Consider the following 144,179-nt stretch of genomic DNA (forward strand, 5'->3'; position numbering starts at 1 on the left):
AAAATCTCTTCAATGATGGGGAAATAAAAGGTGAACCAAAAAGACACGCATCTTTAGAAATATGGAGCATGTTTATCTAACAATAAAATCACTAATAAGTTCACCTTACAGCCAGCCAGCTTCATTCATTTATACGACCTGTTTGTCCCCTATGGAATTTTGAGTTTGCGACCCTCAATCTCTGTATGATAGGTGCATAAGCATGCCTTCTGGGGATTTAGGAGAAAGTTGGCGTGATACTATACCTGGCTGCAATCTAGCTTTTCCAATTACAGGCAAATTTTGTAAGAACATTCATCTAATGATTTTAGCTGGAAACTTTCCCCAGCAAAATAAAATTAAATGTTTCTATCAAATATATACTGCGGTGAAATCACACTACATTTCTTTATTGAAAGCTTTTCATAGACTTTTAAAATGTTTTTATAATTGTATCTTATAAAGTAAAAGTAATGTCTAGGTCAAAAGCTAGACTACGAAATTGGAATTATAGCCAAGGGAAATATTTAATGAGTGAATTTAAGAATTTGATGCAAATTAGAAATGAAGCCAATTTTAGATATCAGGAAATAAAGGCCACAAGTTGTAAGTGATGAAATGGATTAAAATAACTCTATTAAAAATAAATCCATCACAAAGTATCACGCTACTGATTGTTAGACATAGAGTTTTATCATATTTGTTCCTTAACTTTTTAAGCATATGTTCATTCATCCATCTATGTATTTAGGATTTATTGAATATTCTGAAAGACATACAGATTAATAAGAAGTGGAAGTTCTAACAAACATGTAGTAGATCTGTTTTTCTTTTTTGTTCATTATATTCTTTTAGCTTCTTTAACATTTTCCACACCTATATATGTCCCAGTATGACATTCTGGATGATATAGCCACTGAGGACACAATTTTATTTTTTAACTGTAATTAAATCATAGGATTTAAAAAATAACAATGACTCATTTGTTTCTAAAATATATTTGCAATTTTACTTAGCTGTCTTTCAAAGGTACTTGTTCTTATTTCATGTTCTATGATTTATTTTTTGACACATATATTTTATTTTATATGTTTAGTCATCTAAAACATATATGTTACAATGTTTTTCAAATGGTTCCATCACTTCTGATTATTTAAAAGCAAATATCAAGTTTTCTATTTCTATTTACCATCTTCCTTTGATTTTTTTAATTTTAATTTTAATTTTTGGACATCTTTTTTAAAGCAATATTGTTAGTTCTCATTCAATGAGACTTGTTTCCTCTCAGACTGCTATGATCCCTGAGTTGTGAAAAGTTTTAAAGAGATGATTTTGTTTCCTCCTCAAGAGCTCTAAGGATGTAAACCATTCTGTTTTATGTTAATCGATTGGCTTGGGCTCTTACATCATGCTGCAGTATTAATTTGGAGTCTGCAACTATGCATGACGCAGGACTAAGACTTCTATTTTTCACCAGTGATTTATTTCCCCTATGCATGGTTATGACAGATTTCAAATATCCTTGTTCACCTGGCCTATAAGCAGAGAATAACAGATCACTTTTCATTGATGGGGCAGCTCCTCAGGGTGGAGTTGAGTGGCTAAGGCTTGGCAACTATTTGCCAAGTTGTGGAAGAACGCTTCTGTCTTGAGCTTGATCCAACAGGGCCTAGACAAGTATAAGACCCATTCAAGCCTCCTTAACATTAGCACTTTTCTGATAATTACTTCATTATTTGTTGTGAAAGCTGTGTATTTCCATTTATTTCCTCTGAAAAAGGGTGCATTTAAATATTGGTTTCAAATATCGTCATAAACAATTATTTGTTTTTTCTATATGTTTCCAGAGAGGCAAGTTTACAGAAGATACAATTACTCCTGTTACTGAAGTACCTAAACCTGTGGATTTTTATTAATTTAGATACTTTTTTGAGCTACCTCTAGTAGGTTAGATGATTCTGGTTATCAAATTGTAGTGTTATTTATATACTACTATTACAACTATTTTAAGGAAAAGTTAACATAATTCAAAAAATAAAGCAGTTATCTTCTTAAAGTCTGGACATATATTTTTTTAGCTGTATTGTTATGTCCCTGGAGACAAATATATAATTATAGAAATCATTTCTGTAATTAACTCAGTTCTCTAACCTATTGTGAAATTTACTTTGATATTTCCAGACCAGTGAAGTTCCATGCGAGTTAGTTGTGGTAAAACGCTAGTGAAGTGTAGGTCACTCAGTTGACTTTAAACAGCAGACAACTCTGGTTACTGATCACAGACAGAAATGCAAACTGTAACTCTTATTTCTTAAAAAAAAAAAAGACATAAATATGTGCACATATATATCTCCATGTAGGCCTAAGATATACAATGAAATAGCCCTAAATCTGCATTAATTTGGGGGAGTTTTGGAAATATTGAAAATACTGTATTTGATACTATTACAACTTTATTTCCATTGGTCTCATTATAGAACTTTCCTTCAATTTAGTTTCAAATTCTGTCCAATTCTTAATAAAAATGGCACTCATTTAGAAGCAATGATATCTATCATACAAAAAAACTAAGTTCCACATAGTCAAATTATGAGATGATTTAAGTCAAGTGTACTGACAGTTAATTGTAATATATTTTGTTAAGTAAGAGTGTTCTTTTTTCCTCTCTCTAGTTTCCCACAAGTTTAGGCAAGATTAAAGGCTCCAAAAAAAAGACTCCAAAAGCTAATTGGAAGAACTATAAAGTAAACCAAATCCAACATTCTTATTAAGTTAGAAGTGGTCAAATCTCTCCATCTAGAGAAAAGATTAAAGGCTAAGTAGAAGGATTTTGAAGGGCTCTTGACACCAGAATGCCCTCAAGTCCCAAGCACCAAGGCTAGATCCATGTATGGAGCTGTGAATATAAGACTTTAACAAAAAAGATTTCTTGCCACACAAGAAAAATATGCTGCATCACTTGACACTCACACTCTTTATACAACCCTAAATGATTTCGACGCTAAGAAAAGGTTCAAGCTGAATTAAGGGGCCCTGTATTCTTCAAATCTGGAAGATGAATAAGGATTAGACTAAGCAGTTAAAAATGACTGAGATAAGTACATACATATACACGGTTATTTGGATTTCTTTAACTCAGTCTAATCATGCATGATTTTACAAATAGAGTGATTAAAATGTCACTCAGCTATTTTTTACGGTTTTATTTTTATAAAAAACTGTCATTGAAGAAAATGATATGGATTTTAACTTGGTTAAACAAATAGTTTTTTCCATATTACTCTTAATTTTCACTCATCACATCTATTAGTCTTTAGATTTCTGAAATAAAACAACCACTGTACCTCCTATATGCATATGCAAATTAATAAGCTTGAGTAAATCATGGCTTCTTTGAGCCTCATGTTTGGTATCTACAGAATAATAATGGCAGTATCTGAATCAAAGGGTTATTGTGAAAATAAAAATGAGATTGTCTAGGAGGCACTGTAAAAACCTAAAAGTACTAGGCTTTAAAACTGTCTCTAAGAAGACAAACGTCAGTTTTTCCCTCTTTACAGTTCACTTTGTATACTGTTTAGTAAAGTATCAACTACACTGTGATGGTTCTCAAGATATGAGACGCACAGAACAATGAGATCACGTTGAACAGGAATTTTACCCAGAGTGTGGTGGCGCACCGAGGAATACACAAGGTGGGCGGTCTTCGTCCAAAGTATCCAGAAGAAAGATTGTTGAACAGAGACTTAACGGCAAGAACAAGTGTCCTAAATAACCCACAGAAGGAGAAACAGAGTTTTACACAAATGAAACAGTCATAGGAAATGATGAAAAGCCAAATGAGTTTCTGTAAAAGATTCGAAGTGTTAGAGTGCAGGGAGAAGGTTGAAAACCTATGAACAATGAGATTAGAATCGTAGGCAAGTGGCCAATCAGGAAAAAGCTGACAGAGATAATACATGGAAATTTGCATATTACCCTTACGTGATTTTAGACAAGGGATTGCCAAGATTTTTTACCTTATAAAAGAGATAACTGTTGCTGCAAAGTAGAGATATTGGATACTGGATTGAGGGGGAACAAAACTAAAAATGGGAAGTAGCAGGTGTTGAAATAATCTTGACAAGAAATGACAAGAGCATGAACTAAGGTAGGGGCAGTAGAGATAGTACCTGTGTTGGTTTCTTGAGGGATGAGAAAAAAAGAAAAGGCTCTGTTTTGCATACCTGAATGACTAGTGGTGCCATGCAAAGTTAAAAAAAAAAGTAATTAAATATGCTGTATTAATTAGAATTATTTTTTGCTGGATAGTGACAGGAGACCCCAAATAATAGTAACTTAACCAAGACAGAGGCTTGTCTCATATAAAAGTTCAATTACATGTCCATAGCTGGTAGAGTTCATCACAGCGTCAGGAACTAAGGCTCATTTGATCTTGTTGCTCTGTTTTACATGGCCTCGGCTCTCAGATCAATCTCATAATCTAGTATCACTTAGTCAGCTCCAAATTCAACTATAGTAGCTGTATTTCAGCCAGCCAGAAGACAGAATAGAGTAGAAGATGGCTTGCTTGTGCTATTCACATATACATACCGGAAGTTTCACATTCCTGCTTCCACCCCGTTGGCCAATACTTAGCCACGAGGCTACAATGACCTACCAGTGAGAATGAAAAAACGTAGATTTTATTCCCGTTGCTTATGAGCCTGGAAATATTTTGGATATTTTATTACTAAGGAACAAGGGATAACTAGCTATCTCTGCCACAGCCAAGTTCAGTTAAGTTTGATATCTTTGGAAGGCAAGCACAAGATATCTGGAAGGTAGCTGATCATACAGGTTCACAAATCAGAAAAGAGATCTGAAATGAAGATGACAATATGTGGTGGTTAAAGAGATGTAGATTAAAGAGATCACAAAGAAAAATGTATAGAGTGAAAGAGGGCTGTTGAGAAAGCTGAGAAATATCCACTGATGAATTTCTTTGAAATTCTCTGTCAGTTTCTGGGCATCTGTTCTCTGCTAGTTTTTTCTCAGCTTAGGTTTTGTTTTGTTTTGTTTTTCCTTAAATCCTACTTTGCTTGTTGAGAGTGATTGTCCCAGAACTTTTGGTACTTGATTCTCTAATCTCCTTTATTTACATTCATTCTGGTAGTGTGTGTACTCAAGTGGATTTAACCACCACCAATATGCTGATGTCCCTTATTCATATTCTGCTTCCTATGATCCACTCTTCAGAGGATATGCAACATCTGCCTAGAATATCCCTATTCAGATCCCTCATTCACATATAATATCTAATATGCCTTTTAAAAATATCTTCATTCTTGTCTGAGCACATAGCGTCATTCCCCTGAACTGTTTGTAGACCCATGAACAATTATTCACTATCTTTGTGCTTCAGATAATTGTAACATTTTCTTAGATGTTAATTTTTTATAGTATAAAAGTTGAAATTCCCTGGAGAAGTAATTACAACTCCAATTTCTTTCTAGCCTTTAATGTGCTGAGTACATAGTATATTATATAAAATAAATATTTATAAAATAAAAGGATACAAATATGGACCCTAAGAAGTGATATAAAAAAGTAATATCGGCCGGTCATGGTGGCTCACGCCTGTAATCCCAGCAGTGTGGGAGGCCGAGACAGGTGGATTACCTGAGGTCAGGAGTTCAAGACCAGCCCGGCCAACGTAGTGAAACCTTGTCTCTACTAAAAATACAAAAATTAACTGGGCATGGTGGTGGGTGCCTGTAATCCCAGCTGCTCAGGAGGCTGAGGCAGGAAAATCCCTTGAACTCAGAAGGCAGAGGTTGCAGTGAACCAAGATCACGCTATTGCACTCCAGCTTGGATGAAAAGAGCAAAACTCCATCTCAAAAAATATATATATTTGAAATTTTTCATTTGAAAACATTGGACTTTAGTAGCAGAAATAACACTATATGTGTATATATATATGTACATATATAGACTTCTGTTTTCTCTCTATATATGTACACATATACATATATGTCAGCAACTGTTAGACAAACATCATATATATCAGCAGTTGGTATACATATATATCAGCAACTAGTTTTGTTTTTCAATAAATTTATATATGATGAGTATGCATGGTAGTATTCTTCATCTTACAGAAATTATATTCAGACAGGAAAATAGTGCTTGGTGTTGCTAGCCAGATTAAGTGCATCACACTAATACCTTATATAGAATTCATATATATACTAATTCATTTTACATCAATATAAATAAAACACTCTGATGATTCTTTTCTAAACACATCCTGTATATTATTTACTAGATAGGGACCTAAGAAGAAACCCTGAATGTAAGAACACATCTTGTGCTTAAGGAACTTTCAGTTTGAATAAGAAAACAAGGGACACAGACATGGGATATAATCTCAGTTTGTTCTAAGTAAACTACAACTAATAACAGAGGAAATAATTTGATGGAAGGAGTAACCTCTGTAGGTTTGGAAAGACTGCACCAAGCATGTGAGTCAGGACTTAAACTCTAAAAATTCTGTGTAAAAGAAATTGAAGAAAGGGTATTCCAAGAGAGACAAGCAACGAAAGGGTTTTCCAAGAGAGACAAACAATGTATATGGGGGTGTGGTGAACACAGTAAAGAAAGCAGTACTGTGAGGGTGACTAAATTCAAGCAGGGCAGTCATGCTTGCATTTCTGTTTGCCCAATTATTTTTTTTTACTGAGAATAATGTCTCTAAAAATTTTACTATTTATATTATTAAACCGATAACTGTATTTCTTTTCAAAGGACATACCCTTGCCTTTCTGATTCCACAGGGATTTTGCAAAAACAATATATTGTCCACTTACAAGTTTTCTTAAATTTATACTCTATGTTTGTATTAATATGCTGCTACCTCATTTGTAATAAAAATTAGGAGATAAGACCTTAGAAATATTTTTGTTGCCTAATTATATAGCGTCAGGAGAAATATTGATGACACATCTGACATGTAATGAATGCATATCAAAAATAATTAATTATATAAGAAGGCAATCCAAGGTAATAAAGAGTCTTTAAGTGGAAAAAGCAAAGATAGTGTCAGCCAAATTTCATTATTACTTAATTCCATATGACTCTATAGCAAAATCTGCTACTCATGTGGAATATCTATTCACTTTAGCAGGTGTTATGCATAACTTGCTGAGGGCAGTTTCTAGTCCACTGAGTACAAGCATAACTCCTAAATTGATAAGCCTGAGTGGAACTCCTTGCAATATTCAAAGGAATTTATCAACATTAATTAGAAATTTTATAAAAGGACTCCAGAGCCCAAAAGATTGTTTTCTTTTTTCCTCATTCAAACAAACTACATATACATATAGTATTTTTAATAACAATGCATAACTCTTTTATAAACAGCAGTGTATCTCTATTCCTATTTGGCCATAAAATTCTCCAGAGATAATCTAAGTTAAAACTTATTGCCTTTTTAAGACTTTGTTTCACTATTTCAGTGGGAGTTGTTGTATGAATTTCTATCAAATTTCACCACCCAACACTTTAGCTTTACTCCTTACAATTGTAAAAGCAAACTAAATATGGCCTGAGAAGGACTCCGTACTTTCATGTTTGAGTCCTTGTGGGTGAACTGTAACCTAGCTTAATAGACAAGATTGGAAACTGAGTTTAGGATTATGCACCTGTAACAACAGCTAAGTCTTGGCCAATCCCAGCAGACATACTTCAATCATTCATACACCGTTGAGTGTGTAAACTGTGCTCAAATAAGGCATATGCTGAGTTGTAACCAATCCAGCCGTTCTGTACCTCACTTCCAATTTATGTGTATCATTTCCCTTTTTTGGGTCTATAAATCATTTTCCACCACATGGCTGCACTGGAGTCTCTGTGAATCTCCTGTGATTCTGGGGGCTGCCTGATTAGTGAATTGTTCATTGCTCAATTAAACTCGTTAAAATTTAATTCAACTGAAGTTTTTCTTTTAACACAATTATTAAAGTGTTTTGGTCAAACATGAAAGTAGGGTTTGCATGCCTGCTGTTGAGCAGCTTTAGCTATTGTTTATATCCAATGTTTAATCTTGAAAAACACTAGCAAAATTTGCTAACACAGGTAGATGTATCAGAGAACAAAATTATGATTTGAAAAGATAGATTTTTTATGTAACAAGGCATACCTAGTAGACCAGGTATTTGCTTTGTAGTGTAATTAGATCCAGTGGTATATATAATTGGCTACAGTTTTAAAAATATTCTATGCTATTGTTTTTCTATTGCTAGGAGTTAGCATATTTATGGAATACCAAGTAGCTATAAGGCCATTTTGAAAGAAACTTGGGATCAATAAAATAAATATAATACATAAGCCATGGTTTCTGGAAGCTCAGAGATAAATGGGAAAATATGACAGATGTGAATAACTGAATTTTGTTGTTTTTTATTATAAGTATAATGAGAGATACAATTGAAAAAGGTATAAAAGTTATAGGAATATAGATACATAAAATCTTGTTTTTAATCATATACCATTTTATTAATTTAAAGACAATCTTGACTGTTATTTCATAAGTTTTGTTCAATTTTATATTATTTATCTAGATTGTATTAGTGAAATAATTTAGGGGCAGTTATTTAGAGATCTGAATTTTAAAATAACAGGTTAAATAGCCCCTTTAAATATTTCAGGCATTTTTCCTAGTGTTTATAAACTGAGCTTCCTAAAAATAGTTGCAACCTAGTTTTTATTTGACCGTCTTCATTTGCTGTAATAATTTTAGAGTTACTATGCTTCAATGTTAACTTACTTTTCATCTGAAGGGAAGGGTTGAGCTACTCTGTTAATTATAAAACAACTATGATTATTTTGCATTTTTAAAAAGTGCATACAAATCTTTTAATCTCTGCCTACACCCATCAGAACAATTGCCTTCCAATGTAATTATATTCAAAATGCAAGTGAGATAATAAGTATCTTGGAATTTAACTTGATAAATATTCATTTGCCTTATAGAAAAAAGAGATGAACATTCTCATATAATTAGCTGCATATTTTTAAACCATGTTTTCGTTGAGTTTTTTGAGACATATTTTATGTATGCAAATCTGCTAATTTATACAGTAAAGGAGGTAAGGAGGATGGAAAAAGCAAGAAATCAGAAATATTCATTCCCATTCTACCCTTCTTTCTGGGGAATAGGTTTCCTAATTATAAGAGAGAAATCATTTCTTCCTCCAAACTCAGATTCTTTATTTTATTGAACCTAAACTGTGAGAGCCCTTAATTATAAAACCAGACTTATCTATCTTGGTTGCTTTAGAAAATCCTTGTCTTTTTTTTAAAGCTCTACAGCAGAGAATTAAGGCATTAGTAAGAGAATATGTTTCCAATCTTAGGAGATGCACTAGGCTTCTTCACAGCTTTGAGGTCTCACACCACGAACAAGCACACCAAGATCTGCAATTGAGCCAAGTTGCACATTATTTGACTCAGCACACGACTACTAAAGCGCACATTTATTAATTCCAATGGGATGAATACTTGACATATAATAATTCATACTTACATTTTTAACACGTCAACAGTTTACAAATTGTGTAGGTGCGTATCATTGCAGGCAACGTCCTAAGAGCACCTCTGGTGTTCTTATGCCATTTTGAGGACAAGGATGCCAAGATGTCAGATGATTGTCCTAGGAACCCACAACAGGCATAACTGAACTGAGACATGAAATCCAGTGGTTTTCTCTCTATAAGTACTGCTCTGAAGTATTCTGTGAGATAATAGCTTTGACAAAAATTGCATCTACAGTTAATCAATTTCTAATGAAATTTTGAAAAAGTGTTTTCATGGAAAGAAAATGAGTGATTTTCTTTATGGTTTCTATATCTCCACCTCCCATGAACTTTATAATTGCCTCAATTTGCTGTACTAATTTTCTGTTTCATTGGTCCTCAGGTTTTATTTTGTTTTCACTTCAGAGTTAATGCTTTATAACATTTTTACCACTATCAAAATTTGATCAGCATTATCGTAAAGTCAACAGACAGAATGCACACCAGTATTTTAATTATGTTGATGCCTAAAGTATATTTTAAAAGTTGAATACATAAGTTATCAATAAGATAAACAAGTATCATACATGCATACATTATTGATTCATTTTAGTGATAAAATTATAATTTGAAGAATGTGTACCATAAAGATATTTTATGAAGCTGTTTTTATTTGAAGAAATAGAATTTTGTTACCAAGCCACAATATTTCACTGTGAAAAGTTAAATACCCTCCAGCCTGAGTGACCAGAAAATTAGCCCCAGAAAGAAGATTCCACTCCCCTATTATAAAGTGTCTCATTTTAGAGGATTGCGCTTTCGAATTCCAAACTTAAGCTTAGAGATGGTTGCCTTTTCCTTTTAATGAAAAAGTCCTTAGAAGGCTTGTTTGTAGTGGCAGTAAAAAGCAGATTGCACTAAACGTATTTTATTCCTGCAGAGCTGAGATCAGCACATGCATTACTCTATCTATCCAGAAAATGATATGTCATACTCTATGCTGCAACTTAATAACATTCTTCACTTCCCCCACCTCCCCTTTCTGTGAAACCCTCAGCACCTGGGAAGGTTTCATGCTTCTTTTTATCAGACTCTGAAGTACCTGTACTTTGGTTAGACCCCTCGAAGCCTAATGAGCCTGTGGAGGAGCTGAGATACTGGGTCGAGATAAATGGAAATATTTTCAGACTACGAGCTCCAGTCAGAGTAAATGCTGAAAACGAACAAAAGAGTCTTCAAATTGACAATCTTCAGGGTGAGAAAGAATATACTTGAAGGGTGAGATTTCATTTCTACTACTCCTTAGATTTGCTTCATTTTCTCTGACATTTTCTCACAGTCTACAGTGACATCTGGTTGCTGCAGTGGTAACAATGGTTCCTGAACTGATCAGTTAAATTGCGCGAGCCAGGCATTGCTTTCATTCACTTTCAAGTAACCCAGCTGGAGTCCGGCGAACCTCATGAGATTGCTGCTATTACAATTATTATTATTGTTATTTTATGTTAAAAGTCCTATCTTTCAAATGCTATGCATAGAAAACACAAACTGAGTGTCATCTGGACCAGAATAACGTAGAAGGCTTTATTTATTTATTTATTTATTACATCTAAACAGTGCCTAAGCATTTACATTTCTCGCATAAAGGTTTTTGAGTTATTTGTTCTTACATTTTTTTTTTTAGTATTCATTTTAGTATTCATTTTGGAGAAATTTGACAAACAGAAAAGCACAGAGGAAGAAAATCATTCCAAGTCCCACCACCCCAGAGATAGCCAGTCTTAACAGTTTTTATTTTATTTGCATCCTTCTAACCAAACATTATTTTTCAACGTGGGCTTTTTATGTATTTAAATAAATATAATTTGAGGCTTCTGTCTTATACAGATTATTTAATAAATTTTATAAAGAGTAGAAATTTTTAAACCTATTAAATGGGATACTAATTATTATAATATCAAGAGGATTTCTTAATAAGGTATTTTACCTATAAGGCAGTCTGCTAGCAAAGATGACAATTCTCTATTGCTTAGCAGTTTTGTGAGCTATTTTATGGTAAGATAAAATGTTCATCTCTCTTTTCCTTCTTATGATAGTACCACATAAAACTATATTGAATAATCCTTATATCACTACATTAATACCCAGCTGAAACAGCCTTTGAGAAAACTCACTCCCTTGGCACTTACCAGCTATTCTATTTCTTTTTCCTGTTTCCCTCCCTTAAAAAGGCAATATTCTTAAGGAAGATCCTATAAACAACTTGAGAAGGTAGTGAACAAGATGTTTCATCTATTTTTGGTAACAAGACATGTATGTGCATATAGGGAAATTAAAAACAAAGAAAGAAATCTCCAGGCTAGTGGTGGAAAGAGTCCCTATGCGAGTCTCTACGTGGTCTTGGCAGGCATTCTCTAATTGCAGCCTGAAGCCTTCCCTTCCTGGCACCAGCTATGAATTAAGGTAGGCAGATAACAAAGATTGGTGGCTTAGGGACTCCTACAAAGTCTGCAGACTTAAGTATATCCTTCTGGAATGGTCATCATTCTAAACACATCAGACACATGCTTTAACTGAAGGTTTGGCACTTGCAGCTCTCTCTTCCTGGAACACGCTTTTCTGAGATTCACATAGCTACTCGCTCACCTCCTTCAGGTCTCTACTGAAATGTCGCCTTCTCAGCGAGGGCTTCCCAGAAGCTCCATCTAAAATTGCAGCACCTCACTGCTGTGTCATATCCTGCCAACTGTCTGTTACTCTTAATCACTTAAATCCATCTAACCTATACCATGTTTAAGTATTTCTTAAATATTGTTTTCTTCCAGAAAAAAATTGTATAAGGGCATAGATTTTTGCCTATGATTTTAGTGCTACATGCTCAAAGTTTAGAAAAGTGTTGGACAAACACGATAGTCACCTAATAAATAGCTTTATAATGACTGAATAAATAAATTGAACTTTATACCTCATTAAGAGGAGCTCTGAATTCAGATCTTCAGATGACTTGACAATATTGCCACAAAAGTGCTTAATGTAAACTTTCTCTTTTATTTCTTTAGCAGAACTGAGATTAGCCAAATAATTAGCAATGCAATTTGTCACATGCTCTTCTTACAAGTCTTGTAAAAAATTCTAGGCTAGGCATCATGGCTCATACCTGTAAATCTCAGCACTTTGGGAGTCCAAGGTGAGAGGATCACTTGGAAGCAACATGTGAGACCCTGTCTCTTTGAAAAATACAAAAATTAGCTGGATGTGGTGGCACACACCTGTCATCCCAGCTACTTGGGAGGCTGAGGCATCTTTGGGCCCAGGAGTTCAAGGATGCATTGATCTATGATTGCACCACTTCACTCCACACTGAGCCATAAAGTGAGACCCTGTATCTAAAAAAAATTAAAATAATAAATTTCTAAAAGATTCTTCATAGTTAGTTATTGCCTCTTGAAGACCAAGACACATATTTGGCTTCAGTAACCCAGAATAACGAGTACTTTAAAATAATTTTAATGTAAATTTGTCAATATTCATGCTAGATATTCATTGTGTATTCCTTCTCCAAATATTAAAACTACATTTTTCCCCTAAAATTGAAATGTTAGCGGCCAGTAGGGTCATTTAATTTTATTATCATCAAATGAATCATAGAAATGAAAATAACTGATTATAAAATAAAAGTTAACCTGAATAGAATGTTATGGTATGCTATTTACGATGCTAATTCACTCCCTAACCCAAACAACAACACACCATATTGGGTGATACTATTATCTCCATTTCCCAACTGAGGAAAATGGAGTTGAGAAAAATTAAATAGCTTCCTCTAAATTACCAAAATGCACAAGAGGCAGACTGATAATTTGAACCCAAGTGTCCAATTCTGTAAATTCATGCTAACTCATTAGGAGCTATAAGAAGTAATTAACATGCATTAGTTTATTTAATATACCCATCATCCCTAGGATGTAGTTATTTAACACATAAAACCAAGAATTTGGAAACATTCATTAATTTGCACAAAATTACACAGATGAGTCTGCTTCACATTTGTGTTCTTTGCACTGCACCTCACTAACTCTAAAGGTAAGGGAAGGTTTCTGACACAGTCACAACTTCATGAATTGGTTGGCAACCAAAAGAAAAGAGTCCCTTAATTATCTTTTGCAAAATTATCTAATCCTACCCTACTGAGTTTCCCCACCATGTCGTGATGGGACACTGGTGCCATCAAAATGTCAGCATGAAACATCATCATCCCAGCCTTTTGCAATTGCTATGAAGAGTCCATAGGGGTGAGGACAGTCTCAGGAGCAGGTGCCTTGTTTCTATTTCACAAGAGGTGTGTCTAGAAGTCACCATTTCATTCTTAACCTGCAGAGAGAAAAGAAATACATTTTTCTGACCCGGATGCACTCTTACTGTTCATCATAGATTTGTATTGACTTTTTCAACTTAAAATTGCACACTTTGGGGAATATTATTTTAGAATCATATATTATGAATGTTTGACCTCAGGTAGATGTTCAAAGCCTTCGTGAATTAGTAATATTCCGTGAAGTTAATGCATCTCTGGGCAACAGTAAATAATTCATGCTTTGATTTAATAGTTCTCATTTTAGCATGAATATTCGTGTTGTTTATGATAGGGAAAACAATTGCTTAGAATTGCCTAAACCCATAGGAAAAGTAGATATGATGATTGTTAGAAAGCAAAGCATTAATTTCTTGACTACTTAAAATAATTATATAAGTTTATATTTTGATGCAGCCATCATTATTGTAAATCATATCTATCACTGTGAGTGGTTAGTTGTTCATACCTAAATTGTTATCCACCTTAATGTTTTCGCATAATAGAGAATAATATATGTTATTTTAAATGCATTTTATTTCCATAAAATAATTTTCTGAAATAAAGTGTCATAAGAATATCATTTTAGATTGAGCTTTGTAAAATGTAACAAATAAATTTAATTATTTAATTGCATATTTATATATTATTGTATAAACACACACACACAGTAATAGTGTGAAGCCCTTACATTTATAGAGTTAAGAGTTCACTGGTCAATACCACAACTGTAAATTTGTTGGGAAAAAAAATCTATTTGTGATTTGATCAGAATTTAACAATAGGTAAAAGGTTTTTATTCATAATTTGATCAAACAGAAATTCATTGACTATTTACTATCTGTAATGTTCTTTGTTAAACAATGAGGAGAACACACACATGAATAACAAACACCATCTATCCAAAAACAGCTCGTGTCTATGACTGCTCATTAACTCAGTCAGGAAGATCACCCAGTAAAACTTGAAAAAGCCATGGTGTATGTGAATTGCAGATTTATTACAGTCTACAAATTCTGTAGTCCTTTTCTTAAGGATTTAAGAAGATTCCTTTTTAAAATTTTCTTCTTTGGCTTAAAAAACACTTCAAGTTTTTGCCTGTTTGTTTACTCCAGCCTCTTTAAAATCACATGGGAAGCAATCTCAGATGCAAGATTTAAATGACATGGTGTCATATTAGTCTGTTAATTACTTTTATGAAACAAACTCAAGTGCTATCATTTATCATTCAAAAACTCTTGCTAACATTATTCTTCTTTGATTGATCCTTATAAAATTTTTTTCAAAGCTCATGTTGTCACTAGTCTTTCCTTTGTTAGTTTTAAAAGCAAAATGTTTATAAAAATAAAAATGCTTATGCTAATTCCTGTTTCTTATTAGTTATTATTATTGTCATTGTATGAATTATAAAAAATCCACAAGATTTTAAGTAAATGTTAACTAAAATTATAATGAATGGTTACTTTTAAACTATGCAGGCCTTAAATAAAATTGAACAAAACATGGCTGTGGTGAGCCTCTTGAAGATGTAATGAGAAGCATATAATTATCTTTTGTCTAATAGTAGAATTGCCAGGCAGAATTAAGTCGTTTGAGATGGTAAGAGCATTCTGAATTCTCTAAAAGTAACATAAATTACTCTATTAGGGAGTGCTTATGGAATGACCTTTTGTACTGAGCACCTAAATGTAGTATTCACGTTAAAAAGCATTCATCCAAAACTAATCCGAAAATCTATTCAATGGCACACGTCTGTGCTCATTCTTCTTGTTTCACTTTGAAACTCACTTGGGGAAACTTATTTGAACATTAAAATCAGGAGAGACTGAGGAAGATGCTAGATGTACATAAATAGGATCCTTTTTATTTTAAAAGTGTGACCTCATTCTCCATTTTGTATCTGCACTTTGTAAAAACTTCCTTGTGTACCAATTACACAATGTTTTATTTAATTAAATGAATATGTATAAAATATTTGCACACTACCATTTCAATATTGTTTTAACTTAAGTACTATTGTGACATCTAATTGTGACATCTGCTATTGTGACATTTGCCTGCAACATCTGGTCCCCTGGGAGGTCAGTGCAGGGTTCCTCCATCTTGACATGAGTAAATTCTAGATTAGGTATTTGGCAGTTAACTCATCTGGATATATGGGAACAGAAGTGCCAGACACGTAGATAATATTTGGAGAACAGGAGCAGACTTGGAACATGCTGAATAGAGGACAAGGAAGTGAGTAAAGAACTATGAACAAATCCATTAAGTATTCAAGATTTAAACATTTAGGTAGTAAATACAGCAAACAGGGTGAGAGATATCGGCCACTTGGTGTGTCTAGAGCAGTACTAATTGACAGTTTGTTGCAAAAAACTCTCACTTAACTACAAGGGCATATAAAAGTCTCCACTAACTGATTTAAAAAGATATATTTCACTAGTGAAAACAACTGAGAAATAACGGGCACTTCTGGGAATTCTATATACCTTTTTTAAAATTTCCTTTCAATTTCTTAGCATCTAGATATCATGTGTGTAATGATTCAAGAGAAGATATATCTGGGTGTCTGTCTCCCCAAATTCTAGTTCTCCAATTGTATTTTCACCAGCGAGTAATTTCATTGTTTTTTTTCTCCGAAAATAAATTACTTTTTATACATGGCTCAAAGCTTGGTCAAGAATGATGAGAAAGCTCTTATTCTTCCATCAAGAAAGCTTTGTTTCATTTCTCTTTTCACCTGGGTCACTGGCCTGAGGTCTGTAAAAATGATGTTTTTTTTTTTTTTGCTTTTGTATTTGATGTACTTGGAAACAAGAAAACTGACAGAAAGCTTCTAGAATCAGGAAACAGAAGTGATATATATATATGTGTGTACATAAATATATCTAGTAACATTATATGTACATATTTATATAGTTTTACACATATTTTAATTATGTAGTATGGGGAGATTAGAATTTAATGTAATTTAATTATTGAATTAATTGTTCCTAATTAGAATATTTATGATAGAACCAGTAATTTCAGATTCTTTTTCTAAATGGCCTTTAACCCAAATTATGAAAAAAAAAAGTACAATTTCCATTATAATTATCTTTTCTAAGTCAACTTTTCAAAGATGATTTTGAGTTATACAATAATACTATGGCATTATTATTTCTGTTTTTATTGCTTCTAATTTTTTAAGAGTTTTTACTTCTGTAGGTATTTTCTGTAAAACAATACATTTCAGGGTGCTTTTTATTGATAATTACGAAGAAATCATCACTCTCTCAGGAAAAAGTCCCATAGAAGCAGATCCTATTTGTTATTACTGAGCTAAGTCTTCTAAATTAAATTTCTTCCATTGATTTATCTTTTAGGCTTAAAGTGAAGCAATGTCAATGACATTCTACTAGTATACAAATTCCATATTGGCAGGGAATTTGTCTCTAAGTTTCTAAATCTCAGCACCTAGAATGGACATTTGCACACAGATAACTTATAACCAATATTTGTTATATGCTTAAATCAACTTTCAGAATAAAATCCTTATAATAAAGGGGATAAAATGAAGCTAGTACCAATTTGTTGCCCAAATTTCCAAAGTTTTTCATTTTCTCTTTGACACATTGATTTTATGTATATGTACTTCTGTGTGTGCCTGTGTGTGTTTGTGTTGAGTGTTTTCAATTTGTCCTTGATAGTGAAAGCAAGCTTACATTTGCTATAGTCTCATACCTCCTTTCATAGTCTTCAATATGTTTACCTCTTGCACTAGACTCTTTACCTCCATGGACTTCATCGCCCTTCTGGGCTATCAAAATAGCTTCCTATCTACTTTTTCTGCCTTTAGACTCTTATTTCTCCTGTTGTCAAAATACATTTATTTAAAAAAGTGACTAATTACATAAATTTCCCCATTAAAAACCCTTTCTTGTTCTCCAGTGACCCAGTATTAAGTCCAAAATGCAGATCATATTGAATCTTTTCTTTCCAGATTGTCCCCAGTCAATCTCAACCCTTAATGACAGCTAACTACTTACAGTTTCTGAATGTGGCTTGAATATGCTACTCTTCCTTTATTTGACAGCTTGGAGGTCTACTAGGTACCCTTTAAAACCTCAGATCTAGTACCACCTCATCTGTGAGATCTCTGACCATCACTTCTGACTGTCCCAAATATTTTTAGAAAACCTCTGCCAGCACATGTAGTATCTATTGCTCTTTTACACATATCGTCATTCCCCGGACTGTGTTATGAGTCTTTTGAGCAACATTATGGTCTATACCTGGTCTCATAGCTGATAGATGTTACATACTTGTGGTATGGATAAAAATATATTTCAAAACATTTATGGGTAAATTTTGTGTTTGCATATTGTGTGTGGTATATCAAATTCATTCAATATAAAATATATATGTTTTATAAAACCATCATGAATGGCTTGTAGTGTTGATACTTTGTTAATTTACTTACATTTGGGCACAAAGAGGAGATGGAGAAAAGTCAACCACTCCTTGCTCGAAGATGCAAATTGCATCAAGACCCTTTGCCTTCAAAAATTCACATGCTGAAGACGGTATTAGCTTCCAAACTAATAGTTCTGACACTTCCTCTGAGATAGTTTTTAAGACCAAAGGTATTACTGACTTGGTAATAATATGGGAGAAAATGTATGATTTTAATTTTCCACTCCAAGTAATAGTCTGGGAAAATGTTCATGAGTCTATTGTGTGTAAGATGGGGAACCAAGGTAAACAAGCAGAGGAGCAGAGGTAATTGTCAGGAGATATTTGTTTTGAGAATTTGTAGTTTTCTAAAATGCCTACAAACACATGCACACAGTGCACACATGCACACAATGATTAAATAGCTTATCTGAATGCAAGTTTCAGTCAAATGGACTTTGAGGGTAGATTAAATATTCAACTCTATTTTCCTTTCATTTAGACATAGTAAATGCACCCTTAGTTACCATTAGCATCTGCACCTCCCTCAACACAGACTCAGCAAAATTATCTTATGCTACAGTGGTTCATGAGTTTCCAGCCTCCACAGACTAAAAGGGAGCATCTGCAGGGCAGGGCCTGAAACAATGTGGAGTAGATTCATTACCTTATCACAGCTATGATTCAGTCTCCCTGCAGGTACGCTGGGAGAGGGGCTAACCATGGACATTCATTCATTCATTATAGTGGCCATTCCTTGAAAAGCTCAAGTTGCTGTAGCCATTTTAATATTTTTCCCTACAGTCAGAAGTGGTCTGTGTGGCTGAGGAAAAGAAGGAAGCTTTAGAGAGAACCAAAAACTGATAAATTAATCTTTGAAAAAATTGTTGACAACTTTTCAAAAATTACCAGTTCATAGACTATGTTCACTTTAAATGAACGGCTTGACATTTCATCAAATGACAGTTTTCCTAAAGACTTATTATTCAGTATGGATAGAAATTTACTTTTCTGTCTGTCACCACAGTGATATTTATTTATGGAAAGTGGATGAAGTTTCTCAATTTCAATGAGTAAATTCTCAGTGGTAAACCGTGTCCTGTGTGTTTAATGTCCTTGAAAGTTTTCTTTGGAGTTAGTTGTTAACATATTTGGTAAATTATATCAGTTTCTTGTGATTATATTTCAGAAATTATTATAAAAATTCATCTTAATTCTCTGAGATAATTAGTTTCAGAGAGCACAGCTCACATAATCATGCATGGATGGCATGTTAAATATGCATTCACGTTGAAATCTACATTTGATGGTACACTTCTCAACTGCTATATATTTATTGCCGTACAAATAATCAGCAGGTCAGGACCTTGAGCACTAAAGCAGGCAGTCTGAGAGAACAGACAGGCAGGGGAGCCAGTTGTTAAAAATCACTAGTGCACTACTGAATGTGTCCTACGGAGATTTCACAAATTGAAAATCACCCTGTGTTATGATTTGTTAGGTTATATCGCATCATAATTTGTTGCACATTATTTTAAATGTACAATTTCAAACCACATACTCCCCCAAAATTCAAAAATGGTCAATGATTATTAAAAAGTCCAGAAATGACAGATGCTGGCGAGCTGCAGAGAAAAAAGAATGCTTTTACGCTGTTGATGGAAGTGTAAACCAGTTCAACCATTGTGGAAGACAATGTGGTGATTCCTTAAATATCTAGAGGCAGAAAGACCATTAGATCCATCAATCTCATTACTGGGTATATACCCAAAGGAATATAAAACATTCTATTATGAAGATACAGGCACATGTATGTTCACTGCAGCATTATTCACAATACCAAAGACATGAAATCAACCCAAATGCCCATCCATGATAGACTGGATAAAGAAAATGTGGTACATATACACCATGGAAGACTATGCAGCCATAAAAAGGCATGAGATCATGTCCTTTGCAGGGACATAGGAGGAGCTGAAAGCCGTCATCCTCAGCAAACTAATGCAGGAACAGGAAACCAAACACGGCATGTTCTCACTTATAAGTGGGAGCTGAACAATGAGAACACATGGACATGTTGCAGGGAACACACACTGTGGCCTGTCAGTGGGGGTGGGGGAAGGGAGACCATCAGGAAGAATAGCTAATGGATGCTGGGCTTAATACCTAGGTGATGGGATGATCTTCGCAGCAAACTGCCATGGCACACGTTTACCTATGTAACAAACCTGCATGTCCTGCACATTTACCCCAAAACTTAAAATAAAAGTTGAAGGAAAAAAAGAGTCCAAGCCAACAGCAATCAACAGGAATTTTCTATGCAACAAACACATTCTAGGCTCCAGGGAAACAAAATTTTGTATTCATGCATAAGAATTTGACATATTAGTGAGCAACTCAAATTTATCTCAAGATTACAGGAAATTCATGAGGTATATATTTAGGGAAAGATGAAATTTCTAAACTCAGATAGTTCTGAATAAAAATCAATGGGCCCAAATCTTAACAATGATGTACAAATCTGATATCTTCTTTTACACAAGTATTATAGGCTGACAACTGAGATTTTGGCTGAAACATTGATGGCTATAAGTCAGTATTTTTCTATTTTAACATTAATAATAGTCTTTTTACTTTATAATTATATACACAATATAAAAATAATGTTATACAATATAAAATAATGTACTTCAAAACTGCCTTTCATAGAAAGATTTTTAGGTAAATTTGGAACATCTCAACCTCACATTTAACAAAATTTCATCACTTGATCTTCAGCAGAAAATAACTGGATTTTTATTAGTAGCTACATTCTTATAACAATTTAAATCATTCAAGAAAAATAAAAATGTTTCATTAATTCCATTCTATATAATTTCAGAATTTTCTAAAAGTTTGTTTTAAGCATTGTGTTTAATATTTGAAAGTTATGCTATTATTTTAGAGCAAATTAGGAGTAAAAATCAGAATGCAAACAGCAATAATCATAGTATCTATATACTTCTAGTAATTTTAAGTCTAATGATTTATTATATTTTATGAACAAATTTTAATTGTATCTTTAGTACAGAGGCAAAGGCTCTGTCCCTTGACATGGTAACACAAATTCCTTTCACAAACACTAAGGAATTATCAGTTTAAATCTATCTTGCTCTGCAATTGTCAAATACCTGAAAGCATTGATGTTGGACATATAAGCCATTTATCTATTTGTTTGTCTATTTATACGTATACCTATCTATTTTTTTAAAAATGTACAGGTTGTTACCTCAATAAAACTTAGGCAAATTGAATTAGTTAATCGGTAGCACCAAATTTGTTTAGCGGTCTCATGCTTTTGCTTCTTTGAACCCGAAACAAAGAGAAGCACATCTGTAAAATTTAATAGGTACAATAATGATATAAAGCATGAGAAAAGTGCTAATATTTTCATCACAGACAGAATAGATTCATACATCTTTCTTGTTTTTATTTATGGGAGAAAAGACTTATAAAAGGCCATGTTTAAGATTTTCCTGCTACTTACATGTCTGAAATGGAAAACAGGGGAAGAGCATTTAGTTCATTCAAGCTACCTTTGTGACGTTAAAAAGAAAATTGATTGTGGTTTATTAGTCCTTTCCAATAAGCACTCAAAGGTTCAGCTAACTGAAAGCAATTGATACTAGTGGAATCAATGGTGCAGTAGAATACCTTAATGGGTATTGTTGGAACTTTTAATTCTCATTATGCAGTTTATTCTTTCAAGGGTTATTTGATGGAGTTTTTGTTGATGAGTATTTTTAAAGCTTTTCTGCTTAAATAATTGGTTTATTGAACAGCTCTGCCCTATTTTAGGTCAATTTACAGATACACGCATTGAGATTCATGCAAACATATAAGCATATTAAAAATGAAAAATTTACATAGCCTACATAGTATTTATATTTCTTCCATTCCTTTCTCATTGATGGAATGCATCCAAGCTCCAATGATGTTCTTTCATTAAAAGTAATTGTAATTAAAAATTTCAGTAGGCTAACTTGTGATTGAATCAGTCAATGAGTTGCTGATATGTCATGTAAGATTAAATCTGAACAGTATTTCATCTTACCTTTCCTATTTGCATTTTCACTGCCAGTTTTTAAATGTAAATTAGAAAATGTTATCTTACATGATTCACAAATGCACACCTAAAACTGGTCTTTTTGTTTTAAAGAGACTATAATTTTAGCAAAGAGATCTGCAGGAGGGGGAAAACTCCTAAACCTTCTGTATCAGAGCAGGCAAGGACTAAATTACAGGAGTAGCCATCTGCTTGCAATACTTACAGGAGGGAAGGGGAAAGACCAGTCTGAACTCATTGCTTTAAACTAAATCTTCCCCCTCTCCTCCTCTCCTCTTTCCTCTTTTTTTAAATGTTTTTTCTTTGATTGTTCGTTTTGCTTTTCTACCTCCTCTAAACTAGCAAAAGAAATATCTTCTTGCCTTCGTCTACTTCCAAGAACTTTCTGTCCCCTAAGAAATTGCTGGTGCGCAGGTGTCGCCTCTCTCCTTGGACTAATAATGCTAAATTTCTTTAAATACCCCCTTGCAATTAGCTTATTTATTTCTCATCCACATGTTTCTAGCAAATATGTGGCTATGTACACAGATGAACACACATACACACACTGACACATATATGCACTCATTGCCTTGTTTAAGATAATCCATTAACCTAAGTAAATATTTCTGAACATATTTTTGTAATGAAAATATGTATTGAAAATTTTAAGTCCCAACTTTCTTTACTTGTAACTATAGTAAAATCAATAAAAGTTGAAAAATCCTTTATGAATACCCAAAGATATGCAAAATTTATTCTTTCTGTCAATATATTTTATGTAAACATAAAGATACATACATACTTAATGTATATACAATGTATTTTTATGTAAAAATAAGGATATATACATACTTATGTATATATTTTTTCAAATAAATATTAGAAACATTTTGATTTTAACAGATCGACTCCAGCAATTTAATCTAATGTATTCTTAGTATCCTTCCATCAATTCAAAGACAATCAGAGAATATCAGTATAAAACTACAGGTATAATTTGAAGAAGACTAATAAAGTTTGCAGTTTTGTTAAGATGTATCTCCCTCAGATTTCTTACCACCCAGAATATGAAGTCTGTTGTGCCTGTCCTTACATGATGCCAAAGAATTTCTTTCACATGGGAAGTAGAAGTAATGTGGCAGGGTAGAAGGAAACTTAGACGAGGAATCAGAAGATAGGGACTTCCATGATAGAGCCGCTGGTTATTACCTGCTCAAATTTGGGCTACTCACCTAACCACTGAGAAACTGAAAGTACTTGAATACTGAGAATGATAGGTGACATGGCTTGGATCTCTGTCCCTGCCCAAATCTCATGTCAAATTGTAACCCCTGATATTGGAGGTGGGGCCTGGTGGGAGGTGATTGGATCATGGAGGCAGATTTCTCATTAATGGTTTAACAGCATCCTTTTGGCACTGTGCTTGTGCTAGTGAGTGAGTTCTCGTGACACCTGGTCTTTTAAAAGTGTTTAACACCTCCCCACTCCTTGCTCCTGCCCCTGCCATGTGAGATGACTCGCTCGCAATGGTTGGAAGCTTCCTGAGGCCTCCCTAGAAGCAGAAACCACTGTGCTTCCTTTGCAGCCTGCAGAACCATGAACCAACTAAACCTTTTTCTTTATAAATTACCCAGTTTCAGGTGTTTCTTTATAGCAGTGTGAGAATGCACTAATACAACAGAGTTCCTATAAAAATCAAATAAAATCATATATGTGAAAGTGCCCTGAAAACTCTTAATTCATATTAAATAGTATAATATTGTTGTTATTAATATTACCAATAATTTATAGGGAAAAGTAAAAACCTTGACATTGCTGAAGTGTGAAGTTTGGCCCAGTGTGAAAGCAAAACACAGCTTCTAATGAGGTTGAGATACTGTCCCTCTTTGGCCAAAGTTTTCTTTGCAGAAAATTTAAGATGTAGTTCAGGTGCCAATATGTTGTAAGCACAATTTATATTGTGTAAATGGAGAAGAACATAAAATGAGTGTCATATTTCTGAAAAATATTTGAATATGTTCAATAATTAAAATAAAGATGACTAATGTGTTAAAGCAAATTCAGTGTTTAGCAAGCAAGACATTTGTTAATTATCACAGCTAGCAATTACTGAATACTCATCAAATGAAGGCACTCATAAAATTAAACATGTTGAAATAGGTCTTAAAAAATTCCTGACTACAAATAATTATATAAAACCGTCATTGTGGTGATTATTTATACATAGTTCTTTCATTTAATCTTTATCATATACTACTGAGGCATACAGTATCATTATATATTTTGTATTAATCCAAAGAACTTGATAGTTATAACCCATTTTAATTATTATAAGACTACTACATAAAGAGGTTAAATTACTTTCCCAAGGTTGTAAGGTGAAAGTGTAATTAGACTGTAGGAATCTGATACAAAAGCTTCTAATCATTTGTAGAACTAACGCCATGAGAACTCATCACACTCAAACAAATAAACAACTAGATTTAAGTTAGGATAAAGGTGAGAAAAAACCTAGGTGGTTTCCAGAAATTTCACCTTATGTTCTGTGATCTCCATGTGGGAGGTGTCAGTTAATTTTACCATCTATGAAAGCATTTTGAGAGGGTGCAGTGAAATAAAAATACAGTAATTTTTAATTTTTCTATTACTCTAGTCTTCAAAAATAGCAGTCAAAGAGAGAAGTAACATTAGACATGTTGAAATCTTTAAAAATTCTTTACTAAAAATAATGATGTAAAGTATATGACATGAAAAAGAAAATCTACTACTTAGCTGGTCAACTCTTTCTCAAAATACTTGAAAGAGTATATAATTGTTTCACAGTGAACTTCTCAACAGTACTTATATTCATAGAAGAAAAATTTGAAATAATATAAAAGTTCCAACATTTTTGCCAAATCTCAAATAACATTTTAATTTTCTGCATTTTATCCAGTTTTAAATCCTCTGAGGTTTGATTCCAGATTCAACTGTAAAACAAGACAGACTTTGCGGCCAAGTCTTTTTTTTTTTTTTTTTAATATAGTCAGCAGCCAGCTTATCTAAGGAGGCTATCTACTCTTGATCCACTGACTGTATTTTTGGTGATATCTGGCATTCTGAAATGGAATTCTGAAAACTGGTCCAGAAATTCTACTCTGGAATAGCATTTGGTAGGAGCAAAATGATGTGGTTTAGATAGCAAATAACCCTAGGGGATTTTCTAGGTCAACTCTGAGAGTCTGGTGAATACGGGAAACTTCCTGAAACTACGCCTACTCTCCAAAGTACTTTATACCTTTTGAGGTGTTCCTGTCTACCTTATCAATGGGATATAGGAAATTCAAGAAGGGGAATATGTGAAAGGCAGTAATGGATTGAATCTCTCATCTCTCCCTCTGGCTTCCTCTGCACTGGTTATTGACAACAACTTCCCGCACTTCTTACTTATCTGGAAATTTATTTTCTGTTTAATTTTGAAATGCAGATTTGATGAAAATGAGATTGATGGACTTTTTTGTTGTTTGTGTCAGGATGATAGTATTAGCTCTCTGCATTCTGATCTGCTCTGTTTTTCGTGAGAAGTTAGTTGTTAGTCTTATTGTGGTTCTCTTGTACACAGTGAGTCATTTTACTCTTGTTCTTTTGAAATTTTCTTTGTCTTTGGCATAAAACAATTATACTGTGATATTCTGAGAATTAATCTTTGAGTTTAATCTACCTTAATTTCATTGAGCTTTTTGAGTATATTTACAGTATAACATTTACATAATGCTTCTCAGCAAATTTGGAAAGTTTTCAAGCATTATTTCTCTGGCCTTCTTTCTTCATGTTTCTTTTCTTTTTTTTCTAGTAATCCTTTCATACGTACATTAATGTACTTAATGCTATTCCATATTTGTTTGAGGCACTGTTTAATTATTTTTTATTCATTTTACACTGTTTTTTAGATTGCATGATTTTTGTTGATCTATAATCAAGTTTGCTGATTTTTTAACTTTTCACTTTGAATCTGTCATTAATTCCTCTAGTGCAGTTATTGTTTCAGTCATTATATATTGGAACTTCAGAATTTCCATTTGGTTTCTTTTTCTATTAATACATTAGCCTCCTTTCTGCCCCTTGAACTCTCCAGGCCTACTCCTGCCCAAGGGCCTTTGTGCTTGCTTTTCTTTCTAATACACGTTTATCCCAGAAATACATGTTGTTTGCTCTCATAATTATTTTAGGTGTTTTCCAAGTATCATCTTGGCCATTTTATTTCAAATATATCCTATATTATTCCTGTACTTCCTGTTATTATTATTCTGTCTTAGTTTTTCCATCTATTACCGTGTTATACACTATGCATCCTCCCAATGCCTTTGTCTGTTATCCTACTTCCTCCACTAGACTCCAAGCTTCCTTGGGGCAGGAATTTGTCTCTGTTTTATTGGCTTCTATATCTTCACCACCACAAATAGTACTTGGAACTTCTTAGGATTTTATACATATTTTTGAAGGAATAATATAACCTTTCTAAATATAAAGAATATTTGAGTAGATCACTATTTTCCTTTTTGAAAGTCTGTTACCATATTTAATTAACTGACTCATTACTACAAACAGAAGTGAAACATCGTATTCTGAGCTATTTCTTCCTTTTTGGTCTTCTTAACTTTCACCTCTAATATAGATTTAAAAAAAATAGAAAATTGGAAATATAACTAAAACGTTAGAAATACTTATAAAAATTATCAAATTATCCAACATTTAAAAATGACTTCCCAATTTTCCTCTGTTATCTACAGTGTCTTAAATGTTACCTATATGTTTATATAAATTAAGCATATATTTATATACATATATATATTCAAGTTAATAAATATTCCCTTTACCAGCACTAAACTTAAGTAAATACACTTGTTTTCTACTTAAGATTCTGTCACAAACTAACTATCCTCAGAAAAGTCACTTACTGTCTCTGGATTTCAAATAACTCATGAAGAAAATATAGAAGAAGCAAAGAAAAAATGTATAATATTTTCCATTCCAAGATGCTTTGAGTCTATCCAGATGATTTGTGAGTGACTGTATCTTATAATTCCTAATTATTTGAGCAAGAAAGAAAATCTAATTGAAAGCACCATAGTTTGATATATTTTAAATAAGTATATACTGACATGGAGAATAAAGGCTTCTGTTTCTGTTCTTGTTTGGTTTAGTTTGATTTATATTTTTCAATAGCGACAGAAACCTAAAACAGTTTATTGATTATATTTTGAAAAGGCTTTCCAGTGTAAAATTATCTAATTGATCATTGTGAAACAGGAATTAGTAACAGGATAGTGACCATTGTATTCAATGTGACACTGTTCTGTCCATTTGCTCTTAATGCATTTACCTTTCTAAACAAGAGGACAAAAAGCCAGAACAAATTTGTGAATAAGAAAACAAACAAATGCAGCAACTGAAACCCATAAATACTGATAACCAGTTATGGAAAAATAAAATTGTTGTTATAATTTATTTATAACAACAATAAAGCAGACTGTGTTTTCTTCTATTTCCTGAGTTCATAATTGTCATTTCTCATTCTTTATCTGAATGTTGTTGCTAATTAATGGCTCTAAAACTGTTCTATAACAAATTTCTCCATCATTTGCATAGATAAGTCGATAAAGTACTGAGTTAAGTTTCTGGCTTCTGAATCTTTATCAGTTGTTGAACTCAGCCTGATGTCTTATAAAGAATAATGGAAGTGGGCAGATAAATTAAGTCAGCTTGCAAATTTACATGAAGTCAACTTGCAAATTTAAAACATACATATAAAAAATATTTCTTATGGAATCCACAGAAAACATCCCAGTTAGCACCAGCAGAAGTGTAAACCATACTCATACCTTGAAGAATAATGAAAAACAAGTTGTTATCTTATCAGTAATATGCTGCAGTTTTATATCTGTGGGCCAATTATGTTGTAAAACCAACTCATTCCGTACAGAGACATCTATTGTATAATGAGTGGTCTGGAACCTCAGTGGGCATCAGAATCACTTGGAGGGCTTATTAAAACACAGGTCACTGGGCACTCCCCCAGAGTTTCTGAACCAGTAGGTCTAGTATAAGGCCCAAGTACTTGCTTTTCTTAGCAAGTTCCCAGGTAATGCTGATGCTGCTGATCCAGGGATCAAAGTTTGGTTATCAACAATCTGAGTTGTGCAGTTATAGTTTGGAAAAAAATGTTAAAGGTATTAAATCAATTTCTCTAAGTCAAATGTTAATCATCTTTAAATTTATTATTAAGTTTGAGCAACTACCATGTGTCAGACATGGAGGTAGATGCCAGCAATATGCTGGTTAGATAATCTCCCTCAAAAGGTTCATGGTAAGGAAAGACATGTGACAAGATAATTACTGTGCAGTATTTTCATAGAAGGATGCACAGGGGCTTTAGACTGATGGTCTATTGAACATTCTCAAATAGCACAGCATGTCCAGGAGTGGGTATTTAAATGTATTACTCTGTCCTGAGTATGTTAGTAAGTGATTACAGTAACTCAAGCCAGAAACAGTGATGATTCTTAATACCTTTCCGTTTTCCCAGATTGCTTTGAGTTTAAAATAAAATGCTTTAAAATGGTGAAAAATGACTCTGAATGATTGGCCAACTACTGAGTTGTACAAGATCAGAGCGCCAGATCCCTCCTTTCCCCCAGTCCCCCAGCTTTTGTTTTCTTACACATTGTTACATTTCTTCCACGCTATATAAACCCCTAGTTTTAGTCAGTCGGGGAGATGGATTTGAGGCTGAGCTCCCATCTCCTCAGCTGCAGCACCTGTCTCAGTCATTGGCTTTCTGTGCAGGGAGCAGCAGTACCTAGACCAAACCCTGGTATTTTGGTAAAACAAGCTTCAATTTAATGATCTTTCCTAGCTACATACATTAAATGAGTGAATAAATGAAAAAAAGGAAAAACAAATACTCACGTCGATCTTGCCATGCAGCATGCCTTGTGGTATCTACTGGTTCCCATTATTGGTTTTCTTCTCTTTGAGAGCATTGACTTAAACTTATACCATTAAATACTACTTACATTTTAAAAACTTATCTTCATTTTACTGAATTTAATTTCATTGTAACATTTTTTGTTATCGTTGTTGAAATATTATCTACTACATTTCACCTGTCCACAAAATGGTATCATCAGCAATTTAATGGGTATGCTATCCCTCAGAATCACTATTGATTGTACTAAACAATGAGAATGAGCTCAAAGATGAAAAACTGACTTACGTTTGGTGTCTATACTCACATTTTGCTTTTTTGAGAAAAAGAGAGGCCACTGCAGTGTGGATCAGTTCAACATGTTTATTGAGAGGGCTACAGTTTAAACTTTTAATATATTTGATCTCAAATTTGGAGTTAAGTGTCATATACATGAGACTTTTGCAATGATAGCAGGGCCGTAGAGTCACTCCACAGAAAACGTTATTAAATAGACCTCCACTTTTGAGAAACAAAATGGCTATTGTGGGTGTTAGCAAATAAGGATGATCTTTCCATTTCTTCTCTTCTTTTATTTGCCAAATAAAATAAGCAAACAAAGACATCTAAATTTAGAAAGCTTTTCAGCATCCCTCTGTTGCAGTAATTTTACATAAACGTCAATCCTATTCATACAAGGAGGGTGTTCAAGAAGAAGCTGGGAGAAAATGTGAAGACAATCATGAAGGCCTTTTTGTACTCTGATCTTTCAGCTAGAGGTCCAGAGATAATATTTAGAAAAATGAGACAGAGTTTTAAAATAATCTTGATAAGTGATCTTTTAAAAAAAATTGGTAGGTGGAGACAGTTGAGAAGAAATTTTTAAAATCCCTTGAAAAACTACTGATTCTAGGTGGATATTTGGACAAATATAACCAGTGACCAGAACACAACAGATGCCAATAACATTAAGACCCTGAAAGCAGAGGATGCAGCCCGTGGAGCCCTGGAAGATGAAAGGTTTGCTCTAATCCCCCTCCATGAAAGCAGACTTTCTACAGAGAGGAGATTTTAGTCCTGGGAGCATGAAACTTATAAAGAAAGGTTGTTATTTTCTTTTATTTTCTTCCACACCATCTTTCCCCACTGTACCCTGAAGACAGATAAGATCTATGAGAGTCTAGTGAGAAAATAAGTAATATCCAGCATGATATATGGAAGGAAAGTGATAAAAAGAATTAATAATTCTGCTTTACGTTAAAAAAAGACACTTTTGCAAAAGTGGGTTCCACTGTGCCCACCATTCAATAAGCAATTGATATTTTTACTAAAATAATACATGAGGCTGGCAAGACAGAGAATTGCTAAAACTAGAATATTCCAGCATCTATTTTTAATAGTCTTTTGCAAACTTAATTTCCCACTGTTCTTAATATGAACTATGTTCACTAGTATGATTGTACCACTTCCTGCCCCACAAACAAAATTTAGCAGAACATCATCTGCATGATCTTAGAATTCTTCTTATATATTTAATAGCACTCCTTTCAAATAATTCCTTAGTCTTCCAAGAAGTCTTCTGGGATGACAAATAACCTGTATTTTTTCTCTAAAATCCATGCTACTCACTGCCAGGACCAGTCACTGGGCAAGCAGAACACAGGACTCATGTCATTTGATATCTTCCAATGTACACAGCCCACATTCCACTGAGAAACTCTCAACCCAAACTTCATTAGTTGGTTAGCAACTTAGAGTTTAAGTAAAGAGTAATAAATTATAGTTGTTTTACTTTTAATTTGATTTTAAGAAATGGTTCCTTTGCTGACTTGCTTTCCTTTTCTGCCCTAGAGGAAGGATTCAAAAGCATACTTTCTCAACTTTTACTTATATACTTTTTTACATGCCACTTATAAAAAGCATGTTTAAGTTCTTATTTTGGTGCCAATCTCCAACAGCCTAAGGAACATTTTTTGGGGGGATACTAGAACATCATCTTAAGAACAACTTATTTAAATCCATCACTTCAATATATTCCTGAACTGATTTTTTTTTCTCAAAAAACATTTGTCTTAATGCACTACCTCGCAGCAATGTCGTATAACATTTGACTCACTTTCTCTTCAATGGAAGTAAATGCTTGCCAGGTTTTGTAGGCAAACAGTACTTATATTTTTTAATTTAATTTTTAAACTATTTTAAGTAAAGTGTAATATAGCATAGCATTGTTCACATTTATGTAACCACTACCCCAGGCCAGTAACGAAATTTACTGTATTTCTAAAAGTCCCTTTGTGATTTCTTTCAATCATTATTTTCTACTTCTTCATAGTGGTTATAAAAAATCTGACATTAAAAGCCATAGATAGGCTTTCTCTGTGTTTATATCATACATAAACTACACAGTATGTATTATTTAATTTTATGTCCTCTTTTTCTCAACAATATATTTGTGAGATTAATCCACATCATTATGGATAGCAATAGAAAATAAAATAGTATTTTTAAACATGTTTTTAAAAAATGTTTCTAGATTTAGCTCCTCAGTATCGTCTTTTGGATTTTTCGCTTCATATTATGAGACAGATTGGTCTATGTTTTTCTTTCTTGTAACGTCCTCATCAGGTTCTGTTATTGGTTATACTTGTCTCATGAATTAAGTTGAGAATTATGCAACATTGTTTATATCCTGAAAAAATCATGTATATACTTTTAAATTTATTTTTATGTGTACATAGAAGTGCATATATCTATTGGTATATGAGATATTTTGTTACAGGCATGCAATGTATAATAACATCAGGATAAATGGGATACCCATCACCTCAAGCCTTTATTATTTGTGCTACAATCATTCCAATTATACTCTTCTAGTTATTTTTAAATGTACAATAAATTATTGTTGACTATAGTCACCCCACTGTATTATTAAATACTAGATATTACTTTTTTGTTTTAACTATATATTTATAGCCATTGGTATTGTTTGAATCTGTGTCCCCACCCAAATCTCATGTTTAAATGTAATCCCCAGTGCTGGAGGTGGAGCCTAGTGGGAGGTAATTGGATTGTGGGGACAGTTTCTAAGGGTTTACCACCATCCCCCTAGCACTATTCTCATGATAGAGCTCTCACAAGATCTGATAGGTTAAAAGTGTGTAGCACCTCCCTGCTCTCGACTCTTCCTCCTTCTCCAGCCACGTAAGACATGCATGCTACTCCTTTGCCTTCCACCGTGATTGAAAATTTCCTGAGGCCTCCCCAGAAGCCATCATGATTTCTGCACTGCCTAAGGAAACATGCAGCATGAAACAATCAAACCTTGCATTTCTTTACAGCAATGCAAGAACGGACTAATACAGAAAATTGGTACTGGGGGCAGGGTATTGTTATAAAGATACTTGAAAATATGGAAGTGACTTTGGAACTGGGTAACAGGCAGAGATTGGAAGAGTGTGGAAGGCTCAGAAGAAGATAGGAAGATGAGGAAAAGTTTGGAACTTCCTAGACACTTGTTAAATAGTTGTGACCAAAATGCTGATAGTGATATGGACAGAGATGGTCAGGCTGATGAAGTCTCAGATGGAAATGAGGAACTTACTGGGAACTTATAGCAATGTGAGAACAGATGAATACATCCATTAACCATTCCTGCTTCTCTCCACTTCATCCCACTAGCCTTTCCTGCTTCTGGTAATCATCATTCTACTCTCTGTCTCCATGAGTTCAATTGTTTTAATTTTTAGTTTCCACATATGAGTGATAACATGCAAAGATTACCTTTGTGTGCCTGGCTTATTTCACTTAACATAGTGTACTCCACTTCCATCCACGTTGTTGCAAATGACAGGATCTCATTGTTTTCTGTGGCTGGATCATATTCTATTATGCATAGGTACCGCCCTTTCTCTTTTATTTTCAACTTTTATTTTAGATACAGGGGGTACAAGTTCAGGTTTGTTACATGGGTATATTGTATGATGTTCAGGTTTGGGGTGCAGATCCCAATACCCATGTAGTGAGCATAGTACCCAATAGGTAGTGTTTCGATCCACAGACCTCTACCTCCCTCTCTCCCCGGGAGTCATCAGTGTCTTATTCCCATGTTTATGTCCATGTGTGCTCAATGTTTAGCTCCCACTTATAAGTGAGAACATGTGGTATTTGGTTTTCTGTTCCTGCATTAGTTTGTTTAAAATGATGGCCTCTAGCTGCATCAGTGTTGCTGAAAAGGACACGATTTAATTACTTTTAATGACTGTGTAGTATTTCATGGTATACATGTATCACATTTTCTTTATCCAATCCAACATTATTGGGCACCTAGATTGATTCCACATCTTTGCTATTGTGAACAACACTGCCATGAAAACACAAGTGCATGAATTTTTGGGGTACAATGATTTATTTTCCTTTGAATACATACCCAGTAATGGGATTGCTGAGTCGAATAGTAGTTCTAAATTATTTGAGACATCTTTGCACTGCTTTTTACAGTGGCCGGACTAATTTACATTCCCAGCAACACTGTGTAAGCATTGGCTTTTCTCTGCAGCATCTCCAGCAACTGTTGTTTTTTTGACTTTTTAAGATTAACCATGCTCACTGGCATGAGATAGTATTTCATTGTGGTTTTGATTTGCATTTCTCTGGTGATTAGTTATGTTGGGCATTTTTTCGTGTTTCTTGGCTTCTTGTAGGTCTTCTTTTGAAAAGTGTCTGTTTATGTCCTTTGCCCATTTTTTGTTTCTTTTTGTTTTGTTTTGTTTGTTTGTTTTTTGAGATGGAGTTTTGCTCTGTCACCCAGCTGGGGTGCAGTGGCACAATCTCGGCTCACTGCAACCTCTGCATCCTGGGTTCAAGCGATTCTTCTGCCTCAGCCTCCCAAGTAGCTGGGACTGCAGGTGCCCACCACCACGCCTGGCTAATTTTTGTATTTTTAGTAGAGAAAGTGTTTTACCATATTGACCAGGCTGGTCTTGAACTCCTGACCTTGTGATCCACTAGCCTCGGCCTCTCAAAGTGCTGGGATTACAGGCGTGAGCCACTGCAACTTGCCCCATTTTTTAATAAGATTTTTTTTTTTTTTTTTGCTTTTGATTTGTTTAAGATCTTTACAGATTCTGGATATTAAACCTTGGTCAAATATAAAGTTTGTAAATATCTTCTTCCATTTTGTAGGTTATTTTGGTATTAATTTTGCTGTGCAGAGGTTCTTTAGTTTAATTAAGTCCCACTTGTAAATTTTTGGTGTTGTTGCAATTGCTTTTGGAGATTTAGCCAAAAATTCTTTCCCAAGGCCAATGTCATGAAGGATACTTCCTAGGTTTTCTTCTAGGGTTTTTATAGTTTATGGTCTTACATCTAAATTTGTCATTCATCTTTAGTTAATTTCTGTATATGGTGAAAGGTAGTTGTCCAGTTTCAATCTTTGGCATATGGCTAGCCAGTTATCTCAGTGCCATTTATAGAATAGGGTGTTCTTTCCTTATTGTTTGTTTCTGTTTAGGCCTTGTTGAAGATCAGATGGGTGTGGGTGTATAGCTTTATTTGTGAGGTTTTTTTTTTTTTCCTGTTTCATTGGCCTATGTGTCTGTTTTTGTACCACTATCATGCTGTTTTGGTTACTGTAGCTTTATAGTATAGTTTGAAGTTGGGTACTGTGACACCTCCAGCTTGGTTCCTTTTGCTTAGGATTGCTTTGGGTATTTGGGCTCTGTTTGGAGTCATATGAATTTTAGAATAGTTTCTTTCTAATTCTGTGAAGAATGACATTGGTAGTTTGAAAGAAATAGCATTGAATCTATAAACTGCTCTGGGTAGTATGGCCATTTTAATGGTATTGATTCATTCAATTCATGAACATGAAATGTTTTTTTCATTTGTTCACTTCATCTCTGATTTCTTTCAACAGTGGTTTGTAGAGATCTTTCACCTACTTTGTTAGTTCTATTCCTATGTATTTAATTTTCTTTGTGGCTATTGTAAATAGGACTGTGTCCTTGATTTGATTCTTAGCCTGGATGTTATGTACATTGATTTTGTATCCTGAAATTTTACTAAAGTTGTATATAAGTTCTAGGAGCCTTTTGGTGAAGTCTCTTGGGTCTTCTAGGTATAAAATTATATCATTCATGAAGAGAGATAGTTTGACTTCTTCTTTCCTAATTGGATGCTTTTTATATCTTTCTTTTGCCTGATTTTTCTTGGTAGTACTTCCAGTACTATGTTGAATCAGAATGGTGAGAGTGGGCATCCTTGTTTTGTTCCAGTTCTCAAGGGGAATGTTTCCAGATTTTGCTCATTTAGTGTAATGGTGGCTATGGGTATGCTATGGATGACTTATTATTTCAAGATATGTTTTGTCAATGCCTAGTTTGTTTAGGGTTTTTTAATAATCATAAATGGATGGTGGACTTTATCAAAAGGTTTTTCTATGTCTATTGAGATGATCATATGATTTTTGCTTTTAATTATGTTCATATGGTGAGTCAGATTTATTGATTTGTGTATGTTGAACTTGCCTTGTATCCCAGGAATAAAGCCTATTTGATTGTGCTTTATTAAGTTTTTGATGTGCTGCTGGATTTGGTTTGCCAGTATTTTGTGGAGGATTTTTGTGTCTATGTTCATCAGGGATATTGGCCTGAAGTTTTCTTTTCTTATTGTGTCTCTGCCAGATTTTGCTATCAGGATGATGCTGGCTTCAAAGAATGAGTTGAGTAGGAGCCTCTCTTTCTCAATTTTTTGGAGTAGTTTCAGTAGAATTTGTACCAGGCCTTCTTTGTATGTCAGGTAGAATTCATCTGTGAATCCAAATGTCCCAGGTCTTTTTTTGGTTAGTGGGTTTTTAAATCACTGATTCAATTTCAGAACTCAATATTGCTGTATTCAGTGTTTCAATGTCTTCCTGATCCAATCTTGGGATATTGTGTGTTTCAAGGAATTCATCCATTCCCTCTAGATTTTTGAATTTCTGGCATAGAGTTGTTCAGAGTAGTCTCTGAGGAACTTTTGTATCAGTTGTAATGTCATCTTTGCCATTTCTGATTGTAGTTAATGGATCTTCTCTCTTATTTTTCTTTGTTAATCTAGCTAGCAGTCTATTAATCTAGTTTATTCTTTTGAAGAAAGTATGTTTCTTGGTTTCATTCATCTTGTGTATGGATTTTTGCATCTCAAATTCATTCAGATCATCTCTAATTTTAGTTATTTCTTCTGCTAGCTTTGGGTTTTTTTTTCTAGTTCCTTTAGGTGCAATATTGGATTGTTAATTTGAGATCTTTCTAACTTTTTGATGAAGGTGTTCAGTGCTATGAACTTTCCTTTTAACACTGCTTTAGCTGCATCCCCAAAATTTTGTTAAGTTGCATTCCTATTTTTATTCATTTCAAATAATTTTCTGATTTCTGCTCAATTTCAGTGTTCACCCAAAAGTTATTCAGGAGCAAGTTATTTAATTTCCATGTTTTTAAGTAGTTTGATAAATGTTCTTGATATTGATTTCTGTTTCCATTGAACTGTAGTCCAAGAGTGTGCTTGGTATAATTTCAGTGTATTTGAATTTATTGAGACTTGCTTTATGACTGAGAATGTGGTTGATATTAGAATATGTTCCGTTTGCAGATGAGAAGAATGTATATTCTGTGACTGTTGGATGAAGTGATCTGTAGATGTCTATCAGGTCCAACTGGGTAAGTGTCAAGTTTAAGAGTTTTGTTGTTAGTTATCTGCCTCGCTGATTTGTCTAACACTGTAGGTGGTGTGCTGAAGTCTTCCACTATATTGTGTGACTGTCTAAGTCTTTTCTGGTCAAGAAGAATTTGTTTTATGAATCTGGGTGCTCCATTATTGGGTGCATATATATTTAGGATAGTTAAGTCTTGATGTTGGATTGTATCCTTTATCATTATGTAATATCCTGCTTTGTTCATCTTAATTGTTACTGGTTTAAAGTTTGTTTTATCTGATACAAGAAAAATGACTGCTGCCACTTTTTCCTTTCTGTTGGCATGGTAAATCTTTCTCCGTCACTTTACTTTGAGCCTGTGGATGTTGTTACATGTGAGATGGGTCTCTTGAAGACACCAAATGGTTGTTGGGTCTTCTCTTTTTGTCCGGCATGTCAATCTGTCTTGTTAGTGGAGCATTTAGGCCATTTACATTCAGAGTTAGTATTGACATGTGAGATTTTGATCCTGTCATTGTGTTTTTAGCTCATTGTTATGGAGGCTTGTGTAGTTGCTTTATAGTGTCTGTGGGGTATGTGTGTAAGTGTGTTTTTGTGGTTGTAGATGTTATTCTTTTGATTCCATGTTTAGCATTCCGTTAAGGACTTCTTAAAGGAGAGATCCTAGATAGAGGTCTTAGGTAAAACTGGTCTAGTTGAAATGAATTTCCTCTGTGTTTGCTTGTCTAAGAAGTATTTTATTTATCCTTCAGATATGAAGCCTGGTTTTGCAGAAAATGAAATTCTTGGTTCGAATTTCTTTTCTTAACAACACTGAAAATAGGCCTCTAATGTCTTACTAGACATTAGAGGTAAAGTTTATGTCGAGATGTCTGCTTCTATCCTGATAGACATCACTCTATATATGACCTGACTCTTCTCTTCTCTTTAGCTGCCTTTAAGATTGTTTATTTTGCATTGACCCTGGCTAATCTGATGTCTTGTTGTCTTGTATAGTATCTAGTTGGGGTCCTCTGTATTTCTTGAATTTGCATGTCACCCTCTCTAGTGAAATTAAGGACATTTTCCTGGACAATATTCTCAAATATGTTTTTCAAGCTGCTTATTCTCTCTCCTCTCTGAGGGATGTCAATGAGTCCTACATGTGGTTCCTGTACATGATCCCATATTTTTCAGATGTTCTGTTTCATTTTAAAATTCTTTTTGCTTTATTATTGTCTAATATTATCTGAAGGTTTCATCTTTAAGCTCTGAGATTCTTTCTTCAGTTTGGTGTATTCTGCTGTTAATACTTCCAATTGTATAATGAAATGCTTATAGTAGATATTTTAGCTGTAGAAGTTCAGTTTTGTTCTTGTTTGTTTGTTTGTTTGAGACAGGGTCTCTCTCTGTTGCCCAGGCTGGTGTGCTGTGGCATGACAATAGCTCACTACAGCCTCAACTTCCTGGGCTCAAGTGATTCACCCACCTTAGTCTCCTGGGTAGGTGGGACCACAGGCACATGCCACCACACCCATCTAGTTTTTACAAAATTTTCTGTAGAGAGGGAGTCTCACAATATTTCCCAGGATGGTCTCAAACTCTTGGGCCTTTTGCCTCAGCCTCTTAAAGTAGTGGGATTACAAGCATGAGCCATTGCACTCTTAGTTTGGTTCTTCTTAAAATGGCAGTTTCAACATTCAGCTCTTGGATTATTTTACTGGATTTCTTGGATTGGGTTTCAACTTTCTCCTGAATATTGATATACTTCTTTTCCATCCAGATTCCAGACAGAATTCAATGCCTGTCGTTTTCATTATTTCAGACTGGTTAAGAATCATTGCTGGGGACATAGTGAACTTGTTTCAAAGTAAGAGGACACTCTGGGTTTTTTAATTTCCAGAGTTCTTGAGGTGATTCTGTCTCACCTGGGAAGGGTGTTATTTCTTTAACTGGGCTGTAAGTTGGGTAAAGTCAGTTAAAGTCCTTCCAGATGTTTTCAACTGGCCAAGGCTCTGTACAAGGTTTTTATTTGTGATTGAATTATTGCCCTTGTTTTTGCAGGGGGCTATATAAGCAAAATATTTTTAGTGTTGGACCTTAGGCTGCAATCCAGTAGATGGCACTTAGGAGTAATGGGTGGTTGATATGCTCTTACCCGCCTACATGACTTCTTTGTATTTCCTCATGTTTGCAGTTGTGCTGTGAAGTTCACAAGAGAGAGAGGTGACCCCCTCACAGGTCTACTCCTGGGCCTTGGATGAGGTCCCTCCCATCACTAGCAATGTTCCTGCAATTCTTTTGGTAGGTGTTCAAGGCCACAGGGTTCCCTCAGGCAGAGGCTGCAGCAGGGAGATAGGGCATATCCTTTCTAGACCATCCCTGTGGAGGAGGGCATGCCCCATTCCTATGCCAGCCAACAAACCTATGCATCTCACTCCTCTCAGAGCTCTGAGAATGTGGGCTGATCCTCTGCTTGGGTGCTGGCTTAGCACTCCTGACCTGTTCACTGCAGCCCTGGAGCACCAAGACTGGCTTGCAGTTCCACCATCTAGACTCTCACGGTTAGGTTCCAGGTAAGCTGTGGGATCTGAAATTTTCCCAGGCCACCAAAAATGTGTTCAGGTAAAAGAGTTCACCCAAGCTGGGCAGCAGAGGCTGCCCTGTCTACATACTCCTGAGGGGAGACATACAGGGACCCTGGGAGGGACTGCTGAGCAGGAGGGTCTGCAGAACAAATGTGCTTCAGTCTCATGGAGGAATTAGGCCCACTTCCTCCTGGCTTAGTGATTAGTTGGGGCTAGAGCTTCTTAGAGGGAAATGAGGAAATGAGTGCTTTTGGATACAAAGGCCCCTGGCTCCACACCAGTTGAAGCCCTGTCTCTGTCTGCTCTCCTAGAAGATCCTCCTGCCAGATCAAATGTCCACTGGGGTTGTGCACTCACCTCTAGCTAGATTCCCAGAGATCCTTGGCAACAGTGGAAAGCCCCACGATTCATTCATTCACCCCTTCCTTATGAACCATTTGGATCTTGGAACTAGCCCTAGTGTTTGGGTACCCCATGGAGGGTTGCTAGCTTCCTCCCTCTTCAGCCTCAGTGTCTGCGCTGTGTCTCCATCCCCCTCTTGCCAATTTCTCTCTGAAGATCTATTCAAATTATGTTGGTTTATTCAAATTTTTGCTCTCTCTTTGTTGGAGCAGTACTTCCTGTCTGTGTCTAGTCATAGCCATCTTGTCCCTCCTTCTATGTCTTATGTTATAATTAGTCAAATTTATCAGTGAAGCCAGTTGATCATAACATTTTACCTGTGAAAACGCTTTTAGTTAGACATTTCAATTTTTTCATAGATCCAAGACTATTCAGATTTTTAAATTATCTTCTGTATCATTTGAGTAAGTTAAGGTTTTCTAAGAATGCTTTTTCACTAATGTGTAGCATCAAGTTGCTCATTATGTCTCTTTATTATATTATTAACATTTAGACTATATATAGTAATGTTCCTGTTTTTAATTCCTAATATTGATTTTGTATTTTTTAAATTCTTAATCAGTCTTAACAAAATTTTATAAATCCATTGTGTATCAGAGAAGCAACTTTTACTGATTTTAATTCTTTCTGCTATGCTCTGATTGTTGTTATTTTTTTATCAGTCACTATTGTAAACTTTATTTTCATTTCTATCTTTCCACTTGGTTTACTTTTCTCTTTTTAAATTACTGTCTTTCTATATTTTAATTCTATATTTTTCTGTATTTTCATTCTGTGTGTGTATTATTTTATCTTGAAATAATTATTGATTTACACAAAACTTTGGGAAATAATAGAGGGAGGTTTACTGTACCCGTTACTCAGTTTATCCCAGTGCTAACATCTAACATAACAATAGTAAAATATTACTATTAGAAAATTGACATTGGTATAGTACACCAACTTTATTAGTATTTTCTCAAATTTACTTGCATGCATATACACATTTAGTTCTACACAAATTTGTTACATGTATAATCTATGTAACCGCCTGGGTTAAGATAGAGAACTGTACAATCTTCACAAGGATTCTTTTTGATAGCCATATCAATCTTTGCCTCTATCCCTTGGTCCTTAGTTCCTGGCAACCAGTAATTTTCTTAGCATCTCTATAATTTTGTCAGTTCAAGAATGTTATATAAATGGAATTACACCATACGTAACTTTTTAAAATGGACTTTTGTCACTTGGTGCAATGCCTTTGAGATTTATCAGGTCATTTTATATATTAATAGTCCTCTCCTTTCTATTACTAGTATTCTGTAGTATGGATGTAGCAGAGTTGATTAATCATTCACCCACTGAAGGACATTTGAATTGTTTCCAGTGTGGTGCTTTTATAATAAAACTACAATGAACATTTAAACTACTTTAAAACATGGGTTTTAAAGTAAACATAAGTTTTCATTTTCCTGGAAAAAATAATTATTATGAACTGAATGTTTGTGTCCTCTCAAAGTTCTTATTAGGACGTGGAGCATTTGAGAGGTAATCATGTTTAGATCACGTCATGAGAGTGGATACCTCATGATAGAATCAGTTCCCTTATACGAACAGACAACAAGGCACTTGCTTTCTCTGTTTCTGACATGTGAAGATACAGCAAGAAGCTGGTCATCAGTAAGCCAGGAAGAGAGCCCCACCAGGGATCTGAAGCAGCTGGCATCTTGACTGTGGACTTCACAGACCTCAGAATAATAAGATATAAATCCTTTTGTTTAAGCCACCAAGTCTCTGATATTTTGTTATGGCAGCCTAAGCTGACTGAAATAATGCCAAAAGTTGCAAAAATGCAACTGCTATGTCATATGGTAAGCTGTAAAAGAACCCTAACCTCAACCTCACACTCCATACAAAAATTAACTGAAAATTCATCATAGACTTAAATTTAAAAATGTTAAAGTACATATCTTTTTTAGGAAAACTATAGAGAAAATCTTTGGGAACTAAGATTTGGTGAAGAAATCTTGAACTTAACACCAAAAGAATGATTCTTAAAAGAAAATTAGGCTGGACGTGGTGGCTCACGCTTGTAATCCCAGCACTTTGGGAGGCCAAGGCAGGTGGATCACGAGGTCAGGAGATCGAGACCATGCTGGCTAACACAGTGAAAACTCGTCTATACTAAAAATACAAAAACACTAGCCAGGCGTGGTGGCGGGCGCCTGTAGTCCCAGCTACTCAGGAGGCTGAGGCAGGAGAATGGCGTGAACCTAGGAGGCAGAGCTTGCAGTGAGCCGAGATCGCACCACTGCACTCTGGCCTGGGTGACAGAGCAAGACTCCGTCTCAAAAAAAAAAAAAAAAAAGAAAAGAAAAGAAAAAGAAAAAGAAAAGGAAAATTTGGACCCTATCTAAATTAAAAACTTTTCTTCTGCAAAAGCCTTGCCAAGAACAACGAGGTACAGACTAGGCAAAAATATGTAAAAAACACATAATTGGCAAAGGACTTGTATTTGTAATTTATTAAAGCATTATCAAAATTCAACAATAATCAAGCCAATTAGAAAACAAATTACAGAAACAGACATTTTAGTGGAAAAGTTATAAAAGTGGCAAGAAAAACACACGTGAAAAGATATTTAATAGCATTTACCATTAGGTAAATAAAATGTAAACCACAATGAGATACTACTGGATACCTATCAGAATGACAAAAGTAGAAAACAGGGATGACATCAAATGTTGACAAGGATGCAGAGAAACAGTATCGCTTATACACTAATGGAGGAAACAAAGTGGTACTCTTTAAAGTGCCACTCTTGAAAATAGTTTGGAGGCTTCTTATTCTATAGATTTTAAACAACACGAGATATTAATATTATCCTTTAGGGCTTCACATTCAGTTAATATCAATTTGTATTTACTCTTCTATTTACATTTTCAGTTGATTTTCATTTGTTTCTACAAATTTTGTTTTTTGTACGAAATAATTTTCCTTCTGCCTAGAGACTTCATTTAGTATTCCTTAGTGCCTGTCAGTTGGTGAAAATTTCTCTCATATTTTGAATTTATTTTCTTTAAATATATTTACTATCTTAATTTATTAAAGTTATTTTAAGCCGGGCGCAGTGGCTTATGCTGATAATCCCAGCACTTTGGGAGGCCAAGGCAGGTGGATCACGAGGTCAGGAGTTCAAGATCAACCTGTCCAAGATGGTGAAACCCTGTCTCTACTAAAAACACACACACACACAAAAATTAGCTGGGCATGGTGGCAGGTGCCTGTAATCCCAGCTACTTGGGAAGCTGAGGCAGGGGACTTGCTTGAACCTGGGCAGCAGAGGTTGCAGTGAGCCAAGAGAGCCACTGCACTCCAGCCTGGGTGATGGAGTGAGACTCTGTCAAAAAAAAAAAAAAAGCTATGTTAAAGGACGTAGAGTCCTGTATTGTTAGTTGCTTTCTTTTCTACTACTTTAAGTATCAAATCAGCTTTTAAAAACTATTTATTAGACAATTTCAGAAAATTCTCTGTCTCTCTAGCTCCCAGACAACATTTTTAGACACACTCTGGGCCAGAAGGAAACCCTTTGCCTTGAAGGAATGGACCCAGTCCTGCTAGCATTTATCACCTGCTAACCTGAATAGCCCTTGGGCCCTGAATAATATCAGCGATACCCAGGTACTACATTAAGGGCTTTGGTGAGCTTCTGAGACTTTCTGGCTTCAGATAAGAGTCAGAACATTACCAGTCATGGTGGCTATGGGGCAAAATTCCTTCTGCTTGAGAAGAGCAGAGGGAAAAGTAAAAGGGACTTTGTGTTGCACTTTGGGTGCCAACAACACTGCCACAGGAGGGTATCACACCAAGCAGGCTCTTGGGGTTCTCAGTTTCAAGACTTGATACTTGGATGGCATTTCTGGACCTGCTATGGACCAGAGGGAAGCCCAGTACCCTGAAGGGTGAGTCCCAGACCAGTCAACGTTCCCTACAAGCCGACATAAGAGAGGCCTTGGGCCTTAAGGGAACATGGATGTAGTTTGGCAATACACCTCATGGCCAGGGATGGCAGTGGATATGGGGTAAGGCTTCTTTGCCTTTGGAAAAGGGAGGGAAGAGTAGGAAGAACTGCATCTTCTGGTTTGAGTGTCAGCTCAGCTGCAATACAATAGAACACCAGGTAGGTTTTTGACTATAGTCCCTGACTCCTGAAAACACTTCCGGACCAACCTGAGGCCTGGGGGACCTCGCTGCCTTGAAGGGAAGAACATCGACTCGGTTGGCTTTGCCACCTGGGGCTGACTGTAGAGCCCCAGGGCCTTGAGCAAACATGGGCAGTAGCCAGGGAGTGGTTACAGTAGGCCTTGGGTGAGACCCAGGGCTGTACTGGCTTTGGATCTGACCCAGTGCAGTAATAGTGATGATGACCACAGGGGTTCTCGTGTCCCTCCATCCCCAGCTTTAGGTGACTTAGAACAGAGACAGAGACTGTATGTTTGGGAGCAAGTAAGGAAAGAGAACAAGAGTATCTTCCTGGTAATCCAAAGAATTCTCCTGGGTCTTGTCCATGACCTTCAAGGAGGTGCCTCTATGAGTCTGCAAGAACCACGGCATTACTGGGCTTTGGCTGCCCTCTAAAGCAGAAATAGCTTAGATCACAACACCCAAGTCATTTCAAATATCTGGAAAGCGTTCAAAAGAAGGATGGCTACAAATAACGCCATACAGAGACGACTACAATAAACACCTAACTCTTCAATGGTCAGACATTGAAGAACATGTACTAATATCAACACCATTGATGAAAAAATAACCTCAAAAAATGAACTAAATAAGACATCAGGGACCAATCTGGAGAAACAGAGATATGTGACCTTTTTGGCAGATAATTCAAAATAGCTGCATTGAGGAAACTCAAGGAAATTCAAGATAACACAAAAGAGGAATTCAGAATTCTATAAGATAAATGTAACAAATAGATGGAAATAAAATTTAAAAAGTAAACAGAAATTCTGGAGCTGAAATGCAATTGGCATACTGTAGAATGCATCAGAGTCCTTTAATTGCAGAATGGATCAAGCAAAAGAAAGAATGAGTGAGCTTGAGCTTGAAGACAGGCTATTAGAAAACACACAGTCAGAGGAGACAAAAGAAAAAGAATAAAAAGCAATTAAGTATGCCTACGGGATTTAGAAAATAGCTCCAAATGGGCAAATCTAAGAGTTATTGGCCTTAAAGAGTAGGTAGAGAAAGAGATAGATTTAGAAAGTTTATTCAAAAAGATAAAAAAGAACTTCCCAAACCTAGAGAAGGATATCAATATCCAAGTACAAGAAGGTTATAGAACAACAAGCAGATTTAACACAAAGAAGACTACCTCAAAATCCCAAAGATCAAGGATAAAGAAAGGACCCTAAAAGCAGCAAGAGAAAAGAAACAAATTACAAAATGGAGCTGCAATATGTCTGGCAGCAGACTTTTCAGTGGAAACCTTACAGGCCAGGATAGAGTGGCATGACACATTTAAAGTGCTGAAGAAATAAAGTTTTACCCTGGAATAGTATATCCAGTGAACATATCTTTCAAACATGAAGGAGAAATAAAGACTCTCCCAGACAAACAAAAGCTGAGGGATTTCATCAATACCAGACCAGTCCTACAAGAAATGCTAAAGGGAGTACTTCGATCAGAAAGAAAAAGAAGGAAGAGAAGACCACAAAACAACCAGAAAACAAATAATAAAACAGCAAAAGTAAGTTCTTTTACTTATCATTAATAACTGATTGTAAGTGGACTAGAGTCTCTAACCAAGAGACATAGACTGGCTGAATGGATAAAATAACAAGACTCATTGATCTTTTGCCCACAAGAAATACACTTCAACTATAAAGACACATATAGACTGAAAATGCAGAGATTGAAAAAGGTATTCCATGCCAATGAAAACCAAAAAAGAGCAGGAGTCACTATACTTAGACAAAATAGAGTACAAGACAAAAACAATAAGAAGAGATGAAGAAGGTCACTACATAGTGGTAAAGGGTCAATTCAGCAAAAAGATATAACAATTTTAAATATATATGCACCCAAGACAGGAGCACCCAGATATATAAAGGAAACATTATTGGAGCTAAAGAGAGAGATAGGTCCCAATACAATAATAGCTGGAGACTTCAACACCCCACTTTCACCATTGGACAGAACTTCCAGAAAGAATCAACAAAGAAATGTTGGACTTCATCTGCAGTATAGACCAAACAGATCTAATAGATATTTACAGAACATTTATCCAAGAGCTGCAAAATACACATTATTTTTCTCAGCATGTGGATTATTCTCAAGGAGACACTATATGTTAGGTCACAAAGTAAGTCTTAAGACTTTCAAATAAATTGAAATAATATCAAGCATCTTCTCTGACCAAAATGGAACAAAACTAGAAATTATTAAAAGAGGAATTTAGGATAATATACAAATACATGAAAATTAAAGAATATGCTCCTGAATGTCCAGTGGGTCAATGAAAATATTAAGAAGTAAATTGAAAAATTTCTTGAAGCAAATAATAATGGAAACATAACATACCAAGATGTATGGGATACAGCAAAAGCAGTAATAAGAGGAAAATTTATAAGTGCTTACCTCAAAAAAGAGGAAAATTTTCAAATAAACAATGTAAGAATGCATCTAAAAGATATAGAAAAGCAAGAACAAACCAAGCTCAAAATTAGTAGAAGAAAAGAAATAATGAAGATGAGAGGTGAAAGAAATGAAATTGACATGAAAAGAAAATACAAAAGATTAGTGAAACAAAAAGTTGGTTTTTGAAAAGTTAAACAAAAGTGGCAAACTTTTAGCCAGACTAAGAAAAAAAGTGAGAAGATCCAAATAAACAAAATCAGGAAAAAGGAGACATTGCAAATGTTACTGCAGAAATTCAAGGATTATTAGGGGCTACTCTGAGCAACTATATGCCAAAAAATTGGAAAATCTAGAAGAAATGGACAAATTCCTAGATATATACAACCTACCAAGATTGAATCAGGAAAAAAATAATCCAACACCTGAACAGACCAGTAACAAGTAACGTGATCAAAGCTATGATAAAAAGTCTTCCACTAAAGAAAAGCCCAGGACCTGATGGCTTCATTGCTATATTCTACCAAACATTTAAAAAATATCTAATACTAATACAATTCAAACTATTCCAAAAAATAGAGGAGGAGGGAATACTTCCAAACTCATTTTATGAGGCCCATATTACCCTGATACTAAAACCAGACAAAGACACATGAATGAAAGAAATCTACAAGGCAGTAACACTGATGAATATTGATGCAGAAATCCTCAACAAAGTACTAGCAAACAAAATTAAACAATGTATTAGAAAGATGATCCATCATGAGCAAGTGGGATTTATCTCTGGGATGCAAGGGTGATTAAACATGCACAAATCAATCAACATGATACATCATATCAACAGAATGAAGGATAAAAACCATATGATGCATCTAAAATATCTAGAAAAGCAAAAGCAAAGCTCAAAATTAATTATACACCATATCAACAGAATAAAGGATAAAAACCATGTGACCATTTTAATTGATGATGAAAAAGTATTTGATAAAATTCAACATAACTTCATGAAAAAACCCTCAAGAAACTGGGGATAGAAGGAACATACCTCAACATAATGAAAGCCATATACAACAGACCCACCAGTAGTACCATAATGAATGATTACAAACTTAAAAAGCCTTTTCTCTAAGATCTGGAACATGACAAGGATGCCCACTGCCATCAATGTTACTCAACATACTACTGGAAGTTCTAGCTGGAACAATCAGAAAAGAGAATGAAATAAAGGGCATCCAAATTGGAAAGAAAAAAGTCAAATTATCCTTGCTTGCAGATGATATGATCTTATATTTAGAAAAACCTAAGACTCCACAAGAAAAACTATAAGAATTGATAGACAAATTCAGTAAAGTTTGTGGATGCAAAATCAACATACAAAAATCAGTACCATTTCTATATGTTGACAATAAACAACGTGAAAAAGAAATAAAAAAGTAATCCCATTTACAATGGCCATACATAAAACTAAATAGCTAGGAACTGACCAAAGAAGTGAAAGATCTCTATAATGGAAAGTACAGAAAACTAATAAGGGAAATTGAAGAGGGAACCAAAAATGGAAAAGTATTTTATATTCATGGATTAGAAGAATTAACATTGTTAAAATGTTCATAATACCCAAAGCAATCTTTGGGATTCGATGCAATGTCTATCAAAATATCAATGGCATTCTTTAGAAAAATAGAAAAATAATCCTAAAATGTATATGGAACCTCAAAAGACCCGGAATAATCAAAGATATCCTAAGCAAAAAGAACAAAACTTGAAGAATTGTAATGGTAAAGGTTCTTGCATTAGCCACGCCAAAGAATTGGTGTGGCGGCTGCTTGGGGTGAGTGATGGAGACACAGACTAACAGAAAAAAAGCTGTAGGCTTTATTGAGCAGAGTGACAGTACAAAAATTCTACAGCGTGGAAGGGATCCTGAGCAGGTGGACACTGTTGGTTTTGGGTGATTGCCTTTTAAACTCTTTAAGGTGGAACTACGTGCAGCGGGAAGATGTTACTAGAGCGAGAAACAAAGGCAGTAAATTATTTTGTGATATGTCTTAGATTTTGAGGAAAACTGGAATGGCAAGTTAGGTTTTATTTACTTTATGACTTTGCAGCAGCATGGCAAAGGAGACAGGATCTTACAGAACTTTACAAAGTATGTTTACAAGGAATTGGAATCAGGAGCATAGATAAGTTCTGCTGGTCACAGAGAAATGGGCATTTAACATTCTTTTTAGTTTCAGGGGAGAGGGAAGGGAGAAAGGGAGAGAGGACACAGGGATGCTTAGAGCAAAATATTCGCTGTTTATAGCTTTCTTGGGGAAGAAAACACACACACAAATCCTGGTGTTAGGAAAATTTTAAGCATATATCTTTAATATTATTTATCCAGGACCGAAGGAAATCCTGATGCAGGAAATGAGTGAGTTTCACAGCTTTCTGAGCCCCAGGAAGCCCGGCTAGCACCTCCTCTCAGTCCCCCCTCTAAACAGAACACGTTAACCGCTGTTGGGAACTGGGTGGTGGTCGTTCTGGCTACTTCCTGCTGGTTAGGGGCGAAGAAGGGGCCTTGCAGTTGTGATGTCTTTCAGAGGGCAACTTTCTAGGCTAGTGAAGGACCATCGGGTCAATCCAGGGGTCCTCAGTAGAAGCCGTGAGTTGAGCTCATTTGAGGTTCCGTTTGTAAGACTATTTGTAGCTTGATGGCCTCGATCTTGGAGGAAACAAATTTGACAAGGAGGTTAAAAATGCAAGGCCTAAAGGCAAGTAATAGTAGGATGGCTGTTACAGGGCCTAGAAAGGGAGGAGCTAAGGTATCTATTGGTTCAACATATTCTAGGGTCTTGAGTGTTTAAGCTCCTTTTTTTTTTTACTTTCTATCTGTTTTCTTATTTCTTTGACCTTTTTAGTAATGATTTCTGATTGGTTAACGAAATAGCAACATGAACTGGGAGTTAGAGTGCAGGGGAATGCAGAAGAAGGCATCTTTGAGGTCTAGAACAGTGAACTATTTTGCTTTTTTTGATATCTGAGAGAGTAGTGTATAGAGGTTGGGTACAGCAGGATTTAAAGGAATTACTGCCTTATTGATGATTCTGAGGTCTTGCACTAGTCTCTACTATTTGGTTTTTGGATTCTTAGGATTGGGGTGTTGCAAGAACTGCTAGATTTTTTTACTAAGCCTTGAGCTTTTAAATGTCTAACAATATCTTGTAATCCTCCGTGAGCTTCAGGCCTTAAGGGATATTGCCTTTGATAAGGAAAAGTGCTGAGGTCTTTTAGCCTGATTTGAACTGGATGGGCATTCTTTGCCTTTCTAAATTGTCCTTTTAAGGCCTAGACTTCAGGGTTGATTGTTTTTTTAAGTAGGGGACAATAGATGGGCAATTTATTCTTTATATTTATGTAGCTAATAGCCTCAACTTTGGCTAATATGTTCTTTCTTAATAAGGATGTGGGACTTTCGGGAATAAAAAGAAAGGCACATGAAAAGAGCAAAGTCTCTTAATTGCAGCTGAGGAGGCAAGAGAAACACCTAGTTACAGGCTGTCTTAAGAGTCTTCGGATAGTAACGGACTTTGAGGACAGTCGTTTGGGGCAGGAGATTAAAACTGAGAAGGCCGTGCTAGTGTTCAGGAGGAAGTCTGCTTCCTGGCCTTTAATGGTCAAACTTACCTGGGTCTCTGTGGGGGTGATGGCATGAACTGGAGCTTGCCCTGGGCACCTTTAATCCTGTTGCTGAATCATCTGATTGGGTGCTTCTGGCCTAGAGGGCCTTTGTCTTTTGGGGCGGTGCACCTTCCCGTGATTACCTTGGCACACTGGACGTGGGCGAGCGGGCAGTTTGTTTCTGGTTGGACAATCTTTCTTAAAGTCTCCTTGCAAACTGCACTGATAATAAGCCTTACTAGGCAATTGGCCTGCCCCTCTCTTGGTTCCCTCTGAGCCACCAAGGTCTGCCTGTCTGAGGGCCATGACTAAGGCTGCAGCCTTTCTCTTATCTCGCTTTTCCTTTTTGGCCTATTCTTCTTGGTCCTTGTTATAGAACACCGAGGTTGCCAGCTTTAATAATGTCTCCAAATTTTGTTCTGGGCTTAAAGCAGACTTTTCTCCTAATGTCAGCTGCTGATTGGGTGATAAATTTATTCTTTAAAATAAGTTGGCCTTTTACAGAATCTGGAGTTAGGGAGGTGTACTTTCTTAGGGCCTCCTTTAGCCATCCTAGAAAAGTGGAGGGGTTTTCTTTTTTCCTTGCATAATTGTGGATAGCTTTGAGTAGTTCATAGGGTTTTTCTTAGTCTTTCTCAACCTTTCTAAAATGCAAGTTAGCAAATGCCTGAGGCTCTAATCTCTATGATCTGAGTCAGTATCCTAATGAGGGTCTATAGTGGGGACTGCCTGTTGCCCTGTGGGGAGTTTTTCCGTTTCTTCTAGGGCCGTTAGATTGTTTACCTGGCTAAGGTGCTACAGATCTTTAAACTGCTGGGCTGCTGCTGCTAAAGCTGCTTTTTTTTTTTCAGTAGGACTTAAGGTCTGATCACGAAGTAACATGATATCGCTCTATGTTAGATTAAAGGACTGCCTTAATCCTTGCAGGACAGCTATATAGTTATCAGGATCATCTGAGAATTTCTTTAAATCTGCCTTTATTTGTTTTAAATCTGAGAGTGAGAAGGGGGCATGCACTTGAATGGGCTTAAATTCTCCTCCTACTGTTCATAAGGAACATACTTTGGGTGCCTGGCTTGTGGAGTTTGTGTTTTCTTTCCGGTGTGCCTTTAACACTTTGGTGGGGCCGCATGGAGGAGAGTCAGTGGGGGAGGAGAGTGGGGCTGAGGGAAGAGGCCGTGAGTATGGAGGCAATTGTGGGCCTCTGTCATTTAGGCAAAACTTGCAGGCTTAGCACAGGGCAGTATTGTTACGAAGGGTAAAGAAAGCTTATACATAAGGGACTTTACTCTATTCACCTTTCTGTTTACAGAAAAGATCTAGTTGTAGACGGGTGTTATAATTAATACTTCCTTTAGAGGGCAAGTTTCTCTATTTTGTAAGGAATACTGTGGCCAGGCAGTGATACGGAAGAAAATCAGCCACTTTTTTTTTTGAAGGTTTCAGGGTCAAATTTGTCCCAGTTATTCAGGATACATCTTAAAGGAGTGTCCGGTTTTGAAGGTGTGGTGCCTATCTGGAATTTTAAACACAGGGATGCCCACACCCCTGGTTGGTCCTGGGACTTGTTTTCCTCTAGGGCGTAGGGTCAGGTCTCATTGTGCTCAAAGCTCATGGCCGCTTTTCCTGAGCTCTCCATCTACCGGATTTAACCATGCTTACCAGCGGGATGAAAACTTCCCTTGCCCCTGCCATGTGCCTATTGACCACTAAACGGGGCACAAGGACTGTTGGATTTATTGTAGTCCTATTACTAATGCATCCTACCTGTTCCAGGGTGGCAGGGCCTGGGTTGGGGGTACCACTGATGCTTGCATACCAAGGCCTAATTTACGTGGGCCTGGCCATAAAACTGTCCTTCAAGGAGAAATCTCTGAATTAGCGACAGGAGGCATAGTAAACTTAAAGGGGGTGGTGGGTGTCCTCTAGGCCAGGGCTGAGAGAACAGCTGCTGTACTCTAGCCTTTTGTCCTCACTTGCCATTAAAGGAGTAAGCCCCTCTCTCAAGGCAGTACTAGTATCCCGTGTCCTAACTGACTATATTTTCTTCCTTCCAATACTAATTACTGAATGATTGAAACAACAATTTAACGGCTCTAAGAGCTGTACTTATGCACCACAGATTGTACTTGAGAGGCCCCAAGGAAGGGGAAAGTCTATCTGGGGAGCAACGGAGGAAATGCTGTAAGGCTTCTACTATCCACTAGAAAATTACAGACCTATCTTTAGATTGTCCTGATGTAGGGGACCATAAACTATGGTGGGTAACTGGCCCTTCAAAATAGCCATCAAATGGCGACACTTGCCTAAACCTTGGAGGGCATTGTAAACAGGGATCTTCTGGGTGTCACCTCAAGAATTTAAGACTTCTAAACAGGGAATCTTGATCCCGCCTAAAGGGAAGAATCTTGCTTATCAGATGAGGAAAGAAGTCTAGCTGGTGGACATTAGGACCTAGGACCTAGGAGGCAGGGGTCAGAAGATGACCCCCTGCAGGGGGAGCCTCTGGTGGGGCCATGGTCTCAACCAGGATCTCTGGGAGACTAAGACATCCGGTGAGCACTGCGGGGTGTACTTCAGGACCACCATGGAAAGCGAAAGAGTTAGAACTGAGTCCAGGCTAACTAATGCTCCTAACCCTGAAGGGTAGGGGGTTGTTAGAGAGCCCTTTTCCAGACAGCCTGACACCTGTGTCTTTAGTCCGGCGGCCTCGTTAATCGCCTTTAAGTGGCCTTAATACAGGTGCCTGGTATTTAGCCTCTGAATTCTAAGGAAGGACAGGACAGAACAGCAAGCCAAAGAGGTCCGATCATACTCACCGTGTGACAACCTAGATACCTTTCCTGGATCTCCTGGCTGGCTTGCCAAAATGTTCTTGCCTTAGCCATGCCAAAGAATTGGTGTGGCGGCTGCTTGGGGCGAGTGATGGAGACACAGACTAAGAGAAAAAAAAGCTGCAGGCTTTATTGAACAGAGTGACAGCACAAAACTTCTACAGCGTGGACGGGGTCTTTAGTGGGTAGCCATTGTTGGTTTTGGGTGATTGCCTTTTAAACTCTTTAAGGCGGAAAATACATGCGGCAGGAAGATGTTACTAGAGCGAGAAACAAAGGCTGTAAATTATTTTGTGACATGTCTTAGATTTTGAGGAAAACTGGAATTGCAACTTAGGTTTTATCTACTTTATGACCTTGCAGCGGCATGGCAAAGGAGACAGGATCTCACGGGACTTTACAAGGTATGTTTAAAACGAATTGGAATCGGGAGCATAGATAAGGTCCGCTGGAAAAACGGGCATTTAACATTCTTTTTAGTTTCAGGGGATGGGGAAGGGAGAGAGGGAGAGAGGACACAGGGAAACTTACAGCAAAATTTTCGCTCTTTATAGCTTTCCTGAGAAAGAAAACACATGCACAAATCCTAGTGTTAAGAATATTTTAAGCATATATCTTTAATAATATTTATCCAGGACCGAAAGAAGTCCTGATGCAAGAAAAAAGTAAGTTTCACAGCTTTATAAGCCCCTACTCGACCCAGGAAGCCAGGCTAGCACCTCCTTTCAGAATCACATTCTGGAACAGTACAGAGAACATAGAAACAAATGCACACACTTACAGTGAACTCATTTTTGCCAAAGGTGCCAAGAACATAAGCTAGTGAAAGGACAGGCTCTTCAATAAATGGTGCTGAAAAAACTGATAGCCATATACAAAAGAATGACACTAGACCCCAGTCTCTCACTATCTACAAAAAATCAAATCAAAATGGATTAGAGACTTAAATCTAAGACCTCAAACTATGAAACTTCTACAAGAAAGCATTGAAGAAACTCTCTAGCACATTGGTCTGGACAAGGACTTCTTGAGCAATTGCCCACAGGCACAGGCAACCAAAACAAGAATAGGCAAATGGGATCACATAAAAAAATGACTGTATAGCAAAGGATACAATCAACAAAGTAAAGAGACAATGCACAGAATGGGAGAAGATATTTGCAAACTACCCATCTGACAAGGGATTAATAACCGAATATATAAGGAGCTTAAACAACTCTATAGGAAAAAATCTAATTATCCAATTAAAAAATGGGCAAAAGATTTGAATCGACATTTCTCAAAATAAGACATAAAAATGTCAAAGAGGCATATGAAAAGGTGCTCCACATTACTGGATCATCTGAGAAATGCAAATCAAACACAATGAGATATTACCTCACCCTTGTTAAAATGGCTTATATCCAAAAGACAGGCAATAACAAATGCAGGCGAGGATGCGGAGAAAATGGAATCCTGTACATTGTTGGTGGAAATATAACTAGTACAACCACTAGGGAGAACAGTTTGAAGGTTCCTCAAAACACTAAAAATTAAGCTCCCATATGATTCAGCAATCCCACTCCTGGGTATATACCCCAAAGAAAGGAAATCAGTATATCAAAGAGATAACTGCACTGCTGTTTGCTGCAGCACTGTTTACAATGGCCAGGATTTGAAAGCAGCGCACGTGTCCATCAACAGTTGAATGAATCAAGAAAATGTAGTACATGTACACACAACGGAGTACTGTTTAGTCATAAAAAAGAATGAGATCCAGCCATTTGCAACAACAGGGATGGAACTGGATATGTTAAGTGAAGTAAACCAGGCACAGAAAGACAAACCCATGCTCTCACTCACTTGTGGGATATAAAAATCAAAACAATTGAACTCATGTACATATTAATAGAGTGTAAAAGAACAGTTACCAGAGGCTGGGGAAAGTAGTAGGGGGTTGGAGGGGAAGTGGGGATGGTTAAAGGGTACCAAAAAAAATAAGTTAGAAAGAATGAATGAGACCTGCTATTCGATAGCACAATAGGGTGAATATAATCAATAATAGCTTAATTGTACATTCTAAAATAAAGAGTGTAATTGGATTGTTTGTAACTCAAAGGGCATATGCTTGGGGGGGATAGATACCGCACTCTCCATATATGTTTATTTCACATTGCTTGTCTGTACCAAAACATCTCATATACACCATAAATATATACATCTATGTACCCACATACATTTTAAAAAACAATTTAATTAAAAAAATAATAATTCTCAGTCTTTTCTTTAAATATTGCCTGCTTCTCTCCCAGTCCTCCCTTCTAGGACTCCATTTGCATATGTGTTAAATATTTTCACCCATATGCTGCATATACTCTTTTTTTTGTTTGTTTTTTCTTTTTTTGAGATGGAGTCTTGCTCTGTCGTCCAGGTTGGAGTGCAGTGGCGTGATCTCAGCTCACTGCAACCTCCGCCTCTCGGGTTCATGCCGTTCTCCTGCCTCAGCCTCCTGAGTAGCTGGGACTACAGGCGCCTGTCACCACACCTGGCTAATTTTTTGTATTTTTAGTAGAGACGGGGTTTCACCGTGTTAGCCAGGATGGTCTCGATCTCCTAACCTCGTGATCCACCCGCCTTGGCCTCCCAAAGTTCTGGGATTACAGGCGTGAGCCACTGTGCCCGCCTGCATAGACTCTTTTATTGGTTCTATATTTCTTTGTTTCATTATGCTCGTGCTATTTTGTTTTTACATATTTTATACTATATCTAATCTGCTGTTGAAGCCATTTATCCTGTTTTAATTTCAGCTACTGTATTTTTTATTTCTAGATTTTGTTTGATATTTCTAGTGTTTCCATTTCTCCCCCAATTCTCTATCTTGCTATTTAATTATTTGAACATTTAATTTTAAATACTCTCTCGGATAACTTAAATATCTTGCCCTACTCCGGGTCCTCTCCTATTATAAAAGTTTTCTCTTAATTTGTATTGAAAGTTTATCTAGTTTTTAACTTATCTTTCTATGTACTTCGATGAACAGAAGATATTGTAGACTGAAAGTTTTAGAGGTAATTTAAGGCTCTGTAGAATTTAATCTTCTCTTCCTTTCAGGAAGATATGAAATTTTGATTTTCCTTTTCTTTCTTTCTTTCTCTCTTTCTTTCTTATTGGCCAGGCTGGTCTCAAACTCCTGACCTCTGATGATCCACACACCTTGGCCTCCAAAAGTACTGGGATTAGAGGCCTGAGCCACCGCGCCTGGCTGATTTTTCTTTTGACATATGTCAAACTTCTGCTTAGGTTCTAATCCTGTAAACTGACCTTCAAACAATAACTTTTGTTGAATCTTCTCCATATTTTCTAGTTGTTCTCAGTAAGAAGTTTGGTTCAAAGCGACAATCGCTAGAAGAAGATACCAAGAACAGCTCGTTCTGAGTATTCTTGCTATGTTTGATCAGTGACAGCCTTTACGAATCTCATCTCACCTCCCCAATCTATTTTATACATAACCTATAAGCATGTGATGATGACTTTGCCAGTCAGACTTGTCCACATGAGACCTTAATTTGGAAATCCACATTATGAAATAAAACACCGTAATGTACTCATTTTGCTGGAGAAAGGCAACATAGCAAGCTGTTTTCTCCAGTGCTCACAGAGTAACACTAATAGTAATGGTTTCTTCAGACACCATTGTTTTGGATATTGCTCCTGGAAGCTTTGGCTTGAGTCTACTTCCAGGTTTCCAAATGATCCTGTGAGCTGCACGAAAGCCGTTTAATTAACTCTTGACTAATTAATCAGTGATAATTTTGTTTTGCAATTTCAAATAAAAATTGATAGAATTGCAGCTAGTGTTAGAGTTTTATTAAGCTTTTTCTTCTTGAAATGTCTGTTTTCTGTCCTTGCTTCTCTAAACTGACCACTCCGCGTCTTAGACAAGGCTCACCAGGATTTCAGACCTGGGCCTGTGTGATGCTCGTTTAATGGTCTCCCAATCTATTGGTTTATTTTCTCCAATATGTACCATGATCAGTTTTATGGCATTTAATAGTACTTTGATCAAGTTATTCCACCTCTTAAAAACTGTTAGTGGCTCCTTGGTAAAAAAAAATAATGACCACATTTACTACTTATGAGATGATTTTTTTTCTCCTGATGCTAAAATTTTCACGGTTTCAAATACTTTCATGTTATTTGTTTGCCTATTTTGTTTTTTTGTTTTTTACTCCCCATACATGCTTCTGGATTTAATTAAGTTGTTTGCTACACCTTTCTTCAGGCACACTCTATTTTCTTCTCTCCTTGGTCTCATGTTTGCCCTGAATTCTATAAGCTCACTCATTTCCTCTCTTTTCTCTATAAGCTCACTGATTTCTTCCCTTCTCTCCAATCACTATTCCAATATTCAGACTTTTAAAAATGGGAACCTAATTATCAACACATCTAAAATTTATACTATTGTTTTATGTAATCTAAGACAAGGAATATTAACATCACATCAAATGTTTAGAAATGTTAGAAAATGACAATGAACTTTGCTTAATCCTTTCTTATTATTTTTACTATAAAATATTCTTAAATACAAGTTTATGATTCATCTATTATTTACTTATGTGCTAAAAGACATAAAATTAATACTATGGAAGTAGGATTTATGGGAAAAAGCATTGATTTATAAGAAAATATAGATGATTATGAAAAACAAATTATACATGTTTTATTTTTTATTTTTTTGTTTTTTGTTTTGTTTTTTATTTTTTATTTTTATTTTTATTTTTTTATTTTTTATTATACTTTAAGTTTTAGGGTACATGTGCACATTGTGCAGGTTAGTTACATATGTATACATGTGCCATGCTGGTGCGCTGCACCCACTAACTCGTCATCTAGCATTAGGTATATCTCCCAATGCTATCCCTCCCCCCTCCCCCCACCCCACAACAGTCCCCAGAGTGTGATATTCCCTTTCCTGTGTCCATGTGATCTCATTGTTCATTTCCCACCTATGAGTGAGAATATGCGGTGTTTGGTTTTTTGTTCTTGCGATACTTTACTGAGAATGATGATTTCCAATTTCATCCATGTCCCTACAAAGGACATGAACTCATCATTTTTTATGGCTGCATAGTATTCCATGGTGTATATGTGCCACATTTTCTTAATCCAGTCTATCATTGTTGGACATTTGGGTTGGTTTCAAGTCTTTGCTATTGTGAATAATGCCGCAATAAACATACGTGTGTGCGTGTCTTTATAGCAGCATGATTTATAGTCCTTTGGGTATATACCCAGTAATGGGATGGCTGGGTCAAATGGTATTTCCAGTTCTAGATCCCTGAGGAATTGCCACACTGACTTCCACAATGGTTGAACTAGTTTACAGTCCCACCAACAGACCAACAGTGTAAAAGTGTTCCTATTTCTCCACATCCTCTCCAGCACCTGTTGTTTCCTGACTTTTTAATGATCGCCATTCTAACTGGTGTGAGATGGTATCTCATTGTGGTTTTGATTTGCATTTCTCTGATGGCCAGTGATGATGAGCATTTTTTCATGTGTTTTTTAGCTGCATAAATGTCTTCTTTTAAGAAGTGTCTGTTCATGTCCTTCGCCCACTTTTTGATGGGGTTGTTTGTTTTTTTCTTGTAAATTTGTTTGAGTTCATTGTAGATTCTGGATATTAGCCCTTTGTCAGATGAGTAGGTTCCGAAAATTTTCTCCCATTTTGCAGGTTGCCTGTTCACTCTGATGGTAGTTTCTTTTGCTGTGCAGAAGCTCTTTAGTTTAATTAGATCCCATTTGTCAATTTTGTCTTTTGTTGCCATTGCTTTTGGTGTTTTAGACATGAAGTCCTTGCCCATGCCTATGTCCTGAATGGTAATGCCTACGTTTTCTTCTATGGTTTTAGGTCTACCGTTTAAGTCTTTAATCCATCTTGAATTGATTTTTGTATAAGGTGTAAGGAAGGGATCCAGTTTCAGCTTTCTACATATGGCTAGCCAGTTTTCCCAGCACCATTTATTAAATAGGGAATCCTTTCCCCTACATGTTTTATTTCTGTTTATTTTCAAATGATTTAAAGACTTTGTCCATTTAGATTGCTAGCTGCTTTAGTAAAATGCTGTAAATTGGATAGCTGTGTACAACAGAAATTTATTTCTCATGGTTCTACTATGAGATAGCAAGTAAGTTCTACTCTTTCCATGAGTTCCTTAATACCACTCTTTCCTTCTTGTTCTCTACCTTCTCTAAATTTTTAACATAACACTTGTGTTAATACTACAAAATTTAGCACTTGATTATTTATTATCTTCTTTGTTGTTGCTTCACATGTGATATCATTAGATTAATCATTTCAGGGCATAGACAACAAGCTGTATTTCCTCAGTAACCCTAAAATAACTTGAGTTTGCTAATTTCAAAAATGGTGATAAAGCTAGTTAAGGAAATTCCTTTAAGTGAATATCGATATTCTTAAAGTGAAGTATCAAATTTTTTTTAATTACTCAGTTATCACCTTAGGAACCACAGGAAAGCGGATATGACAAATGAGTAAACAGTGTTTGAATAGAGAAAAAGGATATATTAAGGAAAATAATTAAAGATCACCACTTGTTCTCTCCTGTGAGAGTGTTTGGATTAGTGGCAAATATTTAAACAGACAGAGACAGCATTAAGGTGGTAAGAACAATGCAAGGAAATTTAGAACACATCCGAAGGTACATGAACTAAATGACACAGAAAGGAAAATTCCGATAAGATGAACAGGGTTGTAGAAGGAATACAAAAAACAGAATTGAGAGGAAATTTTACAAAGAGATACTGAAACAAAATAAAGGTCAAGCACCAAATGTCTTACCAATAGATACACTATGAATGGAGATGAAAAAACACTAACAACAATACAAGATCAATGTGGCCTCAAAGGCAAAGAGCTAAACAGAAATAAAGCACTGGAAATCACACATAATATTCTTATTTTATATGTTACTGAAAAAGGATAGTCAAGGAACAATGAGAAAATATGCCAGTGTTCCACTATTAACAAAAGACTATGACTTTGCACTTCAAATAATCACAAATGAAAATATACAGTGAGAATAAGTGTTTCTGAGAAAATAAATTAGCTTCTTAATTTAGCAATAAAACAAAAGTTTAAAGATTCCAAGATTGAGGTTTTAGAGTAAAAATATAGAGTATATATTTTTATTTACTTGAAATAGAGATCTCAACTATTAATGGCTTTCAAAAGTATTAAAAACTTTTTTCCAATAATAATATATTACAACATAAGCAATTATATTTATAGGAAATTTTTTTAAATTAAGATATTCTTTTTTCCATTTATAGATTTTCTAGGTCATCTGTAATTTCCCTTTGAGAATAATTTTACTGCTTACAAAAGGTTTTTGAGTAGATTATTATTTTACTTGCACAAATGCGAAGTGTTAACGCGTTACAGCTACTCTATCTGTAGTAGCTTCAACTTAGAAAAATGTGTACCCTCTGAATCTAAAATAAAAGTTGAAATTATTTTTTTTAAAAAAGAAACCTTTAAAAATGTCATTTTGCAGCAGTCCACTAGATGTCACTCAAGATAAGGTTCCCCCTCTAACAGCCCCAACTCCCCTTTATCTTTTAAAAAAATAAAGAAGTAAACTCTTAATTAACTATTAGCTCATTATTCTTATTTGACAGATATAATATATGGGTGTGTATTAATTCAAATTTTGTTATTTCCCACTGAAGCTCAGGTGCATGTCTGTTGCATATAAAGAAAACTTTAGGATTAATAATAAATTTGGTTTATTATACTAGAGAAAAAGTAAGATGGATGTCTTTATTAAAGTGAAGGTTCTGTGAACAAAACAATTATCTGGAGCTTAGCCTTTAATTTCCAGTTAGGTCTGTGCAATTAATAGAAATCAGTTTAAAAAATCAGTCTTACCAATTGTTTTGTATTGATGGGCAAGTTTTATTGATGAGTGACTCATAATGTCATATTTGAGTTTGAGCTTGTTTATGTTTTTAAATAGAGATTATGCTAGCAAGATATTTTCTATCATGAAGAAATTACAGAATTGGCGTAGATTGATACCCTTTTCATCAGAAATTTATAAAATCATCTGCTTGACATTGTACAAGGTCTCCACTTTCTGGTTTCATAGCAGAACTCGTTACTTGTTCCTCAAGAAGTTTGGGGAGCCATGCTTACAATCTGACATATTGGTATGCAACAGAGAGGATTTAAGTAATAATCAACTGTGCTTACTTTGTCTCTTTAAAATAAATTGCATATCACTTTTTAAAATTGTAGCTTGCAAAAACTTTTTTTTTTCTATTATACTTTAAGTTCTAGGGTACATGTGCACAACGTGCAGGTTTGTTACATAGGTATACATGTGCCATGTTGGTTTGCTGCACCCATCAACTTGTCCTTTACATAAGGTATTTCTCCTATCCCTCCCCCAGCCCCCATCCCCTGACAGGCCCCGATGTGTGATGTTTCCTGCCCTGTGTCCCTGTGTTCTCATTGTTCAACTCCCACCTATGAGTGAGAACATAAGGTGTCTGGTTGTCTGTCCTTGTGTTAGTTTGCTGAGAATGATGATTTCCAGCTTCATCCATGTCCCTGCAAAAGACATGAACTAATCCTTTTTTGTGGCTGCATAGTATTCCATGGTGTATATGTGCCACATTTTCTCAATCCAGTCTATCACTGATGGACATTTGGGTTGGTTCCAAGTCTTTGCTATTGTGAATAGTGCTGCAATAAACATGTGTGTGCATGTGTCTTTATAGTAGCATGATTTATAATCCTTTGGATATATACCCAGTAATGCGATCACTGGGTCAAATGGTATTTCTAGTTCTAGATCCTTGAGGAATCACCACACTGTCTTCCACTATGGTTGAACTAATTTACACTCCCACTAACAGTGTAAAAGTGTTCATATTTTTCCAAATCCTCTCCAGCATCTGTTGTTTCCTAACCTTTTAATGATCATCATTCTAACTGGCGTGAGATGGTATATCATTGTGGTTTTGATTTGCATTTCTCTAATGACCAGTGATGATGAGCACTTTTTCATATATCTGTTGGCTGCATGTCTTCTTTTGAGAAGTGTCTTTTCATATCCTTTGCCCACTTTTTGATAGGGTTGTTTGTTTTTTTTCTTGTAAATTTCTTTAAGTTCTTTGTAGATTCTGGATATTAGTCCTTTGTCAGATGGGTAGATTGCAAAATTTTTCTCCCATTCTGTAGGTTGCCTGTTCACTCTGATGATAGTTTATTTTTCTGTGCAGAAGCTCTTTAGTTTAATTGGATCCCATTTGTCTATTTTGGCATTTGTTGCCATTGCTTTTGGTGTTTTAGTCAGGAAGTTCTTGCCCATGCCTATGTCCTAAATGGTATTGCCTAGGTTTTCTTCTAGGGTTTTTATGGTTTGAGGTCTTACATTTAAGTCTAATCCATCTTGAGTTAATTTTTGTATAAGGTGTAAGGAAGGGATACAGTTTCAGCTTTCTACATATGGCTAGCCAGTTTTCCCAGCATCATTATTAAATAAAGAATCCTTTACCCATTTCTTGTATTTGTCAGGTTTGTCAAAGATCAGATGGTTGTAGATCTGTAGTGTTATTTCTGAGGCCTCTGTTCTGTTTCATTGGTCTATATATCTGTTTTGGTGCCAGTACCATGCTGTTTTGGTTATTGTAGCCTTGTAGTATAGTTTGAAGTCAGATAGCGTGATGCCTCCAGCTTTGTTCTTTTTGCTTAGGATTGTGTTGGCTATGCGGGCTCTTTTTGAGTTCCATATGAACTTTAAAGTAGTTTTTTCCAATTCTGTGAAGAAAGTCATTGGTAGCTTGATGGGGATGGCATTGAATCTATAAATTACCTTGCGCAGTATGACTATTTTCACCATATTGATTCTTACTATCCATGAGCATGGAATGTCCTTCCCTTTGTTTGTGTCCTCTTTTATTTCATTGAGCAGTGGTTTGTAGTTCTCCTTGAAGAGGTCCTTCACGTCCCTTGTAAGTTGGATTCCTAGGTACGTTGTTCTCTTTTTAGCAATTGAATGTGAGTTCACTCATGATTTGGCTCTCCGTTTGTCTGTTACTGGTGTATAAAAATGCTTGTGATTTTTGCATATTGATTTTGTATCCTGAGACTTTGCTGAAGTTGCTTATCAAGTTATGGAGATTTTGGGCTGAGATGATGGGGTTTTCTAAATATACAATCATGTCATCTGCAAACAGGGACAATTTGGCTTCCTCTTTTCCTAATTGAATACACTTTATTTCTTTCTCTTTCCTGATTACCCTAGCCAGAACTTACAACACTATGTTGAATAGGAGTGGTGAGAGAGGGCAGCCTTGTCTTGTGCCAGTTTTCAAAGGGGATGCTTCCAGTTTTTGCCCATTCAGTATGATATTGGCTGTGGGTTTGTCCTAAATAGCTCTTATCATTTTGAGATACATTCCATCAATACCTAGTTTATTGAGAATTTTTAGCATGAAGGGTTGTTGAATTTTGTTGAAGGTGTTTTCTGCATCTATCGAGATAATCATGTGGTTTTTATCTTTTGATCTGTTTATGTGATGGATTATGTGTATTGATTTGCATATGTTGAACCAGCCTTGCATCCCAGGGATGAAGCCATCTTGATTGTGGTGGATAAGCTTTTTCATATGCTGCTGGATTCAGTTTGCCAGTATTTTATTGAGGATTTTCACATCAATGTTCATTAAGGATATTGGTCTAAAATTCTCTTTTTTTGTTGTGTCTCTGCCAGGCTTTGGTATCAGGATGATACTGGCCTCAGAAAATGAGTTAGGGAGGATTTTCTCTTTTTCTATTGATTGGAATAATTTCAGAAGGAATGGTACCAGCTCCTCTTTTTACCTCTGGAAGAATTCGGCTGTGAATCCGTGTGGTCCTGGACTTTTTTTGGTTGGTAAGCTATTAAATATTGCCTCAATGTCAGAACCTGTTATTGGTCTATTCAGAGATTCAACTTCCTCCTGGTTAAGTCTCGGCGGGTGTATGTGTCCATGAATTTATCCATTTCTTCTAGATTTTCTAGTTTATTTGTGTAAAGGTGTTTATAGTATCCTCTGATGGTAGTTTGTATTTCTGTGGGATCAGTAGAGATGTCCCCTTTATCATTTTTTATTGTGTCTACTTGATTCTTCTCTCTTTTCTTCTTTATTAGTCTTGCTAGTGGTCTATTTTGTTGATCTTTTCAAAAAACCAGCTCCTGGATTCATTGATTTTTTGAAGGTGTTTTTTTTCTGTCTTGATCTCCTTCAGTTCTGCTCTGATCTTAGTTATTTCTTGACTTCTGCTAGCTTTTGAATTTGTTTGCTCTTGCTTCTCTAGTTCTTTTAATTGTGATGTTAGGGTGTCAATTTTAGATCTTTCCTGCTTTCTCTTGTGGGCATTTAGTGCTATAAATTTCCCTGTACACACTGCTTTGAATGTGTCCCAGAGATTCTGGTATGTTGTGTCTTTGTTCTCATTGGTTTCAAATAACATCTTTATTTCTGCCTTCATTTTGTTATTTACCCAGTCGTCATTCAGGAGCAGGTTGTTCAGTTTCCATGAAGTTGTGTGGTTTTGAGTGAGTTTCTTAACCCTGAGTTCTAATTTGATTGCACTGTGATCTGAGAGACTGTTTGTTGTGATTTCTGTTCTTTTACACTTTCTGAGGAGTGTTTTACTTCCAATTATGTGGGCAATTTTAGAATAAGTGCAATGTGGTGCTGAGAAGAATGTATATTCTGTTGATTTGGGATGGGGAGTTCTGTAGATGTCTATTAGGTTTGCTTGTTGCAGAGCTGAATTCAAGTCCTATATATCCTTGTTAACCTTCTTTTGTTGACCTTCTGTTTGTTGATCTAAGATTGACAGTGGGGTGTTGAAATCTCCCATTATTATTGTGTGGGAGTCTAAGTCTCTTTGTAGGTCTCTAAGGACTTCCTTTATGAATCTGGGTGCTCCTGTATTGGGTGCATATATATTTAGGATAGTTAGCTCTTCTCGTTGAATTGATCCCTTTACCATTATATAATGGCCTTGTTTGTCTCTTTTCATCTTTGTTGGTTTAAAGTCTGTTTATCGGAGACAAGGACTGCAACCCCTGCTTTTTTTTGCTTTCCATTTCCTTGGTAGATTATCCTCCATCCCCTTTATTTTGAGCCTATGTGTGTCTCTGCATGTGAGATGGGTTTCCTGAATACAGCACACTGATGGGTCTTGACTCTTTATCCAATTTGCCAGTCTGTGTCTTTTAATTGGAACATTTAGTCCATTTACATTTAAGGTTAATATTGTTATGTGTGAATTTGATCCTGTCATTTTGATGTTAGCTGGTTATTTTGCCTACTAATTGATGCAGTTTCTTCATAGCATCTATGGTCTTTACAATTTGGCATGTTTTTGCAGTGGCTGGTACCAGGTGTTCCTTTCCATTTTTAGTGCTTCCTTCAGGAGCTCTTGTAAGGCAGGCCTGGTGGTGACAAAAATCTCTCAGCATTTGCTTGTCTGTAAAGATTTTATTTCTCTTTCACTTATGAAGCTTAGTTTGGCTGGATATGAGATTCTGTGTTGAAAATTCTTTTCTTTAAGAATGTTGAATATTGGCCCCTACTCTCTTCTGGCTTGTAGGGTTTCTGCTGAGAGATCTGATGTTTGTCTGATGGGCTTCCCTTTGTTGGTAACCCGACCTTTCTCTCTGGCTGCCCTTAACATTTTTTACTTCATTTCAACCTTGGTGAATCTGACAATTATGTGCCTTGGGGTTGCTCTTCTCAAGGAGTATCTTAATGATGTTCTTTGTATTTCCTGAATTTGAATGTTGGCCTGCCTTACTAGGTTTGGGAAGTTCTCCTGGATAATATCCTGAAGAGTGTTTTCTAACTTGTTTCCATTCTCCTCATCAATTTCAGGTACACCAGTCAAATGTAGATTTGGTCTTTACACATAGTCCCATATTTCTTGGAGGCTTTGTTTGTTCCTTTTTACTCTTTTCTCTCTAAACCTGTCTTCTCAATTTATTTCATTAATTTGATCTTCATTCACTGATATCCTTTCTTCCACTTGATTGAATCGGCTATTGAAGCTTGTGCATGCATCACAAAGTACTCATGCTATGGTTTTCAGCTCCATCAGATCATTTAAGGTCTTCTCTACACTGGTTATTCTAGTTAGCCATTCATCTAACCTTTTTTTCAAAGTTTTTAGCTTCCTTGTGATGGATTAGAACATGCTCCTTTAGCTCGGAGAAGTTTATTACCAACCTCCTTAAGCCTACTTCTGTCAACTCATCAAACTCATTCTCCATCCAGTTTTAGTCTGTTGCTGGTGAGGAGATGCAATCCTTTGGAAGAGAAGAAGCACTCTGGTTTTTGGAATTTTCAGCTTTTCTGCTCTAGTTTCTCCCCATCATTGTGGTTTTATCTACCTTTAGTCTTTGATGTTGGTGACCTACAGATGGGGTTTTGGTGTGTATGTCTTTTTTGTTGATGTTGATGCTATTCCTTTCTGTTTGTTAGATTTCCTTCTAACAGTCAGGTCGCTCAGCTGCAGGTCCATTGGAGTTTGCTGGAGTTCCACTCCGGACCCTGTTTGCCTGGGTATCACCAGCGGAGGCTGCAGAACAGCAAATACTACAGAACAGCAAAATATTGCTGCCGGATCCTTCCTTTGGAAGGTTTGTCCCAGAGGGGCACCCACCTGTATGAGGTGTCTGTCAGCCCCTACTGGGAGGGGTTTCCCAGTCAAGCTACGTGGGGGTCAGGGACCCACTTCAGGAGGCAGCCTGTCCATTCTCAGAGCTCGAACACCATACTGGGAGAAACACTACTCTCTTCAGAGCTGTCAGACAGGGACATTTTAAGTCTGGAGAAATTGTCTGCTGCCTTTTGTTCAGCTATGCCCTGCCCACAGAGGTGGATTCTAGAGAGGCAGTAGGCCTTGCTGAGCTGCGGTGGACTCTACCCAGTTTGAGCTTCCCAACCACTTCGTTTACCTACTCAAGACTCAACAAAGTCTGATGCCCCTCCCCCCACCAGGCTGCAGCTTCCCAGGTTGATCCCAGACTACTGCACTAGCAGTGAGCAAGGTTCCATGGGTGTGGGACCTGCCGAGCCTGGCATGGGAGGGAATCTCCTGGTCTGCTGGTTGCTAAAACTGTGGGAAAACATAGTATTTGGACAGAAATGTACCATTCCTCCAGGTACATTCTGGTTCAGCTTCCCTTGGCTAGGAAAGGGAAATCCCCCAACTCATTGCACTTCCTGGGTCAGGCAATGCCCCACCCTGCTTTGGCTCACCCTTCATGGGCTGCACCCATTGTCCAACCAGTCCCAATGAGATGAACCAGGTATCTCAGTTGGAAATGCAGAAATCACCCATCTTCTGTATCGATCTCACTGGGAGCGGCAGACCGGAGCTGTTCCTATTCAGCCATCTTGGAAGAGACCACAACTTTTCTTAACAGTAAATGTGAAACTAGCCCTAGAGCATACTGTAATTGATAAATTGTCACTATTATTCAACAAACATCTCTTGGAAAAAAATAAATTTTTTGCTTAGAGATATATTTTATTTCTATTTTTCATAAACTTCTTATTTTATGTGCTAATGCCAAGTTGTTTTTTTCAAATTGAACTACATTCTCCCAAAACATGACCTAATGCATGGGATTATATTTGGCACTTAAGAAATGTATTGATTCTTCAATTCACTAGGGCATTAAGCAAAGTGAGTGTTTCATTGCGTGATATGGTACTCTGGGGCCTGAGTTAGTACTTCATATTGCTTAGCTCAAGGAAAAGCCTAGTGCATAATTAGTTTTAGCTGTACAGGGTTAAATTTTTACTAGGGAAATGGAAGTTGAATGAGTGGTCTGATTTACCTCTAAATTTTGGATACAAAACTACACAGATAAAGGAGCTTAGAAAGAAAAGCAGGCTGTAGCCAACAGCAACCTGGGGAAAACATTTTTATATACATGAGACAATAGCTTTATTACATTAATAAAGTTTTCTAAGGCCAGTAAAAATATAATGTAGATTTATGAACAAAAGATAGGAAACAAATAACTTAAATTTAGGATCAATGGTCTAAATTTTATGATATATTAAGCTGACCAAATTTTAAAGCTTTTCCCATATCCAGCCCTTTTGAATACTAAAATAAACATGCACATGGGTCCTCAAGGAACATTTTTAAAGAGGTGTCACAACCAATAAAAATTATTAACAAATTAACCTACTGTCTGAAATAGAGTTTTGCATAATGTAACATGGAGTTCGAAGGTGATTGAGTCTTCCTTCATGAAGATAAGATGATTATGTATGGCTGAAGTTCCTACATGGCAGTAGTTTGTGATCATCCTTCTACTGATCCCACACTGTATGAGGGTTTCTTTTTTCTTTTTTTTAATCTCAGTAAGTTATTCTTTCTGTACTTTCTAGAAACTATTACGTAGTAATGGAAGGGAAGCGTCAATCTTAGAAAAGAAAGAAAGGAGTATGTCTTCTTTCTTCAGTATTCCTCTCTTTTCAGAGGCCACTATTCCATGATTCTGTTAGTTACTTAAGGAGATTAATTTGATGAATTCATATACAGAGAATGGCTGCGGAAAGAATGCTATTTTTCTTTGTTACCATTTTTTTAACAAGAGTGGAATTTTCAATGTCACTAGAGAAAATATTTTGTGCAGACAGCTATTCAAAATCTGTCTTGTAGCTTAACATAGGCTATCCTACTTCTTTTTCCTGCAAATTTATTAAATTGTTTGTAACAAGCAAGTTTTCAAAAATGATTTAAGATGGTTTTCACAGAATGGTTTAAAGATAAAACAATTAAAATTTAGATAAAAATATAAGAACCATATAAGAAACAAAGAAAATTATCTTAAAAAATCCAAGAGCAAAGAATAATGGAGAATAAAATTTAGCTTTGGACATCTCACAGCTATGGTAAAATGAAGGCAAAGCAATAAAGCTTCTACCCTACGATGTGAGACAGAGCTTTTCTATCTCTAGACTTGTAGAGGAATTTTTCCTCAGGGACAAGACATACCTGTAAGGCCGGCAATAATGAAGGAAAAGGAACAAATATCTCCAGCTTAAGTGCTGGATAGTTCATGTGAAATGGATAAACACAGCAGAGAAAGTTAAAATCCTTAACCCGTGAATGACATCACTGTAGTCTACATATGTGAAGAACTAATTAGAATTACTTTTATTGTTCCACTTTTAGTGAAAAAGTAAAAAGGGGAGTATATTAAACCATTTGTTTGACTGAAGTGCTTAAAAACCTTATTGTCGAAGCATACTATTATATTTTTAAATGAAATTCAAAATAGCACTTCGAGGTTTTCTACTCTTTGTTTTCTATTTTAAAATTTGCTTTCTACCACTTTAGATTAGATCAGCATTTTTAGGCTTTTCCTATAATCTAACACATAAAGGAATATAGTATTTTTAAGGTTTGAACTAAGATGCTTTAATTAATTTGAGATGTCTTTGAAATGATTTGTCAAGGTCCAATGTTTCCTAAAAGTACGTGTAGCTATCTTGCAAAATTGTTTTTTCTTTCCTCCGATTTTACAGAATTATACTTTGGTGAAGTCCAGTAATTCAAGTGTTTGGCTAACAATCATCAAGGCCACAAAAACCCAGCCTCTGCTCTTGGCAGTATCAGGAACTTCATGGAATACATCACTTTCAAATTGCAGCTGCAAATGGTCTTGTTAAAGGTAATTCAGTAACATCAGTCAAGATGTTGCCTTGACACATAATGGAGGAGATTAGAAATAATGCATTCCTTCAGTAAACCACTCCACCTGTTTCTATCAATGATGCAGTCCTCTCTCGGGCAATTTTCCAATGTTACATAGACAACTGAATTCACATGGACCGAAAGAGAAAAAAAAAATTCTAATTGGAATCAAATCAGTTGAACTTATTATACTGAGACTGAAAGATAGAAGAGAGAACAGGGAGAAAAGTTTTAGAAATATGTATTTCAAAGAATGGTCTAGTTACCAGCATACTTAGAATCCAAAAGAAAAAAGAAAAAACACAAAATTAATGAAACTAAAGGTGTGTTAAGATTCTAAGAATGTGTTAAAATTCTAGTGTTACTCATAAATTGCAGATGGATATAGAATACTACAAAGGGCTTGAAGTGTGTGAAAAGGGAGCCTCAGTCATTATAATCTCATATAGCAAGTGTAGAGTTAAGGGTTTTGAAGAAATGTATTTAGTCCTTATGCATGTCTCCAGAAAAATGCACAAGCATACAAGATATGCATAAAATAGCTTAGAGCATACATTTTGAATTGGCTTCCAGATTTGTTTATAAAAAATAAATACAAATTTATTAAGGGTGTCTTTGTATTCATCCCACAGAGCCTCAAAGGAGTTCATCCTACAAATGTGTAGGCCCATCAGCTGACTCTTTTGTCTGTCCTCTATATCTTGCTAGTAATATAAAATGAGTATAATTTATAGATATTTACAAAGTCATATTTTAATAGAGCTTAGAGAAAAAATGTATAGCTGCATGATGCAATCTATTTCTTGGTATGGAAAATAATATCTATGTTAAGTATTTTAAATACCTTCATATTAATTATGCCAATATACCTGCCGTTAATTTTAAATACAAGCCAAAGTCATATTTTAGCTAATAGTAGATAATCTCTTCATCCTTGATGAGGAGAATTTTTAAAACTTTTTGTAATTATTTATTAGGAAGATACCTTGACATGCTAATGAAAATATGAAAATAAGTTATAATTACCACCCTTATAAATATGTAGTGAATTTTAAAGTTCATATTTTAATAATGGGATGCATCCATGGTGGATTGAAATGTATTGCTAAAGAAGACTAACAACAACACTATTTTATAATCATAGTTCTATTTACCTCAATAGGGTTTATGGACACTTACTAAGAACTAGGTACTGGGGATACAAAATTGAGTAAAGCTGGGATCTCGCTTCAAGTTGCTTATTTCAATCGTGGGTAATGTCATGTAACAAATGAATGAATGACAAACGGAGAAATGTACAGAATATAGCGTGAGATTACAAAAGAGTAAAAATTAGTTCTGTTGTTGGTGTCAGAGAAAAGGTATTTATGGCAGGCTTCAAAAAATGGCTCAGAATGAGCTAGGAAGATAAGACTGTTAAAGGTATTCCAGGCAGAGAACTCTGATCAAGATATCTTGTCATTCTACAAAGAAAGATAAATCTATTTAATAAAAAGCTGGGGAGAAATCAAGGTGAGGCAGAAGAAATAGGTTAGAAACAAGTTACATAAGATCTTCTGTGCTCTGTTAGGGAATTTTGAATTAATTCCGTAAGAAGTGGGAAATTACTAAAGATTTTAGTGCTGGTAGATGGCCTGCAGTAGCTGGAGACAAATTGTAGTGCTGTGCTATGGAGAAAAAATTGATGAATGGAAATATGTTTATTGTGGAATATTTCAGTCTGGAGAGAGGCCATCTAAAAGAAAATGAAGGAATTTCTAGTTGGGGGGCTCTTGAGTTTGCAAGTTGGTGTAATATTGACTAATAATGTAAATTTGGGCAAGGTTATTGGTGCTTCCAAGCCTAACATACTCATGTAAAAAATAATGATGAGTGAGACCTCCCTAAAAGGTTGTTGTGAGGATTAGATGAAGAAAAATAATGTTCACATATAGGAGGGCTGTTAAGTATTAGTTCTCTTTCCTAAAAATAATCTGGACAGTTTAACTCCTAATCTGTAACTAAAATGATAATACTTAGTCTTTGTTTTAAAAGATTGCTAAACTAGGACATCCATAACCATAGATAACCAGTATTTGATTTCTATATTTTTACTCTTTAATTTTTTAAAAAATTTCTGATAGCTAAGATAAAATTCCTTAACAAGTATATGAATTTTATTTCCTCACTTTTAGTTATAAGAGAGAATGGAAAAAACAATGACGATACTACTCAGTGAAGTATTATTTGTGAATATGAAGGTAGTGATAAAAAGTCCTTTTTAGCTTTCTTTTCAGAGTAAGAGATCCCTCTTTCAGTATTTATGTAGGGGTGGTCTAAGTGAGCTAAATATCAAAATCACAGGGGAAATTTAAGTGTTTGTTTCTGGACCTAACCCCAGACTTCCTGAGTCAAAATATCTGGGTCTAGAATGCCAAAATTATGTGTTTATCATCTCAACAATTTTAATACTCATCAATATTCGGAAGCTATTGCAGTATTTTCTTTCTCCTTCCCCCTTTCTTCTTTTTCTATCTCAGAGCTTAGTATCAACTTTAGTTTTAATGATTCTCCTGGATCTCCTTTTGTTATAACTCCTCCTTTATTTTAATTTGTATCATATAGAAGTGTTACATCTGTACCACTATAATCAGGTAAGAGAATAAAATGATGGCAGTGAGTACGGAATTTCACACGATTTACATTTTGTGGTCTGGCATATGCATTAAAAAAAAATCCCAGCTTTTGTTTCTTTTTTTTTTTTTTTTTTCAGACGGAGTCTTGCTCGTTCACCTCACCCAAGCTAGACTGCAGTGGCGCGATCTCGGCTCACTGCAAGCTCCGCCTCCCAAGTTCAAGCGATTCTCCTGCTTCGACCGCCAGAGTAGCTGGGACTACAGGCGTCCGCCACCGCGCCCGCCACCACTCCCGGCTAATTTTTTGTATCTTTAGTAGAGACGGGGTTTCACCGTGTTAGCCGGGATGGTCTCCATCTTCTGACCTCGTGATCCACCCGCCTCGGACTCCCAAATCGCTGGGATTACAGGCGTGAGCCATGCATATTTCCTTGTTAATGATAACTACAATAGCAAAGAGTTATTGAGTGAACACTGACAATGACCCTATGAGGTAGAGATGTTAGGTAAGGAGACTGAGAAAGGATAACTTAGATAATTTACCTTAGGTCAAAGAGCTAGTAAACTAATATATTTAGGATTCAACCCCCCGAAAAATCTTCTCTTTTATTCTGTACATTACATCATGTTACCTCCCTATTCTGTCCCGAGAGGGCCATTATATTATTTCCAATCCTCTGACATTGTGACTAGATCAAGATCTGCGAGCATACTGTCATCTGTGACCAGCATGATGCTAGTATAGGTGTAGGAAGAAGAAAGGGATTGACTGGCAAGATTTAACTAGCCATCTTATTAAATGTCTCTATTCAGTGAGAGCTGAGACAGATAAATATCAAACAGTGAGTGTTACTTTTAACCAACTGGAGATATCAAGGGCTTATCTCAGAAGAGGATTATGCCTCTGTTAGAAAACTCTAGGATGGCTACATGCTTAGGACAGAGGGATGAGAGAAAATTGTTGGATCACAAAAAAAAAAAAAAAGATAAATTATATATGGTTTCATGATTAAGGCGGTATATAGACACAAAATGTAAAAATATTGCCTGTTGTATCCTAGCCACCCTGTGCTTGAAATGCCAACTAAATGTGACATGGGAGATTGGTGCTTAGGACAATGACTACCTTATCCTCTCTCCCCTTGTAATGAGAGGGATTTCTGGTTGTTTTCTCCATGGAGAAACCATTTATTAAATATTATGATGCTTGGCAAGTTGCCTCACTGGAAGATATTTGGCTAATCCCTTTCATTATCTATAAAATCAGAATAACAATAATAACTATGTGTTTGGGGGTACTGTTTTCAATTTTAGCTTTTACTGTTTTTATTGTTATTTTTATATTTATTTAAAGTTGTCAGCCAATGAGCACAACCATCTGGTTAACAATTGTGAAATAGTACAGAGGCTCCTTGACTTATAATGGGGTCTATAAATCAACCGTGAGTTCAAAATATCAAAAAATCCTGTGTCAAAAATGCTCTTAATACAACTAACCTACCAAACATCACAGCTTAGCTTAGCCTACCTTAAATGTGCTCAGAAAACTTGCATTAGCCTACAGTTGGGCAAAAGCACCTAACAAAAAATTCTATTTTATTATAAAGTGTTGAATATCTCATGTAATTTATTGAACACCGAAAGTGAAAAACAGAATGGTTGTATGAGTACTTGAAGTAAGGTTTCTACTAAATGTGTATTGATTTTTGATATGGTTTGGCTGTGTCCCCACCCAAATCTTATCTTCAATTGTAGCTCCCATAATTCCCACGTGTTGTGGGAGAAACTCAGTGGGAGATAATTGAGTCATGGGGATGGTTTCCCCCATACTGTTCTCGTGGTATGAGTAAGTCTCATGAGATCTGATGGTTTTATAAGGGGAAACCCCTTTCTCTTGGATCTCATTGTCTCTTGTCGGCCACCATGTAAGAAATGTCTTTTGCTTTCCACCATGATCATGAGACCTCCCCAGCCACGTGGAACTTGAGTCCATTAAACCTCTTTCTCTTTATAAATTACTCATTCTTGAGTATGTTTTTATCAGTTGCATGAGAAAGGTGAATACACTTTTGCACCATCGTAGAAATGAAAAATTGTAACTTCAGGCCGGGCACTGTGGCTCACGCCTGTAATCCCATCACTTTGGGAGGCCAAGACGGGTGGATCACGAGGCCAGGAGTTCAAGACCAGCCTGGCCGAGATGGTGAAACCCCATCTCTACTGAAAATACAAAAATTAGCTGGGCGTGGTAGCGGGTGCCTGTAATCCCAGCTACTCAGGAGGCTGAGGCAGAGATTGCTTGAACCTGGAAGGCTGAGTTTGCAGTGAGCTGGAATAGTGCCACTGCACTCCAGCCTGGGTGACAGAGTGAGACTCCATTTCAAAAAAAAAAAAAAAAGAAAAGATTGTGATTTCAACCATCACAAGTCAGGGACCATCTATATTTACTTACTCTTCCACTATACAGAATATTCACACTAAAGAGGATGATCCAATAGTCAACTGTCATTTATTTGAAAAGGAAAATGTAAAGGGTAGGACCTTGACTACTTTCACTGAAATGATGCTAATTTTGTATCAAATTGATGTTTTATTCTTTATCAGTGTTTTAATCTACCATAGTGTTTGTAACATCAATCTTATAACCCTGAGCCTGAAATCATACGAAGCCTTCTTTAAAAGGCCCTGGGTCCTCTTTAAATACTACAGAATCTGCATCTCTTGGAGTAAAACCACATATTAAACAATACATTTATTTCAGATAATTCCTACTAACATAAAGCTTGATTGATGACTATTGATTCAATCTCTGTGAATCTTTTACTGTGTGTGTGTGCATGTATATATATAAAATGTGCATACATATAGATATGTGTGTATATATATGATGTACACATAAAATAATTTTTACTCAAATAATATCTTGTTTTATTTTCTCAGAATACTTTCTTTTTCAGTTCTGACCTGTATTAAACAGTGTAACATTCTCCCTTTACAAATAGGTATCATCAGACAAACTTAAAGATGATCTGACAATGTCATTTTCCAAGGGACTGATAGAAAGATTGAGTATCATGAAATCAGAACAGACAACAGAGAATCAGGTATTTATCTTTAGAACCAATGATAGACTTGGAGGCTATTTATTCATTGCCAAAAATCTGAATAAAATGTCAGACTTCAAACGTATTGATAAATCTCTGTATCAGTGGGAAAAACTTTAAACAGTCAGGCTGCATCAGGTCCGTTTTGTTTGGCTACCTATATATTAAAAAAACACGATTTTTTAAACTTAATTAGTTGTTGGTACTTTAAAATCAGAAGTCTGCAATTACAATGTCAGATTTCCAATCTCCTGTAAAAAATGGTAAATCTGGAAAAACTGTGCCCACATAACCATACTGTAGCTGAAGACAACCTGTCCCTTTTTGGTGGATGCTCACACTCCAGGGAGCCTCATTTCACACAGGCCAGCTTTGCTCATTTACATTACTCCTTTGGGCACTCAGGTTTGTAACCCTTACTCTAGACATTTTGCATAAGGTCAACTATACCATCTGAAAAAGCAGCAGTTAATACATGTTTGTTAGAATGAATACATGATATATGAATAAGTACATCTGGAAAACTAAATTTTAAAATTTAAAATCCCAAATCTGAGATTATATTGTCACATTTTTGGTTAAGGATCTTGATATAGTTTGGCTGTGTCCCCACCCAAATCTCATCTTGAATTGTAGCTCCCATAATCCCCTTGTGTCATGGGAGGGATCCAGTGGGAGGTAATTGAATCACGGGGGGCAGGATTTTTCGTGCTGTTCTCATGATAGTGAATAAGTCTCACAACATCTGATGGTTTTATAAAGGGCAGTTCCCCTGCACATACTCTCTTGACTGCCGCCATATAAGACATGCTTTTCCTCCTACTTCACCTTCTGCCATGTGGAACTGCGAGTCCATTCAACTTCGTTTTCTTTGTAAAGTACCCAGTCTCAGATATTTCTTCATAGCAGTATGAAAATGGACTAATACAGACCTCTCATTGCTTAGCCACCTAATAATTAGATAACCTAGAATATATAGTTTTTATTTATCATGAAGTTCATATAAAAAAGCACCCACAGTTATGTCTTTTGCACTTTTACAGAAGTAAATTGTGTCATAAATCTGCTAACCCAAGATAAGAATTATTCTGTAATCCTTAAACTATTATATTATCTATTTCTATTGTCCTGTATTTTCCTAATTAGAAAAAGTAAACTTGTATGTTCTGGAGTCAGCTTGTTTTCAGTTTGAGGAATAAGAAATTTTATTCTGTGGTAATGACATGTTATGTTCCTTTCCACTGCCATAGTTCGCCATTTCCTTTAGTATAATTTAAAATTTTAAAACTAGTTTCAGTTACAGAATGTGTATTTACCATCCAAATTCAATACTTTTTCCAAAAGGAATTGTTTGAACCACTATGCTTGTCAATATATAAGAGCAGTTTGATAATGTACTGAAACAATGCCTTCAATGAGGCTTCTCCTTTTCTTTCTACTCAGTGAGATATTCCAGTGAAAGCTCATAAGACATGTGGTCTCATCAAAATGATATTCCAGCAAAAAGAGTGAGATTTATTTTTTAACTTTAAGAGTGTTAGCTTTTTACAAAATATTTTTTCCATGTTCTAGTGATTGTTCTAACATAAAATGCTACCGAATATATAATTGGCTTAGGTCTTTTTCAGGAAGTGCAGAAAAAAATTTTTTTAAAAATTGTGAAAGTAGGTCATATTGACTTAATTCTGTCTTTGTTCTTTTAAAAGATTTGGACTGAATCAGAATAAACAGGCAATGCAGACAATTGTTTTCTGAATCACAATCAAGACTCAGTGCTGGAACAGATTTGAGGAATGTATACAATTCTTATCTAAACTAACGTCTGATATTTAACTAGGTTAAAGTTTTTTCTTTTATTTTAATGTGAGAAAATTTTAACAGATAATACATTTTCCCTCCACTACTCAATGTCTCCGTTAGAATTTCATCTGAATTGCATTTATTCAATTCATTTTATTTCTTGACTTGGTGGATTTAATATTCCTGGCATGCTTTGAAAACATGGCCGAATGCATTTATGAATGAAAATTGACAAATCCTAGTTCTGTTTCTTAAATACATTATTTGTCACAAGCTTTAGAAGAAAATCAATCACAAATTATTTAATGTGGTTGTATTTTCAAATCCCTGAAAAGTGTTGAATGCTATATACCAAACATATATTGGCATATCAAATGTTGCCCAAGAGTCAAGCATGACTTTTATAAGAAGTTGCAGGAAAAGATTGAAAATATTTGTAAAAATGAATATTTTGTCACACTTTAAGAACCAGAATGCTTTGATCTACATTTGTAGATTTCTAGTTTGGATAAGTTATTTGGAGAAATAAACAAAATTGTTTTATTGAAAAGGTTTTATGTTAATTTCATAGTTGACTGTTTCCATGGAAAATAAAAATATTTTTGACTCTTACCGTAAACTCTTAGATTTAATGTCACCTTTGGTTGTTTATCTGTACGTATCTTCCTATTCAATCTCCAGACATATCTCCAAATATATCACGGTATAAAAAGTAGAAAACACTGTAGAATAATTTTCTCCACTTATTTTACGGGATTTTATGAATGTCTCGTAATGTTTGTCAAACACTTTTATTTTACTTAAAAAGGCAAATACACAGCAAACAAAATTGTATATGGGCTCTGTGTGATCAAAATAAAACCATTCAGAATCATTGCATGTTAGTGTTAAAGATGATGTGAAAAAATAAAAAGTGTATGCATTCATTACCTATTCATATTGTGAAATATTGTTGATGATTTGCAAACCTTAACATATTATTAGTTACTTTCTGTTGTGGACTGAATTGTGTCTTCCCAAAATTCATATGTTGAAACTCTGAACCCCAATGTGACTGTATTTGGAGATAAGGCCTTTAGGGAGGTAACTAAGTTTAAATGAGGTCATGAGTTTTGGTCCCTAGGCCAGTATTCTTACAAGAACAAAAAGAGACACAAGAGATTTCTCTCTCTCTTTTCCCCAACACACACAAAGAAAGGGCCATGTGAGAGGCTATCTACATGTCAGGCAGAGAGGCCTTACAAGGAACCAACCTTCATAGCACCTTGTTCTTGGGCTATTAGCTTCTGGAACTGTAGAAAACAAATTCCTGTTGTTTAGGCTATCCAGTCTCAGATATGTTGTTATGTCAGCTCTAGAAGACCTTATTCATATATGCATGGCCTTCTTATAGCCACACAAAATAAAAGAAATTATCATGTAATTTTGCATTCTTAGACAAATCTCCCATGTTGGCATTAAAAACTTTTCTAATTTTCTCCAGGAATCAACTTACTCTGGGGAGCTTTGTTGAGAGTAGATTTTTTGAGGAAAGAATTGAAGGAGTGGCCATATTCATACTAGAATAAAGCATAGGAGATGTCAAGATTATCTGAAGGTAGGGGAGAAGAGAATGCTGATAACTTAGCCGATTCCACTAAATATTTTCTTTAGTGGGACACTTGCCAAATCATACAATGTATGTACACTATCGACTACCTCTGTTTAATACTCTATAGCAGTCTTCATAATTATAACCACCATTTTGAATGCGTCCTAGGTATCTATTACTGAATATTCAGCATTTCATTAAATATTATGGCATTTTTTTTTTTTTTTGAGACGGAGTCTTGCTCTGTCACCCAGGTTGGAGTGCAGTGGCGCGATCTGGGCTCACTGCAAGCTCCGCCTCCCGGGTTTACGCCATTCTCCTGCCTCAGCCTCCCGAGTAGCTGAGACTACAGGTGCCGGCCACCACACCAGGCTAATTTTTTGTATTTTTAGTAGAGACAGGGTTTCACCATGTTAGCCAGGATTGTCTCGATCTCCTGACCCCATGATCTGCCCGCCTTGGCCTCCCAAAGTGCTGGGATTACAGGCGTGAGCCACCGCTCCAGGCCACATTATGGGAAATTCTTAATACAAGTATTGCTAACTCATTTCACAGATTAGAAGATTGAAGGTCAAATCTAAATATTTTTTAAAGAGTATGCATTTGAAGAAAATTTATTTTGAACTAAAGTTTGGTTTCAAATTTATTACTGTAAATTATTTTGATATTAAAAAGTCAACTTTACAGAAAAATTGATATGATTGATCTATAGATCAATCATATCTAGATAATCATTATCATAGATAATATCTGTGATTGATCTATTAGATAATATGATCTATCTAATGAATCTATTAGATAATCTGATCTATCTAATGAATCTATTAGATAATCTGATCTATCTAATGAATATGTGAAAATATTTTTTTCTCTCCTCCTTTTCTCTTAATTTTGGCTTGTTTTCTAAAGAACCTAGATTTATCTTCTGGGTGTTTATATACAAGTTTGGATCTGTTTGTCCATAGGACTTTTATTCATAATAATGCCACCATAAGTCTGGAAAATCTAGTGTCCCACAGTGAACACATTTAAGAGTAATCTATAGAAAGCCACAAGGCAAACACAAAGCAGAAAACAATATATGAACCAGTGCACCTGCAAATTACTTGTCAGAGCTAAGAGTTTCTAGTGACATTAAATATCCCTCACATGGAATATTTCTATTGATTCAGGGTTCATGGAAGGTAAGGGACAAAGGATCATGTTGACTACAACTCAGCTTCTTTTTCTTAATCGATCTTGTGCGTGATTGTCACTCTCGATCAATGTTGAGAAAGAGGAGCCTCTATACCCAGAATTCATCTTCTGAATTCTCCTTACTGATATTGCACCATTACTTATCCCAATCACTGTCAGTTTTTCTTGGCAAATTCTTGGATTTATTTAATGACATAAGCCAGTAATTTGCAACACGTGGTCTCAGACAGCAGCATCAGCATAGCCAGTTGGTATGGGCTGAATTATGTCACCCTGAAATTCATATGTTGAAGATCTAACTTGGAAGACTGTGACTATATTTGGAGATAGAGCATTTAAAGTGGTGATTAAGTTAAACTGGAGCTATTAGAGTGGTTCCTAATCCAGTATGTCTGTTATCCTTGTAAGAAGGGGAGAGAAGAGACACCAGATACTTGCACACACAGAAGAAATACCATGTACAAACATACCCAGAAGGCCACCATCTGCAAGAAAAGGAGAGAGACCTCAGAATACACCAATGCTGTTGAAACCTTCATCTTGGACTTCCAGCCTCCAGACTTTGAGAAAATAAATTTCTGTTGTTTAAGGTACGCAGTCTATGGTATTTGGTAATGGCATCCCTAGCAAACTAATGTACCTGGAAAGTTATTAGAACTGAAAAATACTGGTCCCACCTAAAATTTACTGGTTAGAAACTCTGGAGGTGGAGTTCAATAATTTTTGTTTTATCAGGACTTTTGGATGATGTACTCTAACTACTGATTTCAATAACTGATTTACTCTATATTATTGTGGAATTAATTGATATTGTCAGTAAGTTAGATTATTTCAGTAAAGGTCATAAAGGGTCTTCTTTTTTTTCTCAGTAATGAGAAGCCCTAACCCCAGTCCCTCAGTTGTGGTTAATTTTAGATTAGATGCCATGTGCAGATGAGAAGAATGCATATTCTGCTGTTTTGGGGAGGAGAGTTCTGGAGATATACATTAGGCCCATTTGGTCAAATGTCAAATTCAGGCCCAGGATATCTGTTAATTTTCTGCATCAGTGATCTTTCTAATACTGTCAGTGGCATGCTGAAGTCTTCCATTATTTTTGTGGCATTATCTACACCTCTTCATAGGTCTCTAAGAACTTGCTTTATGAATCTGGGTGCTTCTGTGTTGGGTGCATATATATTTAAAACAGTTAGATCTTCTTATTGAATTGAGCCCTTTAACTATTATGTAATGCTCTTCTTTGTCTTTTTTTGATTTTTATTGGTTTAAAGTATGTTTGGTCTGAAATTAGAAAAGAAACCCCTACTTTTTTTTCTACTTTCCATTTGTGTGGTATATTTTTCTCCATCCCTTTCCTTTGAGTCTATGGGTGTCATTGCATGTGAGATGGGTCTCTTCAATACTAGCATACAGTTGGGTCTTGCTTCTTCAAGCAAATGACTGCTATGTGCCTTTTAATTGGGGCATTTTGCCCATTTAGATTCAGGGTTAATATTGACATTTGCAGGTTTGATCCTGTCATCATGTAGTTAGCTGGTTATTACAATGACTTGATTGTGTGGTTGTTTTATAGTGCCAATGATCTATGTACTTAAGTATGTGTTTGAGGTAGCTGGTACAAGTCTTTCCTTTTCATATTTAGCACTTCTTTTAGGATCTCATTTAAGGCAAATCTGGTGGCAATAAATTCCCTTAACATTTACTTGTCTGAAAAGGATCTTATTTGTCCTTCAGTTGTGAATTTCAGCTTGGCTAGATATTAAATTACTGGTTGAAATTTCTTTTCTTTAAAATGCTGAATATAGATACCCAATCTTTTCTAGCTTATTGAGTTTCTTCTGAAAGATCCACTGTTAGCCTGATTGGGTTTCCTATGTAGGTGACCTTCCTCATCTTTCTAGCTGCCTTTAATATTTTTCTTTCACTTCAACCTTGGAGAATCTGATGACTATGTGTCTTGAGGATGATTTTCTTGTATAGTATCTTGCTGGGGTTATCTGCATGAAAAACTTCTTGTATATCCATACTTTATGGGGAATATAAAAACAAACAAACAAAAAACTCAACAACCAAGGTTTACTAAAACAAAAAAAAGGAAAATTGAAGAACTATTTTAAAAACTAATAGAATACCTGAGCTATAGAAGATTAACCAATGTTAATTTCCTTTATATTTGGAGATTGATACCAGAAAAGGTCAGGATAGGGGATGAAGATAATTTAACTAGCTAAATAGTTTACACTTTTTATTTTTATATTATACAAAATGAGGAGAAGCATTGGTATGCTGAGGAAGGAAAGAATGATATAGCTTCTCCAAGAAGCTGTGAGAATAAAAGACAAATCAGGGCCAACTGACAGAGCTCTCAATGGCCAAAACTGAAAATATTTAAGCAGCAATATAAAGTATTATTGGATTATAATCCAAAGTATAATATAAATATTCTGATACAAAGAAATGACTGAATGAATAAGCAAATTTATTAATAAATGGTGATAGACAAATCTCCCATGCTGAAGAATTCCAAATAACCTAAGTAATTTACCCTTGAGCAAGTGAAGCATAAGTTCCCACTGTTTAAGTGTGAGCTGCACGTAGTTCTGTTCTTTTTTTTTTTTTTTTTCTTCTTTGAGACAGAGTCTCACTCTGTCTCCCAGGCTGGAGTGCAGTGGTGCGATCTCAGCGCACTGCAAGCTCCACCTCCCAGGTTCACGCCATTCTCCTGCCTCAGCCTCCCGAGTAGCTGGGACTACAGGGGTCCGCCAACACGCCCGGCTAATTTTTTGTATTTTTAGTACAGACAGGGTTTCAGCGTGTTAGCCAGGATGGTCTCTATCTCCTGACCTCGTGATCTGCCCGCCTCAGCCTCCCAAAGTGCTGATATTGCAGACTTGAGCCACCGCGCCCAGCCACGTAGTTATTTTCATCCAGAATATGGAAAGAAGAAAAATAGTAATCTTAAGACTATTTTATGATACAAAAACTTAGCCAAGTGATATAGATTATCACCAACAATGATAAGTCATTTGGATAATATGTACTTCTGCTGTGATGTGATGAGAATGACATTTTACCTTTATGGTCTTCTTTAAAAAAAACTGTAATTTAAGAGTAATCATGAGGAAAACAACAGATAATTCCAACTGAAGTATATTCTACAAAAAAAAAATTGATATTGTTTACCACCATCTAGGTTATCCAAAATAAGTTTGAGAAACTATTATTGTCAAAAGAATCCCAAGGGAACATAACTAAATGTCATGTGATATTCTAGATGGGTTCATGGAAGCAAGGAATATTAGATTAAAATATGAGAAACTGGTTTTCTGGCCTGGCGCAGTGGCTCACGCCTGTAATCCCAAAGCTTTGGGAGGCCAAGGCATGTGGATCATGAGGTCAGGAGTTCAAGACCAGTCTGGCCAACATGGTGAAAGCCGGTCTGTACTAAAAATAGAAAAAATTAGCCGAGTGTGGTAGGGCACACCTGTAATCCCAGCTACTTGGGAGGCTGAGGCAGAGAGTTGCTTGAACCCAGGAGGCAGAAGTTGCAGTGAGCCAAGACTACGCCACTGCACTCCAGATTGGGCAAAAGAGCAAGACTCTGTCTCAAAAAAGAAAAAAAAAAAAGAAAGCAAGAAACTGGTTTTCTAAAAAGTAAGAAAATCTGAATAAAGTATGGCTTTAGTTAATAATACTACATCAATATTGGTTCACTACTTATGAAAAAATATACTACATTAACATATATTAATAATAAATTGATGTATGTTTATGTGAACTCTGTAAAGTCTTTGTAATTTTTCTGTAAATTGAAAATTTTTAATATAGAATGTTTATTTAAAAAGAGAAATGAGTTTAGCATGGGAACATGGTTTCATAAATATAGAAGCACTGTATATATAAGAGATTGTTGTTATCATGTGCCAAAATATTTAGAAATCAAATATCATGAGCTTTGAGATAAAAGAGTTCCAGAGAAAGACTTCATAGTGAAGTCTGGAAACAGGAGAGGTGGCCATTTAATGGCTATGTGACCTTGTACAGACAACTTAATTTCTCTGAGATGTGATATTATTTATAAGTATTAATCATGATGTCTTCCCTGACTAATTTAGAAAGTTCTATTTTTGAGGAAACATTTGGGAATTGTAAATGAGCATATACGACTTAAGGCAATACTCTTATTGTGATTTTTTAAAATGTTGTTAATATTATTTAAAACTCTGATGGAAAATGTGGATATTTAACAACCAGATCTGAGAGAAAAGGAATTACAGTAAGAAAAACTGAACAACTGTGAAGAAAGGGGAGTTTAAAGTGCAATGATGAAGTCCATATTCGTTATATTTAGGGTGAATTCTATATAGTCAGGTTCAGCTTTATTCACTAATTTATGAAAATCTTACATGAGGTATTTAATATTTATGAAATTAATTGATGCGTATGTGATGAAATATGCATGTTTAAGGATCATCCTAGTTATTGCATGGAGAAGGACTGGAAAAGGAGCAAGACTGAAGGCAGAGGAACCAATTTTGAGGCTGAGAGGCTACTGTAGTCAACAACACAAGAGATGAATGGTGTTGTATCTAAATTTGTGACAGAGGGTTGAAAAAATGAATGAATTCGAAACATATATGAGAGATAGAATTGTTGCAACTTGGTAATGCATCAGATTGGAGAGTAAGAATGAAGCAGATATCAAGAACAAATGTTAGGTGGGATCATTTACTGAAACAGAAAATAAAGAAGTAAATTTACAGTAGAAATACAACATGTTTACTTTAAATATGTTGGGTTTGAAATATTTATAGGACATTGAGGTGGACCCACCTAATATGTACTTTTCTATACATCTCTAAATATTAAGAGAATGCTACCAGCCAGGGATATATACACAACAGACTGTGAGCATACAGGATAATTAATAATTACATTTTCGGTTATGAAAGAGAAAACGAGAAGAGAGTAGGACTATGAGAAGAAAGCCAGAGACTGAGGTATGAAATCATCTCATAAAGAACCCTTAATTCCTGGTTAAAGTCCCATCTATTTAGCAACTGCAATATTGCCCCAATCAATTTTTTAACCTCACTAGTGTTTACACAAAGATGCAACAAAAACTAGACTGCTCTAATCTGTTCCAAACAAAAATATTGTATTCTTAACGTTGCCTTGTCATTCTGCTCTTTTGTCTTTGAATTCCACCATTCATCCAAGGAGCAATTCATGAAAATTATTTACATTTTTATTGAGACATCAATCTGCTAGTGGAATCTTACTGAGGGCATTCCATATAGAATGTTGTGACTCTTCATAGGCCATGTCATGCAGGTCCTTCAAACCACCTTGAACTCTGTAATATGTAATATGCCTTAGTCAGTCATGCTTTGGGATTCCCATTGTCTATCAATTCATCTATACTTGCCGTAAAACTCAGGACACACTTAAACTTTATCTTGCCTTTTAATATTTCTTATTTTGTGGTGCATGTGTGTAGTGTCTTCTTGTAGGTTGTAAATAACTAGACTGCAGGGAACACTCCCATTCTTCACTTCACCTAGCAAAGTACCTTGCCATTACATATTTGTTGATTCATTGATTAATTTTTTGACTAAGAAAAATAATCTATATTTATTGAAGAAAAAGGAGGAGGATGTACAAGCTTGAGAGAGTAGTTCACAAAAAACAAGTTAGTTCTATTTCATGCTTTCTGTGGTGAGTCAAATGGTGATCATTTCTTGTGTTAATGATGAAGAGAAATAGAATTTGTGATTACATGACAATGAAATGTATTTTCTATTTTCAGTTCATACCAATAAAATAGTTATAGAGTTAAGCATTTTTAAATTATGGGGGTTTTTTTTGTCTTCCAATAGCCACAATGTTTATAACATCTCTTGGGGGTATACTTTAAAAGGATTCTGTATGTCAGACTTCATGGCAGGATGTCTTTCCTTGCCATCAACAGATTTAGGGAGATGTCATCATCAATTTCCATCTTCAAATAGGTCACTTCACGGTCAATGAATGCAAACTCACTTTAACAAATTAAAAACTCTCTGGTGTAATAGTCTCCCTCTCTCCGTCTATGGAAACCATTATGAGAGTTTGACCTCCAAAAAGCCCCCCATTGATTCTGACTTGAATCAAGATATGGCTGGCCCCAGAAAGCCCTTTTCCCAACCTCAACAATAAATAATTCTTTCTTTTGGAAATGTCTCCAAACTTGTCCCCTGTAGCCAACCAAGGACTGCCAAATATACCTGAAAACTAGTTTGAAATCTCTCTGTTATCAAGACATCAGGGATTTGGTCTAGGTCCTGCTGCTCACCTCAAAGAAAACCAATCACTGAGACAAGGATTATTGCCAAGGAAGAAGGCTGTGATTGGGTGCTGCAGCCAAGGAGATGGGAGATCAGTCTCAAATCCAACTCCCTGACCAACTAAAATTGGGGGTTTATTTAGCAGGGAAGAAATGTAACCATGTGTGAGAAAATGAAAACTCAGGAGTGGCAAGAAAGCAATCATGATGAATGAGGGACCTTGAGTCTCAGTGTCTGGATACCATCATCATGTGAATTTCAGTTCTTTGAGACTTTTTGAGAGACCTGGGGTTCTTTCCTTTGGAGGGAACTGAGATAAAACAAATGTAAATTTCAAGCTTTAAGACCAGAAAGGTCAATTTCTATATTTAGTTTCAAAAAAACAAAAAACAAACAAAAAAACCTGTCTATGGAACCATTGGGTCAGTTTCATGTCCAAACTCCCTTCCAAAAACCTCATCTTCAAAGAACAATTGCTTTGTTCATGGGATGTATCAGTATTTCTTTTTAGTACTCTATAAAATGTACTATTTTCTAATATCTGTGAACCCATGCAGCAGATGTGTTCCCTTGCCATACTTTTGAAATAAGCAGTCTTTAATAATTTTGTCTTGAATTTAAGTTTAGTCTTGGACATAAATGCATAATAATAAATGTAAGTGTCCTACATTGTATTTTAATATATATTTTTTGAATTATTTAAATTAACAGTATAAATGGTTGAGAAATTGTGATTCTTTTTAGATGGAATTTTAACAACCCTTTAGTTAGGCTGCCTCTTGTTATACATTCATTGATGTGCATTCAATATTCTTATTACATACTGGATCAGAATTAAGTTCATAGTTCTTTAATTCTTTGCAACACCGACAAAATATCACGGTGACATTTTCCATATATTATATCCTGAGGCACCTGAGCATAATCTCTGGAAACTTTCCGGTTTTTGATGAGTCTTATTACAGCCTTAGATAATGGTTTTTCTTTGTGTCTAGATACAGGTTTCCAGGCTAAACCTTTAATTTTGTAGCAATTGAAAGGTTAACACCTTCTATTAAACAACAGAAGAACTATATTGTGGTAATAAGAAACCATTGCACCTCTGCTGGGTAATGTCTAAACACAAGGAGCTTTACATGTCAGAGTTACCTGGTGTAGAAGTTAATACGAAAGATTTTAACACACCTCTATTCTGTTTTCTCTAGCTTTTCAATTGTATTCCAAATAGCAAGCTGTTAACCTTTCAGGTCCTAGTCTATAATTTGTATTCTGGCTAACAGCTGATTTACTTCACCGAAAGTTTTGCTGATGTAAGGTGCAAAGGATAGAGTTTAACGGACACACACACACAAAAAGCCCAACTCTGCATTTAAATCTATCTTATATCAGAAGAACTTATGATAAATTTACAGCAATAAAATGTCAAGGTGTTAATAAGAATTAACAGGTTTCCGTGTGATTATATGACTGAATCACAGCCCAAAATGTCACCTTTTTGCTGGAACTGGGAAAAACACACTGAACAGATGCATCCAGAAAGATAACCATTGTAAAAAGCATCTGTCTAAACTGTAAGTGTAAATTATTCTTTAAAAAGAGTACACTTTCAGCCGGGCACGGTGGCCCATGCCTGTCATCCCAGCACTTTGGGAGGCCGAGGCGGGCAGATCACGAGGTCAGGAGATCGAGACCATTCTGGCTAACATGGTGAAACCCCGTCTCTAATAAAAATACAAAAAAATTAGCCGGGCGTGCTGACGGGCGCCTGTAGTCCCAGCTACTCTGGAGGCTGAGGCAGGTGAATGGCATGCACCCGGGAGGCGGAGCTTGCAGTGAGCCAAGATCACGCCACTGGACTCCAGGCTGGGCGACAGAGCGAGACTCCGTCTCAAAAAAAAAAAAAAAAAAAAAAAAAAGTCCACTTTGAAAATATGACATCAGAAGAGATTTAAGCATTGAAATACAGTTCCCACTTGCATTTAATGATGCGTTTACTATAAAAAAAAGACAACCTGTTTCCAGATACAAATATCTTAATTTTTTTAAATTAAAACTGCTAAGAAGTAAAATACAGATGCCCCTTTATGTACCTCTCACATAGGGACAGACAGTTTTAAAGTTATAGGCCTTCTTGTTTTAAATCAAAGAGATCGTATTGATTCTCTTTACTGACTCCACAAATCAGACCTTTGCCTTCGTTGTTTTCAGCTGTGTATTCAGCATTAATTGCTTTTAGCCTCAAGTCTTACTACTTTCTTAGATTGTAATCTCCATGTGGTCAGGAATCTTTTTTTACCCTTCATTGTATTGCATCCGGAATTGGTGGGTTCTTGGTCTCACTGACTCCAAAAATGAAGCCACGGACCCTCGCAGTGAGTGTTACAGTTCTTAAAGAGGGCGTGTCCGGAGTTTGTTCCTTCTGATGTTCGGATGTGTTTGGAGTTTCTTCCTTCTGGTGGATTCGTGGTCTCGCTGGCTTCAGGAGTGAAGCTGCAGACCTTCGCAGTGAGTGTTACAGCTCTTAAGGCAGCGCATCTCGAGTTGTTCGTTTCCTCCCAGTGGGTTCGTGGTCTCGCAGGCCTCAGGAGAGAAGCTGCAGACCTTCGTGGTGAGTGTGACAGCTCATAAAGGCAGTGTGGACCCAAAGAGTGAACAGCAGCAAGATTTATTGCAAAGAGCAAAAGAACAAAGCTTCCACAGGGTGGAAGGGGACCCGAGCGGGTTACCACTGCTTGCTCAGGCAGCCTGATTTTATTCCCTTATCTGGCCCCACCCACATCCTGCTGATTGGTCCATGTTACAGAGAGCTGATTGGTCCATTTTGACAGGGTGCTGATTGGTGCATTTACAATCCCTGAGCTAGATACAAAAGTTCTCCAAGTCCCCACTAGATTAGCTAGACACAGACCACTGACTGGTGCATTTACAAACCTTGAGCTAGACACAGGGTGCTGATTGGTGCACTTACAAACTTTGAGCTAAATACAGAGTACAAATTGGTGTATTTACAATCCCTTAGCTAGACATAAAGGTTCTTCAAGTCTTCACCAGATCAGCCAGACACAGAGCGCTGATTGGTGCATTTACAAACCCTGAGCTAGACACAGGGTGCTGATTGGTGTATTTACAAACCTTGAGCTAGATACAGAGTGCTGACTGCTGTATTTACAATCCCTTAGCTAGACATAAAGATTCTCCAAGTCCCAGCCAGACTCAGGAGCCCAGCTGGCTTCACCCAGTGGATCCCGCACCAGGGCTGCAGGTGGAACTGCCTGCCAGTCTTGCACCATGCACCCACACTCCTCAGCACTTGAGCAGTCGATGGGACTGGGTGCCATGGAGCAGGGAGGCTTGGGCCACACAGGAGCCCACGGTGGGTCGGGGGAGGGTCAGGCATGGCGGGCTGCAGGTCCCAAGCCCTGCTCCACAGGGAGGCAGCTAAGGCCCAGCGAGAAATCGAGTGCAGCAGCTGCTGGCCCAAGTGCTAAACCCCTCACTGCCCAGGGCCAGCCGGCTGCTCCAAGTGCGGGGCCCGCCGAGCCCATACTCGCGCTGGCCCGCAAGCGCTGCGCACAGCCACAGTTCCTGCCTGCACCTCTCCCTCCACACCTCCCCACAAGCTGAGGGAGCCAGCTCCCACCTTGGCCAGCCCAGAAAGGGGCTCCCACAGTGCAGTGGCGGGCTGAAGGGCTCCTCAAGCATGGCCAGAGTAGGCACCAAGGCCGAGGAGGCGCCAAGAGTGAGCGAGGGCTGCGAGGGCTGCCAGCACGCTGTCACCTCTCAGTATCTTATAGAATCTACCAGATAATTTATAACATAGTTATTTTTAAAAAAATAGAATTATTGCATAAAGATAAATAAATATAAGTCCTTTGGCATTGTAATCCTGTACATGCATACGTGTTTATATAGGAGGCTTCTTACTATTCATGTATTTGGTTTTCTATTATAGGATGTTATTTTTTCAAGATAACACTTGATTCCTGATCACATCTATGTTTACTTTATTTCCAACCAATTGGTTTATTGGAAAAGAAAGAGTCAGAATGTTTGTTATACAGTACTTATGTGTCTGGAATTGGTGGGTTCTTGGTCTCCCTGACTTCAAGAATGAAGCTGCAGACCCTCACGGTGAGTGTTACAGTTCTTAAAGATAGGGTGTCCAGAGTTTTTTCCTTCAGATGTGTCCGGAGCTTCTTCTTTCCAGTGGGTTCGTAGTCTTGCTGACTTCAGGAGTGAAGTCGTAGACCTTCGTGGTGTTACAGTTCATAAAGGTGATGCATCCAGCATTGTTCGTTCCCCCCATCTGGAATTGTTCATTCCTGCCAGTGGGTTTGTAGTCTCGCTGGCTTCAGGAGTGAAGCTGCAGACCTTTGCAGTGAGTGTTACAGCTCTTAAAGGCAGCGCAGACCCAAAGAGTGAGCAGTAGCAAGATTTATTGCGAAGAGTGAAAGAACAAAGCTTCCACAGTGTGGAAGGGGTCCCAAACCAGTTGTTGCTGCTTGCTCAGGTGGCCTGCTTTTATTCCCTTATCTGGCCCCACCCACATCCTACTGATTGGTCCATTTTACAGAGCGCTGATTGGTCCATTTTGACAGGGTGCTGATTGGTGCATTTATGAACCTTGAGCTAGATACAAAAGTTCTCCAAGTTCCTACCAGATTAGCTAGACACAGAGCACTGATTGGTGCATTTACAAACCTTGAGCTAGACACAGAGTGCTGATTGGTGCATTTACAAACTTCGAGCTAGACATAAAGTGCTGATTGCTGTATTTACAAACCTTTAGCTAGACAGAGAGTGCTGTTTGGTGCGTTTACAATCCTTCAGCTTACAATCCTTCAGCTTGACACAGAAGTTCTCCAAGTCCCCACCAGATTAGCTAGACACAGAGTGCTGATTGGTGCGTTTACAAACCTTTAGCTAGACACAGAGTGCTGATTGGTGCGTTTACAATCCTTTAGCTAGACACAAAAGTTTTCCAAGTCCCCGCCCAACCCAGAAGCGCAGCTGGCTTCACCTCTCAATGGCACTTGCCTGCCGGACTTTGTGGCACCTAGCCCGGGCACTCAGCAGCCCAGAGGGAGCTCCTCCCCTGATCAAGCCCAGCAGGTGAGAAGATCAAGCCCAGCAGGCGCGGACTGCAGGCAGGCAGAGTGCGGACCTGCTGAGCCTGTGCCCACCTGGAACCTGCACCAGCCCCAGAGAGCTGAGCGCAGCCCGGGCTCCCGCGCACGCCTCTCCCTCCACACCTCCCAGCCAGTAGAGGGAGCAGGCTCTGGCCTCAGGCCAGCCTCAGAGAGGGGCTCCCACAGCGCAGCGGCTGGCTGAAGGGCTCCTGGAGCAGGGTCAGAGTGGACACCGAGGACGAGGAGGCCCCGAGAGTGAGCGAGGGCTGCTAGCATGTTGTCACCTCTGACTTACAACATAGAATTAAATGTCCAACTTTTTTCTTTTGCTTTTTAATTTATAATTGTAGATTCTTGCGGACACAATCTGGCCAACTCCTGCAGGTTAACAGAGCCATCAAAAGAGACATAGTTAGGACCCAGAATTCTCCAAGGCCATGTCTGATGATTAGCACAAAATAATTTGCTGCTGACACTGTCAGGAGTCCTCTCCACCTCCTCAACTCAATTTCTTGCTTCATTGCTTTGAACCGCTATGGGACAGCAGGAGTTTAAGGGATGTCAACAAGAACACACTTGTTCTCTCAGGAATTTAGTACAAGAGGATAAACACTTACACAGCTGGCCAGACTAATAGGTATAGAAGTGTGTGAATTAAGTGTTTAATAAATGCATGAACATTTTATTATACAGGGTCCAAAGGACCTTCCTCAGAATTATTGAATTTGACTGAACTATGTGGAGTCTACTTGGTGTAATTTCTTCTTAAAAACAAAGTTATGCATTCTTTCTTACACAAACATCATGTTGAATCCATTAAACACTAAAACATATGGCTGTACTTTGTCATACATTTCTGTGAAAACTCAATAATGACAAAGGAAAATTCAGAGAAATAACTTTAGTTTATTTTTTCCTGTTTTGTGTATTTGCTATGAATAATGTTAATGAGCAATTTAGGCCCCACAGTGGAAAATCAGAAAGCTCTACAGGTATTTTCTGTATTCTTTTGAATATTTGTCTGTACAAACGCTATCTTTGTTAATGAATCTTCATTCTTCAGAAAGTGTTACGGGCTAGGCACAGTGGCTCATGCCTGTAATCCCAGCACTTTGGGAGGCTGAGGCGGGTGGATCACCTGAGGTCAAGAGTTTGAGACCAGCCTGACCAATATCATGAAACCCCATCTATACTAAAAATACAAAAATTAGTTGGGCGTGGTGGTGTGCACCTGTAGTCCCAGCTACTTGGGAGGCTGAGACCAGAGAATTGCTCGAACCTGGGGGGCAAAAGTTGCAGTGAGCTGAGAGTGTGCCATGGTACCCCAGCCTGGGTGACAGAGCGAACTCCGTCTCAAAGGAAAAAAAAAAATGTTACAGAAGACCAAACTACCAAACTTAGGCACCGGAAATCTGTGGAAAACAAAGCTATTACTTTTATCTTAGGTGTAACAAACTACAATTTACGCGGCAGAGTGTTCAGCTATACTATCTAGCCATTGAATGGATATCATATTAGTTTCACAGAAGCTTTTACTTGAACCTATAAGAGGCTCAGTGGTTTAAATGAAAATCAGCATGATTGAATTACCACTTTTCTAACATACCTGCAAAAAGTTGATCATGATTGTGTGGTTAGGGTTGGGCTTTGAGCTATGGATTGTTACTGCTAGACCCATACTCAGGTCTTTCAGATAGAGTTCACTAGTTAGAATTCAATCAATATCATTCGACTTTTTGTATTTTCACTAGCAGGTGTAACAAAACTTACCCTTAAAGTGTAGGATATCTGACTAATGGAAAAACAGGGTGAAGTGTTAAAATCTACTTAGGAAGATAAGCCTTAAAGCACAACATTGAAGTGAGAAAATGAACATGACAGCATTTTACCACTCCCCCAAAACTGCTGAAATTCACTTTCAAAAATACAACAAAATGGAAATAACTGGTTCAAAAATATTAAGCATCTATTTTCTCAATTTGGAGAAAAATTGTTTTTTACCTACAGCTGGTGAATATTTTATAAATAGCATTTTACACTAATTAAGCCCACTGGCAGCAATAGATTCCTTTTCTGTGGAAACACTGTTAAAGTCTATTTAAAGTATTGGAACATTTTATGAGGTCGGGAGGAATTAGACTGTGTATATTTAATTTCCTCATTTAACACACACTGTTATCATTACTGATAAAATCACGTCGACTGTGTCTAATATACTTAGGGTAACCTACTTGACTGTTGTTTATTAGTGTGTAGAAAAAATATCCTTTTGTTTCTTAAGTTTACTTCTCATCTTTAAATAGTCTGAATTAGGTTGAGTCCTAAAATGAGATCATTGCACAGAACAAGTTCTCAGCAAAATTTTTGATAAATGTAAAGTTTTTCTCTGCCTCTTCCTTCTCTGATACCCTATTCAATAATTTGTCATGCCTTTTCTCGAACAGACCTTTAGCTTCATTTCCAACTCTAGGTATATTGTCCCTTGATGTCCTTTATTTTCTGAAAGGACTATTCCTTCCTTCTCTTTTCTACCCATAACCTCCATTAAAATGCTCGTATTTTTCAGTGAAATGAAGAAAAAAGTAATCAGATTTTAAAAGGTCAATAAGAATCTTTTGAAGTATTAGATTTTTTAAGAACAGATTTTCTTTGCACAAAAGACCTATCATCAGTAATAATTTTCTTAACAGAGAGTTAAACTAAATTACTTTTTAACATCCATTTTCCCTCAAAATACTAGAAAAAAATAAACTAAAATGAACCATTAAAAGGTTTGTAAAGATCAATTTGTATGAAAGATCAGATAAATTTTATCAACAGGCATCAGTTTCAACACTTAGACAACTACACAGTTTTCTTACAAAATTATCCCTTTCTTGGTGTTTTGGGATAAATAATAAGACATGAAATGGAAAGTGGTCAGGCCTGGTGAGGTGGCTCACGCCTGTAATCCCAGCACTTTGGGAGGCCGAGGTAGGAGGATCACAAGTTCAGGAGTTTGAGACAAGCCTGACCAACATGGTGAAACCCCCGTCTCTACTAAAAATACAAAAATTAGACGGGCGTGGTGGCAGGCGCCTGTAATCCCAGCTACTCAGGAGGCTGAAGCAGGAGAATCGCTTGAACCCAGGAGGCAGATGTTGCAGTGAGCCGAGATCGTGCCACTGCACTCCAGCCTGGGTGACAGAGTGAGAGTCTGTCTCAAAAAAAAAAAAAGGAAGTGGTTAAATTCTGAAATAGAAAAATGAAAGTTACAAAACTGAGTAAAAACTTAATATGACCACAAATAGTCTCCATAAGAGTAAGAGCCACTTTAGTCTTGCATTACTAAGGCTTTATTTTATCTAAGCCCTGAATTTTCATTCCAAAAGTATGATTTCAGTTTTAAAATTTTTCTGTTTATATGCCCCTCAAATATTCCCCTCAAAAAGTTAACATAACATATATATCATATTGGAGTCTGTACTATATTTAAAGCATGCTAATCTGCCTTAATTTAGTATTGTAAGTATATTTTAGTATAAATTGTTCTTATTAATAAACGTTTTTCATAGTAAAGAATCCTACTATATGAATTCTGGGTGGAAATAAAACAAATATTGCTGTTTATAAGCTTATTATTTAACTCTGTAACCACTGTGACACTATATATACAATAGAGAAATTTTGTATTATCAAATCTCTCACAAACCAGTGTCACAGAGTAGATTATTGCTTTGGGCATAAGAAATAGCAAACCTATGACATTAGTTAAAAACTTTGTAACCAGATCATCATATCTCACACAAAATCCACAGTTGAATTAATTTGCTTTTCTATTTTCAGATTCTGCTACCCCACTCCCATCTATGCTGGTCTGCTGAAAAAACAAAACACGCTTGAAATAGCATATAGAAAATAAAATTTGCAACTTGTAGTCACAATTTGCTTTGGCACTCTATTAAATATTGGAGTTAAAAAGAGTTCTCCATAGATCTGAATAAACATTTACTTTACATTTGCTTCCAGTTATTAGATTTTGCAACAAAAAATTTAGCAGTCAAATTCGATTATTTGAGTTCTGAACAATGGCTTAGTCATGTAAAAATACTATAGAGGTAAATGATGATTATTACTTCAATATATCTTGGTGTTAGTTCAAAGTTACTCTTTCAAATAATGTTGATAGAACTTTCCAGAAGAATTTAACATTTTATTTTGGGAGAGAGATTATCACATACTGCATTATTTACCAATCCAATTACTTAATTATTAGGTTGTATTTTCAATTCCTTTTGTTGTCACTAATGGACTGATTTGTCCTGTGTAATGCATTCAGTCTTTGACCATTATAAAATAGAAACTAAAACGAGAGCACCAAAACACCTTCTTCACTTTCATTAAAGGCGAAGCCTCCTAAAATCATATCACATGTGAGCGAACACAAGCTGTTTAGTGCGATAACATAGATTCAACTCAATTTCTAGATCTTTTGACTTTGTATACCTCTATATTCTCAACCGTTAAATGACAAAAGAAAGAATGCATATCTTAAGCTCTCTAGTGATGTTGGAGGTTTAAAAAGACAATGTATCAGAAGTTTTTGTGAAGTTCTACAAAAATAAAAATTAGAATCACTGGAGTCCCGTTAGAGATAGGGTAAATAGGAACTGAGTATCTGTTGGTCACCAATATTAATTGAGCTTTTACAGTGAAGTAGGTAGTGACAAACATAGCAGACAAAGCCTTCAATCAGAAAGCTTACATTAATGGAATAAGAGACGGGAATACAAGCAACAAAATAAAAAGGACAAACTATTATATTTTAGTTAATGATGAATGTTATGAGCTAGATTAAACATCATAATGTAGCTATTTATTGATTCATATAAAATAACCATATTTGTGGTTTGGATAGTGCCACCCAAGATAACTCATTGTGTTTCAGTGGTGGTCTGCTTTTGGATAAAAAAAATTATATGCTATTTTTTCTTGATTTATATCTACATAAAGAAATTACTTTACTTGAAATTGCATGCCTACTAATTTTGTCTTGCCTGTTTCCTATGTTTTATAATTTAAGGCTTACATGACTTTTGACTCATTGTGCCCAGATCAGCAAGTTTAACATCAGCCACATTTTAATGAATATGTAGCATAATCAAAATATTTAAAATAAAGATACTGCTTGGAAAGAACTTTTAAGATGTATTGGAGGAACAGCTGCAGAATCAAGATTAACCCTCCCAACATCTTTGACCAGAGAATATTGGAAAAATGTTTTTGTCCTTGATTCACCCACTCAAATTGCTTATTACTCCATTAGAAGGCTTTCTAGTAACATCAGGGCCAGATGAAAGTTAGGGCCAGATACGGACATTTGGTATGAATTGTTGGTACTTGAGAAAGCAGAGACTGAAACATCCAGTATGAAAAATGTAATTGAATTTGACCTGCCTTCTGGGAAGATTCATAGTCTGTTTCTACACTGTGAAAATATGCAGTGGAAATCTAATCAGTTACCTTAGATAATCCATGCGACATAAATAAATAAATAAAGGAAAAGAAAGCTCTACACTATGTCAATTGAGAAATTGTTCAACCATCCATCTAGGAAATAGACCTACATCGAGGTCAATTGGAATCAGTTACACCTTGTTTTTGAATTGATGACACTATAATACATACTCAGTAAGTTATAAGTGAAGTTACATATGGCCCATTTCTAAGATTTTTTTCTCATAACCTAAAAAATAAATCTAATCTTATATATATTTTCATTTTTTATTTGAAATAATAGCATTTTGTGATAGGTCAAAATATGCAGCATTTTCCTGAAATTTCTCATATTGTTATATTGATTCTCCTTCCCCATACAGCTTTTATTCGTCGTTAAATTCTTACTGGTAAAGGAAATTTCTCTGTTATGGGTTTTAGCAACTGCCATCAAAACAGCATTTATCTGTCTAATAGTTTGCCATTCCACAAATGTGCTATCAAAAGTCAGTTTGCAGGCTCAGTCCTCCACTTAGCAAAAGAGTTGTACTGTAATAAATCTTCTGTTGTGATTACAATGCAACAGAAATTCAATACAAAGAAGATTTGAGGCCCATAAAAATCAAATGTATAGTGAAAGGATGATGATAGTCTTGTAAACCACTACACACAAAAAAATGTAGAGTTTGAGTACTTAGTCACCCTTTTGACTTTTTCTAAAAAGTAACATATTTATTTAACAATTTTCATTAGCAAATAGGCAATTTTCGTTGTAGGGTTTTTTCTCTCACTAGTCCAAAATTAACTGTTTACATAAATGATTTTTGTCCCATTTTTTCCCTCCTCAACCGTTTTAAAGACAAGGATTTTTGTTTTTGCTTCATAGTAATCATGTTAGGAGCAAAGATTTTCAGGAAAGAAAAGTACCAAAAACAAGTAACTCAGACCCCAAAGCTTTGCAATGTGTAATTAAACTGGCTATTAATTAGAAACTTCATTCTTGTTCTTCAGTCATCCAATTTACATGACTGTCTTCGCATTACGAATGAAAAATCCAAAGTTCAGTATCTGCAACATAGACTGTAGTTCTAATTATTTATATGGGACCTATACCCTTAAACATTTTGAATATAAATTGAAAAGTGTAAATCGTTAATTTTTGAAATGCAAAAATGTAAATGCTATCTAACTAAATTTTGTATTTGTATTTATTTGTAAATCCTATCATTAGGTCCTACTCAATTTTCACAAACATTTTATTTAACACAATGTTGTACACCTACTGAAAGTGAGTACTTAAGTTAGAATGTCTATTTAAGTGTTGTGCCAGTCATATGCTTATAAGGAAATTTCCTGTTTCCATAGGGGTTCCTGAACAAATCTTTGGCAAACTGCAAAGATTAAGATAACGTATTTAAAAATAACATTGTTCTACCATCAGATAATACACCTATGGTTTTAAATGCCTCTGAAAGATGTGGCAATATGTCCTAAAGATGACAGGTCGGAGAAACTCCAAAAAGCTATTATACTATTCTATCAGAGTTATTGTGAAATATCAGAGACAATATAAATAGTTTGAGTTAATTATTTGCTTTTCATGAAATAATACTCATTTCATAATAGCATGAAATAATAGAGAATTATTTTATGAAATAATTGCATAATGTGACTCTGTAAATTATACTGATGGAGTGAGGTGGTGACAGAATGTCAAAATTAAATTTAAAAAATTAAGATTCAGAATGTTAAAAATGAGATTATCCTTAGTAATTACCTAGTCCAAGTGGCTCATTTGAAAAAAAAAGAAGAAATTGAAGCCAACAAAGAAAAACAGGATCTCATAATCACGTTGAAAATGGTTACCACTTATCAATCATGTATTATGTTCTCATCACTGTGCTAAACACTAAATATTTTACAGTCCTTAAAGTAGGGATTTTTAAAAGGGAAAATTGAAGCTAAGAAAAGTTTAAGTTGTTCAAGACGACATGGCTGGTATGTGTTGCAGCATGGACTTACATATGACCCTGCTTTACTCCAAATTCCAGACTTGTTGCTCCTTTCTCATGGTGCTCAGGGTTACATGTGCCTTAATGTGTGATGAGCCTCCTGACTTGTATTAATACTTTTGCTTCTGCACTGATTTGAGTAATTTCCCTCAAAAAGCCAGAGTGTGATGAGAAATAGAAAACAAAACAAAACAAAATTGAACACATACATTCAAGCAGTAAGCAGATATTATGTCACTTATTTTAAAAATATTTTAACTAAGATTGCCATTCCATATTAATGTTGATGTTATATCCCTAGAGAATTCAACTACAGGGACAATTTATGTCTCTGTTTCTCTCTTTGTAAATTATATTTTGCTTCACTGATGGATGCTGAGGGAAAACTGCTTTCTGTTAAAACTAGTAGGCTTACTTTTTCTTTTTTTTGATAAGATGTATATGGAAATTTTAAGAGAATCCTAACATATTCAGAAAGGATAGAATCTGCTTCTTTTCTACAGGGAGAAATGGTTCAGTTATTTCTTATCATAGTTGAATGAGATTCAGTCAGATTGACTCCCTTCTGCTGACAAGGAAACAGGTATTGAAATTCCAAAAAATCTTGCAGCCTAAGGGGTACCAGGGATGTTATAGATTATTTAGAACAACTGCCTTATTTTTCTGGATAAATAAAGAGGTTCTAAGTGATTAGCCAATTATTTCTAAGACCACAGTTCTTGTTAGCAATAAAGTTATTTTGAGAATACTCAATTCCTAACTCCCAAGTTTCATTCTGTTTTCACTGAGCCATTTTGCCTCTTCACAACATTAACACTGTCTACGTTTGACTTATATAATGAAGGTCACCGTACCGATGATCAGAACATGGAAAATCAGTTTATTCGGCTGACAAGTAATACAATTTTACACAGTTTCAAATCTGGCCTTCTTAGAGGCTTTTAGGCAGCACTTCTAGGGTGAAATGGAGAATGCTAGGTGGAAATAAGTTGAAAGGCTGACATATTGTGATGCAATTCTGACACTGACCACCAAAAGTTAGCACAAGCCCCCAGTAAGACTGATCTCACTTGAGATGCCAGCCACAATGTTAGGGAGTCCCAGTCCATCTCCACCTGTACTTCTGATGAACTGATTAGAAATTTGGGGATACCTATGACCTTCTCAGTTGTAATAATTTGCTAGAATGACTCACAAAACTCAGGCCAGTTATGACTAATGTTTTATTTGGAAGAATACAAATTAAAACCAGTCAAATGAAGAGACACATAGGGCAAGTCTGGGAGGATCTTGAGCACAGACCTTCCATATCCTCTCCCCATGGAATTCAGATGTATCACCTACGTGGCACATTCATGTGTTCACCAGTCAGGGAGCTCAGCTCAGCTTCAGTTTCTGGATTTTTTTTTTTAAGGTTTCATTATGTAATCATGATTGGTTAAATTGTTAGCCATGTGATTGAACTCAATCTTCAGCTCTCTCCTTCCCAGAAGCCAGGAGGTCAGGCTAATATCATGTGGCTCAAAAGTCCCACATTTCTACCTATATGGTCGATTATTCTGATATGACCAGTCCACACCCTGAGTTATCTCCTTATCATAAATTCAAATGTGGTTTAAAAGCCTACCCTACACTACTCAACCTTTGGTTTGTTCCTAGCAACAGAAATATCCCAGTGGTTTATAAGTTTCCATCCAGGAACCATAGAAAAAAACACCAGACTTTTTTTTTATTTACAACAATGACATACATATTTAATAAAAGGGATGTGAGGTTTTTGCCCCCCAATACCTGCTATGCTGAGAAGACATTTTACTTAACCTAAGGTAGCCCTAAATAAAGGGTAAGTAGTATTCTATAGACTCTGTGCAATTATGCACACAATAAGTACATTTTCATTACTGCTGATCCAAAATTGCAAAAGCCTCAGTAAAATTTTTGACTTCCAATCCATTAAAAAAGTAAGATGTAGAGAGATGAATAAGTAGCATTTAGTAACAGTCACACACATCATTGAAATAACTAAGCACTTAATTCAAACCCACAAACAGCCCTTCAACTACAAAAAAATCTGGAGCTTGAATCTGACAGAATCCATTAACTGAGAACATAGTAATAACCCTACCAATTAATGGTCTGTAAAAGGCTTCCAGATGGCACAAATACACTTAATTATAATCTGTCATTCTTACTTGTACTTAAAATTTCCAGCAATGTAGGACAATCCTGAAATTTATACAGTTAGGAATTTTTGTTGTGGCCATATCAAAATGCAGTTTTCACATCTTACATTCTACTTATTTGACAAACACACAAGTTCCAAAAGTTCTGTGTTTTGTAAAAAATTAAAAAGTTATAAATTTCTAAACCAGAATGTTATCAGACTTTTCAATATTCTCATACAAATTACCTATTCAAAAATCATGTCACACTTAGTAAATAAAGACTAAATAGTATATCAGGTTCATTTAAAGGACTTAACAGTGTGCCCATAAAACAAAACAAAATAGACTAAAAGACAAAACAATCTATTTGAATTTGACTTGAGTCATCAAGTAAATGTGTTTTTTCCTTGATAACCCCTGTTTCTCATGTTATACCAATAACCGTTACTATTAACACACCAAAAGGATTCTTTCCCAAAGAGCTGTGGATTTCTTTGAGGGTCAATCATCTGGTGAATATATTTATCCCAAGGTGGATCAAAATATTGTGATAGAATGGAAGACAGCAATATCACCTGAAGCACAATTGGCCCCATAAGTCCATGTGTTTGGGGCCTGAGCATCACATAGCAACATAGTGACCATTCAGGAAACTCCCCATCTGAGCTCTAGGCCACTATGCAGTGTTGTTCTCAGGTCCGTGGTCTCGTTCCATCCCACAGTGAGTCTGTGAGCCAGGAATAATAAAGCCCTTTTTTTCTGATGGGAAACTAACATTCAGAGAAAGCAAGTAATTTGCCCAATACTTCACAGCCTTAGGTTTGTTGGTATAACAACAAATGCATAGTATTTATTTCTTAAATGCATAGTATTTGTTTCTGAGTTAGTTTTTTCAGATGTGGTTGGCAGCTTTGAAGAACTGGGGGGAAACAAGAGGATCTAGCTGTCATGTAAGGAAGTACAAATGTTCTAAGCCTTACCAAATGTACATGGAAGAAGATGATTGATATGCCTCCTGGAGTGGTCTTAAAATTGTGCTGGAGTACATTGGTAGCTCTAACAATTTGGAAAAAAAGAGAAGTAGAGAGAAAAATAGAGAGAGAATATCTAACATAGATTTATGTTTATGTTAGATAAGCTACTCTGAAAATTATTATCATGAGATTATGTGTTTTCATCAAAATCATCAAATGTTTTGTGTTTTATAAACACTTTGCCACAGTTATTTATCTGGATATTCATACCATATTTAATATTGGAGGACATTCAATGTTTTCATAGATCTTCAGCCTCCATATCATTAACAAAACAGATCCTTTAATCTTTTATGCTTTTTTATAATTCCATATTTTAGGACCCTTGGAAAATTTACAGGACAATATTCCAATCATTTAACCCAAGATCAAAGATTATAATTTGTTTTTAGGTTCTAATTTATAGATTAAATGTAAAACATGTTATGTTAATGAGTGACATTTTTCAAGATTGGATAAAATAAGTTAAATAGCTTTGAGTAATTTTACAAAAGTGTATAAAATTAAGAGGAATCTTTCATGTATTTCTAACAGATTTGATCTTTACATTTTTGAGACTAAAACACAATGTCTTAATTTTACTCTATTCACCTCAGAGAGTTAAAAAATGGAAATATATATTTATGTATAAATATATGAAATGTATAAATGAAACATGTATCTACATATGATAGCTCACAGAAAATGTCACCCATCTTTATATTTTCTTACGTATTTTTTGTAGACATATTTTACGTGATTAGCTCGCTCTAATTCTTTTCAGCAATCATAGACATTATTTTCATTTTATAATCACTGTTAGCATACAATCACATATAAGCATTAGATTCTATGAAGAAGTGATTAGACTATGGACAAGTTTTGGTTTTGTTAGCTTTTTGTTTATTTACTTTGTTTTAAGTAGAATTTGTAAAAAGTTGGAAAATTGTCTTCAAGAACTTTGATGTTTCATTTCTTTTCCTTTAAATATTCTAACATAACAAGCAGAGTTCTAATATTTTCAACCCTTTCTTGCAATTTTTTTAAATGTAAAAGACATGTACTGTTCTTTTTCTATAAGCAATTACTGTTTTGGGTATCAGAAAACTGAAAATATATTGGTAAATATATCAGACACAAATCATATAATGTAAAGTGATTTTTCTTCTCAAGCACCAATTCTTTCAATTCCTTCAAACTCCATAATTAATCTATCATTATTCTTTGTGGGTTTTACCTTTAAAATCCAGTCAAAATTGACAGTTTTTACCACCAAATACAAGCTATCATCATACCTAGTCTGAACTACTAAAACCAACTTCTAAATTTTATGCAGTCTTTATCCCCATAAAGATTTTTTGTTTTTAAATACAATTTTTCTCAAAACCTTTCAAATACCTCCTATTAATTCAAATCTGCCTATTTATATCTATCTACCTATCTGCCTACCTACCTGTCTATTTTTAAATCTTCTAGCTATATTTGAAGTAAACATGGTAATGTTAAGTATTTGAATATTATTCTTAAGGGTCAAATCTGTTGGAAATATCATAAGGATTTCTCTTAATTCTATACACTTTTGGAAGATTCCTTATACTACTTAACTCCTTGTTTCATCCAATCTTGAAAAGCACCATTCATAAATGCCAATTCCTTGTCATAGTACACAAAGTCTCACTTAACCTGGCCGTGTCCACATCTTAGACTACATTTCCTTCAGCTCTGGCCACATTGGACAGGCTGGTATTCCTTCAACAATTTAAGTGTGTACCATTTTCAGCTTTCATGCATACTTTTCATGACCTGGAGAACTCTTTATCTAGAACTTCACATGACTTTCTCTTTCAAATTATCAAGATCTTTGCCGAAATCATTTCTTTAGATATGTCTTCCAGGAAAACCCTATCTATTAGGCTTATCTATTAAAAGTAATGGCAAAAACCACAATTACTTTTCCACCAACCTAATAAAAGTCACTCACCATTCCATCATGTTCTATGCCCTTCTCCAACTTGAATGTTCATACTTTTACCATTATTTGAAATTATGTTTTGAGTATGTTTCTTGGAGTCTACCTTCCTACCCTGTCTTGTCTTTCATTAAATCACACTCCTCAAGTTTTTATTCTACTGCATTGAATCTTCCTCCAGAATATCAATTTTGATCTCATTGTTGGCTATTCTTCCCATTTTACACTTTGCAGTAGCCAGAAACCAGTCTTTGCTCCTCTTCCTTTCTCTTTCTATAAACCAGTTTCAGAGTATCTCATGAAAAGTTTAAACTTTAATGATGTGGTTTGGCTGCATATTATACCTTAAGAGAAAAGAAACAAAAGAAGTTTACATAAATATGGAAAGTATTAAGGAGCCAGGATTTTTTCAAACAAAAAGTCATTAAGAAATTTACACTCATCAGTTCATTCAGTTCATTCAGTCCTCCTCTTTTACCCAGCCATGGATAAATGGGGCCAAGGAGCAGCTCAGGACATTGCTTCAGAGGATGCAAGCTCCCAGCCTTGGCAGCTTCCACATGGTGTTGGTCCTGCAGGTGTGCAAAATACAAGAATTGTGGTTTGGGAACCACCACCTAGACTTCAGAAGATGTATGGAAATGCCTGGATGTCCAGGCAGAAGTTTGCTGCAGGGGCAAAGCTCTTATGGAGAAACTCTGCTAGGGCAATGCAGAAAGGAAATGTGGGGTTGGAGCTCCCAAACAGAGTCCCCACTGGGGAACTGCCTAGTAGAGCTGTGAGAAGACAGCCATTGTCCTCCAGACTCCAGAATGGTAGATTCACTGACATCTGGCACCGTGCGCCTGGAAAAGCTGCAGACACTCGTCAGCTCGTGAAAGCAGTTGGGAGGGGGGCTGTACCCAGCAAAGCCACAAGGGCAGAGCCTTCCAAGGCCATGGGAGACCACCTCTTGCATCAGTGTGACCTCGATGTGAGGCATGGAGTAAAAGGAGATTATTTTGGAGCTTTAAGGTTTAATGACTGCCCTATTTGATTTTAGACTTGCATGAGGTCTGTAGCCCCTTGGTTTGGGCCAGTTCTCCCATTTGGAATGGGTGTATTTGCCCAGTGTCTGTACCCACATTGTATCTAGGAAGTAACTAACTTGCTTTTGATTTTACAGGCTCATAGGCAGAAGGTACTTGCCTTGTCTCAAATGAGACTTTGGACTTGGACTTTTGAGTTAATGCTGGAATTAGTTAAGACTTTGGGGAACTGTTGGAAGGGCATGCTTGTATTTTGAATTTTGAAGACAAGAGATTTGGGAGAGGGCAGGGGTGAAATGACATGCTTCAGCTGTGTCTTCACCCAAATTTCATCTTGAGTTGTAGTTCTGAAAATCCCCATGTGTCCTGGGAGGGACCAGGTTGGAGATAATTGAATCGTGGGGGTGGTTTCCTCCATCCTAGTCTTGTGATAGTGAATTAGTTCACATGAGATCTGATGATTTTATAAGAGGCTTCCCCCCTTGCTGGACACTCATTCTCTCTCCTGCCACCCTGTAAGGTGGTGCCTTCCACCATGACTGTAATTTTCCTATGGCCTTCCCAGCCATGAGGAATTGTGAGTTGATTACACTTCTTTCCTATCTAAATTACCCAGTCTCAGGTATGTCTTTATTAGCAGCCTGAAAGTGGACTAATACATTTAATAAAACTTTAAATAAAGTGTATCTATTGATATTTCACAGACCAGCCCTAGACCCATGGGCTGCGAAACATCAGATGCATATGGACACAATCCAGCCAGCTCCTCCATTCCAAACCAATCTTGTGCCCTTCTCCTTGCGTAATTATTTGATTATTTACTACATTTGCTTTTATTTTCTGTCCATTGGCACCTATGTGTCATTCATCCTGACATTCATAAATTTGGGGATGGACACTTACTGACATCTAACAGAGGATGCTAGGTGCCTCTTTTTAAAATTTATTCAGTTTTAGCTGACGCTTATGAATGAGGAAAATTTGCAAAGAGCCATATATCAGGTAGGGTTGGGGAAGCATAAAAGGGAATAGAGGCTAAGAAGAAAGGAGAGACTAGGGCCCTTGTGGTGCATCTTGGAGAGGTGCAGATTCTCCTGTTTCTAGAACATTGTCTTTAAAAGGATAGTGGATCTCCTAGGTGGTCACTTGTTACTATGTCACTACGTCACTATGTTACAGGGTCAAATGTGCTACAGTTGGTGATGATGTCCTCCATTCTATCACAATATTCTGATCCACATTGTGATTTTTCAAGAGAAGAAAAGAAAATTAAAATCTCCCTGAAGTATACTAAATTACAAAGATAAATACAAAATTATCGCAAAAAAGAGAAAAAAGTCATAAATATTTATATCCAGTTTTGCAAAATAAAAACTCTTAGGTAAAAACTCAAAGTTTATGAGGTAATATAAAAAAAGGGAGAAAAAAATTGGCTTTAAATCTAAGATCCAAACCCAATACAACTAATTACCTACAATTAAATCTTCAGCCCTAAGGATGAAATTTATTGAACTACACTCTTTATATTTGCCATTGAACCCAAAATTATCAACTAATAAAGGCTATCAAGTTATAACCCAACCTATAAAACCTTCTAAAAGATAATTAGTCCAATGTTTCTTCCCTTCCATAGTTCAATTTAGCCAACATTCAAACAAAATAAAAATGAATGATACCTGACTACAAATTATAATTCTGTGCTGCTTCCTATAAGCATCTACTTCCAAAATTATTAAAATAACAAATTCCATATAATTGGAAATTAGAAAATATCTGGCTGTCATATTTGACCTAGTTGCAATTTGCTCTTACCTTCAAAGAGAAACAATGCACCTTTCCTCAGCATCCCATAATACCTGAATAGTACAGACATCACATATAAACTATATAGATAAAATCTCAATCCCAATTTAGTTGTCCTTTGGAATTCAGGTATAAGATGTATTGATGATACTCTTTTTACATAAAGATACCCACATGCTCATTAAAGAACTTTAATAATATTTATTGGATCTATTTGGATTTTTGAGATAACATTTGCATTTACAAATTTCATTAAAATGTAATTATACAGGAACTCGTAAGTCTGTTCATTACAAGACCCAACTCAGCAACAAGCCAGTGAGACTATGCCATAAACTATACAACAAGCATTTTCTTTAAAAATATCATGAAATTTTGTTCTAGAAGAGATGTTAGATTCAGAGGCTACATGTGCAGGTTTGATACCTGTGTATATTGCTTGATGCTCAGATTTGGGGTACAAATGATTCTGTCATCCCAGTACTGAGCATAGTACCCAAGAGGTAGTTTTTCAACCTTCGTCCCTCTCCCTCTGTCTCCCTTCTATTTGTCACCAGTGTCTATTCTTACCATCTTTATATCCATATTTACTTAATGTTTACTTCCCATTTATAAGTGAGAATATGTGGTATTTGGTTTTTGTTTCTTCATTAGTTTGCTTAGGATAAGGGCCTCCAGCTACATCCATATTGCTGCAAAGGACATGATTTTATCCTTTTTTATAGCTGTGTAGTATTCCATGGTATATAGGCACCACATTTTCTTTATCATGTCCACCACTGATGAGCATCTCAGTTGATACCATGTCTTTGCTAATGTGAGTAGCACTGTGATGAAGATACAAGTGCATGTGTCTTTTTGGTAGAATGATTTGTTTTCTTTATTACTATTACTATTATTTTATTTTAATAGTATTGGGGGTACAGTTGGTTTTTGGTTATTCTGATATTTTAGTGCACCTGTCACCCAAGCAGTGTACACTATACAAAATATGTAGTCTTTAAATGCTCACACCCCTCCTAACCTCCCCTACCTTAGTCCTCAAAGCTCATTATATCATTCTGTATGTCTTTGCATCCTCATAGCTTAGCTCCCACTTAAAAGTGAGAACATGTGGTATTTGGCTTTCCATTCCTGAGTTACTCCACTTGGAATAATGGCCTCCAGCTTCACCTAAGTTGCTCCAAATACTTTATTTTCATCCTTTATATGGTTGAGTAGTATTCCATGGTGTATATATGCCACATTTGTTAAATCTACTCATTTGTTGATGAGCATGTAGTTTGTTTTGTATCTTTGCAATTGTGAACATGTGTGTGTATGTGTCTTTTTCAAATAATGGCTTCTTTTTGTTTGTGTAGTTAGTAATGAGATTGCTGGATCAAGTGGTGTATCTACTTTTACTTCTTTAATAAATCTCCATACTGTTTTCCATGGTGGTTGTACTAATTTACATTCCTACCAGCAGTGTAGCAGTATTCCCTTTTCACCTGATTCATGTCAACATCTATAGTTTTTTGACCTTTTAATTATGTCAATTCAAACAGGAGTAAGGTGGTATCTCATTGTGATTTTAATTTTCATTTCCCCGATAATTAGTGATGTTGTGCATTTTGTATATGCCTGTTAGCTGTTTGGATATCTTTTTTTTTTTTTTTTTTTTTTTTGAGACGGAGTGTGGCTCTGTCACCCAGGCTGGAGTGTAATGATGCGATCTTGGCTCATTGCAACCTCCACCTCCCAGGTTCAAGTGATTCTCCTGCCTCAGCCTCCCAAGAAGCTGGGACTACAGGCATGCACCATCATGCCCAGCTGATTTTTGTATTTAGTAGAGATGGGGTTTCACCATGTTGGCCAGGATGGTTTCGATCTCTTGACCTTGTGCTCCACCCACCTCGCCCTCCCAAAGTGCTAGGATTACAGCCATGAACCACCGTGCCTGGCCTGGATATCTTCGTTTAAGAAATATCTATTTATATCCTTTTTGATGGGATTATTTCATTTTTTCCTTGCTTATTTGTTTGGATTCCTTGTAGATTCCGGATACTAGAACTTTGTCAGATGCAGAGTTTGCAAATTTTTTCTCCAACTCTGTGGGTTGTTTGCTCATTCTGCTAATTATTTATTTTGCTGTGCAGAGCTTTTTAATTTAATTCAGTCTTATTTATTTATTTTTGTTTTTATTGCTTTTGCTTTTGGGCTCTTAGCTATGAATTCTTTGCCTAGGCCAATGTCTGGAAGAGTTTTTCCAATGTTACCTTCTAGAATTTTTATGGTTTCAGGTCTTAGTTTTAAGTCTTTGATCCATTTGAGTTAATTTTTGGAAGGTGAGAGATGGGAATCCAATTTCATTCTTCTACATGTGGCTGGCCAGTTTTCCCAGCACAATTTACTGAATAGAGTGTCCTTTCCTCAATCTATGTTTTTGTATGCTTTGTCAAAGATCAATTGACTGAAAGTATTTGGCTTTATTTCTTGGTTCTGTATTCTGTTCCATTGGTCTAAGGGCCTATTTTTATACCAGCACCATGCTGTTTTGGCAACGATAGCCTTGTAGTTTAATTTGAAGTCTGATAATGTGATCCCTCCAGATTTGTTCTTTTTGCTTAATATTCCTTTTTATATGCAGGCTCTGTTTTGGTTCCATATGAATTTTATAATTGCTTTTTTCTAGTTCTGTGAAAACTGATGATGGTATTTTGATGGAAATTGCATTGAATCAGTAGATTGCTTTGGGCGGTATGGTCATTTTCACAATACTGATTCTTCCCATCCATGAGCATGGGATGTGTTTCCATTGTTTTGCATCATCTATGATTTCTTTCAGCCATTTTCTGTAGTTTTACTTGTACAGATCTTTCACTTCCTAGGTTAAGTGTATTCCTAGGTATTTTATTTCTTTTTTGCAGCTGTTGTAAAAGGATTTAGTTCTTTATTTGATTCTCAGCTTGGTTGCCATTGGTGTATAGCAGTGCTACTGATTTGTGTACAATGATTCTGTAACACGAGACATTACTGAATTTATTTATCAGATCTAGGAGCCTTTTGAATGAGTCTTCAGGGTTTTTAGGTATACAGTCATATCACCAGCAAACAGTGACAGTTTGACTTCCTCTTTTCTAATTTAGATGCCTTTTATTTCTTTATCTTGTCTGATTGTTCTGGATAAGACTTCCAGTACTATGTTTAGAGAAGTGGTGACAGTGGACATCTTTGTCTTGTTCCAGTTCTCAGGGGGAATGCTTTCAACTTTTCCCCATTCAGTATGATGTTGGCTCTGGGATGGTCATACATGGCTTTTATTACTTTGAGGTTAATCATTTCCATGCCTGTATTGTAGAGGGTTTTTATCATAAAGGGACACTGAATTTTATCAAATGCTTTTTCTGTGTCTATTGAGATGATTGTATGGTTTTTGCTTTTAATTCTGTTTATGTGATGTATCACATTTATTGACTTATGTATGTTAAACCATCCCTGCCTCACTGGGATAAAATCCACTTGATCATGATATATTATCTTTTTGATGTGTTATCGGATTCAGTTAGTATTTATTGAGGATTTTTGCATCTATGTTTACCAGGGATATTAGTTTGCAGTTTTCTTTTTTGTTATGGCTTTTCCTGGTTTTGGTATTAGGGTGATACTGGCTTCATAAAATGATTTAAGGAAGAACCCCTCTTTCTTTCTCTTTTGGAATAGTTTCAGTAGGATTGGTACAATTATTCTGCTAATGTCTGGTAGAATTCAGCTGTGAAATCCACCTGGCCTTGGATTTTTTGTTGTTGTTGTTGTTAGCATTTGTATTACTGATTTAATTATGCTGCTTGTTATTGGCCTGTTCAGGGTTTCTGTTTCTTCCTGATTTAATCTCGGAGGGTTATATGTTTCCAGAATTTTTTCCATTTTCTCTAGATTTTCTAGTTTGTGTATGTAAAGGTGTTCTTAAGCAGTCTTGAATAATCCTTTGTATTTCTGTGGTATCAGTTGTAATATCTCTAGTTTCATTTCTAATTGAGCTCTAAAAGAGTTTTCTCTCTTCTTGGTTAATCTCACTAATGGTCTATCGATATTATTGATCTTTTCAAAGAGCCATATTTTTGTTTCATTTAACTTTTGTATTTGTTTTGTTTCAGTTTCATTTAGTTCTGCTCCAATCTTTGTCATTTCTTTTCTTCTGCTGGCTTTGGGTTTGTTCTTGTTTCTGTAGTTCCTTGAAGTGTGACATAAGGTTGTCAAGTTGTGCTCTTTCAGGCTTTTTGATGTAGGCATTTAACACTAGGTACTTTCCTTTTAGCATTGCTTTTACTGTATCCCACAGGGTTTGATAACTTCTGTCACTGTTATCATTCATTTCAAATAATTTTTAAATTTCCATCTTGATTTCATTGTTAACCCAACAATCATTTAATAGCAGATTATTGAATGTCCATGTATTTGTATAGTTTTGAGGGTTTCTTTCGGAGTTGATTTCCAGTTTTATTCCACTGTGATGTACAAGATATTTAATATGATTTAAATTTTCTTAAATTTATTGAGACTTGTTTCATGGGCTATTATATGGTCTATATTGGAGAATGTTCCATGTGCTGATGAGAAGAATTATATTTTGCAGTTGTTGAGAGGAAAGGTCTGTAACTATCTGTTAAGTCCATTTGTTCTAGGGTATACTTTAAGTTCATTGTTTCTTTGTTGACTTTCTGTCTCGATGATTTGTTCAGTGCTGTCAGTGGAATATTTAAGTCCCCCACTACTATTGTGTTGCTGTGTATCTCATTTCTTAGGTCTAGTAGTAATAGTTTTATAAATCTGGGAGCTCCAATGTTGGTGCATATAAATTTAGAATTGTAATGTCTTCTTGTCGAACTGATCCTTTTATCATTATATAAGGTCTTTCTTTGTCTATTTGTTTCATTGACTGCTGTTGCTTTAAAGTCTGTTTTGTCTCATATAAGAATAGTTACTTATGTTTGTTTTTGGTTTCCATTTGCATGGAATATATTTTTCCATCCCATACCTTGAGTTTATATAAATCCTTATGTGTTAGGTAGTTCTCTTTGAAGACAGCAGATATTTGATTTGTTGAATTTTTAAATCCATTCTGTAATTCTGTATCTTTTAAGTGGGACATTTAGGAGATTTACATTTAACATTAATATTGAGATGTGAGATACTGATCTATGAATCATATTATTTGTCACATAGATACTTTGTTTTCTTCATTGTGTTATTCTTTTATAGGCCCTGTAAGTTTTATGCTTTTGGGAGTTTATATTTTAGTGCATATGGAGCTTCTGTTTCAAGATTTAGAATTCTTCTTGGCACTTCTTGTAGTGCTGGTTTGGTAGTGGCAGATTCCCTCGGCATTTGTTTGTCTGAGAAAGATTTTGTGTCTCCTTCATTTACAAAGCTTAGTTTTGTTGGATACAAAATTCTTGGCTGAAAATTATTCTTCTTAAGTAGGCTAAAGATAGGATCCTAATTACTTCTAGTTTGTAAGTTTTCTACTGAGAAGTCTGCTGTTAGTCTGAAAGGTTTTTCTGAATGGGTTTCCTGATACTTTTGCCTCACAGCCCTTAGAATTCATTCTTTCATGTTAACTTTAGATAGCCTGATGACTATGTGCCTTGGTGATCTTTGGTGGTGATATTTTTTGCCATAAATTTCCCAGGAATTCTTTGAGCTTCATGTATTTGAATGTCTAAATCTCTAGCAAGGTCAGAAAAGTTTTCCTCAGTTTTTCCCTCAAATACATTTTTGAAACTTTTAGCCTTCTCTTCTCCCTCAGGAACACCAATTATTCTTAGGGTTGGCTACTTTAAATAGTTGCATATTTATTGGAGACTTTACTCATTTATTTTTTATTCTTATTTTAAAATCTTTGTCTGATTAATCAAAAGCCTTGTCTTTGAGCTCTGAAATTCTTTCTTACTGCTGTTCCAGTCTATTGAAACTTTCCACTGCATTTTGCATTTCCCTAAATGTGCCTTTCATTTCCAGAAGTTCTGATTGTTTTTTCTTTATGATTTCTATCTGTCTGTGAAAATTTTCTTTCATATCCTGAATTGCTTTTAAATTTCTCTATGTTGGTTTTCACATTTCTCTGGTATCTCCTTGACTAGCTTAATAATCAACCTTCTGAATTTTTTATATAGCATTTCAAATATTTCATCTTCATTTGGATCCATTGCTGGAGAGCTAGTGTGATCTTTTGGGGATGTCTCAGAACCCTGTTTTGTCATATTACCAGAATTACTTTTCTGCTTCCTTCTTATTTGGATAAGCCATTTATTCAAATTATTCTTGAATTTATTTTTAATTTGACTGTGTTTTTTATATTTCTTTTTTTCCCCTCTTAAGGATGTGACTTTAATGTTTGTAGTTTGTTATAGCCTAATTTGATGCTCTTAGAAGTGAAAATTTTATGTAGGTTCCTTGAGAGAGTCATGGTGTGCTGGCTTTTTTAGATGCTGGCTATAGTAGTATGTACTTGGTGTGTGGAAAAGTTCACTGTCTCCTATGGGGTTGAAATGCAAGGATCTCTTGAACGTCATCTCATTCTCCCCCCATGGTGTGCACTTCATTTATTTATTTATTTTTTCCTCAGTATTTGATTTACTGAGTTGATAATTCAAGCTTTAGGGGAGTAAGAGAAGTACCCCTGGGTAGGAACTGTTTGTAGCTAAACAAGGTGGGTAGATGCAATGTCTAATGTTTGGCAGAGGTCCCCACCTTGATGAAAGTGGCTAGGGGAGTTCTCAATTAGATGTACTGAGGTTTCATCAGAGTGAAGAGTGAGAGCTATTTCAGCTCCCCTGCCAGGCTAGAAGAAAATTTATCCACCTCCCAACCTCACTCCTGTCCCAGTGTTCCGGCTATTCAGATCAGACAGACACCTCTTCTTATCTATAAGAATGTTAATGTTCCAAGTTGAAAGGAACTGTGACTTTCCCTCTTCTGCAAGCCTGATCCTGGGGAGTGCTCCTCCTGTGAGGATGCAATCACCCCGAATTGTTTCAGGAAGGCTCTCCATAGGTGCATTTACACTGAGTTCCTATGAGAGAAACCTTAGCGGTGTCTGCAGTGGTAGATAAGGGAAGAACAAGAACCCCTTCTTCAAGACCCTTCATAAGCACGAAGGCTGTCTGACTGTTGGGTTAGAGATGCAGACTCCAGCACTGCAACTGTGTCTCTGTTGTAAGACAGTTCTCACCAGCAGAAAGATATGGGAATCAAGGGCTGCTGTCTGGATTATTTTGTCCCATTGAGAGGTGGCAGCGTGCTGGCAGTCCTCACAGCCCTCGCTCGCTCTCGGCGCCTCCTCTGCCTGGGCTCCCACTTTGGCAGCACTTGAGGAGCCCTTCAGCCCACCGCTGCACTGTGGGAGCCCCTTTCTGGGCTGGCCAAGGCCGGAGCCCACTCCCTCAGCTCTCAGGGAGGTGTGGAGGGAGAGGCGCCAGCGGGAACCGGGGCTGCGTGCGTCGCTTGCGGGCCAGCTGGAGTTCCGGGTGGGCATGGGCTTGGCGGGCTCCGTACTCGGAGCAGCCAGCCAGCCAGCCCTGCCGGCCCCAGGGAATGAGGGGCTTAGCACCCGGGCCAGCGGCTGCGGAGGGTGTACTGGGTCCCCCAGCAGTGCCGGCCCACCTGCGCTGCGCTCGATTTCTCACGGGGCCTTAGCTGCCTTCCCGCGGGGCAGGGCTCGGGACCTGCAGCCTGACATGCTTGAGCCTCCCATCCACTCCATGGGCTCCTGTGCGCTCGGAGCCTCCCCGATGAGCGCCGCCCCTTGCTCCACGGTGCCTAGTCCCATCGGCCACCCAAGAGCTGAGGAGTGCGGGTGCACTGCGCGGGACTGGCAGGCAGCTCCACCTGCAGCCCCAGTGCGGGATCCGCTGGGTGAAGCCAGCTGGGCTCCTGAGCCTGGTGGAGAGGTGGAGAACCTTTATGTCTAGCTCAGGGATTGTAAATACACCAATGGACACTCTGTATCTAGCTCAAGGTTTGTAAACACACCGATCAGCACCCTGTGTCTAGCTCAGAGTTTGTGAGTGCACCAATCCACACTCTGTATCTAGCTGCTCTGGTGGGGCCTTGGAGAACCTTTGTGTCCACACTCTGTATCTAGATAATCTAGTGGGGACGTGGAGAACCTTTGTGTCTAGCTCAGGGATTGTAAATGCACCAATCAGTGCCCTGTCAAAACAGACCACTCAGCTCTACCAATCAGCAGGATGTGGGTGGGGCCAGATAAGAGAATAAAAGCAGGCTGTCCCAGCCAGCAGTGGCAACCTGCTCGGGTCCCCTTCCACACTGTGGAGGCTTTGTTCTTTTGCTCTTTGCAATAAATCTTGCTACTGCCCACTCTTTGAGTCCATGCTGCTTTTATGAGCTTAACACTCACTGGGAAAGTCTGCAGCTTCACTCCTGAAGCCAGCGAGACCAGGAGCCCACGGGGAGGAACAAACAACTCCAGACGCGCTGCCTTAAGAGCTGTAACACTCACAGCGAAGGTCTGCAGCTTCACTCCTGAGCCAGCGAGACCACGAACCCACCAGAAGGACGAAACTCTGAACACATCCAAACATCAGAAGGAACAAACTCCAGACATGCCACCTTAAGAGCTGTAACACTCACCGCAAGGGTCCGTGGCTTCATTCTTGAAGTCAGTGAGACCAAGAACCCACCAATTCCAGACACACCATGGGGTGTTCCCTTGATGTAGTGTTCTCTCCTTTTTCCTAGGAGTAGGACTTCCTGAGAGCCAGACTACAGCGATTGCTATAGCTCTTCTGGGTCTAGCCACCTAATAACACTGCCACACTCTAGGTTGGTGCTAGGGAATGTCTGCAAGGGGTCCAGTGATGCGACCTGTGTTCAACATTCCCATCAATGGATACCAGCACCAACCCTGATGGAAGTGGCAGGGGAGTGACGTAGACTGTGAGATTCCTTCAATGTAGATAGGCTTAGTGTGCTGGCTTTCTTTTTTTCTTTTTTTCTTTTCTTTTTTTGGACAGAATTTCTCTCTGTCGCCAGGCTGGAGTGCACTGGCACAATCTGCGCTCACTGCAAGCTCCGCCTCCCGGGTTCACTCCATTCTCCTGCCTCAGCCTCCTGAATAGCTGGGACTACAGGCGCCTGCCACCACGCCCGGCTAATTTTTTTTTTTTTTTTTTTAGTAGAGAGGGGGTTTCACCGTGTTAGCCAGGATGGTCTCTATCTCTTGACCTCGTGATCCGCCTGCCTTGGCCTAGTGTGCTGGCTTTCTTTTATGCAAGTTATAATCGTAGTGAACTTGTTTTGCAGACAAACTCAGGACCTCTGGTTAGCCATGGTGTTGCAGTCAGTGAGGAGAGCTGAGGTCATGCAGCCATTTTCTCTTTCCTGAGTGCAGTGTTATTCTACCTAGAGATGCTGCAATAGACTGTATCAGTTAGCCTCCAGCCAGGAGGTGGTTCTTGCAAAAAAGCACCAGCTGTGGTAGTAGCAGTGGGATTTGAGCATGCCCTAAATTGCCCCGGGGAAGTATTCTGGTTTCTTACGGGATTGGTGGGACTATAAAATTCTTAAAAGTATATGTTCTTTGTGTTAAGCTACCAGGGAGGGTGGAGGGGCACAGCTAGATGGGGGCAAGTTTAGGTGGGTCTTCATTTTGAAATCTCCTTGAAAGGGGCAAGCCACAGCCCCTGTGAGAGTCAGGGGTTGCTTCTCAGGCCACTAGATTAATATTCCAGAGAGGAAATAACTGTCTCTGCTGCACAGAAGAGTTTGCAAAGGGAGTAGAGGATAACAGGCAGCAGTAAGCCTCACCCAAATCCTATACAGTTGGCAAGGCAGCTCTCATTCCCTCAGTGCTTTGCTAATAGCACCAGGTTGCAGTCTGCATACAGAACTCAGACCTGCCCCAGGCCGTAAGTTTTCCCTGCAGAGATAGCATGGCTTACAGGCCATGTCCCTCCCCATCTGCCTATAAGGCCAGGTAGCCAGTGAGATATAATCAGGAATGGCTTCCTGTGGCCCATGCTGGAGCCTGGGAATGCCTGCAAGCCATTTCCCATTGCTACTTCTACTTTTATATTTCTCACCACTCTCTCCATCAATTCCAGCTCTGGGTGAGGTTAAAGCCTTCTCTCATGGCATGTATTTTCAGGTTCCCTGTGGGAATGTGTATTCTGGAAGAAGTCTCTATGTCTCTCACACTCTAGGGACTTAGAGTTTTTCACTGGTCTTGTGGAGGAGGCTTCAGCATGCTCCTTCTTTCAAAGGGTCTGTGGATTCTTTTGGTTTTCCTATTAAGTTCCTGCATTGTTTCTTAGAAAAAAGTTCACAGTGTGAATCTCTACACATTATTCTTTCCTTCCAAGTGGGAGAGGCATGCTAACACTGCTTCCAATCCACGATCTTGGGGAAAAGAAAAAATGATTTGTTTTCTTTTGTATATATATCCTGCAATGGTATTGCCAGGTAAAATAGTAGTTCAAAGTTCACTGAGAATTTCCAAACTGCTTTCCACAGTGGTTGAACTAATTTACTTTCCCACCTAAAGTGTATAAGCATTTCCCTTTCTCTGCCAGCATTTGTTGTTTATTGATTTTTTAATCATAGCTATTCTGACCAGTATGAGATGGTATCTCATTGTGGTTTTTGAATTGCATTTCTCTGATGATTAGTGATGTGAGTGATATGGATCATTTTTCACACATTGTTTTGGTAGCATGTATGTCTGCTTTGGAAAAGTATCTTTTCATGTCCTATGCCCATTTTTAATGGGGTTATTTGTTTTTTTCTTGTTTAATTGTTTAGTTTCTTATGGTTTCTGGATATTAGACCTTTGTTGGATGAATAGTTTGAAATATTTTCTCTCCTTTGGTAGGTTGTCTGTTTACTCTGTTGATGGTTTCTTTTGCAGTGCAGAAGCTCATTAGTTTAATTAGGTTCCACTTGTCAATTTTTGTTTTGTTGCAATTCCTTTTGAAGACTTAATCATAAATTATTTCCCAAAGCTAATGTCAGGAAGAGTATTTCCTAGGTTTTCTTCAAGACTGTTACGTTTAAATCTTTAATCCATCTCGAGTTAATATTGGTATATGGTGTAAGATATGGGTCCAATTTCATTCTTCTGCACATGGCTAGCCAGTTATCCCAGCACTATTAATAGAATAGGGGATTCTTTTCCCATTCCTTATTTTTGTCAACTTTGTCAAAGATCAGATGGCTGTAGGTGTGTGGCTTTATTTCTGGGTTCTCTGTTCTGTTTCATTGGTATATGTGTCTCTCTTTATACCAGTACCATGCTGTTTGGTTACTGTTGCCTTATAGTGTAGTTTGAACTCAGGTAATGTGATGCTTCTGGTTTTACTGTTTTTGCTTAGGGTTGCTTTGGCTATATGGGCTCTTTTTTAGTTTCATATGAATTTTAGAATAGTTTTCTCTAGTTCTATAAAAAATGTCATTGGTAGTTTGATAGAAATAGCACTGAATCTGGAAGTTTCTTTTAGCAGTATGACCATTTTAGCAATATTGAATTTTCCACTCCATGGGAAAGGACTGTTTATCCACTTGTTTGTGTCATCTATAATTTCTTTTAGTAGTGTTTTGCACTTCTCCTTGTAGATATCATTCACCTCCTTGGTTATATATATTCTTGTGTTTTAATTTTTTGTGGTTGTTATAAATGGGATTTTTCTCTTGATTTTGTTTTCAGCTTGAATGTTATTGGCATATAAAAATGCTACTAATTTTTGTACATTGATTTTATATGCACAAACTTTACTAAAGTCATGTATCAGTTCCAGGAGCCTTTTTGTAAAGTCCTTAAGGTTTTCTAGGTATACAATTATATCAATTATGTCATCCACAAAGAGAGATAGTTTGACTTCTTTTCCTATTTGAATATATTTTATTCCTCTTTCCTGATGGGATGGCTAGCACTTCCAATACTATACCAAATCCAGCAAAGCAATCCAAAGAAGAAAGCTACAAGCCAATATCTCTGATGAATAGAGACACAAAAGCCCTCAACAAAATAATAGCAAACCAAATCCAATATCACATCAAAACTTAACTCACCATGATTAATCAGACTTCTTTCCTGGGATGCAAGATTGTTTCACCATTTGTAAATCAATAAATGTGATTCACCACATAAACAGAATTAAAATCAAACATCCCTTCATAATAAAAACTCTCAACAGACTAGCCAGCAAGGGAACATACCTCACAGTAATAAGAGCCATCTATTACAAACCCACAGTCAACTTCATAGTGAATGGGAACAAACTGGAAGCATTCTCCTTGAGAACTGGAACAAGACAAGGAAGCAACCATGCTTTTTGGAACTTTGTACCTACTCAAGACGGCCATTAATTGCCCATGGGCTTTTGATGGAAAAACAAAAACAAAAACAAAAACAAACAAAAAACCTGCCTTCTATCAAAAACAACAACAACAACAACAACAACAACAAAAATCCCCCCCACCCCACCAAAAAAAAACAAACAAACCCAAACCTTAATGGAATTACTACTGGCCATATATCAGGTCTTATGGAAGACTTAAACTCACAGGTCTTTAATCAGTGACCCTTTGGACTCTCTTCACATTATACCTTTGGCCATGGAGAGGGCAATTACTGGGTTGGTTTATTAGTCTGTTCTCATGCTGCTAATAAAGACATAGCCGAGACTGGATAATTTATAAAGAAAAGAGGTTTAATTGACTCAAAGTTTTGCATGGTTGGGGAGGCCTCAAGAAACTTACAATCATGGTGGAAGGGGAAGCAAACAGTACTCCCTTATATGTCAGCAAGAGACACAATGGGAGCCAAGCGAAGGAGGAAGCCTGGAAGCCCCTTATAAAACCATCAAATCTCATGAGAACTCACTCACTATCACGGGAACAGCATAGGGGAAACTGTCCTTATGATTCAATTATCTCAACCTGGTCCCATCATTGACACGTGGGTATTATTACAATTCAAGATGAGTTTTGGGTGGGGACATAACCAGACCATATCCGCTGGAAAGGCCATAAAAGCTTTCTAGTTAAAATTCAAGTGACATCTTTGGATAAAGCCAGACTTGAGCCTTGTGCTGTATCCCTCTGCAGGAAGGAGTGGCTTTCCCTTATCGTCAGTTTTGCCTGAGACTGTGATTTCAGAGTAGGCCACCTCTCTTCTGAAGTTATTGGCCATTATGGGGAAGGTACTCTTGGAACAAAGTAAAGAAGAAAAAGTTTTTATGCTAGGAGGAGGGTGCCAACCTTAAAAGGGATGGGGCTTTCTGGAGAGTAAATGAGAAAAACATTATACATATGATAAAATTCAGAAAAAATAATTCCACCATTCTATGTTACCTATTTCCAAAATATCCTGTATCTCATGTATATATATGAAAATACACTGCACAATTCTGTAGAATATACTGTGCTATCAATTTTATGATGTATTACTTTATGATTGACGTTCCCATATTTTTCAGAACTTTTATCCTCAGTATTACAGACTAAATTGTTATTGGTATTGATTTTGTAGGAGGATGCACCTATTTAGGGAAAAACTGAACTTTGTACTCAGATAAGAAAAATCAATCTTAATACTGTAGCTGTTTCAAGTATAATATTTTGCTTAAGTTTTTATGTTTAGAACATTTTAAAAGTATATATACCCAAACACAGACATTTCAAAATATATTGCACAACACATTTTAAAGACCTTTGAAAGAGTAAAAGAATACGCTTTTCTCAGATGGTATTTGGGTCCAATCAATTAAGTAAGGACCAAACTTCTGATTTGTTATTTTTAAAAATTTGTATTGATGGTTTTTACATTTAGTTTCACTGCAATGAGCCCAGTTTTCTCTTTAAAGTAATGAGTACCCTGCAATGAGTTTTATTGAGTTGACAGATGTTTACATATGAATAATCAAACACGTACATAAATAAACATTTAGTACCTATAGAAGTGCAATTGGAGCAAAGAGAGGAGATAAAATGAAAAATAGATTACATCTTAGTAAACTCATGTAGAAAGGGTGTGAATTATACAACTTTAGGGTGCATTTGCCATTAGATTAATGAACATTTATTCACAAAATTCTCGAAGAAGAAAAATGAGCAAATACTAATTACATTTCTCATTTAATATATTATCAATTTATATGTGTGAATAAGTTGTGTACTTAAAAGATCAGCAGGCAAATTTTTAATAAGAGATGATATTATGATCTTGTTTTAATGTTTAGTTACATATGGAAAAACACAGGAGTTTAAAATTCTTACATCAAATCCAAAAAGTTACCTTGCACAGGAACAACAGAGACTACATATATGAAAGTTTTGATGTTGTAACACTACTGTAGCCTTAAAAAATTCTACTTTTGTTTTTTATTTGCAAATATCACCTTTATTATGCTTCTCGATGCCGAGGATATTTTCCATACCAATTGAATGTGAAACAATCCAAAGGTTCATTTTAAAGATAACTGTGAGCATTTTCTTCCACAAATTTTAAAAACAGCCCTAGGCAGAAAAAGAACAGATGTTTGGTATTCCAAGAGAGGGAGACAGAGAGAAGGTGAAAAGCTACCTATTGGGTGCAATGTTCACTATTCAGGTGACCAGCACACTAAAAGCCCAAACTTCACCATTACACAATATATCTACGTAACAAACCTGCATACGTGCTCCCTGAATCTATAAAAACAACACAAAACCAACAACAAAAAAAAAGCTCTAGCTCTTTTTTTACCTTTAGAAGTATTCATGTCTAATATTCTCAAATGAATGGAAATATATTCTACATAAACTCTTTAGATCCCAATGATGTTGCAATCAAAGAAATACCTGATATTGTTAACAAAAGCCAATGAGGTCTTCAGAGGAAAAACAAAAGAGAGTTTTGTTTTTAAAACAAAAACGTAAAGCAATATTCAGATAGCGGAGACACTTTTGAAACAAATGTGAAGTAAGCTCCAGATAACAAAGAGCAGGCCTTGCTTAATGAATAGGGAAAGTCTCTGCCTCAGCCCTCAATGAGGTCCACATATGCATATGAAGAATTCCAACTTGTTCAGTCCTAATTGGTTGAATACAGTTAAGTTCTGACTGGGTAGTTTCCAAGCTCAAACCAGAAGTCTTTTTTAGCTGCCCCTTTCAGGCAGCTGGTGGAAGGAGTTTTCCCACCAGAGCTTGAGCTCCAGTTACAGGAACCATCTTAACTCAGAGCTGCAAACAAGATGTTCCTCTGAAGCTGCCCTCTCTGGGAACAAAGTGGGTGTGACCACCCTTCTCTCATTCACCTTGGCCAATGGGTTAGTTTCATTTCACAATATACAGAAACAATTGACAGAAGACAAAGATACAATAAAAAGTGTTTTTGAGTACATTTCTGTTTTTTCAAGGGATGAGGAATCGTTTAACTTCAAAATTGGGCCAGAAACTAACAAAATCAACAAGTTGATCTTAAAATCATTGAGATGTGTTATTGATACTTACATTTGTTGCACTTTGATTTGCTACAGTATGGTTCTCATGATACCAAACCTATGATCTTGGTCTTGAAAATTATATGATTCACAAATGATCACCAGACACTTTTGAAATACAAGTATAGGTGGCAATTGATGGGATTGTGATCAACTTTTTGTAACTCTACTAAGAGCTAACCATTTCAAAAAAAATCTCAACATATATGTTGGCAGCAGTTACTTCTGAAAAAAAAGGACAAAAAACTTTGCAAAGTACCTGTAGGTGGTTTCTTAAAGTTTTTATGTTGAGAACTCGCAATTTTCTCAGTTGCCTTCCCAAACACTAGAACTCTTTAACTCCTTTTTATGCTACACTAACATACTGAAGTTCAAAAATCTTTGAAAAAAAATTATTCCGAGGAGAGAATATTGTAGATGCAGTGCTGTGAATTGTGATAAGGTATCTTACCTGAGCAAATGATTTAATAGGCTTCACCTTAACTTTCATGTCTCAGCAAGAACTTCTAAGTAAATCTTACATGTTAAAATTTGTTTGGAGAAGAAAGAAACGGTGTTTGTGAATTTCAATTTGAATCAGAAGACATTTTGACATTATTCATGTGGAAAATATTTATGTGCATAAAACAAACAAATAAATTAAACCATGTTGTTTTGGTAACCACTTCATTGTATTGTATGACAGTTGTGTGGTAACTGATGTATTATGTAGCAATTGTTTTTCCCAAACAGCTAAATATTTTCCATACACAGTTTCTGTTTCCAAAGGAAAAGTGCAGACAGCTCTAGAAAGTTTTGGAAATTAAAAAAAAATGTTTTTGACCTCCAGATCAAATAATTTTATTAACATTCAGTAACATGAACATTAAAAACACAGCCATCAGCATATTTTCTGCATTCTCCTGACTTATTTTATGGGAATAAGAAATTATGCACACATCCAAAATGGATGTAACCTTGTAACATATTATAAGCTTTGTTTAACACATAGATAACTGAGAAAAATACATTAATAATTCACCATATTCCCTAATGACAATATACGATCTTTTACTTTATTTGGGTGATGGATACCCTTAATTGTGTACTACAATAAAGAAAAATCATACATTTTCTTAAAACATTAATGAAAAGGTCTTTATACTATCAGATAATCTTTTCCTTAAATGTAACAGGAATCAAGGAATATTCACTCACTAGCCTTCTAAATTTATCGATCAAATTTAGAATTGTGTGTTTAATAATAGTGTCTACTCAGAAAAACAGACTTGTCTGCAATGGGTAGTAGATAAACAGACTGTTAACTCATTGAGTTACAGAGGTATATATATTGTCCTTCGAGTTATAGAACTGAAAAGCCAACAAAGACCTTCAGAAAGAAGGAAACAGAGGAGAAGGGATTATATTTCCTGAAACCAACTCTAAATGAGAAATTATATAAGGTCTGGTTTATAGATAAAATTAAGTCTACAGATAAGTTTTCTAGTACTCACAGTGGTGTGTGTGTGTGTGTATGTATTCATTATATCTAAATTTTAAAATTAAATTAAAATTCTTTAAGAAAATTATGCATTAACCAATATGTCACTGCCATCACCATTTCCTATTGTCTTATGCACAGCACAATTCATACAATTATCATTTTTAGCAGCTTGTTTAGGTATTTCCATTTCTGGCCCATGCTCTACATAAACTATGCTATTTCTTATTTGAAATAGTGTTCTGTAAAAGCAATGGTCAAAAAAATATTGGTTTCTGATGTACAACTTTCTATTATCCCCATGATTATAGTTTATTTATATCTAGTCAAATCATTTCATTATAATTTTAATGATAACACCTTTAAATGTTTTTAATATACTTACTCATTTTTGTATATAACTTGTCAAGGAGTATAAGAGTAAACTTGCTATTTGAAGAGCTACAACCGAAGATAAAGAAAAATATAGAAACACAGTTTCTGGTTTGAATGTAAAAGGAGAACTATGTGAATAGATTAGTGTTTAAGCAATGAAATGAAGTCTTCACAATAGTTTATGTATTTGCCAATTTATGTATAAGCATTTTCTCCCCAAACACAAGTTTATTGCAAAAGCTGCCCTATTTTAATCTTATGTATGACTCAGTTCAATCATCTTTTGACTGAAGCCAGAGGTTCTTTATACCATCTAGTGCTCACACCTAACAAATGGGGAACAACCATATGACTGAATCGTCAAGCTTACTTGAAGGCCAATCACTGTTGCCATTTCTATGCATTCCTTCATCTTTAATCACAGTCTTTTTGATTTAGACAACTTATTAGAGTTACTAGTCACAGGCAAGAGAAATCATTGTGAGTTCTATAAGCAGAAAGGCAATTTATGAAAAGGATACTGAGTAGTTCCAAAATCACAGAAAGGGCTGGAGAACTGGTCTGAGGGTTCTCTAGCTTGAAACTGAACCCCAGGCCCGTCCTGCAACAAGACAGGATCACAGCTATTGCTGCTAATCATCACTGAATGCTGAAGCTCTAAAAGCTCACCCCAGATACTAGATCTACCACCAACACTGTTGCCACAACTGTCCTGGGAATCTGAATTAGCCACGCCTGCTTCTGTCTCTATTGGGACTCAGTGGTAGCTCCCTTTCTTTCCCTCACTATCTCCTAATTCCAAATCTAGGCACATGCTTGCTGTGTTTGACAGAGCCCAGGTCCGGCATCTATGTTCTGCCCATAAGAGATGCTGGGAAAGGATATGCATGTCACTGACATCGTTCAGTTTGGAATTTCCCAAGCATAGGATGGTAGTTCAAATGGGATATCCAAAAAGACTGATACATGTCCACTACAATCACCTGCAAGTTTTCGCTAAAATTGGAGTCTGACTTCAGAGGCTGATAAAATTAATTTACTTATAAACGGACAGTCTCTACTGGAGACTCTGTTTATAAGTAAATTAGGAACGAGAAAGAAGTTGGCTGAAATCTGAAAAGTTCTTTTTATCCAAGAATTTAGATTAAGTTTACTTCTTAGCTTCATTTAGAAATAAGCCAGTTTATACCTGATTTGACTAAGTGAATGCTATTGGCAAAGCCACAAGTTTGAAATTTCTATAATATGACACCCTGTATTTTATGATATGCCTGTAATTTAGCTTCTTTGAGAGTAGGAAGTTTACATTTTTGTAAAACATTTTTTGAATTATAATTAACAATAAAAATGGTCAGGTAAGCAAGATGTGAATATATTTGAGACTATAGATTATAAGCATTACTGTATCTCAGCTAAGCTTATATGGTATATATTTGTCTTACTAAGACCAGAAATCTTTTGTTTGGATGTTTGGAAGTCAGTTGCCCATGGGCATCCCTTGGACACCCAAAATGAGAGTTTAACCAATTTGCTGTTCTGAGCTGAAGTACTTTACCAATGGCCCCTACTGTGAGTGGAATTGACTTAGATTGTAAAATCTACAAGCACAGCAAGAGTCGGGGTAAATCACATCTTAGAAGAGAGATTCTCCTGCTAGCTGCAAGCCAGTATGAGAAGAAAATAGAGAAGACATGAAGGCAGAAAGTAAACAACAACAATAAATCTCAAAAACAGTAACTATACAATAGGACTTCTATGTGCTTTTAACATTTAAATTCTGTCTCATTGGAGAGGTTATTGAGATTTAATTACAATTTGAGCCTTCATTTGTTTAAGATTTGATTTGAACTGTTTTATAGAAACATATGTCTGCTATATTTTGATAATTTTTTACTATAAAACCTCATCACAATGTAATATTTAATATAAATAATAGACGTCTAAATAGTAATAACTGTAATTCTACCGTTCATTAACTGAATGAATTGAATGTAGGTATTTTTACCTACTGAAAAAGAAAGCAACAATAATGTTAATTTTTCTCAAAATTTTCATTCATTTCTTTATTCATATTACTATGACTCTGACACTGGTCCCTTCATTGAATTTGCAACTACATTATATATATATATAGATAGATAGATAGATAGATAGATAGATAGATAGATAGATATAGATATAGATATAAACTGCACATTTTTTGGTAGTTATTTGGCACACCTAAGAATCCATGAATCTTTATAAAAACTGTCTCCCTTAGAGTTCCTTAGGCAAGTTTAGAAGGTACTGCTCCAAATTATAAGTAGTTTTTCTTGCCTACTCTGCACCTGATAAGAATATTTACCCCTTTTAAATATGAGTAGCCAATTACAGCTATGTAGCGTTTATGAACTAGAAAGGAAGAAAACATATTCTGGGATGTGTTCATATGTGAGTTCTCTTAAATTTTAAGGGAAATTGTCAGGAGAACATATTTATGATTTTCCATTGTAAATGTCAATGGTTAGAATCTTATTTTGCTATTAAGTAAATAATTTGGGAGTCAAAGGATTCAATTTGGGGAATGATACACATACATGATTAATGTTTTAAAGTAAAATTACAAATTTTATTGATGTATCAACATACGCTTATTTTTAAATAAGAAGAAAATGCAGGAAAAAGAAAAGGCGGCCCCTATTCCTACCACTCAAAGATGCCTAGGGTTAATTTGGTATATACTCTAGTATCCTTGTATTGTTTCTTTAAAATATGTTAATATGCTATAAGTAATTATTTTTATTTAATGCTATATCACCTATATTATTCATGTTATTATAGATTCTTTGTCATAATAATAATAGCTACATAATATCTCATAAAACTACTCTACTAGAATTTACTTAAGCATTATGACAATTTAAAGTATATACATGGTTTCTAATATTTCAAAGTAAAAAATGACACTGAAATTTTAGGCTTACAGCATTGTATACATTTTTGAGTTTTTCCTTTGGCGAGATTTAAAGGACTAGAAGTATATAGTACGAGGATGTAAAATATTAAGGCTTTGATACCTAGTTAACAGTTGCTTCTCAGCGTTTTAACTAAGTTTCTGAGGGCAATATAAAAATACATATCAATATCTACCATGTATCTTTGTTATTTAACTTAGGTATTAGAAATTTGTATTAAAAATAATTATAATGGATAGACTAAAATAATCAGAGCTGTTTATTGATTTTAATAGAGAATATTCAACAATAATGGTTGGTTACCAAAAGCTTATGAACAAAGCTCTATAGCATGAAATATTACACTCAATAAAATATTATTGAAGCAAAAAGTAATGATATAAAATTATTTTTGATAGTTTAGATTCCAAAGTTAGTTATAAAACCATATATAAACACAGATATGTTTTAAATATTTTGAAATATATATTATATATACACATAGGCCTGATAAGAATGTATTTTTCAGTATTATTTTTCTCTTGTTTTTGTACATGTATTTTTATGTCAAAAATATATTTTTTAATCAGAAAAAACAAATAAGTTTGTACCACGCTTCATTTGTAAGAGTCTTGCATGAGAATGACATTTTTTATACTAAGTACATACAATAAAAGAGGAATGCAAATTTGAAAATGAACTGTGAAAAATACTTTTGGAAATAACTACCATGTTTTAGACACCTGGCAGTTATAATTTCAAATAAACATACGGCATATTGTATAGCATTAATTTCTATTTGTAATGACTGCATTATACTATACCTTTTCAACATAAATTAAAATCTGTGAATAAAATACATACTTCCATCAGGAGTGAGCCTAGCCTACGGCCAAAAAGACTCTATGCTTGAAGTATAAAGTGGAACACAGCAAATCCATACGTCTTTTCTTCTCATTTTGACCTTATTAGTGATTATAGTATTAGTATATTCATTGGAAAACAATTGCACAATATATACTAATGTCATAATTTTAATAATCTATCTGCATTTTAACTTTTGTATTCTCATAAGCACCAGTTTCCACAAAAAAATTTTAATAGATTATCTCCTATAAAAATAAGTCTTGCATCCATTCTTGTAGACAGTTTTATAAAAATTGTGCTTTTCTATCAGGCTGTCATATTGATGGCAATGGCAAGCAGTTTGAAGCAGCCACTGCCATCACGCCAGCTGCAGCAGGAAGGCATTGGTCGGGACAGCATGCTCCACAGAGCAGGCAGGAGCCCCATCCTCCCAGGCACAGCTGCAGCCACCCAAACCACGGCTCTGCATCCATGCATCCCTGCACTCTTGGGGTCTCAGGAAGACCCCTCCTGCCCTTGCAGGCTTGGAAGTACCTGCTCCCACTGTCTGGCTTCTCCCCACTGTCAGCATCCGCTCCAGTCTTGGAGCAATGTGGGGCCAAGCCTGGGCACTGTTGCAGCCTGGCCAGGGATGCACACACTTGGGACAATGCTCAGACACAAGGCCCCTGCTGCCTCGAGCCCCTCTGGACTTCGGGCGACAAGAGGCACGTGAGGGAGGCCAAAGGAGACTAAGGACAGCCCTGTGCTGGCCTACAGATGCCCCTTTGCATGAGCAGCCTGGGCACCATAGATGGTAGCAGGAGACAGACAAGCTCCTGGGTGGAAGGGGGTAGTCCCCAGTGAGGCCCCACCTTCAGGCCAGGGAGGGCCTGAAGGCTGGCAGCCAGGCTGCCAGTCATGCAGACTGGAGTAAGTGCATGTGGTGCCTTTTCCGGGCCACCCATGGCCACCCATGGACCAATCAGCACACACTTCCTTCCATCTGAGGCCCATAAAACCCCAGGGCTCAGACAGAGCAGAACAGACATCAGAACAACTAGCTGCAGAGAGGAACAGTCCACTCCAGGGCCTCCTCTCTGCTGAGAGCTGGGAAGACAGGACAACCTCCCTGCAGAGAGAAGCTTCCCACCCAGGGCCTCCTCTCTGCTAGTAGCTGAACACTCATCTGGACACTGTGGCTGCATGGCTGTGGAAAGGAGCTGCCCCCCTGCAGGAGACTTAGCTGTTCTATCACTCAATAAACTCCTATTCATCTTGCTCATACTCCCCACTTGTTTCCATATCTCATTCTTCATGGTGGTAGGAGAAGAACTCTGGACCTGTCAAATGGTGGGGCTAAAAGAGCTGTAACACAAACAGGTCTGAAACATGTCCCTTGCTCAACACACTGCTGCTAAAGAGTAAAGAAGAACTGAGGCCCTTCAGAAATCCCAGACCTGGAAGCTTCTAGAGCCAGGGCGGTGACTCTCTCTTTGGGGCTCTGCAGTTCCTGGCATCTCAAGCCAGCACCTGGAGCTGCCTGTCCCGCTGTGGTAGCTGGCACATCTGATTGTGTTCAGTGGCTAGACCCCACATTCATTCACACACCTTTTGCTGTTCCACACCTGAATCACCCTTGGCAGGTATGGGACCCAGGCTGGTAGTGTGAGCTGAGTGCAGACTGCCAGGACAAGCAGGTAAAACAAGCCCAGTAGGCCCGAGCTACTAGGGCAACTAGGGCAACAATGCCACCCACAGAGGTTTCCGACCAGAAAAATGACACCCCAATGATCCTGTAACAATATAACAGGGTTAGAAATTAATTATGAATGCTAATCTTATAGAATAGTCATTTCCCAGATTAAGAGTACAGAAACAGGTGCAAAGGTACATTGACCTTTCTCAAAGAAAAAAATGATATTCATTCCTTTCTATTAATGTTAATTTTAAGACAAAGAAGTCATATGTTTTCGTTCCTTTTATAATAAATCACTTCCCTTTCTATAATATGTAATATTAATTGTGTCCAGGTCCCAGGACATTTTAATCTTTGCATTAGTCAATTCTCACTATATGAAAAAGTTGCTTCTCTTAGCTACAGATAATTATAAAGACCCAGTAAGTTTTTCATATACACCAGCCTTCCCTCACAAAAGCACGTGCATCTCCCAGCAGGTGGATGAAGACAGGGGCAGCGGGAGGCTGATAACAAGCTCTTTTTACTGAGCAAACATTTCAAAGGAAAGATATTAACTTATCGATATTGTCCTTGAGTATAATGAGCATTTTAAATAACACACACCTGAACTTTTCATTTTGAGTGTTTTATTTTAGAAATGTATGGCTTTCTGTATTTATCATTTATTTTGAAACTACATGTATCTGCTCTCGCAAACCTCTCCTTCATTCAAGAAAATAGACTCTCTACCACACAGAAGAGCATGAATGTGCAACCAGTAATTATTTTTGTTTGTCTAATTATCATTCTATCCAAATAACTTCAATATATTTTTCTGCTTTTATAGGTAATTAATTTCTAAAGTTAGTATTAAGACAACAAATACATCATATACATTTTAATTTATGTGACATAACTAAGTGAACCAGTGTACATACAAGTGCTTGAGAAATTCCTACATGATTACAAATACTTAAACAGTACATGATAGCTAGTTAGACTTTTAAAACTTCACATAACATTTGACAGTTCCTTTGGAACCTGATTTGGAAGATTATGCCTTACGGCAACAGCTCTATCCTGTTCGTTCTAACCTTGAAGTTTTACATTTTGTAAATAGCAAAGCAAGCCTTGGAAAACCTTGTAATTGACAAGGTAATATATGAATACCATAGAATGCATACACTGAATTTCTGTTTCTGTTTACTCATAACTTCATATGTATTAAATGACTGAGTCTGTAATTCCAATATGTAAATTCCAATTCAATAAGTTTTGCACTAGCCTTTTAAAAAAGACAAACTGTCGAGTACACCACTAGGTGGCAGAGAAAGATCAGAAAATTTCCATTACATACTCATGTATTAAAATATATAGTGCACTTAAAAGTCTTTCTTGAATTACATTTTATATATAAAATTGTGTTCGGTTTCAGTATGCTTTTAGTTATTATGAAAACATGTTTTATAAAGATTTTTACCAAATACATTTTAATAGGAAATATTTTATTCTTTATTTGTGATATATACATATATGAAATATATAATACATTTCTGATATGTAAACACTATATGTGTACATGAGTGTGTATGCACTAGCAAGTTTTATACCCTATATAGAATAATACTTTAGGAAAAAGCAAAATGTAAACTAACCCTATGACATCCTACATTCACATTTTCTTTTGTGCTAAAGTCTTAATTTAAAATTTTTCTAGCTAAGAATAATTCAATATAACTATTATTATATTCATAAACTCTAACATTTTACTTTTATATCATTACATATATGACTGTGTTTAAATTACTATATTTTATAATCAATATAATTTGCTACTCATAGGTGTCTTCTAAATTATCTTTATTCATATTCATATTATTTTTGTAGGGTTACTGATTAATCAAAAGTTTCAAACAGCTACTGATATTTGAAGGAATGCTTCTACTTTCTATAGCTGATGAATTTGGTAAAATAATAGCATATTTTCTCTGATAATTCTTCGTCTTTACTCTCGCAAAGAGAGACAGTTTTTTTTTTCTAATGAAAAATATGTGAAAGCAGCAGACTGAGCTAGCAAATGTCAGGTCCGGTTTTGCTTCCACAGCGGATATAATCTGTGATCCTTAGTAAATCAACATACTGATGCCAATTAATAAGTGAAAAGAGTTTAGTGACCTAAAATTCTAATGAAGGAGAGGAGAATGACTTCATTAATATGTAATTGATTTTTTTTTTTTTAGTTGCCAGGTTTAGAGAAGCTCGAACGGAACTTTTTACAATTTTTTAATTTTTAATTTTTGTGGGTACGTAGTAGGTGTATGGATAGAAATTTTTTACTCAGTTTTAGACTATTATAAGCTTACTTGTTTACTTTCAGGTTGAATTTTTACAGTGTTCCTACATTCCATCCTACCTGATTGGTCTTTTCATTTCTTACTTTTCCTCCCCAAATTTATCACCTATTATTTATCTTCCTTCATTCCCTCTCCACCCCTCCTCATTTGTTGTTTGAATGGATGAGTTAGAAAATAGGGATAAGATCTCAAAGAATCAGAAAGTTATGATTTAGAATTACTTGGTGGGGCAAAGGGATAGGGATTGTTCTGTTTTTCTGAACTCTTTGGGAATTTTTTAAAAAACATTGGCACATTGACTTAGCATAAATAAAGCAGACTGGACATAAGGAAGATTCTTATTGCTGAGTTGCTGGGCAGAAATTTGGAATTCATTTCTGTATTTTCTAAAACATGTTATTATTTGCTAAAATATCTACAATCCCAAGCAACAAAAACAGATAAATAAGTTTAACTCTTTAAGTCTTTAATTCTGTGACTGATATGCTCACTTCAGGTAGGTAAATTATTTTCATAGCTGTGCTTACAAAACACTAAAACCTGTTTGCAATTATGATAGCACACAGTATATAGGGAACATTTTGAAGTCTTATGAGATTTTACTTTCTCTGCTATACCTTTGATGTTACTAGAAATATATTTTAAAAATAAATATTTTCAAAGTATTTTTCTCATCGAAAGAGGGTAAACACTTTATGGATGGGGACAGTATCTGAAACATTTTAAATGTCTGGAGATTCTTATTATATAGGCATTGAATAAATATTTGTGGATTATTTGATTACCTTCTTACCACCTAACTTCAGAAAAATCAAAATGATAAATATTAACAGAAATTCATTAGCCACACCAAGACCACTGCAGGCACCTGGTTTGAGCCTTCAACATTTTCCAGAGATTCTGGACTTTTAGTAACTCCTACTATTTCTATTCAGGCTAGGAGTGACAAGTTGGATAAAAACCATCACCTATAAGTAATTTCAGTAGCCTCTAATTTCCAGGCTAAATTGGAATTCCCCTCCCCAGGCCCCAAAATTAAAAGTAAGATCCAGGTTACTCTTTGGCAGATTATGACTGAACACATCACTCTGCCTTGGGATTGTTTTCTGCCCAGTGGTAATCAATATAAGCACAGGCTTCCCAAATATGTGCTAACTGCCATCTTCTTGTTCAGAAGTGGAGTTCTATCGTCCAACAGGTCCATTTCTCAGATTTGCTAGATTACTTAGCAATCCACCAATTATGAAGTATAACAACAATGATGATGACAACAATATCACCAACACAGACTGATCTCTTATAATATGCCAAACATTATCCTAAGAGCTTAAATGGATTTGATACCTTTTGCTAAACGTGGTAAGATAACAATGTCAAAAAGCTCAAGAACAAAAATTGTATTTACTATGTCACCTGTAGGCTAAAATTGCCTGCAGTTTTGCTGCACAAATCAATGGGGGAATATTTTTCAATGTATTAACCTTGACATATATATGATATATATTTCCTAATATTTTGAATTTTTCCCTTGATTTTTTTTAGCTCACTCTTGTAATCATCCTAGGAAACCCTTACCACATATCAATTTGCCAACAGCTGGATAGATTAGTTCCTTACTAGTTCTTAAAAATTTCTTACTAATTCTTTCATCTCAAAGGAAAAATGATATATACATACATATCATACACACACATAAAATCTAATTATTTTTCCCTTAAAAAAAATCTATCCAGAATGTTACTTTCATGAAAAAAAAAAAAACGCACAACCCTCTATGACCACATTTTCCCTAGATATAATGGACGTTGACAGACTTAAAGAAAAGAGAAAAAACATCACCAACTAAAGACACTAGTTGATATTACTGTCCTACTAAACTTTAAATATGTGCCTGTTTTTTGGATTCTTGAAGTTAACCCGAACTTAGCAACTACAAACTTACCATTTAAAAATATTTTGTAGTTGAGAAACACCCTACTCTCTTTTGCATTGATAAAACGATCACATTAGAAAAATATGTTTTCAGCATCAGTCATGTTCTATTTGAAGCGTTTTATTTGCTGTTCTCTCTACATTCTACATCTGCTTATATTAATAGAATATGATACTATACACAGGGGTTTACTAAGACTGTAACCAATGTTGAGAAGAAAGAAGAGATTTTTTTTTCTACATATTCTATGTCATTCCATTAAAATATTTTCATACAACACAAACCATCGCAAGGCAATACACTGTTAGTGGCCCAGGATGTTCTCAGTGTCATGCATAATTGATGTTCAACAATTGGATTTTCATTTTACTTTCATATACAGCAGACATGATAAATATTATCCCTAAATATTTTGTCTTTTATTTTGCTATTATATTTTATACTTTTATTATCTTATATCTATCTCTTGTTTTTCAAGAAAAGTTTAAATCCCATTGAAAACTAAGCCATTTATAATGTCACAAAAATAATATCATGTGCTTATTTTAAAAATAGAAGCTTTATAATAGATTAATTATCTAATTTTATTTTGAGAATCTAGCAAGTTAGGAGTCATGTAAACTCATAAAATACTCACAATCTGCTTTTAAGTCTTCTAAATGTTGGAGGGAATGTTAAGGAATTGCAGAATAAAGTCCTCATCCACATGGAGCTTAGAGCTTGCCTTAGTCTGTTTTGTGCTGCTATAATAGAATATCTAAGCCTGGTTAATTTATAAAGAAACTGTGTCATCTCATAATGGAAGGCAAAAGGATAAGAGTGGGTCAAAGAGAGAGAGAGGATGAGAGAGACAGAAGGGAAAAGGAGACCAAACTTGCCTTTTTACGATGAACCCATCCCTGTGATAATACACACACTCCCAATGGCATTAACTTATTCATGAGGGCAAAGTCCTCATGGCTTAATCACTTCTCATTAGGCCCCACCACCCAATACTGTTGCATTGGAGATTAAGTTTCCAACACACACTTTTTGAGGTACACACTCAAACCATAGCATTCCACGACTGCCCTAAAATGCATGTTCTTCTCATGAGCAAGATACATTTATTCCAATCCAGTAGCCCCAAAGTCTTAACTCATTCTGAACCAACTTAAAAGTCCAAAGTCCAGAGTCTCATCTAACTCAGATATCACTGGGAACCAAGGCACGATTAATACTAAGGCAAGTTGCCTTCCAAATATGAGACTGTGAAATCAAAACAAGTTATCTGCCTCCAAAATACAAAGTAGAACAGGCATAGGATAAATATTCCCATTCCCAAAGGTAGGAATAAGCAAAAGGAAAGAAGTAATATGACCCAAGTAAGTCCAAAACCAAACAGGGCACACAACATTAAATCTTAAGACTGTAGAAAAATTGTTTACTCTATGTGCCACCCCTTGGTCACACTGGGGCTGGGGTTGGGCCCCCAAGGCCTCAGATAGCCTTACTCATATGGCTTTACTTGGCTTGACTCACATAGCAGCTCTCACAGGTTGGAGTCTCATGCCTGCAGCTCTCCAAAGTTGTTGTTGCATGATGGCAGCTCAACAGTTCTGGAGTCTATGAAATGGCATTGCTCCCATGGCTCCACTAAGCATTGCCCTGGTGGAGGCTCTCTGTGGCAGATTCAATTGCACATTTCTGCTGGACATTGTTCTTCTAGGTACTCTCTGCAGTTTCTCCATCCTTATGGCAAGTCTATGCCTGAACCCCTAGGCTGTAGGCAACATCCTTTAAAATTTAGGTGGAAGAAGCCATACCCCCATAGCTCAGGAACTCTGTTGGCTTGCAGAGTTAGCACGGCATGAATGTTGCCAAAGCTTACTACTTATACTCTGCTCGAGGCACAGATGGGACAGCAGATGAGCACTGTGACTGAATGCAAGGATCAGACACTCAAGGCAGCATGGGGCAGCAATGGCTGAGATCCTGCAAGTGCCTCTCTAGAAACCTGGCCCTCAAGGTCTTAGCTTGCCTCAAAGATCTCAGAAATGTGTTTTAGGATCCTATGGGTACTAATTTTTTGAGCAAACAGACTTTTGGCCAAACCCTTGATTTACTCTCTTAAAGATGCCTTTTCACTCTTTATGTGGCCAGGCTGTGAATTTTCCAAATCTTTCCACTCTGCTCTCTTGTTTACTATATATTCTATCTTTACGTCATTTCTCTCCTTTCATATCATACTATACGTAAGTAAAAGTAGCCATGCAGCTCCTTCAATATTTTGTTTAGAAAATTTCTTCCACCAGATATCTTAATCTCTTTAAGCTCTGCCTTCCACAAAACCCTGGGATATGGACACAATTCAGCCAACCTTATTGACAATTTATAACAAATATGGCCTTTACTCCAGTTTCCAATGAGGTATTTTTTATTTTCTGCTGAGACCTCATCACAATGGCCTTTACTAACCATATTTCTACCAATATTCTGAATGCAACTCCTTAATTAATCTCCAAGATGTTCCATCTTTTCCCTATAGTTCTTTTCTTCTTCTCAGCCCTCACCAGAATTGCTCTTAATCCTCTGTTCACAGTAACACAGGGTTTTTGTAGCCTGCTCTTCCGAATTTTTCCAGCCTCCATCCATTACCAAGTTTCAAAACCACGTTCACATTTTCAGGTATTTGTTATAGCAAAATCCCACTTCTCCATTTCCAAATTTCTGTCTTCCTTAATTTTGTGCTGCTGAAACAGTACCTGAGACCAGAAAATTTATAAAGAGCAGAAACTGATGGGCTTACAGTTTCATAGGCTGGGAAGTCCAAGACCAAGGGGCAGCATCTGGCAAGGGTCTTTTTGCTGCATCATCGGACAGAGGAAGGTGAAAGGGTGAGAGAGGGTGAGGCTGATTGAGGAACTTGTCCTTTTATCAGAAACCCATTTTCCCATGATTAGAAATCTTACTCCGAAGATAATGGCATGAATCCTTTCATGAGGCACAGAACTCTCGTGACCTAATTACCTTTCATTAGGCTTCACCCCCAACATTGTTGCACTGGGGAATGAGTTTTGAACATACGCTCTTTGGGGGGCAAATGGAACCATAGCAGAGTTCAGTTGTCCATGAGTATACAATATCCTAGCTTAGAAAAGTAAATTTTGTCTTTATTTTCTGCCATATTCTCCTCAGTATTGAGAGTTTGTTTGGCTTCTGTCCAAGAAGGTTTTTCTACGTAATCAATGCAAAGTGTTTTCTGAAGAGGATTAGTATATATGCCTATAAGAACAGCTCCAAGACACACTGTTCAACCGTTTCTTTTCTTCCCCTTCAGAGAACACTTGAGGCAATATATGAAGGGTTGCCAGGCTCACACCCAGCATCTCTTAAATATCAGGCAATTTTGTCTGGTTGTTATTAGTTTATTATATTTACTGTTACTTAGTTGGATTGGCCATGAAAGATTAGCCTTCTAGAAACTTTCTAGTCCTTGTCATTCATTTGATATCTGTCACGAGGCAAAAAGAGAAACTTGCACATTTTTAAATATGAACATGGGTTAGGGCGTTGCTTTAGTCTTTTGCCACAAGGGCACTATTAGATATGAGGAAGAATAATGCTTTGTTGAAAGGAACTGTCCTATGCATTACAGAATATTAAGTATCCCTTCCCTCTAGGAAATAAGTGAAAATAGCTTCTTTCCTCCAGTGATTGTTACCATTAGAACATCTCAATTATTTTACTAAAGGCTTAAGTGTGGTAGAGACATTACATTACAAGCCCAGAGAACCACTGTTATACTTAGGATATTTCTTTTTCGATTAAAATAAAAACGTGATTCTGTATAAATTATAAATTAGTATATTTATAACACGTATACAAAATTTAGCAGAGGAAAGTTTCAAGCAATTATAAATTCCTAAATAGTATTATTACGATACTCAGATTAAACCTTCAGGATTATTGCTCACCCTTTAGTAAGCCTGGATGATCTTCCAGAGATAAAGGGAACCATACTCTTTTTAGAGAAACAAATAATTTTAGAAACAATTGCAGTCTATTCCCTTTATTTTACAAAAGCATATGAGAAAACGTAAGTCAAACAGTGGCTGTGATCACATTTTGAACCCTGAACTTGTGAAAAGAGGTATTCAAGACCATGTTCACACTAATAACATAACTTAATGTTTCTAAGGAGAAGGAAGTGAAAGGCGTGCTTCTAAATGCTTTTTAGCCCATTTCCCAAACTAATTTTTCAAATTAGGACTATTTCTGTGTCTCATACAGTTCTAGGTCTAGCACCACTAGAGAATCTTAGGGCAAACTTCATTTTCACAGAAAAAAAAATTCCTTTGTCTTTTTTTTTCCATTCTAATTGGAATAAATAAAGCCCAAACAGAACTTTCACACAAAAGTGTCATTGTCACTGATTAATTCCATCATAAGTTATTTGGCTGCTGACATTATCTCCTAACTGTGGTGTTCTGAACTGTTGTAAATATTACTTTACACATTCTTAAAATGTCCCACTAATCATGTGTAAGGTAATCAGTTCCTTTAATCACATTTAAGTATGAAATCATAGATTTTATGTGATTTAATTTTATTCTTCGTGATAGCAATAATACTAGACTGGGGCCCATGGAATGTGGCATTTGTATTCCACAGGTTCATTTTTGGGTCTTAATTATAATAGAATGTCCCGCTGGATAGAGAGTAGATCTGTTGTGAAATTCAAAATATTTTTTTGTATTATTATTTTTTGTATTATTTTTTGTATTATTATTTTTTTGTATTATTATTATCTAGAAGCTTGCTATTCTATCACAAAGAGAATAAAGTTATTTGGGCCTAATTTATTCTTTACAGACCCTGGCTGTTTACTGCCTTGACGCTTCCTGTTTCTCCGGGTAATATCAAATTGATTAGTAAAAGAATCTTTACATGATCTTCCAAGTAATCAAAATTAAACTGTTCAGCTAGAATAATATATTCTTTTTATTATTTATTAAAGAGAGATGCTGCATAGTCTACATTTCTATTTTTTTATGAATTTTGCCTTTTAGAGTTAGGCTTTTAATGAACTTAAATCCTGACTTGAGGAATCTTAACTTTTAGTGTCTCCTCTTTGCTGTACTCCCTTTCTACTAATTTCTACTCCTTTACTCCAAAATTGTGTTTGGAAATTAACCTAATAAAATTGCTCTCAGATTTCATCAGATTTCCATTTGACATGAAAAATGAAAAACAGTGGGAATCTCCCCTAGTACATTCCAAGTTTTCTTATTCCCATTGCTTTTTCGTCTCTTGGCATTAATTCATGTTTACACCCACTATGATCATTCCTTCCTCCATCCTCACTGCTTCTTGAGATAAATTGCAAACCCAGGTAACAAATCAGCAGCTGGAGGAGCAGGTACACAGACAACAGCTTGTGACTCTGCACATAAGCAAGAGTTAGCCAAGGGTGAAGAATCTTCCCCAAATTGTCTGAAAGTAATGGGAAATGTGGCTCATGTTTGTATAACTTTATTAGGGGTAGTCAAACTACTTATCTAAAGCTTTTAAAAAATCAGAAGGAAAACAGCAGCATAATAAATTGGCCTCAAAATTAATTTATTCAAAAGATCATAGAGCACTGGAAACCAGGGAATTTAAAGAGCAGATGCCCCTCGAGCATCTCAGGTATCATTTTTAAAAACCTGAAACTGATGAGAAAATATTTAATAAAGCAAATAAGATACACAGTTAATTATACATTTTGTTCTGATCGTCTGATGCAAGTACAAAGGGACTACTAAGAAGAAATTTTTCCATATATGGAACAGTATTTTGACTTATGACATCTGTGCATACTTCCTTTCAAATTTGCTTCATGGTATAATTTTCTCAGTGTATTTATTAAGTGACATGAATAAAAACATTTCAAGATCCCATGGTGAGTTTTCAGAAATATGATTTTTAAAAAGTCTATTTTGAGGAAGATTCCACATTTGTTGTCTCAGTAGACATTTTCATGCTAGGCTCTGGAAGAAATAAGAGCTTCTGATTGTGCTAATAATTTAAAAACTTTAAAGATTATGTAATTGATGCAGTATAATTTCAAAGTGAAATTATATATCTGTATTTGATACTGTACAAATAAATGGAAATCTGCTTCTATTCATTGTAGCAAATAGTTTTTGTTTTGCAACTTATTTATCTATTACTCCATATTTTCCCATATGCTGAAACAATATTCATAGTGAGCTCAATGGAAAATAAAATAATCAGTTTAACATTGCAAATAGGTGCCAAATAAATTAGTCTTGCTGAAGAAATTAGTGAATTTCCAGACCTCAGATCCTGAGGTTAGACACTTATACAGAATATAGTGGGGCCTTGGGAAAAATTTACTTGCTAAGGTTGTATTGCTTTTCACCTCTTATTTTCTTCTCATTATAAAACAGACTCTCAAATTGATAACACAAGCACATACCTGAAGTTCTAGTTTTATGGTAAATTGTCCAAAATTTGTGGTGAAATAATTTTTGACATAAAACAATGAAAAAATACATAGATTCAAAGATTACACTTGTTTATGCCTCAGGCTTATTTTGATGACTGAAACGTGTGAAAACTTAAGAGTCTTGCAAATGTTGTCACCTTCACCTCATGAACTCCATCCTTTTGTCCTCCAACAAAAGCATATATCATAATGATCCTCATTGTTAACTAGCTAACATTTCGACTCACATTAAAACCATAAAATTTTACTGCTAAAGTTAGAAAAATAACTCTAAAATGGACGCATTTCCTTGTCTTTTTATTTTCTGTTTAAAATATATTGGATTTTTTTAAAAGAAAAAAATTTCACGTTTTGCCTTCGTCTATCTTGTGTTATTCTACTTTAACAAAGTGAGTATTATTACTTCCTAGAAGATGTATATTTCAGAACAGTGAGTGAGCTGTACAGACTTTAATGGTATAGGATTCACAATTACTTATTGACAAAGGTGTAATAAAAGGTTAATGAATGTTAACTTGCTAATTAAAATTCATTAGCATAACATTGTCTTATGCTAAAGATATTCGTATATGAAATTATGGGTTGCTTTTATTTTAGTTTAGCGTTGCTATTTTTGTTTCTAATTTAGGAGCTCTGACATTTAAATTTTTTTTCCTGCTATCAAGGATATCAACTGTGATGCCTGATGAACGTACCATAAATGTTATGACCATATTGCCTGAATTTTTATATTCTACCTATGTTCTTTGGAGCTATAACTAATTTAGAATAGCCATACACCTACTGTTATGTTTAGTTGTTAACAAATATGCAATGTTTCAAATAACACTGGATATACATATTACATATTTCTGATTATGTTTTAAGAGTAAATCCCAGAAGAACGAAAGCATCTTAACCATGTCCTGAAAACTTGTACCATTTGCCTGCCTTCAGTTGGCTTCCCTGTAATCCTCAACACAAGACATCATGATTTCTTAAAAATAGTATTTTTCAAATGGATTAGGAAAATGGTAATTCATTGTGTTTACAATGTTGTTCAAAGATAAATTTTAATTTTTCTATCATTTAAACATGAAAAAACAAAAATGACTATTATTTTATGTATTATATAAAACAAATGTACATAAATGATTTGATTTATTTAATTTAAATACATTCTTTGTTTCTACTTTTGTTTCTGCTCCAAAGAGAAAAGTTTTCCAACTTAGACAATCAGTAAACCCTGTGCCACAGATTGATAAAATTTAATGATTACACAGAGTAAGGAGGTATAGAATTATAAAATTATAAAACATTTCATTTTGTGTTTTACCCATTCACTTATGCATTCAATTACAATATACTGAGTAATTTCTATGCTCCTAAAATAAGCCTTTTGTACAGTGGCTTCTACAGTTTACATCAGAAAACTATGTATGTCTCCTACCTAAAAGGAAAATTAAAATATAAAATATTAGAGCTTAAAGGAACTGATGAATTGCTGCTATCACCCTCATAATTGATTTTTATATAGAATGAAAGTGAGACATAGGATGTTAAACAACTTGTACAAGGTTACACCGCACATTAAAAGCTGTGAAAAGAACCATGGTATAGGATTCCAGATCTAGTATCCTTTCAATGACTGGAATATGTCACAGCAGTAATGAGACTGATTTTTCTATGGATAAATTAGAATATTTTGATATGGTGAAATGTTACCTTATATAACAAAAAAATGCTTATATAACTTGCCTTTAGACTACGACTTTTCTGGTATGCTTACACTGTGTTTGTTTCACCAATAGATGGCAAACTTAACTGCTTATATTATAGTTTTATGATTTAACAGTCTGGTCAGCTACACAGAAATCCTCCATTAATTGGGACTTTAAGAATATGCTACTATTTTAAGCAAGCTGTGCTTTATAAAGGGAATATGTAAGTTTCTTTGCTGGTTGTTTAAAAAACTCAGTCACCTGTCAATATAGCAATATATTGTAAGTCAAATCAATACTTACTTATGCCAATCAGGAAATAATTTTTTTTAATATGTTCTACCCAAGTCTTCTATAGTCCTTTAATAGATAAAATGTTATATGACAGTATACGCAATCCAGTTTTACATAGTTAAACTTTCATGACACTTTTTCATATTACTGCTAGTTTTATCTCTGGGCCTACCTTCATATTATTCTGCTATACATATTTAGACCAAAGAATAAACTGTTAATAAGTGATTTAATGTACACGTCAAAGTAAGATGTGTTCTAATCTGCATTCTCAACTTCCTTGATAAACTAAATTGACTGTATTATATAGATATTTTTAGCTTCCTGAACACTATTTTAAAGTGTCCATTTAGGAGAACTTTATGTTCTAGACTGAAATGATTCTAATTTTTTAAACTCCACTGCTTGAACTTTTGTTATAAATTAGAAAACAAACACTAGATTATTTCTGAGAAATAGTCTAATTTTGTTACATTCACCGAGCAGTTGGAATGGTCCATAGATGTGTGTACGCGCTAACATTTCTCAGGTTTTATCAGTATTCTTTCAGGCCTTCTGATATCACATGCAGAGTCACTCCCCATTAATAGCTCATGTGGACTGTTCTGTGGTGTGATAAACAGAGAGAAGTTATTTATCTCTAAAAGCTAAGTTATTAGCCCACAGTTTCCAGAAAACACGAAGACAGTGCCTTATTAAAGTATAAAGAATCCCTCACTTTTTAACCTTTTAAGTGAAAATGCATAACAACACTCTCCGTTGATCATCGCCGTTAGTACTTGGCTCACTGATTTCTTCATTGCTATTTCAGTCATCATTGGTGGAAATTCAACATGGATCCATCTAAAATCTTTGACCTGCTCAACTCCTGGATCTTGTCTTCATCTCTTTAATTCCCATGTCAAAAATCTGCATTTTATTTTTATTTTATTTATTTATATTTTTGAGACAGTGTCTCGCTCTGTTTCCCAGGCTGGAGTTTAGTGGCATCATAAGGCTCACTGCAGCCTCAACCTCCTGGGCTCAAGTGATCCCCCTGTCTCAGCCTCCCGAGTAGCTGGGACTATAGGCATGCCGCCACACTCAGCTAATTTTTGTTTTTATTTTTAGTAATGTTATGGCCTCGCTATGTTGCCCAGGCTAACCTTGAACTCCTGGCCTCAAGCCATCATCCCCACTTGGCCTCCCAGAGTGCTGGGATTATAGGTATGAGACACTACACCCAGCCAAAAATCTGCATTTTAAACATCCCACTTTACTTTCACATTCTAACTTTCTTATTTACTTACTGAAGTAATTCCATTCCAGCTACCTTTCTATCTTTCACAGGCCTCCAATAATTGACTCTATGTTTTTCCTCTCCAAATCCATTTTCACCTTTGCCTTCCTCCACACCCTGTCCTCACAGCCCTCCTCATGCACCCAAGATTCCTTAGATTCCTTGGTGACTATGCAGCACCGCAGCACTATAGCC

General features: G+C 36.1%; 1 long non-coding RNA gene across 2 annotated transcripts; it reads left to right on the plus strand.

The window, feature by feature from the left end:
* The first annotated feature begins 15,966 nt into the window (after positions 1-15,966).
* LOC109026230 (uncharacterized) lies at positions 15,967-80,759 on the plus strand. 2 transcript variants are annotated; one of them, XR_008678035.2, is made up of 7 exons: positions 15,967-16,124; positions 36,980-37,047; positions 69,739-69,884; positions 75,525-75,626; positions 77,333-77,463; positions 78,910-79,023; positions 80,626-80,759. It is a non-coding gene; the product is annotated as an uncharacterized lncRNA (long non-coding RNA). The 2 variants fall into 2 exon arrangements; XR_002005191.4 differs by lacking the exon at positions 36,980-37,047.
* Positions 80,760-144,179: the final 63,420 nt, after the last annotated feature.

This window comes from Gorilla gorilla, chromosome 2 (genome assembly GCF_029281585.2).
Source record: "Gorilla gorilla gorilla isolate KB3781 chromosome 2, NHGRI_mGorGor1-v2.1_pri, whole genome shotgun sequence".
Lineage (NCBI taxonomy): Eukaryota > Metazoa > Chordata > Mammalia > Primates > Hominidae > Gorilla > Gorilla gorilla.